General features: G+C 38.4%; 2 protein-coding genes across 2 annotated transcripts; both read left to right on the top strand.

Annotated features, from left to right (window-relative positions):
* Positions 1 to 15,736: 15,736 nt before the first annotated feature.
* Positions 15,737 to 107,091, top strand: TMEM131 (transmembrane protein 131). Its single transcript, XM_087726333.1, has 41 exons — positions 15,737 to 16,031; positions 25,516 to 25,577; positions 30,035 to 30,075; positions 46,220 to 46,288; positions 49,243 to 49,366; positions 49,939 to 50,055; positions 52,907 to 53,029; positions 54,575 to 54,655; positions 55,940 to 56,090; positions 56,175 to 56,231; positions 57,276 to 57,337; positions 62,756 to 62,864; positions 63,881 to 63,989; positions 65,495 to 65,648; positions 65,741 to 65,911; positions 67,179 to 67,289; positions 67,425 to 67,559; positions 75,093 to 75,197; positions 76,411 to 76,497; positions 83,965 to 84,117; positions 84,598 to 84,673; positions 84,770 to 84,887; positions 85,885 to 86,023; positions 86,113 to 86,222; positions 86,684 to 86,750; positions 87,281 to 87,432; positions 88,864 to 89,006; positions 89,226 to 89,412; positions 89,966 to 90,151; positions 90,507 to 90,665; positions 91,329 to 91,921; positions 96,044 to 96,219; positions 98,137 to 98,261; positions 99,400 to 99,521; positions 99,665 to 99,823; positions 101,429 to 101,588; positions 102,121 to 102,242; positions 102,324 to 102,420; positions 102,882 to 102,979; positions 104,293 to 104,456; positions 106,137 to 107,091. The coding sequence occupies exons 1-41, from the start codon at positions 15,845 to 15,847 to the stop codon at positions 106,425 to 106,427; spliced, it is 5,652 nt and encodes a 1,883-aa protein (XP_087582459.1). The 5' UTR covers positions 15,737 to 15,844; the 3' UTR covers positions 106,428 to 107,091.
* LOC148043298 (lamina-associated polypeptide 2-like) lies at positions 77,015 to 78,987 on the top strand. Its single transcript, XM_087726336.1, has one exon. It carries the CDS (start codon positions 77,370 to 77,372, stop codon positions 78,630 to 78,632), a length of 1,263 nt encoding a protein of 420 aa, XP_087582462.1. The 5' UTR covers positions 77,015 to 77,369; the 3' UTR covers positions 78,633 to 78,987.
* Positions 107,092 to 107,403: the final 312 nt, after the last annotated feature.

Genomic DNA, 107,403 nt, shown 5'->3' with positions numbered 1-107,403 from the left:
GTTGTTTTTCTGCGTTTTCAAATTCCTGTTGCAGCACTTCAATTTTAGATGTCAGGTTAGAGTTGGCTTCCTCCAGGAGTTCCAGCTTATCTTCCATTCCAGCAACATAGTCTGTCAGTACAGTTATGATTCCTATCATATCCTCCTTTGTTTGAGCAATCTTGGTATCAAGCCTGTCACATAAGTCTGTAATGAGTTGCTTCATCTCCTCTCTAAATTCTTTAAGAGTCTCAAAGAGAAATTCTTTCATTAACAAATCTCCAGTAGGGGGCATAGAAGGTAAAAGCTGCGGCTTTGTAGCAAATGCCTGAGATGTATTGCTAAAAGAACGTCTGCCCGGCTTTGATTTTGGTGCCATTATAGAAAGGAAGCAAACAAAGTCTCTGCTCGCGTTGAATTCAGATAAAATACTTTCAGTAAACTTTTAAAAATTGATAAGAAGAGATCTTCAAGGGAGTGGAGCTAATTAATTTGTAAAAAGTTATTCCCTTGATTCTGTGCCAGGAAGTTGGAGATATATCGTTATAGCAAATGCGGAAGCTATAAAATCGCCATTTTAAAAACAATTAAACAAAGGAGTTTTTTATAAAATTGAAGCTGGTATTTTGAATAGAGAAAAAATAAAAAAAGGGGTTCTCAGGTTTGGCCTCTGCTCGGGTTGATTTTAAATAACTTAGTTTCAAAAGCTTGTCCTGAGGGGGGGGGGTAACTTGCCCTGAGCTGAAAAAAAAAACAGCTGAGAAGATCTGGCCGGAGTAAATGACTCAGCTTTAGTTGATCCTTCTTCTCCGTTCACAGCCAAAAAAAAAAAAGCTGCAAACTACAAAGAGGATTCTAACAGGCTGAGTCCCTCCCTGCTTTTTTCTTGCCTGAAAAAAGAGATATCTATAGATCTTAAATAGATATACGAACCAGAACTCTGAGGGCAGCTCCGATAAGCTGCCGACGACGGCAAGCCCCTCCCCAGGAAGCCGCCAGTCCTCAGATTTTCTGATGGTCTTCTTCCCAAATGCTAATTGGATCCAACCCTATTTTGCTTTTTGAACTCAGCTAAATCTCAATCTCAATCCATGAATCCATGTGAAGACATTCCAGACACATATCTCATCTTTGTTGTATGTTGTGAATAAGATAATTGGTTTCATTGTCAAACTGCTCAGGAATTGGATTCAGGCAGGATATACCTTCCTGTAACTTAAATCAATTGATTAAGTTCCGGCAGTCTGAAATGATAGTTGTGTCCTTATTTTATGTGACTCCATTTCAGATTCATGAAGAATGCAATCTTACAACCCTGTCAAATTTAAGATGAATTAAACCTAAGGAAGACTATCTTCCTCACTAATACCCCAAATATGATGAAGTTTTAAGTTCATTTCTCTATAGTGTTATGTGTTATTTAGCATCATTGGTAAGAGCAGGAGAGAGGATAAGGAGGAGGAGAAGAGAGGAGGAGTGGGGGAAAGAGAGGGGAAGAAGAAAAGAGGAAGGAGAGGAGGAAAGAAGAAGATAGAGAAGAAGGAAGATTGAGCAGAAGGATGGAGTAGGGTTGGTGCAAAACTAGATGGAAGTACGGAGTGGCAAGAAAGTGATCCCAACTGTGTTTTCTACATTTGTAAGAAGATAGTGATAACTATTAATAGTTAATAGATAAATGTTAAGAGTATTAAAAGAATGTATATCTGTGAATGTACTTGAAAGGAAAAAAAAAACTTTATACAAGCATCATTGCTACCCTATGTAGCAATGAGCAATAAGGACAGGGTTATAATGGTCTAAATGAAAAACATCTTCAACATCTCCCTGAAGTTAAATTGTTCAAATGTGTGCGCAGTGGTGGCGCAGTGGTTAAATGCAGCACTGCAGGCTACTGCTAGATCAGCAGGTCAGCGGTTCAAATCTCACCGGCTCAGGGTTGACTCAGCCTTCCATCCTTCCGAGGTGGGTAAAATGAGGACCCAGATTGTTGGGGGCAATATGCTGACTCTCTGTAAACCGCTTAGAGAGGCCTGAAAGGCCTATGAAGCGGTATATAAGTCTACTGCTGCTATTGTGCTTTTAAATTTCTTGGTTTGTTTTTTTTGAGAAGTTAAGCTGACTGATGTTTAGGGAAATAACTATGAACAGCATGTTTGAGGCAGCAATAGGGAACAAGATTGTTACTTGTGGATAGGGATTTGCAATGGAATTGAGATTTTGCTAACATGTACTGGCAAAGTCAGAGCCAGTTTGGTGTATTGGTTAAGGTAGGAGTCCCACACCTCCAGTCCGTGCCCCAATACCAGTCTGCGCAGGAGGCAAGCCCCCAAGTGTGTGAAGCTCCATTGCCTTAAATGACAGACATGTGCACAAAACCATCCCCTCACCCAGTGGTGGGTTTCAAAAATTGTTCGAACCTACTCTGTGGGTGTGGCCTCCTTTGTGGGAGTGGCTTGCCGCCCATGTGACTGAATGGGAGTGGCTTGCTGCCCATGTGACCGGATATGAAGATGCTGACGACACTTGTCAGAACCACCTTAAATTACCTCACACACAGCACTGGCATGTATAAGAATATGATGTAAACTTGTTTTTTAAAAGGCATCTTTGGTTTGCGTTAAAACAACTTCAACACACGCAATGTTCTGATTGCACCACAAACGCAGTAGTCATCCTTACCTTTCACAGAGGCACTGAGTTTTATAAATATAAGCATGATAGTGTAGAATAATCATATCCAAGGACCAGTGGTGGGTTTCAAAATTTTTTGGAACCTCTTCTGTAGGTGTGGCCTGCTTTCCGAGTCCACTGGTGGAACCTCTTCTAACCGGTTCGGTAGATTTGATGAACCGGTTCTACCAAATAGGTGCGAACTGGTAGGAACCCACCTCTGCCCTCACCCCACCATCATCATCACCATGAATCTGGAAAGGTTGGGGACCATTGAGTTAAGGCATCAGGCTAGAAACTGAGAGACCATGAGTCTGACTCCTGTCTTAGGCATGAAGCCAGTTGGGTAATCTTAGACGGGTCCCTTTTTTTCAGCTCTAGGAATGAAACAATGCCAAATCATTTTTGTAAAATCATGCCCCAAAAATTGGAGGGACTTCTTCAGGCAGTCTCCAAGAATAATTGGATACAATTGAATTGAAGGAAACCCCTTCTCCATAAAATAATTAATGTCATCACCTTATTTACTTAAGAAATGAAACTAAAACAGCAATTATGTCAGACATGGCTCTGTAAATTTTAATAATTGATAATAGCATCTTCAGCAAATCTGCTTCTAACTTTGAATAATTTATAATGGCATCTTCTAGCATCCCATTTATTCTTTCATTTTTCTGATACAACGCCAGTTTCTGGGGAAAGCAAATTTTGCTGAATGCTATTTTTTAATTTGCTTGTTTGTTTCATGAAAAATTAGGTTACTGTAAATAAATGCTTGTTTCACGTTTTTAAACTTATTCAGAAAATGGGAAAAATGCTTCCTTTAATTCTGAAATTTGTCTTAAATTGTTTCCAGTTGCATCTTTCTCTCTTAGATAACTTAGTTTAATATTTTTCCCATTAATGTCTTTATTTGACTTTTAACATTTCATAGCAGCTAATGAGAGAGCAAGTACTTTAATACACACATCGGCAAAATATTTGTAGAAAGCAATCACAGAGCAGCAGAAGCAGCAGCTGTGTAAGAAACACAGTATTGTGTGAAGGAATGGCACAGAATAAGCAAAAGAACATGGAGCTGCCACCCAGAGATTCCATAAATGAAAGCATTATAATTCACTGAATGTGAGTAACTCCCGGTGTACAGATCAGCATAAGCATCAACTGACGGAATGTTGTATTCATGTGAATAATAGTCAAAACTATCCTTCTGACCTTACAGCTTCCAAATGTAGACTTTAATGCTGGAAAAGCAGTAGGATGTTCATTTTGAAAAAGAAACCAGTGCCCTTTCACACTCTCAGAGGGGACATATAACAGAGCTATGGATTTGCCAAGTAATTTCACTGTGGAAGCAGAAACATTCATTGTAATTTTCCAGGGATTTCTGTTCAGCTGGGTGCCAGAGTTTATTCTTTGGATGTGAATAAAAACAATGTTTAACAGAAGTAAGCTATGCACACAGCACTGTCCCTACTTCTATTCAACATTGTTTTCCATTCACATCCAAAGGATAAACTCTTTGAAGGAGTGGATCCATCGCATACTTACTTATTGTGCAAATTATGTTGGTGCTCTATACAAGTTCAGTTAAGATAAATAAAATACTAATCTATTTATTGGGATTACTATCATTAGATATAGAGGAAATAGTATTGAAGTCTGCAATGCAAAGAAAATGGTATTGAAATTGGTTACCTACTTTAGTTTATTCAATAAGTTATAACAAATCATGATTACTGTAGTGTGTAAACTCAGCTAATTCTAATGCCCAAATGCCTGAATATTAACAGTTGCATGTTGTAATTGGTTTTGTATTCCCTCTCCTCCGTAATTGCCTTTTTACAAAACAAAAATAATGACACCTATTTCACAGCTGAAAGCAGGTCTTGATCGTAAGATACTATCCACAAATACTATGCCCCAGGTAGGAAAATCATATCTGTAATAATTATCATTACATTAAATTTGTCTAATTACCTAAGGAATGGTTGGCGTTCTTTCCAGGGCCCTCATGCCATCAAGGACAATCTGTTGTGGTTATTCACAATGGCTAAACTTCTATAATCATGGAAAATTATATGATGTTATAGTTGTCAGTTCAGGGATCAAACTCAACAAACGATATAATCATTTCACCAAAGAATGGCTTTACAGGGATGCTTTTCAATTTGAAAATTGGAGTATCATGTTGAAGAAGGATGAAGGAAGATCATAAGCATGATCTTAGTCATTTGTAAACATTTTTCCCATTATATATCCTTTTCTTTGCTTGTCCCAATAAGATGATATCATAATAAATTATGTTATGTCTAACAGTATGCTATGCATTACATAATTACTTCTGGAACTAAAGAAACATTTGCCCAAACATGTGCTCAAGCTAATGTCTCAGAGTCAGATGTTGCAACTCCAGTTCTGGAGCACCTTCCTGTATGAGTGGTAAATGAATCACTCTTATGATAAACAATGACATTGGAAATGCATCTCATAGCTAACAGACAAGTACCAGTGGAAAACTACATGGGAATTACAGAAAAGTTACTAGATAACTCACAAAAGATTTTTCTTTTTAATAATATTTACAAGATATTACTGGACTCTTTCTGATCTTTTGCCGTCATAGTCTAATACGATTGTCTTCTTATGGTACATATAGAGAGGCATGTATGTAGTGGGAGGGAGGAGAACAGAAATGAGAATTAAGGTTCAAATGCTTATTTTTATCATTTTACATATCAAGATATATTCAAACGAAGTGATTAAGTATTTTATAATCATCATTCTTACCGTAGTAGTTCTTGCAATGGTAGTTCCTACTTGTATAATACCAGTGGTCTTTAAAGAAGATTCTCTTTCTCAAGCTGAGGCTTGGTTTAGCAGGAATGCTGGTAACAAAAGAGAGTTTACATCTTGCTTATTGAGTATAATCACAATGTCAAAATATTTTCTGATCCTTTTATTGAGACTTTGAACTTACTTAGTATTTTGAATCGCAAATGCCTGCAATCTTGGACATTTTTAATCCAGAAATTATGTTTTAATATATAGAGAGGTATCCTATAGCTTCTAATTAAAATGAGGATTCCTAAAAAAAATTCCATCCAACCTCCCTTTAATATAATCTTAATGTATATGCTTTCCTAAAAATCCAAACACCAAAATAAACAAAAATGGATAACTATATTCATTCAATGTTCATTATGATCAGACCAGAACAAAAAATTAAACATTAAAAATAAAGTAAAACTGAATAGAACCAAATGGAACAAAAGATAGTAACATGTTACAATTGAGAAGGAGATGATCAGTAGGTGCCTAATTTTACGGACAGTGTAATAAAACTTAGCTACATTCAGAGAAACTGAATCATACTGATCTGACAATAGTAGTTGTACATAAAAGAGATCAGAGTTTCCAGAATATTTTATCAGGGAAGGTGTTAAACAGGTCCAAGATTATGACCAATTCAGATGCAAATGACACAGTAAATCTGAAATCTCCACTTAAAAACTCACACATGGGTAACAGGTAAAAATCCTAAATGAGAGTTCTTGCTCTATGAATATAGCAGCAAGGAGTAAAAGAGACAAATGTAAAGATAGATGGAAATAAATTTACAATAATTATAGCGTGTATTTAGATTTTGGGTTTTAAAGGATTAACACTGCAATGCCATGTACTGTACATCTACTTTATTTCACATTGTAAATGTACAATCGGATAATTATGATATAGAAGGAAGTTTTTTAAATATTTCAGATGCCATCCTGTTTCTACTTCATATTCTGTCTCCTTTCCTCTGTTCTGTCTACTTAGTACATTGCCAAGAACAAATCATTCTTAACTAAAGTGTGAATTTGTCACTTGCAGAGATGAAGGAATGACAACAATGATAATGATGATGATGGTCATCACCATCATCCTGACAGTCATCATGTCATTTTTCTACCCAGATTGTCCACTCTTGCCTTAGAGGTTTGATGTGTAATCAAAACTTGAGAGTGAATTCTGAAGAGTCTATGCTCTCTGATGAGACCATTCTAAAGATAGAAAAATGAGTAAATAACATATTTCAGAATGTGGAAGATCTTTGGCAGTAAACTTTATTCACAAATCATTTGTACATTCACTTTTGACTTCAATGATGTTGCAATTGTTATTTATTTCAAACTGTTATTGTATGTCATATTATATAGCAAACTATAAAATATGCCAAAGAAACTACATTCTCTAACTAATGGGGCTAAATAAATAAAATAATTTTATTGATAGATTAAAGTTGCCACATTCTTCCGCCTTTTAAAAGGTGGCCTGTGTTCCCGAATACTACAGATATACATGTCCACATAATACATTAAACTAAAATGTACTTTGTTCAGTTTGGCTCAGCATAAGATGTAAATTTTGTCATTGTAGTTTGAAAATCATAGTTTGGTTTCTCATCCTGTGTAAACAGCCTTCTATGACATATTCAACAAACCATGCCTAAGTGAATGGCTTAATAGTTTGGCACAATGTGTGAAATCTTTTTCTGGGTGAGTGCTATCATTTATTGAGTTTCTTAGAAAAAAATATATCCTCTGTCTTAATTGTTTTGACAAGCTTAATGTGTTAATATGGCATCATATTATGATATATGCTGGTCAGTCACTTGCTGAGATTGGTGGCTGTGAAAATCAAATAAACAAACAAATGAAATTATATCTCCTGTTGAATTAAGTACCTTACTAGTGGCAGAATAACTGTTTAGTGTGCATAAATTATAGGGCAGCTCTCCTCCATAAACCATCTTGAGCCCTTGAAGGAAACATGATGATGATGATGATGATGATGATGATGATGATGGAGGAGAAGAGGAGGAGGAGGAGGAGGAGGAAGAGGAGGAGGAGGAAGGAGGAGGAGGAGGAGACGAAGTAGTAGTAGTAGTAGTTAGTTAGTTAGTTAGTTAGTTAGTTAGTTAGTCAGTCTTTGGCATCTCTAAAGCTGCCTGAAGCTATGGAGATTCCAGATGCAGAGTGCCAATGGTCAATCTGCAGCAAAATTCTGTTCTAACACAAACGTGCATATAAAAGATCATTGTCAATTTCATTTGTTGGCTCTAATGTACCAGAAATATAGAAACCAGCTACTGAAAGCATGAGAAAATTAAGTAGTAGATGGGAGAAATATTATCTCTATGTTTTCTAATGGAAGTAATAGCAATAAAGGAGAACATTTGTAGTTCAGGGTTGAAATGAGGGGTCCTTGGTGCTCTCCGAGCTTGGTTGTTTTCTTACAGATAGTTCATTACCCAAACTAGGTAACATCATTAGTGCTAGATAACCAGAGAGCACCAAGTAATGAAAGTATCAATGAAAGTAATACACATGGTAACCTAAGGGGGAGGGGAGCATAAGATAATTAACTTTGGAGGGGGAAAGTAAAACCATTATTAAGTTACAATCATTTTACCTACAGAAAGACTCTTGTTCTATTGGGTATGGAGGAAAAATAACTGAGATCTTGGAAAGTCTCCAATCAATATGAATCTGAAGCCCTCCTCCGGGATCTGGTTTCTTCCAAATGTGAAGTCATGCTAGACAGGCATTTTGAGAAGTGAAGTCTAATGTATTTGGAGCACTAGCTGGGAAATCTTGATGTAGATACAGCAATAAGCAGTTTCAAATGTTCATCTTCAAACTTCTGTAGTTACATTCTAGCTACTTTGAATTAATGGGAGCAATGAAAGGTAAAGAAGGACAGTGTTTCTGTACTTATATAGTTGTAATAGAAATATATTAATTCAGTTGTAAAATTTAATAGATTCACAAAAAGGAGATAAAAACCCACAGTAGAACTGGAGAGGGGCATTTAGACCATCTAATAACAATCCCTGCTCCGTATAGGAATCCAGATTGTGACTTTTGTCATCTGTCCTTTGCAAGTAGTATGAGGCAACTACAAAGGATTACTACTTTTGCATAATAATTTATGGCTTTGTTTCTTCTCCACATTTTTTGTCTAACTTAACACCCTCTATTTTAAACTACTTTTCCTATTTGTGTGAGGTTTGTTTGGTTGAGATAACTGTACAGATATTTCTAAAAAAAAAGTGTGTACACTTGATTGCTGTTTTTTGGCTCACAAGTGTCAACAGTTTTATAGCAAGCTTTCTGAACATAAGTATGTAAATTATATGGTAATCTGTCTGGTGACTACCAAATGTCTTTAATCCACAACATGTGCTTTGGAGCATGACTAAATATGGATGGTTATCAAATGAATCACTTTATTGATTATTCTCTGACAAACTGTTCACATTAGATTAGATTATGTCAAAGATTCCCAATCAAAAACAATCATGTAAAATTTCTTACAGTTTAAAATCATATACACTTCAGTTTTATTTGCAATTCTTCGTGTTTTGTTTATTAATTAAATTTGCATTCAAGTTTCAAAAACTTTCAGTTTATATCAACTTTATACAAGTGCCAAGAAATTGTCCTATCTTCTTATGAGGATGTGGTGTTAGATATTTGCAAATTTTCTTTTATTTTTTGGATTTTTTTCATAAATTTAAAAAAGAAAGAAAGAAAAGAAAGAATTGACATTGGGAATTAGAAGAGCCAATACTTTACACCTTACAGCAATCTTCCCTTCTTAATAATCCCTCAAAGAATTTCTCCATTTGCTTTCTCCCATATAAATATTGCTGTTCCTATTTGTTAAAAAAACATGTATAGGGTTTTTTTCTAACCAATGATAGCAATTTTGGAAGCATGGTGATGATTTTTCAGATTTTTGTGTTTAAAAGAGATGTCCAATTTTTGCAGTCTCTTATTTCAGGAAAAGGAATTGTTCCCTTTTAACACAAGGCCCTAAAAAAATATCTACTTCAGTATCTCGTCTGATGAAATGAGTAAAAGGAAATTGTTTTAAAAAACATGAGCCCTATCCTAAGAATGCTACTCACAGTGATGTAGAGAATTCACAAAACCTTTGCATGCAAACTACTCTCAAGCAACAGAATCAGCTACGACTTTGATCAGCAAGTTTAAACATGTTTATATGATAAACAGCCAACTCACTGCATAGCACAGCACATAACACTAGTCATGTGTAAAACAGAGGTTTATTTTTTCATGTTGAGGACAGAATCAACCAGTCCAGAAGGTCACAGGAAATGGAACAGAAAGAAGTAAAAAATAAGCTGGACATATACAAGGGCCTATTATGCATAAATTCAAGAAGACATAATAGGAAAGAGCAAATAAAGAAAAATCAAACAAAAAGGACACACACACCCCAATCCCAGTATACAGTATGGGCATTTTATTGCAAGAAGTTTATGAACATTTTGTAGCAACACTGGATTTCAACCAATTGTTGTAAGAATTCCATGACACAGTTTCTCTGAGTTTGACAAAACAGAATGGCCTATTCTCAACTCAAATTTCTGAGATTTATTTTTCATGGTAGACGGGTTGCTAGAGTTATCAAATGTTAGAAGGCTGAAAATTCAAATACTGGTACTTGTTTCCAGATTTATTTCATATTCCAATAAAATGTTTAAATGTTGTGAAATACCATGGCATACCGCCTGAAGAACAGAGCAGGGCACCTGCTCCTGAAGAAGTTATCTCTTCCAATCTTCCATTTTGGGGAAGGATTTAGGAGAAGATGGCATAGTGAAGGTTGCAGACACTCCTAGATCAAGCAGCTTATCTGGATTCCTTTTACTCAGAATTGATATCTGAAGATGGGATGAAAACCATGTCAATGGATCACCATCAGTACCTGATCGGAGGCAATGCAACCCCTCTGAATCAACTAGACCTCTTGATGGAATTTCATACTTTTGATAATGGTATCCCCCCTGGACCACTTGTGAGGGTTAGGAGAATAAGTCACAGATTCATTGTTGGTTCATTTCTTCCCGACTGGACTGCTCCAAATAATAGTTATGGGACAGAGGCAGTCAAAGTATGTGTGGCATGTTCCCTGTAATATTTAACACCTACATGAAATTGTTGGGAGGTTTCATATTCACCCTGGGCTGAGCTAGAGTTAGAACAGAGGATTTTATTCCATGTCTGGAGGCTGTGAGAGTTTGCACGGGGGTTAAAATTGAATCCTAGACAAACAGAGGTTTGTTTATGCATAATCTGGCTTCCCTGCAACAACCTCTATTTTGGACGTGGAGGAAATACTCAGCCCCCAAAGAAACAAGTCCATGACTTGAGAGTCCTCCTGGATCCACACCTTTTGCTTAATAAGCAATTAGAGGCCATAGCTAGGGAGGCCTTTGCCAAACCTCAGCTGATATGTCAGTTGTTGCCCTTTTTGGAGTGGGAAGGCCAAGCAAAGTGATTCATGTTCATATCACATCAAAGTCAAGATACTGCATGGGATTCCAAATAATGTGATTTCTTTAAAAGATTAAGGGAATGCAGTAGATGTAATATATCTTGATTTCAGTGAGGGATTTGACAAATACCCCATGGATATTGTGATTATCAAGGTTTGAGTTGAAGGAATACCAATTAAGTGAATTTATGACAGCTGAAAAATCATACTTGATGAGTGGTTCCTTATAAAAACTATAAAATGTATCAAGTGACTCACTAATGGTTGAATCCTTGGGTCTTCATTCTTCAATATTTCTATAAATAACCAAGAAGAAAAGAGGCAATGGTTATTACATTTTCAGATGATGCATCTGAAAGTAATTAATATCCTAGAAGATAAAAAGAATATTCAAAATCATCTTGACAGGGTAGAGAAAAAACAGAATGAAATTTAACAGAAACATAGGGAATATTACCCTTTGTATTGGTACTTGTGATAAAGATCTTAGAAAATGATGCATAATAATAAAAGATTGAATATGAGTTGACTGATCTGGCTGAAAAAATCATTAGATGTAATTTTAGAACTTGTTAATAGAAGTTTAGTTTCCGAATCATAGCAAGTTGTTTTTTTCTTTGGTCACATGCCTTGAATACTGTGTTTGGTAATAGGCAAAATCCTTTAAGAAAGATTTAGACAAACTGGAACCAATTTGAAGAATTGCAAATGGGATGATTTTGGAAAAGGTTCAGGGAAAAAGCAACTATGAGGAAATATTGAGAGTTGATAGAGGGACCTGGTTCCATTGTTTAAAAAGCTGAAAGAATGTCACCCATAAGAATGGAATGCATTTCTGTGTCCACTACAGTTGTTTATTAGAAAGTATCTTCTATGCCTCTGGTGTCAAAGATAAGAAAGATTGAGAAATAAGCTTAAGGACTTTGAAAATCCCTTTTCTGCAGAGTGAATAGATACCAATCACCTATGCAGCATGCCAAAGATGATATAAGTATACATCATGGACAATTAAGTTACTGGTGACAAAAGACATGTTGTCTTTTCTGTTTCTCCAAAGCGCTGGTCTGGTTCCTGTTCACCTTCTTAATCTCACTGCCTATCTCTTCATAGATAGGATGCTGCAATCATGGGTAACAGACAAGGTTCCATTTGCATGTCTGTCGGCTTCTTGTCAGTTGAGGAAACATCCTGATGTAATGAAGCCATGGTTCTAAAATCTTACTTGACAGAAAAATACATTCTGAAAGCTCATATTTTTGTGTGTGAGTTACTTTGACTGGTTCTGTTTAAGTATTGCCCAATTGTGGACTTTCTTTTCACCATAGATCAATTTGGGCAAGATTGCTTTTAATTTTAAGGTGCAATGCACTGAAAAGTTCCTCATCAGCATTATAAAGCATGCAATAGTACCGTAAGTGCCCTTCCCTTAGACATTTTGCTCAGAGCAGTTTGGGCTTACTCATACACAGGGTTTGGTCCCATTAAGAGATCTCGATCTGCTTTTATGTTCTTCTCCCATAGCCCTCTACAGCAGACTGTTGTTACTTGTATAATGATTCAGATGCTCTGATGAAGAACTGTCAGAAGTGAACTGTTCTTGATTTCCATTAAAAAAATAACTTGCCCAAGACATACTTAAAAATTATAGTAAAATGCCAGATAATGTATGTTTTCACATACAATTTGTAGCTTTTCTTCTTTTTAATGCAAATAGCATGAGGGAAAATCTACACTGGAATAGTTGGGGGGGATGGGGGAGTTAAGATATTCCTTGACTTACAACCATTCATTTATTGACCATTCAACGACACTGAAAAAAAGTGACATGATCATTTTTCACACTTATAACCATTGCACCTATAACCGTTTGAGTTATGGTGCTTATTAGGGATTGTCGTGAAGGCTCTATTGGCATCTCCTAGCATGCAATCTGATATTTGTCCACTGAGCTTGGTAATTGGTCTTGAGGTAGCTAGTTTATCCATGATCTTATACCTCACATCAGCTGCTGGGCTCTGTAATGGAGGAGGTGGCAGAGACATTCCATTCTCAGGTGTTGGCTGCACATCCAGTTGTTTTTCTGGGTCTTCTTGAGTCCAGAATGTACTGTGTAATTGGTTTATCTCAAGTTGTGAGAGCATCTTCCTCTTCATTATGTTGAAGTGTTGGGTAACTAGCTGTTTCTCAGTCAGTGTGAATGTAGTTCTTCTGTCCATTCGTAGTTCCCTCATGTTTCATACATCCCCTCTCAGTAAGTAATCTCCTCTCCTCTCATTCATGTATGATTTGTTTCAATAGCTTACTTATCATCAGATTGTTCTGATTGCCCAACATTTGATGTGGACCTTGTTAATAGTAAGTATCAGCCACAATTTGAACTTAATCTCCCATGACAAAGGTATATTCTTACATCATGTTATCCAACCAGTTGCTATACACACAGATGTACAAACAAGCATAAAATATAATACCAGTAACAGTAATAATAAAAGCAATGTGCCTTGGGTGCAATCCAAAAACATCTGGAAGACCTTCACTATCAGTCAATTACAAAAGGTTTATTTTGAGACAGCTTACCTCCTGCCATGATCCCTCCTGTGGTGATACCTGTAGCACCATAAAAAAATGGCTTGATTGTGTTATTGTTTTGTTTATCTGAAGTTTCTGCCTGACCCAGTCTTTCTAAATGGATTACCAAATCTGCATTTCAATAAGCTGGCCTCCCCAAATGCTGCTTGGGGCAGGGAAACTGGAGCTAGTTTTTGCCTGGGAAGTTTTTTTCATTTCTCCTTTAAGGGAAATATTCTATCCTGCCTTTTTAATATTCCTCCAAATATTTCATTCTTTGGGGTGGGGCTCTCATTAAGAAAGTGGGGGCTATTAAGAGTTATTTTCTGCCTAAAAATACGTTTCTCCATTTCTGATCTAGGGAAATATAATATTCTGCCTTTTCAATATTTCCTAGGATATTTCATTCTTCTAGGAGACGAGTGGGTGCTAACTTCTTATAGCGTATTATATGTGATTTAATGTTCTTCCAATATCTATTCCAATTTCTCCTCATCAATTTCCATTCAGGATGTAAGTTACATTTCTGCATACTGTTGCATAATGTTGCAGAAAATGACAGGCTTTAGACTTCTCAGGATACAGGAAAAGTTTATTTGTCTGCCAGGTTCAGAAAGCTAACCCATGGCTAGTATTGCAAGCTCTGAACAACCTTCATTATCGAAGCACACATTCTTATACATTCTCAAAGGCAGCGTAACACGGAAACACTTAACTCATTTCTTAGTGGTTACCTTGAGGAGAAAGCCTTATAAGGAGATGGGGTCCTCCTTTTGTTACAGGTATGGAGTAGTGTCATTAATGAACTTTAATTGAACTTTGTGGTTTGGACTTTTGACATAGGTTTTGACATAAGGACGTTGGCTAGCTAGAACATCTTGTGGTTAGGCACTTGCTTCCTGTTCTTTTGCAAGCTCCAACTCTGTCTACATGGCTTTTAATATAGAAGTAAAGGGGCCCTGAGAGGCTGTCCAGCCTGACCCAGTAGGTTTAACACTTAATGTCCAAATCTCACTTTACGTCCTACTTTAATAATGTGCATCACCACCCACATGCATGGCACACAAAATACCTTGTTTGATTTTGGTTTAGTGGTCCTCTAAACTCAGCCATTATGGATTTTAAGATCTTTTAAAGGGTCTAAAGTTTATGCCTTAATTTGTGGAAATCCCTTTACTTTTATGCGGGTCTTACAATTTATTCTGAAACAAAGTCATGAAAGATACGGTAATTCCGGTGAATTTCTTGTACTTATTTTCCTAAATACATATATTCAGCAGCCTTCCCAACCAGTCTATTATCCAGAATGAGGACAACGGCAGTTGTAAATCAATCCAATTCAAGGACGAGTGACATGCTGTACAACTGTGTGTGTGTGTGTATGCTTTTCCTTTCGAGACGAGCGATTCCTCTGTGCAGAAAAGGAATCAGTGCGGGAGATGGGGCGTAGGGGAAAGTTCAAGTATTAACCCAAATGCACAAGGAGTGAAAAGTGAGCATCTGGATTAGAAATAAAGCGACTATGACCGGCACGATGGATAGGACGGCTGGACCGAAGTTATTACAGAAGTATCGTGATGATTGCTGGTTGATTCCATGGCGTGTAAATAAAGACCCCAAAACTCCCATTTTGGGAGTTGACTGAACTTCTGAACTTCCATGCTTGCAAATATCGCGCACTTTATAAGAATTTGAAAAGAATGTTACAGGCAGATATGTTTTTAAGAAGCTTAATCAACTGGAAACGCTATCTTTAAATAGAATAGCCATGCTCTTACAAAACATGAGGGAAATTTACTTCCGGAGCGCGTCCTTTTTAAAAAAAAAATGGTTTCAGAGGCATCCGCTTGCAGCCACCTGCCCTTACTAAAGATGATGGAATGGTCCCAGCCCGTCCCTTCCCTGTGAAGTTCTTTGTAAAATACCGTATGGCTTAGTCCCTTGCCCTTATCCAAGATGGCTACTCTTCCGTTCCCATTTTTATTTTTTTATTTTTGGGTGCGTCACCGGAGGGGCGGAGCCGACCTCGAAGCACGGCCTCCGGCCCTCCTTGCTTATTGATGCGCGCGGAGCCGAGGGTGTGTCCGCGTGTGTCATGTGCGCGCGCCGAATGCTCGCGCCCGGGCCGCGGCTGCCTCCGGCACGCGCCCAACGACAGAGGGAGGAGTGAGCGAGCGAGCGAGAGACGCGGCAAAGAACCGCCTCGCGCACCCTACGGGCCAAAGAGGGGCCCGCAGACAGACGCGGAATTCTCAGGCGCTGAGGCGGCAAGAGCGTGATGGCGGCGACGGCAACGACGGCGGTACCAAGGCTGAAATGGGAAGCGACTCCGCGCTCCGCCGGGTCCTCCTCTCTTCCCGTGGCGACCGAGAGCCTAGCGTCGACGACGGCGGTCCCCTGGCTAGGAGTAGCGCTGCGGTTATTGGTCGCGCTGCTTCTCAACGCGGCCCGGGCCGACAAAGAAGGTGAGGAAGAAGCTGCCTATGGATATACCTCCTTCGGGGGCGTTTGTTAACCGAGCATCGTCCCCTTAGCTAGAGCGGCCCGGTGGGGTGTGGTGGGGGGATCCGAGGGACGCGGGCGATGCCTTCGGAGCCTCTCTCCCTCCTCCTTCCCCAGGTAGTTAAACATCCAGGATTTCAGCGGGTTTCTTCCTTTTTATTGCCTGGCCGTCCCTCTTGTTGGATGGTCCTGTGCAGTTGTTATCTGCGGGTGATCCCCAATGATTTCCGTAACATCGCGTCAGTGTTGTTAGTTAGCACGAATACAACCAATACTGTTTCTACCCTCCCAAAGTTTCTGCATCTTGGGTGCCGCCGTTCCCTAAACCGCTTGCCTCTGCTTTTCACCCTTCTCGAAGGCCCCTTAACGATTTCTTCTCGGAAATAATTTATTTCATTTTCTTCTTCTTTCTTGGTGCTGCTGTAATTCTGTCTCGTCCCCTCCCAGCCCGGGCTGCCAACTCACTGCCCGGCCCTGTTAGTTGCTCCACCCGGCTTGGGACCTGCCTCCCCTGGGCTTTGACTTTCCCCACTTTGTAGCCGGGCCGTAGTAGCTGAAGCTATGCTTGTTTGACAATAAAAAAATGAAGTTGCTTTATTTTATTTTATTATTCTCTTGTGTTTTATACCGGCGATCGGAATGGAAGACGACTTGCTCTTTAGCCTCTCGACTAAATTCTAAAAGCTGAAACAGTTATTGCACCATTTACAGCCAACGTTAGACTTGGCTTGCTTGTTTAAAATTATTTTATTCTAAACTATTTCTTCAGGCCACCCTAAGCTTCCTTTACCTATAGCTTTCCTTCCTGTCCCCCCAATGGAGATATTTGTGAAAGTATAAATAGTGTAATACTTACTACCTTTGCTGCTAGGTTTATGATGGGTGGAAGTGATACCTGGTTATTGTAAAGAAGCATGTATTCAGGTTATGAAGAAATTTCTAGACTAGAAGGTATAGAAAGAGTCTTATCATTTACACTTGGTCTTGGCTCTAGTGGTTGATGCCAATCCAAGAGGAACATGAAATGAGGGAAATGTCCCCTCAAGTTTCCATTCCACAAACGTATATTAACATGTTTGGACATTTGTAAGTTGGAACTTCTAATTTGTTTTAATGCTTATATTTTGCTGCTGCTTATGTATAAAATATAAATCATTATTTAAGGCTTTATCACAACCGGGGGGGGGGAGTTTTGGCCCTGTTATCAGTGGGTTGTTTGTTTGTCAGCTGATTTTTTGCAGCAACCAGAGAAGTGGCTTTAAGCCAGGAGTTTTAGCCACAGAAAGTAATCACAGCAGGTATTCTTGGAGAAGGAGCATATGAAACAAATTGCTACATGTGAACATTTTTCTAATGTTCTAATGTATTTGATAACAATGTTTAATCACATTATGAAGATGAATCAAGATAAAATATTTAAAAATCTAATGAATAGTCTAAATATTAATTTAATCAGGGAAACTTTGATTAAGGAACTAGAACTTGTATTGACTACTGATTAAAAATTGTCAGAAAATAAAATGTCCATTATATTTCTGCTTTCTGACTCTAGCTGATTTTGCAGACTGGTTCTTGGCTTGTGAATGGCTTGTGTAGATTCTGTTTGAATAAGTTGCTACTTCATTCTGTCTTAATAATGTGCCCTCACGTTGCCTTCATGCGTTGCCTGGAACTTGCAAAGTCAGCAGTTAACTCATTGTTAATTTCCTCCCTTCTGCCTTCTGGTTTGTTTGTTTGTTTGTTTGTTTATGTAAAGCATTTATATTTGTGCCCAATTCAAACATGAAATTTTGGGATGCATACAATAAAAAACAAATATAAAATACAAAATAATATATACAATCAGATATAAACAACTGGCAGCCAGGAACTTGGATTTATTGCCTTCTTTCTTTATAAGAACTCTAATCAATCTTACCCAAATGCTCAAGGAAAGATCAGGTTTTCACTGCCTTTGTAAAGGCCTAAAGAACTGTGGCCCACCATAGGGTTGAGTGGAAATAACTCTAGAGGGCAAGTACTGCCCTGGGAATGATATCCCCCTTAGGTCTCATCGGATGACATTATTTTAAGAATGTACCTACTTCAAAGTGTGCCCACCATATGGGAGCATTGGAATGAGTAGATGCCATTGGGAGAAAGTGGTGTCTTAAGGGTGATAACCAGCTTCTTAAATCCCACCCAAAAGCCTATAGGAAGCTTTTATTTTAATTAATTGTAGCTTCTAGATAGTTTTCTGGGCAATCCTATATAGAGATTATTGTAGCAGACCAATGAGATGACTAAGTATGAGTGACTGCAAGTGGAAATTGGCATGTTGGTGTACAAGATTAAGTTATGAAAATGTCTCTAGTAGTTTATAGTAGTTTCCAGGCATACTATTTGAAATTGATACTTGTATCAAAAGCTGGCATATCATTGTTCAGAAGTCTTGACATGATATTTGATATTTCATAGCTACTGAGAACAAATATTTCTACTTCTGCATATCCATTTGAATAGGTCTATGCTTCCAGTAACTTCTGATATAGAAAGCAAGCTTTTTATTTAAGGCATTTTGGATCCTCTACTCTGCATTCTTTAATGAAATTTATAAGGCATTTCCATCAGTTGTCTTATTTCTTTAAAAAAGATACAGAAGATATTCTTATGCTGGTATACTTTTTCAAGCTATCAGACTTTAACTGGATTGTTTGCTTATCAGAATCTATTTTGGTCTTGTGACTTGGAAATTCATTACTTTTAATTTTGAGTTATAATGTTTGATATTGATAAATGTAGATACAATTAGACAATTACTTGCACGTTGATTTAGATTTTTAAATCAAATTTTACATACAAGTTTTAGTAAAAAGGGGAAAACGTATTTAGAATTATATATCTTGAATTTGAATTCTTTTCCAATAAAGGTAAAGGATTCCCTGCCCAGTCTAGTCTGGCTCTAAAGTATGGTCGTCATCTCCGCCAAGAGAGCCAGCATTGTCTGAAGACATTTTCTGTGGTCATTTGACCAGCGTGGCTATACATCAAAGTTGCATGGAATGCTGTTATCAAAGTGGTACCCATTAATCTATTCGTGTTTGCATGCTTTCGAACTGCTAAGTGGACAGGAGCTGGGGCAGGAATGAGAGCTCATCCCATTGCATGCCACTTGGGTCTCAGATCCAGGCTGTCAGCTTTTCAGCTAGCCAAGCTAGGCTGTCAGGCCTGCAATTATATTCCTTTTAGAATTTTGGCCTGCCACACTTTCTCTTATTTCATTATGCTGTTTCTTTACTATAGTCGATGGGAGGGGGGAATAGAAGGAGTAGGATTGTGGAATGTATTATTTTCATTCTTTACTAGAAGCCAGGGTCATCCTTTGTCTCCACACAATCATACCTGACCGGAAGCAGCTGGGTGGAGACGCCAGCATGGAAGAAGAAGATTGGACCATGTAATGGATTGTGGGTGTGGGGACAAGATCATGAACTTTTTACTGGGTGGAATTCTGATGTCATTTCCAGTATTGGAATTCCATAGCACGATGCCAACATGCCTGTCTTATTAAATTGGAATTTTAAGGATAGTTTTGCCTTTGACTCTGATTTAATTCTGCATGGTATTTGGAATGCTGACATAGGCATCTTTAACTGGTGAGCCATTGCGCCCCTTCTTTTAATGTAGATAGACAAATTGAAAGGTATACTTATATTGCCTGTGACCTGATGAGATGCAGCACAAAGCAACTTCCTGTACCTCTGAAAATCTCAGCCACAACTGCTGGCAAGACAAGGAAAAAAAAAACTAGATCACAACTATTCAGCCTGAAATCTCATCATTGTTTCAGACTAAAACATACTTTGAAGATTGCATTTAACTTTCTTGATTAAACTGCTAACAACATTAAGACAATAGTGGCAGGATGGACATTTATCTGCTTTATCTGAATAACAGGTTGTATTGCACTTGGAGGAAACAAAACTGATTCAATGATACATGTGTTGGTAACCTTAAGGCTAGACTACTGCAATGTATATTTCATGCAACAGTTTTCAAAGATTGCCCAAAAATTGCAGTTGGTCCAGAATGCAGTGATAGAAGGCAAGTGTCATTTCTTGGAGATGCCATATTGTTCCTATGTTGGAAGAATTCACTACTACCACCGTAGTTGCCTATACTCAGTTTATTTAACTGTTCCTCAGAGTTCCTTTAGTTTCCAGTCCCTTGATAATCTTGGAGGCCATCTGAACAAGCTTTGGTGTGTTGAAGATTTTTTTTTAGATGTCTATGCCCAGAATGGAATACAATCTTGACCTCATTTTGGGCAATGTCAAAATCCTAGGGTTTCACAAGAACCTGATCGGACTTCTTAGAAAGATAGTATTAACTCAATTTTCTTCATTATCTTTATCATTTAATAAGTGGTCCAGGATTTCTTTAAAAAAAAACAACCCAACATTGTAAAACTTGAAAAAGTTTGAAAAACTCTGTGTTAGTGGGTGGGTGGGTGAAGAGAGGAAATACTTTGGATTCCTGAATTGAAGAGCTAGGTGAGCTCCTAAATGGTCACTTCTAATTATTAATATTCTATTAATTTATGCCTGTGGTCCACTCTCAGGCTTGCCATAATTTAACTCATGATACAGATTCAGATGTCATTTGGGATATAATTGTATTTTAAACTGTGATTATGAAACTGAAAACAGATCAGGATAGAATTCCACTTTAGACTGCATGTTAATTTGTTCATGTTTCCTCTCTCTTTCCTATTTTATCTTTTCAATAATACTGCTCATTCAGCATACTGTATTTTTCAGGGCATAAGATGCACCTCCCCCCCCCCAAAAGGGTGAAAATCTGGCTGCGTCTTATACACTGAATACAGCCATTTTTGTCCTTCTGAAACCCTGCTCCACGCATCCCATTTTTTGCAAAAATGGATGTGCAGAGGGTTTGGGAGGCCTGCAAAGTGCTCCTGGGGGCTGGGGAGGGCAAAAACATGTGAAAATGGGCCCATTTTTTCACAAAAACGGTGTTTTTGTCCTCCCCAGCCCCCAGGAGCATTCTACAGGCCTCCCAAATATTCTGCATGCCCCATTGTTTGCCTCCCAAACCCTCCATGTGTTGCGTTTTGGCCCTTCCCAGCCCCCAGGAGCACTTTGCAAGCCTCCTAACTCTCTGCATGCCCCATTTTTCACAAAAAACAATACATGCAGAGAGTTTGGGAGGCCTGCAGAGTGTTCCTGGGGGCCGGGGAGGGCAAAAACGTTTTTTTTATTTACCTCTTCAAAATTTTGGTGCCTGTTATATTCCGGTGCATCTTATAGTCTGAAAAATACGGTATGTACTTGATGATTGTCTATAGTTTTGTAGTAGATCTTTCTTATCAAACTGTTAGTGTTTTATTGTCATTGCTGGGTATGGTATTATAGTATAACTACTGTTTCTTTTATAACTGGTCTAATAGTTAAGGCATCAGAATAGAAACCAGGTGACTGTGATTTCTAGTCCTGCCTTAGGCATGAAAGCCAGCTGAGTGACTTTGGGCCAGTCATTCCCTCTCAGTCCAACCCACCTTACATGGGGTTGGGGAAAATAAGAAGAGAAAGGAGTATTTGGTATGCTTCACGATTTATATCCCACTTTGTTTACAAAAATATTAAATATTAGATATAAATAAATAAAACTTATTTTGTTATACATCCCTGAAATTTATTTCTGGCTCCTTTTAAACCACTATTAAAAATTTAAATCATATCTATATTCAAGGACTGTATACAAATTTTGTCTTTTAAACAATTCATTGTTTTTAAATTATAGATGAAATAATATACAATATTGTTTTTTATTTTATCTAAGTATATTAATACAAAACCTATGTTACTCATGCATATTGATATAATTGTTTTTTAAAATCCATTTCTCTATGAATTGTTAATAAGATAACAGAAAAATGGGAAAACTGATATGTCCATGCTAATTTACATAAGGAAGAAATATAGCAAAAGCAATGTAATGCAATTACTGTAGATTCTTCATCTTATCCCAGTACCTTTATGTGTTTCTTTCATTGTTATTTAACAGCTGGGAACTGGCTCATAGATACATTCAAATATGTCTTTTGGTTGGTTGAGGACTTGTCTCGCTGTGAATACTGTATCTAGCTATTATACTGAAGTTTTTTGCATTGCCTGAGAAAGAATTCACGGCGGCACGTGACATATAGGGACTTCTCCCCCTTCGCTAAACCAGGCGGGGGCAGGGCCAGCATGTGATGCACCTGGCCCATGGGCCGCAAGTTTGACAAAAAAACAAATTAATGATGAGCAACAGAATAAAATACTGGCACTAGCCAGAGGGTTTTAAGACTTGAATATTTGTGATTTTAAGAATAGTTTGGTAGAACTTGAATGGATGATTGTTTGGGCAGATCTCTTAGGACAAGCTGATCTGCTTAAACAGCAAATGGAAGCCATGGCCTACTTTAACTAAAATGCCTTGATGATAGTAACTAATGCTTTAATCACCACTTGGTTGGATTGTTATAACATGCTCAAAGGGGCTACCTTTGGAGATATTGAGGATTGCAGCTGGTGTAAAATGCAGTGACTAGATTGCTAACTAGATAAGCTGGACAGGCAGGAATAATACCTATTTTGAAATTGCTGCATTAGTTGCCAGTAGTTTCTAGGCTTAAAACAAAGTACAGGTTATTACCTTCAAAGGCATTTCTGGTGCAGCATCAGGATTTATCAGGAAATGCCTTGGCAGAATTAAACTTGACTGTCTGATTAAGTCATTAAGAGAGGATATATTTCAGGTCCCTCCTCTATATGATATGTATTATCAGGTGCAAGCCTTCTCAGTGGCATCTCCCACTTTATGGAATACCCTTCTCCCAGTAGAACACAAAACCCCAAATCTGCTGGCATTTCTTAAACAAGAAAAATAATTGGTTTGAGCATTTGTTCAGCCCTTAGATTTACGGATTTATGAAGTTTACTGATGGGTTTCTAGTTTTTTTTAATTGTCATATTGTCACTGTATTTTTTGGTGTATAAGACACACTTCTTCCCCTCCCTGCAAAAGTGGACGGAAATGTCTGTGCGTCTTATAGAACTAATGTTGCCAAAGCCCCACCCACACACTGGCCTCTGCCCCCCAGCAATTTGCCTCTTTGCAGCAAACAGCCTGGTCAGCTTCATCACAGCCTAATTTAGCATGAACAGCTGATTGGTGGTTAGATGAACCTCCCGGAACAGTGCTGATCAGCTTTTCCAGGCTCTGGAGATTGCCACCACTCATAGTCACCATCTCCGTGGGCCCCATTTTTGGCCTCTACGTGCCCTGTTTTTGGCTTTCGCGCATTCCATTTTCTGCCTCTGTGCACCCCATTTTCGGCCTGTTCCAGGCAGCGGGAATAGGTGCCAGCGGCAATCCCTGCCACATGGAACAGACCAAAAATGGGGCACTTGGAGGCCGAAAACGAGGGGCATGGAGGCAGCAGCTATGTGCGGTAGCAATCCCCGCAGCCTGGAACAGCTCCAACTGCCAATCAGCTGCTCATGCTAATTCAGACTATGCTGAAGCTGATCAGGCTGTTTGCTGCAAAGAGGCAAATTGCTGAGAGGCAGAATTTTTTTTCTTGTTTTCCTCCCCAAAAGTTAGGTGAGTCTTACAGACCGGATCATCTTATAGCCCAAAAAATATGGTAATTTACTACTTCATTAAATTTGTGCCATCAATCTCGTAAGAGACGAATCTGGGCAGCTTACAAACATTAAAACTAGTACACATTGAAATAATAAAACAAAAAAACAATAAATAATACCGGTAAAAGATGGAGAGAAGAGGAACACAAAGGATACCTGATGAGGTGACAGAGAAGTCTCTTCCTGAAAAGCGGAAAATTCTTGACTGATGTAGTCTGCAGCAAGCTCCCTCTACTGACACAGGTTGGCCAATCCCAATGAGGTGAGATGGTTCTTCAGCTAACTTGGTCCCATGGCTTGAATTGTAGCTGGAAACAAATAGTAGCCAATGCAACTGGCAGAACAGTGGTGTAACATGGGCCAAACTAGGGGCCCCAAGAACTGCCTTATGTGCTAGTTGTAGCTTCCGAATACTGAACCCTGACAGGAAGGGGTCCAAATAATCAATTTCTTCCTCGAAACTGCCAAGCAACCATCTTCTCTATCATATTCCTTCAAACGGGAAGGTTGGAAACTAGACAACAATTGTCCAGACAAATGGGGTGAAGAGCTGGGGTTTCTAGGAGGGGAAAAACCAGGGCCTCCTTAAAAGACCACAGGAATGTCCCTTCCTGCAGTGAATGCCCCTTTCTTCAATGAGGTGCAGTGCAATGAATGTCCCTTCCTTCAATGAGGAGGGCTAAAGATCTAATTGACAGGTTGAGGCACTGACAGCATCGAGGATCCTGTTCACTTTATCAAAATCGAACTGTTCCCATATAACTGGGTAAGGCCTATTACCAGGCATATCACATATAGGAACGTCACGCATAGGTTCCAACTGGGAATGAATCTGAACAACTCTGTCAAGTGTTAAAGAAATTCCTCTGTGCAACCCTGAAGATGATCATCTCGGCCCCCCTGTCCCAGGAAGGACTAGGTAATCCTGAACAAGGCAACATTCTGTGATTGCAATGGGTAGAGAAATAATGATGCCTTGTCACTCTTACTGCAACAAAATATGCCTTAAAAGTCATTTCCAGTCAGAGCTATCTCTTATCTAGGCGTGTCTTAACCCTTTTCAAGACCCACAGCTCCTCTATAAACCATAGAGTATGGTGGGTGTGAATAGTCAAGAGAGATCGCACAGGCGCAATCCTGTTCAAAGCCTCAGATGCTCTTTGATTCCAGGACTTTATCAGAGCTTTGGCAGGACTGTGCAGTGAAGCCCTGGGATATTCCCCAGTCCCTCCTGGAACGCATTTGGGTTCATCATTTGCTGGGGACAGATCACTCATATGGGTCCAGGAGGGAGGCAGCATAAGGGATTCTCAGGGACACCAAGGCGTGATCTGAACAGAACAAGGGAGAAGCCAACAGGTTTCACGCACACCCCAGCTCATGTTGCCATTGCTCCGATATGAAAATTATATTTGGTCTGTGGTGACTATCCTGAATCGGATATGAGAGGATCTGAGATAGGCCCATGGCTGCCACGATAGTCATGAACACCTGGGCCACTTCTGAGATCAAACTCAGAAGTGGTTGATTAAACTCTCCCAGAACAATAACCCTGGGGAACTCCACTGCCAGCCCCGATATTCAGGCAGAGAGGTTGCTACCCACAGGAAGGCTGGTTACAATAGTTCCATTTTTGTTTTGCCTTTGTTGTACTGCACCCACAATTGATTAGAATTGAGCAAGTTTTAAATAAGGTAAAATAAATAGATTACAAAGTTCACTTGAATGAATTTTTTGTTTCTTTTTCTTACAGCTTTTATCCAATCAGATAGCATAATAGAAGTCTTACGCTTTGATGAAGGAGGCTTATTACAGGTAAATATTTATTATTAAATAGAATTATATAGTAACATTTCTTCAAATAGTCTGCTTTACTACTTACATTATTTTCTTTAATAAATAAAAAACAATGGTGGAACAACTGGTCAGACTTGATTTCCTTTTCAAATGGTCTCTTGCAAGTCTGCTGTGTTATTTTGCCAATAAGCACATTTCAGCAGGTGTCTTTTTTGATGTCAAGATAAAATTTTAAGTGACTAGCTGCATTTTTGGTGAACTCCCCAATTCCAAAATGATTTTATGAAATATCTTTTTAATTAGTTACAGTGCTGAATTGAACATATAGCTTGTTTATTTTGACTTATTACTCAGCTAACCATGGTTAAAACAAACCATAGCAAATTATGTGAAGTTACCTGATATTTGTTAGTTTGTTTTGAGAGAGAATTGTTTTAAAAATTTGTATTTCACTACACATTTCAAATGATGCTATTATAAAATAATTTACAGGTAGTCGTTTAATTACAACAGGGGTGTCAAAGTCCGAGGGGCAGATCCAGCCTGCAGGGTGCTTAGATGTGGCCCATGGGGCTGTCCTGGAAACAGCAAAGGACCAGCCCATTGTGCCTCTGCCAGTGAAAATGGAGGCCATTGCAGCTGAAAACATAGTTCACAAGGACTGTGTGCGGCCCTCCCGGGCTCTATTTTCACTGGCAGAGGGTTATAGGAGGACGTCACAACTGGAAATGGAGCTGGGGAGTCAGTTTTCACTGGCAGAGTGCTCAGGCCACCAAAGGCACCCCCGACATGAGTGATGTCAGCTGGCCATGCCCACCCCGCCCCCCAAGATCAAAGACAACGCAAATGCAGCCCTTAATGAAATCGAGTTTGACAACCCTGACTTACCACAACTCATTTAGTGATTGTTTGAAGTTATAATGGCACTGAAAAAAATGAGTTATGACCATTTTTCACAACCGTTGCAGCATTCTCATGCTCACATGATCATTTGCTTGGCAAATGACTCATTTTTATGACGGATGCAATATCCTAGGGTTACGTGACCTTCTGAAGTCTATGGAGAAGTTTCACTTAACCATTTTACTAATTTAAGAACTATAGTGATTCACTTAACAGTGGCAAGAAAAGACATAAAATATGCAAAACTCACTTAACAAATTTTTTACTTCGCAACAGAAATGTTGGACTCAATTTTGGTCATAAGTTGAGGACCACCTGCATTTGATTTCAAAATAGTTTTTAAAATTATTTTGCCCTCATGAAAAGGGGATGATTCTTTTTTATATTTAATGAGCGCATTTTTGGCAAGACTTTATATAGCCGTGTTATACTTGTTTCTCCTTGAGCGTCTTCATTCTTCATTTACCATTTTTTGGAGGCTGTTTTCCACTTTCCGTTTCACGCTGCTAACTATGTCTTTTCTCCTGTCAGAAAACTAGCATTATGATGGATGAAGGAGGCTTGAGTCAGCATGGGGGGAGAAGGGGAATGTGTCTCACAGCATACAGGTAGTCCTCGAGTTAATTTAGTGACTGCTCAAAGTTACAACGGCACTGAAAAAAGTGACTTATGACTGTTTTTAACACGTACAACCAATGCAGCATCCCTGAGAATGTAGACTGGGAGCGTACACACATCCCTCCGGGTCTCCATTTACACAGTGGCAAAGGACTTTCCTCAAAGCCTTTGCCACCAAGAATGGAGGCCCGGAGGGATGCGTGCTCCCCTCCCAGCTTTTGCTCTTGGCAGCAAAGGCTTTTTCCAACAACAGCAAAATGCTTTGCAAATGGAGGAAAGGCTTCATTGTTTGAGGCCTTTCCTCTGTTTGCAAAGCCTTTTGCCACAGATCTCATCCAGGCCTCCATTTGTAGGACTAGGTCTTAAGTAGTTGGGAGTGAGTGGGTTATATTATAATTTCGAACGGTTGCTAAGTGACCTGTCATAACTCGATTACCTCTACTCAAAAAAGAATTTTTTATATGATAGAACAGCAAAATTATTTAACACCATATTTATTCAATGGAAAGGTGTTTTATTTCTGTAAAGCATGACCTTTGAAAAAAGGTTGGTTGTCTTACTTTCTCAGAATACTGGCAGATATTGAAAGGGAAAGTTTGTTTCCTTCTGACCTTGAGTGAGGATTCTAGAAAAAATACTAGGGAATCCAGTGATTGAGTTTCTGTCCATGCATCTGCAGAGTTTTTTTAGTCTTCACTTTCAGTAGGGTAAAAACAATTTAAATGGCTTCCTTCTTTCTTCTTATCTCTTACAACTTTCAAATAGCATAACCTTATTCAAATATTGCCAAAAGGTTCAACCTCACTACTGTAACTCTAATATTGAAGATATGTCAGACCCACCCTAGTAAAATATTAACTCTTTTTATAATTCCTGACAAGCACTTTCCTCTACTTTCTCTTTCAGTTACCTCATTTTTATTTAATCAGTTCTCTTTCCCCTCAGGGCTGCTATCCTTTATAATTTCCTCCCCCCTTTCTGCTAAGAAGGAAAGAAATTTGCTTCTAATTTTACACACACACACACACACACACATATCCATCAGTGGGTTTTACTGTCATATCAAAAATTATAATACTTATTTCTCCAGTGCACTGCTCGGAGAGTCCAATGCTGGGTTAACACAGCCTATCTGCCCTTGGACTGAGTGATGTTTTTCTGTTGACCACGCCTCCCTTTGCCTCTGCATGCTCAGTTTGAAAACTCAGTCCGCCCGTTGGGACTGTTTTGGGAGTGCTCCAGTCTGAGGTCAGATAGGCTGGACGTTTCCCACATTGGACCACGTTTATATAATCTGTGATTGAAGAATTATACAGTCGTTGGAAGGACTGTCAGAATTTAAAGTTAGATCCTCTGGTGAATTTAAATCCTCTGAAGGTTTGTGTCGCATTGAGAGGGCACCCGGGCTTCCCCTGCAGCAGCTGGTCGCAAGCGCTCCAGGGGCCTGGACCCCCGCCCAGCGGATGCTGGCGGGCAGCAGGGGCAGTGGGAGACTATCCCCACCAGAGCCCAAAGGCTTCTAAAGCCCCAGACGACGTTCAGGGAGCCTGCAGGCCTTTTCGCCGCTGGCCACGTCGGTCTCCAATCTGCCCAGCAACAGCAGCGACGGTTAAACCTTCGCTTTTCGGGCTGTCAGGGGCGAAAAAGAGCTTTTCAGGCAGGGGGGGATAGGCATCAAGACAGATCCTCTTTCGGTTCTCGTGCCAACCAATTCCATCTTCCTTTCGGAGGCCATTCTGAGGAGGCGGAAACAACAGTGGTAGCTCCCGACCTTTTCGTAAAGGAAAGTGACGGTCGCAGGGATCCTCCCATCGGAGGTCGGCTGCGGCTGTATGCCGACAGGTGGGAGGAGATAACATCGGACAAGTGGGTCCTCAACACCATTCGGAGGGGCCTTGTCCTGGACTTTCTAACCTTCCCCCAGAGGAAGTTTCTTCACTGCCCTACCCCCAGGAACCCAGAAAAGAGGGAGCGCATGAGAGCAGAAATCCGCCATCTCCTAGAGATAGAGGCGATAGAGCCAGTCCCCAGGGATCAGCAGGGGAGGGGCTTCTACTCTATCCTCTTCCTTGTGCCCAAGAGCTCAGGTTTCATGGACATTTCATATCCATTTTGTAATCAGGACATGATTATTAAACTTTAAGTATACTTGGTTAAAATAATCAAGTCAGTATAAAAAAGAAAGTAGTGAAACTATAACTGACAAAACACTGCATAAGCAATATTATAAATTATATGTAGATCATATGTCAAGTTAAAAAAATAAATATAAAATCATTTTTTTAAAGTGAAACAATTTATGTATAAAGTTTAGTCTATACTTGTTCCTAATATATACTCCTATGATGCCCTTGTATGTAGGATGAGCATTGTTCTTTTTTCTCCTATTTTCTAGGCAAAAACTTCTATTTTTATCTCAGTACTACTGAGTTAAATTAAAATGGGTGAAGGGCCCGTTTGTAGTGGTTAATGTGCTTGCCTAGAAACCAGGAGACTATGAGTTCTAATCCTGTCTTAAGCAGGAAAGCTGCCTGGGTAACTTTGGGCCAGTCACTCTTTGGCAGCCTAACCCACCTCACAGGACTGATGTTTAAGGAAAAGAGGAGAAAGGAGTGTTATGTATGTTCATCGCCTGGAGTTACTTAAAGGTAATAAACGCAGGAAAAAAGTCTAATAAATAAATAGCTTTTGATGAGGAATTTTGTCATAATACATAGTACAATAAAAATGTACATGCTTTACTTAACAACTACAACATGGAGAATGGATTGCGGTCATCAAGTGAGGCAATTATTTCCGTGCATTGTTTAACAACGGCAGGTTCCATTTCAGTTGTAAGTTGAAGACTTCCTGTAATGGATAGACAGCGGATATTCAGTTCTAAATAATTTGAATATTTAGAAGTAATTTCTTTTAAAAATGCTTTACAATTGAACTTTTCTATTCTTTTTTAGACTGAGACAGCTATTGGTCTCAATTCATATCAACAGAAAAGGTAAGTTGTTTGCTATAATAGAATATTTGATTTAGTTAAGCAGTTTTTTCAATATCTTTTGTAATTTGAATTATTTTGACAGTTTGATAAATCTACCACATTGTCTCCAATTATTACTTTTTAAAATCCATTATGACAGTGGTGGCTAAGAATGCCTTTTATAAGTTTTGAATTGATGCTTCTGTGCAGACATATTGCAACATTGTTTGTAGGTGCTTTGGTAACCATTCACTTACTGCAATCATAGCATGATGGACTACTTTTCAACATAGTTTCTAAACTTCAGTTCATCAAAATGAAAGTTTCAAAGTTTGTAATAGGTTTAACTAATTTAATCATATCACACTTGTTCTTTGTTAGTTGAATTAGCTACCATTAAATAATCTATTTCCAGGGCCTAAGAAAGGATTTGAATTTGAATTTTTAAAGTTTTGAATGGCTTACAGCTAGGGATGTGCAGCTATTCAGAAGGGGAAAAGGTGCTTTGAAGGGTCTGTGAGCATTCCTCCTTAACGAATATACCCCTTTTTCAGCTCTCACTACAGGCACATAGTGCCAGGAAAATACATACTTGAGTTAAGGAACTGAGAACAGGGTATTACATTGTGCAACATTTCCTAAACACAAGTGAATTTCTTCTCAGAATCCCAGAAATTATAAAATTAATCATGTTTTATTAGTAATTAAAAATGTACCTCATAGCAAGCAAGTTTTTCATTTTTTTAAATTTATTTAGTCAGTGACATTGAACTAGCTAAAGAGCAAGATACAAAGGAAAAAAATTACAAATTATAATTAAAAGACTTCAGATTAAATATGGCAAAATATTTTCTACACACATACATACACACATTTTAATTATTTTTTTGCATAGTTATTTTTTTAACATGTCAAAGTTTCATTTTCAATTAAGCGGTGTATTGTCGGTATAAATAGTTTGAAAGATAGTAATAATATTTACAACAATTTCATTACATTTTAATTAATTCTATAATAATAAAAATAGTAATCATAATATTTACTTCTCTATTTTAACAAATCTCCCTTATTTCATTAAGGTTTTTGTTATATTTCCATGTTTCTAACTTCTGTTTTTGTTATCTAACCATTGATAAGATAAATCCCATAGCATAAAATATTCAGTGTGTTCCTTTTACTTAATTGCAAGTGTTAATCTATTTCTACACGTTCTAATATAATATATAATATTAATCACATTTTCATCTGTAGGGATCTCTTCACTTTTCCATTGTTGTGCAAATACAATTCTGGCTGCAGTTAATACACATAGGATCAAATATGTATTCCCATTATTATAATTATCTGGTAGCATATCCAATAGAAACATTTCTGGTTTTAAATTAATATGTTGCTTTATAATTTTTTCCAACCATGTATGTATTTTTGTCCAATATGTTTTTGCTTTTGGGCATGTCCACCACATATGATAGTACAAACCAGGTATCTGATGGCATTTCCAGCAGTTAACTGACATATCCTTAAACATCTATGCCAATCTTGAGGGCGAGAAGTGCCATCTATAGAACATTTTATATAAATTTTCTCTATGCAGTTGACATCATTAATTTTTAATTCCTATCCAATAATTTCTGCCACTTATCTAACTATTGTTTTCAGCCAATACTGTCATTGTCTCCTTTACTTGTTCATCTTCTATTTTAATATTAATAGATACGTTTTCTCTATTAGTTTTTCATCTGTCCCTATTAGTATCTGATCTAGTTTTGTTAATTCTTTACAAAAACCATACATTTTAGCATCTTTCTCATATCTAGATTGTATCTGCACTTGTGGCCACCACGCTATATCAATCCCTTAACCACACAGTTCCTCTTTAGTTTGTATCTAGTAATATTTCCAGGATTAATAACGTTTGGATGGATCAGTGCCTCCATTGTGGAGACTTGTCAAAATTGTATTGTTTCCTTGTATCCCTTACTCTACAAGAAATATGTTTTAGGACTACATTTTAATATTCTTATTAAGTTCTTAGGACAAAAAGTCATGAGTTGGTCTCAGTACAGTGTATCTACCTCCTATTCATGGAATGTGGGTAACAGTGGAACAATAGAAAATACTTGTATCTTGGGTTTTAGATTTTGGCAGTGGTTTCTTCTCCGAGCTTGCCGTTTAATTCCTGGACTTTTCATTACCAGGCTAGATAACATCAGCAGCCGGACTTCGGTAGAAGTGTCTTGTCCTTGTCCTCTAGCCTATATATGTCTTGTGTGCCGGGGTGATCAGTTGGTTCTGTGATTGGCCGTTTGTGCTATGTTTAAATTCTGAGAAGCTGATTGAACATCAATCAGTAGCTTGCAAGATACTTTCCAGTCTAGAGATCCTAGTCTGCATAGAGTGATGTAAATATATTGTTTGCATGGCTAAAGTCTAATATAGGAGTAGGTGGGTGCATGCACGCGCAGGCCCCAACTCGCCATCCTGGCCGCCTCCTGTGTGCATGCGCACCTGCCGTCACAGGGATGTGCCTATGCGTGCATGTGGCTGCTGACTCTGTGCATGAGTGCATACTGTGATAGAATGAGCCAGGCTAAAGCTTACTGGAGGGACAGCTGCGGATCCCCTGCTGCCGGACACCTCCCCCCCATGCATAAACACCTGAAATGCTGGTGGTCATCCTGGAAATGGCAAGGGGCCACTGTGCGTGCACATAGGCCCGGCCCATGCCTTCCTGGCAGGCACACGTGCACCCAGGAGGTACCAGGCCCGGGCCATGCCATGCTGGTGTGCGCACATGTACCTGCATCCTGTGCATACACGCACCTGCCGGACTGTCATGGGCCGAGCCTGTGCGCCCGCTGCTTCCTGTACTAATGCATGCATGCCGGGATTGAGTGGGCCTCACCTAAGTGATGCTGGCCAGCCACTTACCGTTTCCGGCCATCACAGGCCGGATCTGGCCCACAGGCCTTAGGTTTGACACCCCTGTCCTACACAGATAGATAGAGCAAATGTAAACATTATGTTAACTGTGCCTGGGGAAAAGCATATATATATAAATTTTGTTTATATATATAAATGGTGAAACCTAGAGCATTAATTACACAGTAAAATTGAATTGAATTAATAGAATATTTGGTTCAACAAAGGAAGAGATCATGAACAAGATTTAACAATGGCAATAAGTGATACAGGAAAGAAATTTTAGCAAATGAAACTAAGTGCAAGATTTTCTTTTTTCAATTATTGTAATTAATGAGGAAGTAGTAAATAGCAGTGACAATGATCCTTATCAAATATGAGTACAAAGAGAAGTGGTTGAATCTGTTGCCTACCATCACGTCCCACATTAAGGTCTTAAAACTCCTAACAGACTTCCCCTGACGATAACGAAACCAAATATAACCTGAAATAATGAAAAAGATGGATTTCATTGGCTCATCACTCTTGGGAGAATGGAGTACGGGTCCTTGGAACCTGTATTTTCCAAAGTTGTTTGGGTGCAATGTAGAAGAAATGAAAAAAAAAATGTCCCATTGTGGAAGGGTTTACTAAAGTTGGATAAATAAAATAACATTTGTGCAAATGTTGCTAGGAAGGTAATGATAGTATGTGGTTTGTAACTTGTTGAAAGGGGAATAGTGAAAAGTATAATTCTGTTCACTTTGGTGCATACAAATGAAAGTATATGAGAAGAAATTGATTGAGGAACTTGAATCTGGTAGGGATTACTCAAGATATGTAAGTGGGGATAGGGACAAGAATGAATAGGTGATTAATGAATACAGTTGAGTAATGTAACAAGAACACAATTTTCATAATTGCATGCAGAAATGTGCAGTCGCTATAAAATCTATTAGAGTGGTTTGGTCATATAGAAAGAAATCTGATAGCACATCTCATAATATTTTGCAGATGTAATGCTCTAAAAGCTTGTCTGTGCTATAAAAAAAACTCAGATCAACAAAATGTGCATTGTGTACAAACTGGTACAAATTGTGGTTAAAATAATTTACCAGTCCACTAAAAGATTTTAACAAAATAACTATTTCTGAAGCGTATATTTAAAAAGTTGAACAAAAACTAAAACCACAAAAAAGGAAGTTTAAACGAAGTCTCTTAATAGACATACAGGTGCTTGCTAATTTCACTTACTGTTTATTTTTGAAATGTCAGACTTGCAATTTTGAAAAAGGCATATGAACAGTTATAATAAAAAAAAATCAACTGTGTTCAATTACTTGATATTAGGGAACTCTAATACTCCGTCTTTTGCAACAAATAATATTTTACAGTTTGCATTTGTCTTCGGTTACATCATAATCGCTAAGTATAAAAGTGTAAGTAAAATCAGATGATAGAATGGTTGGAACTTGTTAAGCAAATTGTTACTTAAGTGCATTTGTAGGGAATTACTTTAGATTTAGATATTTAATTGTAATTGCAATTGATCTAAGATTTTACACTTGCATTCCTATTATTCTCATACCAGGGAGTACAATGGGGCTTATGTCTGAATGCTGAGAGATAACTATAGTATAGTATAATATTTGTTTAATTTATATAGCTGCCCATCTCAACAAATTACTCTGGTTGGTGAACATCAATTAAAAAATCATCAAACATCACCTCCATAAAAAATAAATATAATTCGTAATCATTTAAAAAAAAACAAGAAAAAACAACTATCAATATGAATACACTACAAATGTTTCAGTAAAACTAATTCATAGGCTCTAGCGAACACTCCGATAATTCCTGTTATATAATGTAAGATGTGTTTTAGTAGGGCTATGCAAAGCATTTAGAGGGGCTCTTCACTCAAATAGCCATATCTTCCCAAGTAATCTGTGTAACTACTTCCAGGGTGTTCCAATATTGTCATATACTGTATTAATGTATATATTGTATAATAGAAGTGGGTTTTTTGTGTGGGTGTATTAATCTGCAAAAGAATCATTTGAACATTTTGCACAGATCTAGAATTTACATTTTTAATTATAGTAAAATTTTGAATTCCACCTGCTTTCCAATATAATTAGCACGGGCAAAGAAAAAGTAGGATGTGTAAATCTCTTCAGTTGCTACTACTTTATGAGCAGTTTTTAAACTTTCTAGTTGAGGGTCATTTTGAGAGAACTGATCATAACTACATGATGGCAGTACAAGAAAGGAGACAGTCACAAAGTGGTAGTAGATACATTTTGAATGGTCCTCAGATCACAGGTCTGCAACTAAAAAGCTGTTTGATTATTTTCATCTAATTTCCATGTATTTTGGTGTGCTGAAAACAAATAAAATATTGAAAAAAACTTAGCTATCATGATTTGCCACAACATGCAAAATTGTCTTCAAATTTATCATTTTTTTAAATTTTTGGTATTTTTTTTATATTATGGGTTTTTAACCAAATTTAAAGTCCAAATTACTATTACTTAACTCACATAAGTACATTTAAGATATAACGTGCTAAAAAAAAAACTTAAGGGGTTTGTTCGAGTTATGTAAAAAAAAAATAGCACTGTAAATCTGATGGTCAGCAATATATACATAAGCTAAGTAAGTTTTAAGTCTGTGCTTCTAATGGTAGAAGGGGTTAATCTTTCCTGAAGAATCCAGTGGGAGGGAGACACAGGGCAGATAGCAGCATCTCCGGTCAGTGCAGGTGGCGTGGCCAGCACTGTGACATCTCGTGTACAAACACAAATCTGCTCTCTCCTGCATGCCACACTACTGCACGAATCATCATCAGGTTCTTGGTTCTAGGCTGTTCACACTTTTTCATTGCAATTCATGTTAGCTTGTCATTCTTCAACCGTTACGTTATTGCTCCGTGAAAGTGTATTAATTTGCCAGACAGTTTCTGTTTCATCTGTGGTGAATATACAGTGTTGAAGCAACAGCAGAATATTACAGACTTTGTGAAAAAGTATACTTTGCATACTTTGGACTAAAAATTGGAGATCAAGATAAAGTTTGGCCGCCTCATAAAGTGTGCAAACAGTGTGTTGAGGACCTCTGAAACTGGTTCAAGGTTAAGAAAAAATCTTTCCGTTATGGGATTCCTATGGTATGGCGAGAGCAAAAGAACCATAGTGATGACTGTTACTTTTGTTCATGCGATGTGAAAGGGTTTAATTCCAAATGGAAGCATTCCATTTCATACCCCAATCTTCACTCAACAATTCGTCCCACCCCCCATGGCACAGATATACCAGTACCCAAGCCCCCTGCTACCGTTGAAGAGATACCTAACTCCGATGAAGGTGAAGTCATACCTGAACCAGATGACGAATCAAATTCTGACTTTGAAGATGACACAAGACCAAAATTGTTTTCTCAGGAGGAGGTGAATGATTTGGTAGGATACTTGAATCTTCCCAAAGATGCTGCTGAGTTACTCTGATCAAGGCTGAAAAGCAGGAATTTATTGTTGCCAGGAGTGTCAACTTCATAGTTCAGACATTGTGAAAAGGAGTTTGTTCCTTACTTCGCCCAGGAAGACAAGTTGGCTTATTGCATCAATGTTGAAGGTCTGATGGGTCAATTTAAAATCCAATATGATTCAGAGCAATGGCGTCTTTTTATAGCTTCTTCAAAAAGAAGTCTCAAAGCAGTTTTACTCCCCAACGGTTTTTACACTTCCATACCTGTAGGTCATTCCATAACTTGAAGGAAACCTACGAGAACTTGGAATTGGTTCTTCGTAAACTTAAATATGAAGACCATGATTGGCAAGTGTGTGGGGACTTGAAGGTCTTGTGCATGCTGCTTGGGCAACAAGCTGGATATACCAAATACCCTTGTTTTCTGTGTCTATGGGACAGTCGAGACTGACAAAATCACTGGACCAAGAAGAGTTGACAGCCGAGGGTGCTAACAGTCAGTGAAAAAAATGTCCTCCAAGAAACTTTGGTACCTTCCCATAAAGTTCTTCTACCAAATTGGGATTGATGAAGCAATTCGTAAAATCATTTCCAAGAGATGGAGAATGCTTCAAGTACTTGGTCACCAAGTTTCCATGCCTGTCGGAGGCAAAATTGAAGGAAGATGTGTTCGTCGGACCAGACATTAGAAGGCTTATAGTTGATCAAGAGTTTGTCAATACCATGACGGATCCTCAAAAAGAAGGATGGATTGCATTTAAAGAAGTCGTACAGAAATTTTTAGGCAATAACAAAGATCCTCACTTCAAAAAGATTGTCGGAAGAATGCTGAAAGCATTTCAAGCTTTAGGTTGCCTGATGAGTTTGAAAGTGCATTTCCTCCAGCCCCACCTTGACTTTGAGCTGGAGTGAGGAACAAGGTGAACGATTCCACCAAAATATTAAAGAGATGGAAAGGAGATACCAGGGAAAATGGAGCATTACAATGATGGCAGACTACTATTGGATGCTTCAGAGAGATATTCCAGATGCTACTCACAAGCGTAAATGCACCAAAGGAGCCTCACAAGGAAGAAGAATTGAGTTTAGTGTGTGTAGCTGAGCTCATTTCAGTTCAAAAAAGGATTTTCATGAAAATATTGTAATAAAACTTTAATTTTATAAGTCTATTTCCATTTATTTTGAAGTATTACCTTATTTAACATAGTTACCTAAATTGTCAGGAAAAGTGATGTCCTATGACAAAATGGAAGTCATTTTCGGATTCAGTGCACCAAAAAACATAAAGTTTATGTGGAATAACCAAAAACAGTTCTTGAAAAACATTTTTTTGCAGACCTGTGAGTTATTACTTAATTCTATTAAATACTTGGATATTACTTTAAATTAGTACACTATCTTTTTTGAAATTAGTAAATTCTTCACTGTAAGGTTTTCCTTATAGCAAAAGTTTCCATACTTCAGTTTCCCTAATTAACTAACAACATTGGCTGGAGGTGTCATTGCTCAGCTTTTTTTAATTTCAAGCATACTTAATTTTATTTACTAATCAAATTTATATAATTGCTCATCTCCCCCCAAAGAGGACTCTTGGAAGTGCACAACAATACATAAAGCATCCAATATAAAGCAGATTAAAAAAAAATCTAAAAGTTACAGTAATAACATAAAAGCCAAAATACTTACCCTGGGCACAGGAAAGACAAAAATGACCTTCTCAGCAGTAGAGCCATTAAGACAAATCTACAGTTTCTTGGAAGCTCCAGGCCTGGCAGCATAACCAAATTTGACTTTATTAACTTTATATAATGTACGTGTTTGTTGCATTTATATCTTACTGCAATAAAAATGACTCTTGAGGGGTTTGCTGATAATAAAATTATTATTTTATATGTGGCTTCCCAACATGCTTCTCAATATTTTACCCATATTTTGTTGTATCTCACTTTGCATTATACATGATCTTTTCAAATACCAGATCTTTTCTGCCTTTCTTCCTTTTATACTGGGTGAGGAGAATACAATTAACAACAGATTACTTCCCTCTTAATATTATATCCTCTAGCTTTTGCTTACCATTTCAGAGAGGGCCAAGGCAGATATAACTAGCAGAGATTCAGAATTGTCCAGCCGGTTATCCAGGATAAAAACTGGGTAGGCTTTTTATCTATGAAGAAATCCTGCATGGTTATTTTTCTATTCACTGTTTAATATTTAGTTAATATTAAAAGTATTAACATTACTTCAGTCTAGATTCTTCAGAGCAATTTAGAATTGTTTTATCTGAATACAAGATTCCTTGCAGTGTTTTACTTTGTAACAGGAATACATAATCTGCAGATTTAAGATCATATGCAGCTCTTCAGATGCCTCATGTAAATCTGCAAAAGCTGCCAGTCTGATGTTTAGATTTTATTCTTGTCTTGGCCCTTAGTACTGTTTGATAGTATGGAATGTACTGCTACAACTGTGGCTCTTGGCCTTAAAAGTGTTATGTACCCTTCTTGCATGATTGTTCAGGAAGCATTGCTGTTTCAAAGAAACAGGGCTGATACGCAAAAATTGCTGTCCAGAAACAGGAAAACATGTGCAATTATTACTTATCTCTTTTATGTATTTAATTGATACATGTCATTTTTCTCAAAATCTCAAAGTGACAAACCTAAAATCCTGATTTTTCACAAAACAACCCTCTTGTTAAGGATACTGTAAAGGTTTAAAGGAATAGTGACTTGGCCCAATAAGCTTCCATTGCTAAAAGTGGTCTTGAATCTAAATCTCCCTAGGTTTGACTAAAACAACATAATGATGGCCGTTCCTGGCTGGATCTATTCTACATTCACCACATAGCTGAGCAGTGCACAAGCAAATCTTTATCTGATTTAGATCTGGGATTTTCTGGAATTGGTAACAATCCTCCAAGTTATTGTTAATCAAGGCAAATACTGTACATGAGGACATTCGTAAAGATTTAGGGCAGGAAACAGATCAATTTATTGGGTATTGAATTGCAATGGAAGCCCCTTAAGTGCATATTTGATAACTAAATTAATTTCTGGATTTACCCATGATAAATCCTAGCTATATAAACATTCTTTTTTAATAAAGATTTTTTTTATTTTTGAATAAACACAGACAAAACACACAACCCCCCCCCCCACAAAACCATCTTCCATTACAAATTGTAGAAAGTGTGTTAATTGGTTACAAAAACTTCCGTACATTCCTTCCACAGTTATCACCTACAATTCATATCAAATGATATATTATAAATCAAATATATATTTTATATATTACTATCATCATACCTCAACCTTCATTTGACTATAATTGTTTTTACATCTTTTTATGTAAAATATTCCAGATTTAAAGCAGAACCACATAATGGCATTCCATTAGCTCTTCCCAATATCATCCAGTAACATTACATCTTTATAATATGTTCTAAATAAAAAATGGTTATATTTAATAACAGAGTTTCTAAACCTCCTTTCGTAGTCACCATTTGCAATTTATATCAAATTATCTCTTATCAAACCAATGCATATATATGCATTATTATCATTATCAATCAGTTATTTAACTGTATCCATTATCACTTCATTTTATACATAATGCTCTAAATTTAACTAAATTTGACTTAATTTTTTATTATAAGCTTTCATTACATCAACCCGTGTCTTTCCAGTAATAGTGCAGTCTTATGTCTCTTGCCATTTGTGGCATTAGTATTCCGGTTATTTCCTTAGTAAGTTTTGTATGGACTTCTCTTCGCAACTTATTGCTTATTGCATATCTTGTATAAGGTCGAAACCTTCCATTTGCTTCTTCGATCAGCTTATCTTTAGTTATTACTAGTACTTCTGACAAAATTTCTCTCCTTAGTTCTATCAATTCGTCTCTCTTTTCTTCTTCTATACTTTGAAATCTGGGGTAGAGCTCCAGTCCATCTGTCTCCCCTTTCCATATTCTACTCTTTCCATTTCCAACCACGCTCAGTTCACTGTCAGTATCAACAATTTTCTTGTCTCTTTGTTTATTTTTTTCCTTCAGTTTTTAGAAATGTTTTAGAAATTTTACTGTTCTACGATCTCTTTCTCCAATCTCCTCTCAATTTTCTCTGTTACTTCTAATAAGTTTTGAATTTCAAACATAATCTTTTGCAATGTTAAGGTTTCTTTTTCATGTTGCATCCTTCTTCCAACTTGTAAAAACTTTTTATTAAATTTAAAACAAGTTCATTTATAATCTTTCAAGACAAGGCTTTGTTTTCACTCCACTCCAGCTGCCAATGAAGCTCCTAGGAAGCATTTGTATAAACAACCCATGCTCTTCTCACTATCACTCTCTGTAAACAAGTTGAGGAACCTTGAAATGCAAAGTCAAATGATCAAAGAGAAAAAAGAAAAGACAATATTCCCAAGCCTCCAAGTGGCAGTGTTACTTCCTTTCCCTCTGTTATTACAGCCCTCTTTGTATTCCTTTTATATCTTATTTATATTCCAGGCTTAAAGAAAACAAAATTCTTAAATGGAGCAAAAAAAACCCCATCCAATCCAGCATTATAAAAATAAGGAAAAAGATTTTAATACATAGGTATAAAAAAAAGTATATAAAAAGTAGAAGAAGAAAAACTAATCCATTCAATTTAAAGAATAGGAAACATTTGCAAAAGTTCCATCCATAAAAGATTTTTTTTAAAAAAAGGATAACACACTGTCTAGTGTAGCTTAATTTTGCCGCTTGTTCTCTTCTGTTTTCAAATTTAATTTAGCTTTAATTTTTTGGGGGGGTAGTCTCTTTTATAATAATAATATTTCCTCACCAGATGGACACACTTTCTCTTTCCGTTTTCCTCCCGTTCCAGAACTGTCCCTACTTCAGCAGCTTCAATGGCTGCGCTTCTGTCGCCGGCAAAAAGAGATTCTCCTGGATCAATCAGGGACTTCGCAGTGTCCCTGAGTTCAGCAGGATGTACTCTTCCCTGTCACCGTCTCTTTGGGACGGTTTAGGTCAAAAAGATCGTCCAGCAGCAAAAGTATTGACAGCGATCTTGATCGCACATTGTGTTGTTGCGACATCAGCTCCTCCTTTCGCTATATAAAAATTCTTGATCTTGGTCTTCTTGAACATATACAGTCTGATTAATATATTAGGTTTAATTTCCCCTGATTCTGTCATTTGATCAAGTTGATTCTTTCTGTCCTACTTGACCATTAACTTCTAGAATAGTTATCAGCCTTAGATAGTATCTTAGACTTACCCCACATTCTTTGCTCTTGTTCAACTGCAACCAATTTCTCTCAAGAGTGATTATTTTTCTCATGGCACATAAAACAATTTTGCTTTTATGTCCAGTAATCTGATGTAACCTACAGGTGGCTGCTCATGAAAAATGCTGAGTCACCTAGATCCATCTAGGCTGTAGGTGGGAAATCCTTTTTGTAGCCTGAGGCTGACTTTTGTTTTATTTCATTTCGATGGCTGATCTTTTTATTTCATTTTAATGACTGATCTTTGTTTTATTTTATTTTAATAGTCAGTTACCACACAGTTGGAACAGTGATATTAATTGCAGTGTGGGCATGGGGAAGATTGTTGAATAATTATTGGTGTAATATGTCCTTTTAAAAATTTATATCTTAGGATATTAATTTTAAACCATCCTATTCTTTTCTATTTATAAACAATAGATAAATTGAAGCTTCAGGAGTTGGCAGCTTCTAAGCTAATTTTCATTGAGTTCAGAAAAGTTAAATAGGCTTGGAACATATGAGTATGAGAGACTACCTGAAAATCCAGGGCTGCAGTCTTTAAAGGTAAAAATCTTTAAAAGATCCCAGAAATAAACATAGGCATAATTGTGCCTATGAAGTTCTGATGAATTGAATCCAACTTAAAAAAAGTTTTTAATTTAAAAAAAAAAGAATTAAAACTTTTTTGATCTTACATCTCAAATTTTCTGATGAATTCTGATGTAGTCTCATATTTTTGTCTTTTAAAAAAAACTTTTCAGTTTTACAATTTGAATGATAAAATGTTAGGCAAATATAACTTAAATATAGTCAAGATATAAAGAAGACAGAGCACTGGATTTCTTTGTTTTTGCCAGGAGAAAATGCCATAACCATGGGACTCTTTGAAAATGCCTTGTCTCATATATCTGCCAATCTATTTTTAAATAGAAAAATCTTAGTATTCAATGTTGGCATATACAATTTTCCATATATTAGGTTATTTGGATTTGGAGATCATTATCACTTGCTTCAAAACAAAACTGTTTTAATCCTTCAAAACAATTTTCATGCTTGTGTATAACTAGTGATCCTTATTTTGCAGCCAAATCAGTAAACCATTTGAACTTGGTAAAAAATGTACCTGCCGACTTACTGCATTTTTCGGAGTATAAGACGCACCGGACTATAAGACACACCAAGGTTTTGAAGAGGCAATTTTTTAAAAAAGTAGGTAGGTAGATAGAGGGATAGAGAGGGAGAGAAAGAGAGAAATACAGTAGGTTGGTAGAGAGAGAGAGAGTAGTTATGTAGTGTAGGTAGGTACGTAGACAGGTAAAGGGATAGAGAGATAGATAGAAAGAGTGTGAGAGAGAAATACAGTAGAAAGGTAGGGGGGAGAGAGTAGGTAGGTTGGTAGTGAGGGATAGAGAGAGATACAGTATAGGTAGGGAGAGAGAGAGTATGTAGGTTGGTAGGGAGAGGGAGAGAGAGAATGAGAGAGAGAGGGAAATACAGTAGATAGGGAGAGAGAGAGAGAAATAGAGACAGAGAAATACAGTAGGTAGGAAGAGAGAGTAGGTAGGTAGATGTTTCCAGAGGTATTTATCCATGTGCTGGAGAAGGAAATCGTTGACAATTTGCAGCACCTAAGACTTTGTTTCTTCTGGCACAGCACTTGATCAATGTAATTCTCATCAATCAGTTAAAGAGCTTTCCAAAGGGGGGAGGAGTTTTTGCATTCTGCAAACCTTCCAAAAACGGCCCATTGTTTTTTAAAAAAAAAGCATGAATGGCCTTGGGGGGGGCTTGCAGAGTGCTCCTGGGGGGACAGGGGGCCCCAAAACAAGCAAAAAATGGTTCATTTTTTGTCAAAAAAATTCCATGCATAGCCTTATGGAGACTTATAGAGTGCTGCTGGGGGTTGGGGGGGGGCAAAAACGGCCCATTTTTTCTCATTTCTGCCCTCCCCAGCCTCCAGGAACTCTCTGAAAGCCTCCATAAGCGTAAGCACAGCCATTTTGGTAAGGGGCGGGGCTTCGTGAGGCAAAAAATGCTGTATTTCATGTATAAGATGCACCCAGATTTTCAGCCTCCTTTTTGAGGAAAAAAGGTGCATTTTATACTCCAAAAAATATGGTATATTATTCATCATGAATCATGAGCAAGAATGAATTAGTGGCCATTAAAGTTGGAAACAGTACGTTATCTCAAAAAATCCGAATTGCATATCAGTTTCTTTAGAAGACAGCAGTTGCATCTATGCCTCAGTAAGGTAGCCTTTCACACTCATCAACTGGGAGACTATCAGAGCTCCTTTTATTTTAGGCAGAGCATGTCTTGGTTGTTTCTTTTCACTAGTCACTTTGAGAAGGTCTCTGAGGGAACTAGCAGAATGCTTGTAAACAAGATTATCTTATGATTATCAAAAACAAGCAAACAAACAAAACAAACAAAATCCAAATTCAAGAGTCCCAAATTGTGCTCATGGCACATAGATGCTGCCAAATTAAACAGGTTACCAGCTTTAAATGTTTGAGAGTGCCTGGGCTCAAAAAGGTCCATATTTGGTATACAACCACAATAGGACAGAAATCCTCAGGTGCCATCCTTAAGTTTCTACACAGGGATGAGGAATATTTCCTAGTACCAGTGATAAATCTCTCAGGCAAAATCAAAGACAGAATTACTTATGAGATGCAGGCAGTCTCTGCCTCCTCATTTTGCCCTTCTGGAACAAGTGCAGTCTCTTAGAGCAGCTTTACAACTTTCTTGAAGTGCACCAAATGATATCCTTTGACTGGAGACAAATATGAATAAGGTGAAGGCAAGTCTGTATATTGTATCTTTAAAATTATGATATTAAAGTATTAAAATATAGCCCTATAGGATTGCACCCACCCACCCCTCCTCCACAATGCTTATCAATCTTTCTGGATCAAATCAATCCAACTGAAAATATTCCCTTCTGTATTTACCCCTAACATTGGATTATGACAGGACTAAGATAGCCGTTAAATAAATAATCTTTGACATAGAATACCAGGAAAATTGAAAAGGTACCAGGTTTGTTTAGCCTTAGAGTAGTTCAAATATTTAGTGATTCCTGCAAGGATACTTTCATAATTAGAAACACCAAGCCACAGAAAACCTTTTATTCTGATAAGATGCTAAATCCTCCCTTCTGCTGTACTGAAGAGTAAGTATAAACAGTACCCAGTAGTTTAATAGCTTTATTCCTCTAATACAGGAGAGGTAAAAATATGGGGACATGCCATCTTCTGTTGCTCATTCTAAAGAGATAAAAGGTTTCCTTGATTGGCTGTGATCCTGATGAACTAGATTCAGCTTGTGTCCAATTTCTATTGGAAGGCAATAGTCTTTATTTTAGCTTTGACTTAATGTGCAAATGAAATCTATTGCTTTTACTGCTGTTACTGCTTTTATTGTTTTATCTGTACTGGTGTTAGGATCACAATAAAGATATACAATATATACCTGCATTTTTATCAATAAAGATAACTCTGTATGTGACATATAATCCTGTCAGAACTGTCTCCAAATAAGCATTCAAGTTTCCACCGCATCACTTTAAATAAGAATTACATACAGTATTGATTAAGGTTATTTTATATTGAATATAATAGAGTTCGTTTTCATATTATTTTATTGCAGCTTTTATAATGAATGTCTTGTTGGAAATTGTCTGAATAAATAGTATAATATATAATTATAATAAGATTTGCACTGTTGTTGTACTTAAGCTAAATTCCCTGATGATTATTTTCACTAATGTCATATGAATGTTAAAAGCTGGTAGGAAATTATGAATGGAACCATTTTATTTTAAAGAACAAATATCATTTGTATAGTATCTCAGCATCACATTCATGAACATTCCTGCAGATTCCAGGAGTTGATTTACCATACTTCTGTGGCAAGTTGACCCAGTGGGATATCATAGTTAATAATAGCCACTGAAAGAAGTCTGTTCCTCTTATGTCTGTAATTAGAAGTCCAATCAAGACTATTTCCATTTCCAGATCAGGATATTAGCTAAACTAAAATTGGTTGAAATAAACTGTGTCATCCAAAGCTACCTGGAATTGAAAAGTAACCATTCTTTTTCCCAAAATGATAGGAAAGATTTTCTTTTCTTTTATCACAGAATATTCAAAGGCCCAGACTGGTCCCATTAATGCAACATATTTTATTATAAGCAAGCTTTTAAATTATCTGTAATCTGTACACTTCTGAAATCTCATATCTATAACTTTTAACTGGGTGAAATAGTGCATCATAGGGCAACAACTTTTGAACCAAGATACCTCAAATGGGCTAATTTACAGAATACATCCAAAATCTGGGATCAATCATTTTGTGGAGTTGAAATTTGCTGGTTGCTTCAGCTCTCCTGTGCTGCATGCTGCCACCCAAAAGTGTGCGTTTTTAGGTAAAAATGACTTCATTATAAAAATTTTAGTTATTGTTAACGTTATAAAACTTTTAGCTATAATCTGAGTGTCTTTTCTTTTTGTGTAACAGTGTTTCTATGTATCGAGGAAATTGCAGACCTATTCGGTTTGAACCACCAATGCTGGATTTTCATGAACAGTAAGTTGGGAATATTTTAATCAATATACTAAACAACGCCTTCAGATAAAAATTGTACAAGGCTTCAGTTCCAGAAACTATTGTGTAAGCTTATTTTTCATTATGTCAAATTGCACAGTGTGTGCATGTGCAAAACAACAGCTGCCATTTTTGCATCCCTTGAATAGAAAGCATGAAATAAGTCAGGAGTTATATAAAGGTAAAGTGTTTAGATGTTGAACTATAAGCAAGGAGACCATGATATCTAATTCTTACTTTGGCCAACTTGGTGACTTTGGGCCAGCCTAACCCATTTTACAAGGTGGTTATTGTGGGGAAAATTGGAGGAGGAAACATTATGTGCACATTTTGAGTTGCATAAAATAAAACATAATAAATCAAACAGTTGTGGTAGCAGCAGTAGCAGAAATTGATGTTAAAAGACCAAAAATGATAATATCATGTCAGATATTCAGGATTGCTGCTTAGCAATGATATGTACATTTGAATCCTATTTAAATGAAAGGTGTATTTATTTGTTCATTGGATTTAAGTTCCATATTTTTATAGGAATGCAAAATGGCTTATATGGAGATATCTCTTCATATTTCTACAACAATATCCTGTAAGCTACATTACACTGAGAGTAACTAGTCATTTTGAAAACCTTTGCAGTTTCAGCACCAATGCCGCCTGTATTGTGTTTGTATTTGGCAACCTGAATGAAGAAGAAATCAGAATATAGAGGAATTGTAACATATTACAATCCATGAATTCTAAATTTGTCACAGAGGATTTAAAATCAGAAGTAAACTTATTCAATAGCAGGCAGGAAGAGATTATTTTATGTTCCCCATTTTATTTGCATACCACCCAATTCTGGAAAGCGTCTGGGCAACATCACCTAGTAGAAAAAATGTCTGAAATAATAAATCCTTAAAATAAACCAAATGCAATATCAAATATTACACTCACACACACAAAATGTGCAAAAGCATGCAACTGCATGTTCAAATCTTCAATCATGCCAAGCTCTTTTCCTGCACCTGATGAACTATTCAGTCATGACTACTCTCCTGAGACCCAAAAGGAAGACTGGTCTCTCTAAGGAAGGGAATTCCAAGATATGGGAAAAATTATGAGGCCCAAGACAATGTCATTCTTGTGTAGACAGGATATGGAAGTAATTTACCATATTCAACTTGATTAGGTAGTCTCCAGCATTAGATGGATAATGGAGAAGATGCCCCAGATAATCTATATATTGTCTTAAAAGGTTGCAACAAGCACCTTGAATTACATCCAGAAGCCTATTGGCAATCATTGCAGTTCCCAAACAGTGGGTAAACCCTGACTGTCCAGGCTTGTTACCAACCATGGCTTCTGAATGCTTTCCAGGGCTATTTTCATCTAGGGCTTACAATAATCCCTGAGGGAGGTGACTAGGCGGTTGGCTGTGAACAGGATTTTCTGATCCACAGAAGTTGCAGTTGGTGCACAAGATGTAACTGTTACAAATGTTTTGTAAGTTGCATTGGTTACTAGTTTATTTTGAGGTCCCGTTCAAGGTGGTGGTGTAGGGCATGGGATCAGGTTATTTGAGAAATTACCTCTCCCCAATTTCATCTTCTCATCCCATTAGATCCGACAAAGTGGGCATGTTTTAAGTTCCCTAATTTAGGGAGCTATATCTGGTAGTCCCCAGGTAGTGAGCCTTTTCTGTTATAGTGGAATCTTTTCTTCCCTCTCTCCCAAGATTGTCAACTTTATCATTTTTGAGGATTGGAAGGTCTCTCTGGTTATGCCAGAAGGCCTGAGAACCCAGGGGATGGGTGAAAAAATGAAGTTTGTTATTTCAGTGAAGGTATTCATAACAATTAATTGTTTGAAAACAAGATTGTATAGTAGTCAAACCATGAATGGTTATTGAATATTAATTTAGTTAACCATGTTAACTAAAAATATTGTTCATTCTTTTCTACTGCTTTTAGTTTAGTTTTTATTTAAGAAAAACCAAGATAACCTTGGAGATACCATGTGACCCTAGTTAAAAAAACATCTAATTAAAAAAAACATTGGAACTCAAGCTTGTTCCAACTTAACTCTGTTAAGTATGAAGGAAAAACGGGAGATGCTGTTAAATGACTTTCAAATTTCTGTTATGGTAGCCTACATCAATAAAAAATGATTGGAATAACACTATTGGAGTCTTTTCTGATCTAGCTTACTTCAAAGGTCTGATAATTCCTGTCCCTAACCCTAAACATGAACCCTAGAAACTTGTCTTTCAGAATTGTAATTGCAGTGCTGTATTTTTTTTTCCAGAACAAAAATGGATCAGTACTTTAAAGACAGCATATGTGCTTGTTCTCTTAATTACTAATAGAAGAAATAATATTTAATTTGAATATTAATTGACTCCATTTTCAACTGAAGCTTCAAACCAGCATGCCAATAGTTTTATAAATAAGATTATTTATAGTCTCTAATATAAATGCCTGCTTAAATAATCTTACTTGCTTACTGCAGTAACTTGCATTGTAGAATTAACAGTGATAACCTATGATTATTGCGGAATAATAGCTTAAGCTTTCATTTATTGGTTTAATTCCCTTTGTATAAAGCTTCTCTCTCATGTAAAAACTTCATTTTTATTTCTTGGAATTTGTTAAAGTTAGTAATTCTTTAATATGCAATTCAGTGTTGCTGCATTGTGCAAGTTGTTGTTTGCTTTAGGATAAAGAGTTAAATACTGCTTGTACCCTTTGCATTTATTTGTTTTGTTAATTTAATACTAGATACCACCTATGCCACCTATAGAAATGAATAAGACAGATATTCATAATGATAATTCATATACAAGAATTTTTTTTCATGATGTATCAAAATACATTATGACCTACAAATATAAATTTACTGTGCTGATGAAAGATTAAAAATTCTAAATGCTTTTTCTGATCTTTCTTTTTATACAGGCCGGTTGGGATGCCGAAAATGGAAAAAGTTTACTTGCATAATCCCAGTTCAGAAGAGACTATTATATTAGTTTCAATATCTGCAACAACATCACACTTTCATGCTTCTTTTTTTCAAAATAGGGTGAGCTAGCTTTGCTTTGTGAAGTTATTGTAGAATCTTTTTACCCTATCATAACAAACTGTACTTTAAACAAAATCCCAAATATGGGATATTGTAAACTATATACTAAAATATGTTTATATCATTCTTCACTGAGGAACAGTTCAATAAAAATGAGAGATCAATTTCTCCAGGGATTTGCAAATGTATTAATTAAGTATTGCAAAGGAAAAACTTAATGATTTCAGTTTATACTACTATAGTTCTAATTCTGATAACTGAGGAAGGCCTTTTTTGTTAGATTTGTATTCTGGCTTTTTTCTCTCAGGATCTAAGGTGTGCTACATTGCACTTCGTCCTTCCATTTTTCTGCACAGCAATACTGGGAGGTAGATTGGGATTAGAGAGGCGATTGGTCCAAAGTCACCCAGTGAACTTCCATGACTAAGGGTGAACTTCAATCTGGATTTTCGCAATCCTAGTCCAGGGATTTTAACAGATAGCTTGCATATATCAGTTCTTCTTTTGCATATTTAATACACTACTTTTGAATCAACAGCATGGCATATCTTCTGACTTTTTTTCTTTTCCAGAAAATTATCCCAGGAGGAAATACATCATTTGATGTAGTTTTTCTTGCAAGAGTTGTGGGAAATGTAGAAAACACATTATTTATTAACACATCTAATCATGGGGTATTTACTTACCAGGTAAGAACAATGTAATATTGCTTTGTAACACAGTGTACATTAAGATAACACTGTACAATTGAAACTAACAACAGTTTATATTATTTGAAGTCCTTTTTCATAGAACTGGAGTCCTGATAGCAGGCTTTTTGGTCAGAGAGTCCAATCTATTTGCTCAAATCCAAAGTAAAGCCACTTTGGCAAGTTGCTGCTTAGACTTTTCTTGAATAGGTTTAACGCCAATGAATGGGAGTTTATATCTTTCTGGGAATTGGTTTCACTAACTGGTATTTGAAAGATGTCACCCTCATTTTCCATGTGTGAACCTGTTGGGTTTTGAATCTTTCCTAAAGCAAAGGCTCCAGAAATAAATACTTTACTTAACATACCTTGGAGACTGACTGACTAAATTAAAATGAATATTTCCCATGATTCAGAAACGCATGTCCATTGATGCACTCCTGCACAACTTTTTTTTCTGTTTTCTTTTATAGCCACATCATGATGTTGAACATTTTTTCAATTTGTTAACTATTCTACAATCTTTTTGATAAGAATTATTACAATATATGTTATCCCTCATTCCGGGCACTGTTTCCAAGTGGTGTTTGTCTTGAATTTTATTTTATTTTCAAAGGCCCATCAGGATTGTTTTGAATTTATTTTAAGATGTATTACTCTGTAGATGCATTACTCTGGATTCTCTTATCTGTAGATTTAATATGCATTCTCTTATCTCTTTATCCAAGTCACTAATAAAAATGTTGAAAAATACAGGCCCCAAGACCATGACATCCTACTTGATACCTCCCTCCAGTTTTATAAGGATACATTGATATGCACTCTTTGAATATATTTCTTGGAAAGCTGAGGTTTGGCAGGCTTGCCTCCTTGTAGATATCAAAATAATGAAAGTCATCCATCACTAATACTTTATATTTTTGGGAAAATATCATACATGTCTTCTGCTTGTTTAGATGAGTGAAAGTAAACAACAACAGTTCTTAATGTATTTATTACTCCCTTTATATTAACTATACATTTATATTAACTAGATGCTCTTGGGAATAAATTCTTTTAGGAGTTCAAGTCCCTCTTCTTTTCTATTACCTATTTGTTCCTTTTTAACAAATTGTATTCTTCAATACAGTAGCAGGAGTCATATCACCAAATGTAAGGCCAAATTGTATTTCTTTTTGTTATTCCCAGTAATTATTACAGGAGGATAACAAAGTCTATTTCTTTATTTGTTTTATTAAGAGATGTGAAAGATGCCATTTTAGCAACTTTTGTACCATCGTATATAAGAATAAGCTTTTAACTTCTGAATTTTCATCTCCAGGTTATACAGGATTCATTTTATAGGCCTGACTTCTTCAGGAATCCACCACTATTTGTTCTGTTTTGCAGTCTCTCTTTTTCTTCCTCTGTAATTCAAAGCTTGTTTGTTTTGTAAGGGCTTGAAAGCTGTAAAAAATGTTGTTTCTCTCCCCCTCCCCTACTATGTCTTGTTTTTGGTTGTCATTCTTATCCAGAAGCTTGCTCCCTTGGTTCATTTTCTTCATTAAATAGAATTGATCCATCTTCCAGTCATCTTGAAATGTCTATTTTTTTTTTATTGGATAAATCTTCATTTCATATTATGAATTAAAGGAGCCATTTATTTTCCTTCAAGCACCATTACAGCATTGTACTTGCAGAAAAGTATATGCCAGATTGTTGGTGGGTAGAAATATAAACACATCAGACGTAGGCTTTTATTTCTACTCACAGAAGATTTTATTATTGTTGTTCACTTCTTAGACTCTCAGAAACAAAGTCTTAGAGGGGAAAAATTGTTAGGGACTCTTCTTTAAATACTCTTGCTAAGTCTATTGTTAAACTCCTGTTTGCTCATTCAATGATCTTGTTCTCTGGAAAATTACCACTTTATGTACCTCTTACAGTCTCTGCTTGTGCAATTACTCAATCATTCCCAGTGAGCAATCAACAAATTTTTGATCTGTGTGGGAAGATTGCTTTCCCCCCCCCCCTTTACATCTGAATACATAGCCCTCAGAGGAAAGAAATGCTATGGTCATTCTCTTATTGAATTCTACTGGAAAACTTGTGATTCCTTAGTGATCATTCTTTTCTCAAATAAAAATTATTCATGGAGAAAAAACATTCCAACATGGTAATGTCTAAAGGTTTTGAATTACAAATATATCCTAGCCGGTGTAGCAAGCAATTATTTTGCCTAAAGGTACTGGCATTTGTACTTTAACACATTACATGAGGAAGGCTGGAAATATACTCAGTAGTGCAATGAAACAGAACACCCACAAAATTATCTTTAAACTTTGCAAAGTTTGTGCATTTAACAATATAAAAACTATTTAAGAAGTGTAGTAAAGAACATTCTGTGGTACTAATGATTCTAATGATATTAAAAATATAAGAGGAAGATACTTGAATGTCAAAGTAAGTTTTTCCCAAAAAAATCAATGTATGAAAATAAATTATCATAAAGTCTTACGATTCATTTTATATAAATATGTACATAATAATCTAACTTCAGTATTCTAAATTATGGAAAGGAGATAATAAAATATCAACAAATCAAACATTTTTACTATTACTACATTAGATGATATTAGAGAATAACATAAAACTATCATTTCTACTGAGGGTGAAAGGCAGAAAAATTATTTACTTGAATTTTATATGATTAGAAAATTAAATAATGTCTGAGGCTTTAAACCTTGCAATAATGAACTTCAAATTCAGAAACAGATGTGGGACTGTCTTTAGTGCGAGAATTGGGTGAATTTTAAAACTTGGAGGAACGAAATGACCATATTGATTACTAAAAAATTTTTCCCCTAAACAGGTGTTTGGAGTAGGAGTACCAAACCCTTACAGACTGCGGCCTTTTATAGGAGCAAAAGTTCCAGTGAACAGCAGTTTTTCTCCTATTATAAATATACACAATCCCCATAGTGAACCTTTGCAGGCAAGTAATAGCATTTTCATATTTATAGGTATGTTAAAGAGTTGTAATATATTAAGTACAAGTAGTCTTTGAATTTTGACCAAAATAAGGGATGGAACATTTATCAATATTCAGTGAACTTATTAGTGAGGTATCACACGACCACACCTGATTTTACGAGCTTTTTTGCCACATTATTAAATGGTTTTTAAACAAGACATCGTGACCATGACTTGGAACCCCATTCCAGCTTCCCCATTATCTTTGCTTGTCAAAAGTCAGCTGGGAAGGCTCCAAATGATGATAATGTGACTGCAGAATGCTATGACTCTCATAATTGCATGATAGTTGCCTAGCCGTAAATCACAGTTGTGACTATGAAGATGCTGCAATGATTGTAAGTGCTAGAGGTGATATTATAAATTACTTTTTTTCAGCATCATCATAACTTCAGTCACTAAATGGTTATTATATGAAAACTACCTGCATTTCATGCAGTTCTTGAAATATTTGATCTAATCTATTTATTTTCAGGCTGGGTTATTATATCTACACTAATTTTCTGACATCCGGGTATTCTGACAGACCCAGTGCTTTGCTGGCAATTGAGGACAAAAAATTGAAGCTCATTCTATCCTACTATGAGCTAGCCTATTTTTCTGGCATGATATAATGGAAGGTTGGTACTGTGTTTCCCCAAAAATACTACCTGTCCTGAAACTAAAGCCTTGCCACATATTTCGGGTGGGCAAAAATATTACCACCACCATCCCCCCCTGAAAATAAGCCCCCTGGACAATCCCCCCCTCCGGCCAGGCAGAGCACCGCTTGCCAACCTGGCGGTATCCTGAAGGCAACAAGCCGCGGGAACGATGTGGGGGGCAAAGGTGCTCATGTTGCTTGATGCTTTTGGGGTACCGCCAGGTTGGTCAGCGGCACTGTGCCCAGCTGAAGAGGGCAGCGCAGTGCTGCGACAGCGCAACACAGCCATTTGACCCTGAGGCTGTGCCCAGCTCTTTGGTAGCCCAGTTGTAAGGGAGCAGCCACTCGGCAACCCAAAAACAATAAGCCCTCCCCTTTAATAAGCCCAAGGCCATATTTCATGGGTCAAAAAAATATAAGACCCTATCGTATTTTCGGGGAAACACGGTAGAATTTAGGAACATTTGACAGGTCCTTCTAATGTTCCTATTCACAAATTTTACATGGTTCCTTCTACTTTTCTAAGCTTAGGATTTCTTGATATCTGGAAAACTAAACTTGGAAATTAACTAGAAAGCAAAAGGAGAATCCAATATTATACATAGAACTCTCACTAGACAATTTGTGAATTAATTTGATTTTTTTATTCTTTAGAGAGTAATAGGGAAATACTATATAAGACTGTAATTACAGGTGATTTCTCACTTCAAAATTAGGTATTTTTAAGTTATTTTGCAAATATTGTATCTAAGCATGTCGCCACCTTGAGACATCTAGTTTGAATTTGGATTCAAGTTTTATTAACGCTTTTAACAACTTTTTTTTTCTTTTATTCCCCCCCCCCCCTTTTGCATTTTCTCTCAGGTAGTAGAAATGTATTCAAGTGGGGGTGATCTTCATCTAGAGCTTCCAACTGGCCAACAAGGAGGAACGAAAAAATTGTGGGTAAGTGATAATTCATTGATGTTATTATCTGCTTTTGATGACAATCAAAATTAAGTACGGCGTAAGCTTCTATGGGCAAAGCACTAGAGCTTCTTTAGATCAGGGGTGTCAAACACAATTTCATTAAGGGCCGCATAAGGGTTACATTTGACCTCTGGGAGTCAGGGGGTGGCCATGGCCAGGGTAGGTATGACCAGCTGAACATCATTTGTGTCGGCGCACCTCTGGTGGCCTACTGCTAAGACAGGACCCTCAGATCCTTCCTCGCTCTCATTATAATCCCCTTCCTTCCTTTCTTCCTTTTCCTTTTTACTTCCTTCTTTCCTTCCTTTTCCTTTTTTTTTCGTTCCCTCTTCATTCTTCTTTCTTCCCCACTTTCCTTATTTTTCCTTCCTTGCTCTCTTCCCATCTTTCCCATCTTTGTCTTTCCTCTTTCCCTTTCCCTGTCCCTTCTTGCATGCTCAAATGCAAAAGGGGAAACATTTCTCCTTATCTTTTCTTTTTAGTTTCTTTTGCTAGCCCTCTGCCTGTGAAAAGGGAGCCCAGGGGGCCATGTGTGCTCCCCGTGCCATGTCTTTGGCCACGACAGCCTTCTGCAGTTGTCTGCCAGTGAAAATGGAGCTAGCTTATTAATTATTGCTTTTGTTTGTGTGAATGAAGTATACAGTTTTCAGAAATGTGAAAAGCATAGAGAAGAGGAAACACAGACATATCCTCAAATTATGACCACAATTTAGTCCAACATTTTCATTGCTTAGCAAGGCAGGTGTTAAGTGAGCAGTGCCCCATTTTATGACCTTTTTGCCAGAGTTGTTAAGTGAATCGCTCCAGTTGTTAAACGTATCATGCAGTTGTTAAGCGATTCCTTCATTGATTTTGCTTGTCAGAAGACAGTTGGGAAGGTTACATATGGTGATCACTTGACCCTGGAAAATTGCAATTGTCGTAAATACATGACAGTTGCCAGAATTTGATTGTGTGATCCTAGGGATGGTGCAATAGTTGTAAGTGTGAAAACTGGGCATACATCATTTTTCAATGTCTTTGTAACTTCGAACTGTCACTAAACAAATGACCTACCTAGTACAAATTGAAACCTCTTTATGTTTCTTTATTATGATTAGAAGCATGGTTATAGGTTTTTATATAGTGATAATAATCTCTAATGGTAACTTTCTATTAAATATATAATCAACAGATCAAAATATACTCAACATTATATTAAATGGACTTCTGAACCTTTAATTTTTTGACTCACATTTTCCACTATTGTCTATTTAACAGGAAATCCCTCCATATGAAACTAAAGGAGTAATGAGAGCAAGTTTTTCTTCAAGAGAAGCAGATAATTACACAGCATTTATTCGAATAAAAACAAATGCCTCAGATACTACAGAGTTCATTATTCTTCCAGTAGAAGTAGAAGTTACAACAGGTTTGTGGTATAGTTTTTAATCAGTTCCATTTATTTTTCTTCTCTGGTGTAAAAGAAGCTAATTTTGATTATTTTCTTTTAAAGCTCCAGGAATTTATTCATCAACAGAAATGCTAGATTTTGGTACTTTAAGAACACAAGGTAAATCCTACCTTTGAATATTTCTCATAATGATTATTGATTTAATTACACAATTTACATCCTATCTGAATTCCCATATTTATGTTGGCACCTGTACATACTATAAAAATGATCATTTAAAAGAAAACACATCTTTAAATCAGCAGCACATCAGTCACCTCAAGCCTAAAAGTTTGATGGGGAACAGCCACACTACTAGTAAAATCTAAAAGTGGGAGGGCATCTGAACTGGGGGAAAGTGTGTTCCAAAATGACAATTTTCTACGCCACAAAAACCTGCAACTGAGCGTTGACTTCTATATATCTGGAGAAAAGGAGACCAGCGATCTGTTCAGTTTATAGAAGTAGCAGTAACACAGTCTCAAGGTAATGAAGGCCTCAATGCCTCTCTTTCAAAATAGTAAAATTTGTGCATTAAAGCTTGAAAAAGGTTGTCCTAGTCATGTTCTCCACCAGCAGCTAAACAAAAAACTATAAATCCAGAAGTCTTTATGTCATGGGCTTCTTCTTTCAAATAGTGTGCAATCAAGGATTAGTGTAAGGACTCCTCCAAATCCGATTGTTTCTGAAGAAATAATAACTCACATTTTGTTGTGATTCAGTTTCAGTTGTTTTCCCTCATCCAGACACCATGAAATAAGAAGAAAAGAATCAAGCCCTAAATAACCAGTATAGGAATTCCTAAAGATCCAATTATATCTCTCTCATTAGTGCAAACCAATGCTTTCCACCCTCTTATGCAGACGAAAAGAAATGAGATACCATTGTGGAATTCATTTTTGTTCTGTTGTTTAGTTTTGATATGTAATCATTATCTCTCAGATAGTTATAAATATGGTGTATAGATATATTGATTGCTATAGTAAAGAAAAAGGGAGCATTTTAAATAATCTGTTTATCAATTAAGGATTTCAATTTTCTAATTAAGACAATAAAATGCTCTTGTCCTTGGGAAACCAAAATATATATATTTACAGCTAAAATTAGTTAAGTTCTGGTTTTGGGTACTAAAGTACTTATAATATCTTCTATATGTCTCAACAGATCTGCCAAAAATTTTAAATCTACATTTGTTAAATTCAGGAACAAAAGATGTACCAATAACTGTAAGTACTGCCTGTGTAATTCCACAATTCATTATAACTTTCCTTTGTTTTGTACACTTATATTTATATTAGTGACTTTGGGCCAATAACTCTCTCTCGGACCACCCACCCCCATACACCCAGAGTTGTTGTGGAGAAAACAGGAAGTAGCATTAGGAATGTTTGCTGCCTTGAGTTATTTATAAAAATAACAAGGGAGAGTGAAGAAGGAAGGAAGGAAAGAAAGAAAGAAAGAAAATTAGAAGTCAAAACTTGGGTTCTGAAAGTTTGGCTCCCCTTTTCTTATGGCATGTGATGAAATAATTTGGATTCCCAGGAAGGAGGGGCTACATTCCAGAGAGCAAAGAGGCATCAATACCATTGAAGTTTTGATCTTTGGGAAGAAGATACTGTATATACTCAAGTATAAGCCTAGTTTTTCAGCCCACTTTTTGAGCTGAAAAAAGCCGCCTTGGCTTATACTCGAGTCAGTGAAAAATTTGCCCGAAATGGAGGAGAAAAAGGGGCGGGGCCATGCCGCTGGGTGACGCTCGTGAATGGCCCAGTGCCCCTGAGTTTCCCCTCCCTCTGTGTCAGTTTGCCGCGCAGCGTGCACCGCACCATCCCCCCTCCTCACGTTCTAATGTAATGCAGGGCTATCTTACGATTCCCCTTCCTCCCCCTCCTGCCGCTCTGCAACGATGTCCCACCTCCTCCTTGTTATGGCAAGCAGCCACATAGCGATGTCCCACCCCCTCTGGTACAGTGATCCAATGATAGGAATCACTGTGCCGTGTGTCATAGGAGGCGGGACATCATCATCACAGCGGGACATCAGCATCATGAGGTGAGTGAAGTATTTCATTGAATACACCGGTATTGTGTGATAATAATTTGTTATGCAGAGCAAATTTTTACAATGGCTACTGTATATTTAATGGGCACAGGCAGGCTGTATATGTTATTCAATGGGCAATGGCATTATTGGTATCTATTTTTATTTTTGAAATTTATCGGTAGCTGCTGCATTTCCCACCCTAGGCTTATACTCAAGTCAATAACTTTTCCAGTTTTTTGTGGTACAATTAGGTGTCTCGGCTTATATTCGGGTCGGCCTATACTCGAGTATATACGGTAGTTAAGAAGGATTATCCTTAACTATTCCCAGTGAATATCTATAGTGATGCAAATAGTTGTTTTAGTTTGGCAAGGTTTCTAGGTGAGGAACAATAAGAGAAAATGCTCGAGGGTAACTGGGGCCTGACACATCATTTACATTGTCACCTATCCTTTATACCTAGCATTTACTTTTCCCAAGTCATTATCAACCTTTGCAAGATTATCAGCTTTTGGCACCACATCTTGCCAGAGATTTATGCTAACTGTTTATAATATAAGTTAACAGTGCTTTATGTAAGTAGGGTTACCCTGACGGCAGATGGACCTAGCAAGTTTCTAGGCCATGAAAGTTTCTTGTTTACTAAGCATTTTGAGACTAAATTTGTATACTATTCATTTTATCTCTGGGTTATGGTTGCAGAGAAGTCTGATTGTTGAAGATCAACAATTTGTTTTTGAGAATATGCCTCATTTGACTCAATATTTCTTTGTCTCTCTGATTCATTATGTTGAATTAGATAAGACTTATACTTGTATCAAGGAAGTGATTAATATCCCACAGAATTATGATTGCCATAAAATTATATAGTTTTGAGACCCTCCTCATGTCCCAAATTATTTTTGTTCAAACTATTGCCAATCAAAATACAGGTAGTCCTCAACTTACAGCCACAATTGAGCCCAAAATTTATGTTGCTAAACAAGACAGTTGTTAAGTGAATTTTGCCCCATTTTATGATTTTTCTTGCCAAAGCAGTTAAGTGAATCATTGCAGTTGTTAAGTTAATAGCATGATTGTTAAGTGAATCTGGCTTCCCCATTGACTTTGCTTGTCAGAAGGTTGCAAAAGGAGATAACACTGCAAAATAAATATGACTCAGTTGTCAAGTATCTAAATTTTGATTGTGTGATCAAGGGGATGCTGCAACGGTTGTAAGTGTGAAAAACAGAAGTCACTTTTTTCAATGATGTAACCTTGAATGGACACTAAATGAACTATAGTAAGTTGAGGACTACCTGTATTCACTTTTAGATCAAAGTTCTGGAGGCGATACTGGTGTGCATTCTGTCTAAAGTTACCATGCTAAAAATGGGGTTTTGGCACATTCGCAATGTAGCAGTGTTTTTTATAGTGTCCTAATCAGTTTTCTCATTTGTTATTTTAATTAGGCGAGTGGTTGAGCAGAATGTTTGTTCGTACATATGCTCGTAGACATTCTTGAATTGCTGTTTTAAATCTAATGTAGCTTTATCTTTTCTTCATCTTCCACACAGAAAATTACATCGTTGGATTATGATTAGTTAGTAGCTTGTAGAGACAGCAGTTGGCTGGTTTTGCCTCTAAATTGATAATAAAGTTATCAAAAATAAACCTTAATATAAAAGCAATTGCTGGACTCAGATTTAGAAACTCGAAAAACGTATTTGTTAGCGTCTAGCAATTCTCTAAAGATAAAATATGCATAACCACATTGTTATAGAAGAGACACTGTATTTTTGGTCTATAAGACGCATTCCCCCCCTCCCCCCAGGCAGTGGGGATTGCCACCACCTATTGCCACCTCCTATCGCCACCACAGAATGGCAGCAGCAATAGGCAGTGGCAACCCCTGCTGCCTAGAACAGCTGTTTGGCGATATTCCGGGAGGCCAATCCAACTGTCAGTCTGCTCAGCAGCAAAAGCTCCAGCGTTATCGGCAGAGGAAGCAGACACAGAGGAAGCAGAAATTGGCAGGGTTTCCAGTCAGCCAGCCCACTGATGAGCGGGGCTACGGGAGACTGGGATCCAGCTGTCACTCAGCTGACCAGTGGTGTACACAACAGAGAGGCCTTGACGACCCACATGCTGGGGCTGTGATAACGTGCCAAAGCTGACCAGACTGCTGTTTGTTGCAAAGATGCTAGGCAGATGAATACCGGATGGATGCTGGGAGGCAGAGGCAGATTTTTTTTTCTTGTTTTAATCCTCTAAAGCTAATGTGCGTCTTATGGTCCGGAGCGTCCTATAGACTGAAAAATATGGTAAATACATCTGACACAATTTGTAGCCTAAGAAATATTTCATGAATCCCTGGATCTGATCTGTTACCCATCATATGGTTTAAATGGTATCAATAAAAATATCCAGTGTCCAGAATTATCTATGGATACTTTCTAAACAATATACTATTGAGTTCAAGAAATAAATCTACAGTAATTAAACACACAACTGCTGTTGTTAATCATAATAGTAGAAAAATACAAATAATCCTGCTTGACAGGACCCATTTCCATGTTTGTTGTTAAATTATTTAGCTAATTATCTTAGTTGTGATTATTTGATAGCCCTATTCACTAGTATTTTACTTTTGGCTATAAGGTGAGAGAGAAATATAATAATAATAGTAATATCCTTTAGAATCCTAATTGCTTGATCACTGACACTTTACAGCAAAATTGGCATATATATATTTGAACTTACCCTAAAAGTTAAAATATTTTTCATATAAGTAGGGAAGCACAACTTTTTATATTGTGGACATCGTTTCAGCATGGTTTGAGAGCAAAGAAGTCTATTTCAAACTTCATTCGAATGTCATGAGAAAGGCCAAGACTATATTTAGCTGAAACCTGATCTAAATAGTCCTAGGATTAAATTCTTTCACTTAACACTATAGCCAATTTCTATAGCTACTAAAGTGTTTATTCTTTTACAATCATTTATATCAAAGCTTATGAATTTCAGAAAAAAGGAAATGTTAATACTGAAATAGCCAAAAAGCTGTAATTTGATTTCTATGCCAAGAAACTATAAATCAAGAATAAGTAACTCAGTAACTTCCCAATATTTTACACTACAACTGTATTTCTGCCAGTGATTATGTTGATTGAGCTTGGTGAAAGTTCAAAACTTTTGATGAATGCTGCAATAATGCCTTTTATTGCCTTATATTTACATTTATATTGGCAGTTTTGCTTTATTTTTGAGTTCATAGGTGTGTCAAAAATTCCGATATAACCTAACCAAAAAACTTGTCCATGAGATTTATGATTCTTCCAATAGCTCCATTCCAATGCTGGGAAAACAGGTGATGATTATTGTTTTGAGACCTTAGTTGCATCAGAAGAGTTGCCCCACAGGTGACTAGATATAGGGGCCTTAGGCCTTAGGAACAAGATAGACTGCAGCCTGTAAGGTTTTGTGATAAAAATAATTTTTCTGCAGTGGTTCCACTTCTTCGTTAGTAGGAGGTTTCAGTTGCTGTGTGAGGACGGAAAGTGGTATATCCATCAGTCAGGTTACTGTAACACATTCCACATGAGCTGCCTTTTAAGATGCCCTTAAAAGCTTCTATTAATCTAAAGTGCAATGGGCCTTTTGCTAAAATTGAGCATAGTATTTCAGCCTATGCTACCATCACTATACTGGATATGGTTCAATTTCTGAATCCAGTTCAAAGTGCTAGTTAGGCTCACATGGCTCTTTTATATGTAGACAACCGTGTCTCATAGCAAGATCTACTAAGCATCATGCATTGTAGAAGTATGGGATATCCTGAACCTCTCTATCCTTTCAAATATGCCAGTATACCAGGTTATATGGAGATGAGGAAGCACAGGTAAAAGGAGCAACTAACTCCACCGATAATGCTCATTACATTTTTGGACCCACTCTATTGGCTGTTACTATAATATTTTAAATTCCTATTGCATGGCAACATCAAAAATAGAAAAATGATAAAACTTATATCTGTGGTAGGATCCTATCACTTTAAGCAGTGCATTTTTTTAATTTTTGAAGACGTTTATTAAAGAACTTCAATCACATTCAAAGACAATGCTTAAAAGGCAGGGTGGTAGGTGGTTTTATTGTCGTTTTGCAGGCTATAACAATGTATTTTTAATTTCAAATCTATGAAAACAGATATTGGAGATTAAAACAAATTAAAATTGTTCAAGTTGTATATTTTCTTTCATAACATGCAATATGCCTAAGAGTTGACTTTCTAACGTAATGTAGGAGGTGACCTAGTATTATTTTTATACAAATCTAAAATGTAAGGGCTTTAGGTTTCTTTGTAATCCAAATTATTATGGATTGCTGTCATTCTAATGTATTTTTGTGATAGCATACAGTTCTAATCATCATGTTGTCTAACCTAAGAAATAAAAGTTGAAAAGATACAATGAAATGTTAAGTAAGTGTTTGAGAATTAAAATTAATGCTTTTATTTCAATATTTTCAATAATGAATGGAAGATCTGAGATAATTATAAGTAAAAATAATAGTAGTGGATTGAATTGTTTATTAGTATGCAAAAACAACTGTTTCTTTTTCAGAGTGTTAGACCCACACCCCAAAATGAAGCTATCACAATCCATTTCAAGCCAATTACATTGCGAGCTTCTGAAAATAAATATACCAAAGTTGCAACTATTAGTTTTGATGGTACGTGATAATGTTGGTAATAGCATTCAGTGAAATCAAAATAGGTTTTTAAATTTTAGTTTTTATTCAAAGCTAAGAATATTTTAATGAATATAAATAAATGTATTACTATTTGCTTTTATTTTGAAAATAGTTATTTAATATTATACATTTAGTAAACCTTTATCTAGGGGACATAACTAATTATAATCAATACCTCATGTGGATTTCAACAGGTTGCATGAATTACTTGCAAAAGTAGTTAATTTAAAAGAGGAATCAGTGAACAAAATCAGGGATAAATTGATTTGTGACTGCATATGATTGGTTGTTCATCAAATTGCAGCAAACATAGCATACCTCAACTTCAGCAAAGTTCTAAAGAGGCTCTCATGAGATTTTTATATAGAGGATGGCAAAGAGAGTGGGCTACGCTACCATTAAATGCTTAAAAAGCTAGCTAATGATTGTATTCAGTGAGTGTTCATCAGCAACTTAAAAGGAAAAAAAACCTTTGAGGAACATTGGGAGGAACTGAGCATGTTTAGCTTGGAGAAGAAAAGTCTGCTGAGTGACAGCTGTCTTCAAATTTTTGAAAGACTGCCATGTCAAAGATAAAATTGATAAAATTGTTATTCCAAGAAAGAAGGGTTATGTGCTGCTGCTTTAAATGTTTCAGTAGATGCCATATAATGTAGTAATGGATTCAAGCAGTGAGCTGAAGTTTGCACTACTGTAGATTATCTGCATGGTCTTCTCCAATCCTTAAATTTTACTGTTTACTGTATTTGCTTCAATATACAGTAGTACACAAAACAATTCAAAGTGTAGAATATGTTGAAGACTCCGTTTTCTCCTTTTGACTAAAAAAAATAAAGGAGTACTTCACTTTTAGTTAGTAGTTAATGTCTTAAAGTATTATGCTTAAATATCAAAATAAACAGTTACATTCTAATATATGTTAAAATATGTATAGTTAAAAATATAAACATTGATTCTTTTTATTCATGTATGTGTATGCAAATGTGCATATATAGCATCAAAAGCGAAACGACCTGCACAATTTTCTGGAAAAATAACTGTGAAAGCAAAAGAGAAGACCTATTCAAAACTTGAAATTCCATATCAGGCAGAAGTATTGGATGGGTAAGGTTACATTAGCATGTGTTTTTTTTTAATTGCTTTGCATTTTTGACTTTGCACAACATTTTATAGACAGGTAGTTAAACAATTGCATAGCTCTTGATAGCGATGTGAAATTACTTCAGGCTTGCGAGATATAGTTTATTTGAAGAGTGTCAAAGCAAGATTATGATTTTTCCATTGTTTTCCTGGATTTGGGGAAAGGGCAGTATATATCCTTCACTATTGATTTCTATTAAATACGATGTAATTGAACTGGATAGCATGGAATAATTTATCAGAATCATGTTATTGAAATAGAGGGTATGTCTGTATAGGTGGGGGATACCCTTTGGCCGTGGCCCAGTACTGGGCCATGGCTGGTTCGGAAGTGAGTTGTATGAGTGGTAGGCTGGCACACGCAACTCAACTCGCATGAGCAAGCAATGAGCCGACCCACACCAACCCAGTTGGAAGGGCCAGTTTCTCCCTCTCCTCCCCCCTCAGTGGGCCCCCAAGTTACAAAGATTGGGGACCACTGCTTATATAGCCTTGGGGTTGGAAGTTGCCCACTCTTTGTTTATTTGAATGACTTTATGTCTAATTTTGGCAAAATATATTAATTGAGATATATTTGTTTGTTTGGGAATTTATGTTGCTGCCTGTTCACAGATGGCGACTTAAGGCAGCTTACAAGAATATAATATATATATAAACAATAAAACTAATAAAAGAGAGAACCATATAATAAATAATATAGTAATAAAATAACACCTCACCCCACTCCAACAACAACACATCCCACGAGCCATCAAATGAGCTTCATCCTGCTCTGTGTTCCCTAGGCCTGCTGGCAGAATTAGGCCTACAGTGCCTTCAGGAAGAGAGAGTGGGGGCCATTCTAATCTCCAGGGCAATGAAGTTCCAGAGAGAGGGAGCCACCACGGAGAAATCCCTCCTTCTGGGTCCCGCCAGGTGTATCTTCCTAAGGGATGGGACCCGCAACATTCCTTGCCTCCCTGCTCTGGTGGATTGGATAGATGTGAGAAGAGACGATCCTTCAGATAACTTGGTCCCAATCCATGAAGGGCTTTAAAGGTGACAACCAGCACCTTGAATTGCATCCAGAAGCAAATCTGCAAACAATGCAGCTCCCACAGGAGAGGTGATACACTGAATGTGCATAAAACCATGCAGATTGCTACATTTTGCACGAACTGAAACTTCCAGATGCTGTTCAAGGGTAGCCCCATGTAGAGCATGTTGCAATAGTCAAGATGGGAAGTGACTAGGGCATGAGTGACCGTGAGTAGGGCTTGTTGGTCCATGAAGGACATAACTGGTGCACAACCTGCAGTTGCACAAAGACCCTCCTGGGCTTTTTAATCTGGAAATGAAGAATAAGTTTGGGTTTAAAATGCTTTTTGCAGAAGTACTATATTAAACTTTCCAAAACAATCTTAATTCAATGTTGTTAGAAATGTGTAATAACTACTATTCTCCCCCTCAATGTTGTTCTTTTGAAATAGATATTTGGGATTTGATCATGCAGCAACATTGTTTCATATTCATGACAGTCCAACAGACTCTGTGGAAAGATCAATCTTTTTAACAAACACATTCAATTTTGCAGTCTTCATTCATGATATAATACTTCCTGAAGAAATCAAAGCAACATTTAAAGTAAGCTCCATTATATATGGCATTATTTTATAACTATTCAATGTTACACAAATTGTGTTTAAAGTTAACTCTTGCTTTATTTATTAAACTAGGTTCACAACTTCAGCAAACCAGTTTTAATTCCACCAAATGAATCCAGATATATTTTCACTCTTTATTTTGTGGCTTCTTTATCATCTTTCCACATTGATAACAATATTCTGCTCATTACCAATGCCTCTAAATTTCATCTACCTGTGAGAGTATATACTGGGTTTTTAGATGTGAGTACTACATTATTTGACTTTTTTCCCCTCCCTTGTTTTGAAAATCACTGAGTTTCATTGTAATTTTATATGTAGTGAAGTGTTTTATCTGAACCCAAAATGAAACTTTAAATTTTAGTCTTTCCATTTACTTAAATCTAAATTAAAGGATATGCACTAGCTGTAGAATTCACTTTACACTAATTTGGTGCTTTGGAAAATAGCCTGATGAAATCAGAAGTTGCCAAATATGGTTCCACCATAAAACCGCGGACGACAAAATCGCGGTCGACGAAAGCGCGCATTTGACGTCATCACAGCGCGACAAAAACATCGCGCTGTGATGGAAAAATGTAAAAATAAAGCGAAAACCTTACCCTAACCCCCCCAAACCTAACCCTAAACCTAACCCTAAACCTAACCCTAAACCTAACCCTTAACCTAAGCCTAAATCTAACCCTAAACCTAACCCTTAACCTAATGCTAAACCTAACGCTAACCTTTAACGTAAAATTTAACGTAACCCTAACGCTCTAAACCTAAACCTAACCCTTAACCTAACCCTAACCCTAAACCTAACCCTTAACCTAACCCTAAACCTAACCCTTACCTTTATGTGAATCGGCTTGCTTTAATTTTATTGTTATTTCAATTTTTGATTTTTTTGTTGCGCTGTGATGACGTCAAATGCGCGCTTTCGTCGATCGCACTTTTGTGGACCGCGGTTTTGACGGGTCACGGCCAAATATAGGAGGGATCTAAATCCAAAGAGAAACGCCTTCTCCCATTGGCTAATGTCAGAAAAAGTGCAGGGATACATAACTATGTATGTATGTATGTATGTATGTATATGTATATCTGTGTGTGTATATATATATATGTATATGTGTACATATACATACATACATACATACATACATACATACATACATACATACATACATATATATATATATATATATATATATATATATATTGGGTAGGACAGAAATAAACCTACATAACTGTTTAAAACATAGGATTTAGTTACTTATACTGCTACATTTAAACAACTTGACTTGGCACATTAGTGAATTCAGATGCTGGCTTTTCTGTAGAGGTGTGATCTCAGGCCAGATAGCTAAAAGGCAAATACAATGTTATTACAATGATTATTTATACACATCTAAATATTCTAGTGAATAAATAATGTTGGGGTGGACAAGAAGATTTGGGTTAGTCACTATACTAACAGATATATGAGGTATCTTTCTTTTAATATAATCAATATTGTTATTCTTTTTAGTATTTTATATTGCCCCAAAAACCTGATGAACAAATAATTGACTTTGGTATATTAAGTGCCACGGAAACTAGCACCATTATGTTTGCAGTGCTTAACAGTAACCCAATTCAGGTAAGAACTCTCCCTCCCTCCCTCCCTCCCTCCCTCCCTCCCTCCCTCCCTCCCTTCCTTCCTTCCTTCCTTCCTTCCTTCCTTCCTTCCTTCCTATCATTCATATTTATGCTAATACTATCCTATTTTTTTAAGCTTTTCCTAAAAAGCTGGAATATTATAGGTGATGGTTTGACCATAGAACTCCTAGCTGCTGAAAAAGGCAATAGAACTACAATAATTGCTAGTCTTCCAGACTTGGAAAAGGCCAGTATATTGGATCAAACTTCGGTAAGTTACATATTTCTTGAAGTTCCTTACTACCTCTTGTATTTATTCTCTAGATAAAAAACATGTATTATGATTTAAATGTTTAATAACATAGTTGGTCCCAGTATATTTAATGTGCCTGATGTTTTCACAAGATAAGAAGCAATTCCTGGTAGTCTTGGCTCTTTCACCTGTTAAAAAAAAGTAGAAATTTATTTCAAAGTGATAAAAATAAAGTTCTCCTGCGTGCTGCTTGGGGAATCCAAGCATGGGTTAACTTTGTCCATTAGCCTAGAGACTGAGTTATGTAAATTGGTGACCACGCCTCCTCTGACTGGATGGGTCAGTTTTTTTAACTCAGTCCAGCCGAAAGAGACGTATACCAATTCTTCTCCAGACTAATGAGACAATTTTATACTTCATCTTGGATTTCCTTTCAATGTTTTTCTTGGATTTGTGGAAGTTTAAGTTTGGCGAAGGGAGAGGCGGCAGTTCGCTGCCTGCCCAGACCTTTTATGGCTCGTTGCCTCGATCAGGTATTTGCATTGCCTTTGTCGCTGTTGGCTCTGAGGTTTTAGCTGCAGGCTATTGGTGCCTTTGCGAGGCACTTGGCGGCAAGCGCTTTTTTGCTGTTTGGGGCTTGGGGGCTCGTAATCGCAGCGTGTGATTTAAGGCTTCCGCCGACCTTGTAGCTGGGGAGCCCGCCACATCGGGAGCCAGTGAAACGCCTGCCGTTCGCAGCGCGGCTCGTTCTTCTGCCGCTGGGACCCACCCGCCGTGCGCGGCGCGGTTTGTCCCACCACTGGACCGTTGGTCATCTTGGGAGTGCACCATCGCCGCCGCTGAGCTGATTCCCGTTGTGGAAATCGAGGGCGGCATTTTCGCTCACTGCTGACTTTTAAATTTGGCGCCTGAATTGCGGTCGCCATTTTGGAGCCGTTCGGAGCGCAGGCGCTGTAGGGATCGGGCGTTGCCTTCCCTCGCGCTTAAAAAGGAGGTTGCTGACTCATTGGCCCTCCCACTTCACTCACTTCGGCTTTGTTTGCCTTGGAGAGAAGTTCGTTGCATTGCCGCTCTTGCTGACCACACGGTCCTTTCTCTTTGCAAGTGAACGCTGTGCCTTGTGCCCTTTGAGTCTTTTCGCATCTAATCATTACAATGGCTGATCATTCTTCTCTGGGAGGTACAGTTGAGCCCTCTAATGATAACCAGGGTACTGCCCAAGCGGGGGTTAGTTCGAGGCCTGGCAGAGCCACCTCTAGAGCCACCAGCCAGAGGCCCAGGGAGGCCTCCGGGGCCCCTGATAAGGGCCACAAAAAGAAGGATAAGACCAAGTCAGCTTCTAAGACCTCTGGGGAGGGTAGGAGTTCCCCTCCTACGCTATTGCCTCAGCGCGTTTCGCCAGCTCCGCAGCCAGCAGGGCACCAGTCCTGGTCCCCGGATCGATCTCTCCCTGCTATTTCTGAAACTGGGGCAGGGGGGGTGGGGATCCAACCCCCCTCAGTATTGCCCAAGGCCCAGGCTGCTTCGGCCTACCTAATGCCACATGCTGGGCCTTCTGCCACATTTACTCCCACTGCTGCAGGCCTAAGGCCTATGGAAGGCTATGACCTGGGCCTATCCCCAGACCTTTACCAGATGATCTCTGCAGCCATATCCAGGGAGGTGGATGCTGAGCTGCTTCGAAGGAACCAGGCCCCGGTGATTGTTAGTTCCCAAGGTGGGCCTCCTATCCCGGCTCCACATATAGATCTTCCTGATCTGCAGGCAGGGCCTTCTTCTTCTCCTCCCCCCTCTACTTATAGTGAGGATTCGGCCTTGGTGGAGGAAGGGGAGTTGATAGATAGGGAGTTCTCTGATGATGAGGGCCTGATCTTTGATCAGCCTAATTCTTCTAGCCTGTTTAAACCTACTCTATTCAAATCCTTATTGTTTAAAGCTAAGGCCACTACTCATATGGGAGAGGTAGCTCCCAAGGACAGTTCGGCTGTAGGCCTCGACACTACTGAGCGCCTCTTTGCTGAACCAGTTTCATTGCAGGAAATGATTCCTTCCCCAAAACTCTTCATGGATCTCATTCAAAAACAATGGGACCAGCCAACGGCGGTTAACCCGCCCAGCAATGGGGACAGGAAGCTGTACACTTCCACCCCTGACTTGGAAGGCATTTTACAATTCCCAACTGTGGATCTGCCAGTGGCGGCCCTAACTTCCCCTGCTCTGATTCTGTCTGAGATTTCTGAGGGTCTGAAGGCAGAGGACCGCAAAGCGGAGACAGTTATTCGTAAGACCCACCAAGCTGCGGCCTGGGCCATACGTGCTGCTATTGCGACATCGTTCTTTAATAGAACTTCTGTGCTCTGGCTTAAGCAGTTACAGGAGAGATTGGCCCCTGATAAGGTTCGCCTTCACCAGGACGTTACTAAGTTTATGGCTGCTCTAGAGTTTTCGGCGGATGCCACGCTCAATGCTGCCAAATTCGCTTCTCGCGATGTGGTGTCAAATGTGGCATCTTGTTGCCTCTTGTGGCTCCGCCATTGGCAGGCTGACATTAAGTCTAAATGGCGCCTGGCCTCCATGCCCTTCCAGGGCGGGGCCTTATTTGGATCCGTCCTCGACCCCATACTCATAGAAACCAGGGACAAACGCAAGGTTCTTCCCTCCTGGGGGGGGGGCGTAATAACAGAAGACATCAACCATATAACAGACGCCAGTCCTTTCGGGGAGGCTACTCTGGTTACACAGCGGCCCCTTTCGTTCCCCATTACAACAGGGGTTTCCACCAGTTGCAGGACCACGGCCAGGACCGGGGGGGGCAGAGATAGGGTGCGCCAACAATACCAGGCACAATCCCACAACAGGAGATCTTTTCGTGGCTCGGGGAACCAGTCCTTTCGGAGGTACCGGTAACTCTCAAAGGGAGGAGCAAGTGGGCGGGCGTCTTCTGGCTTTCGCTCATCAATGGGCGGAAACCACATCCGACGCCTGGGCCCTTCAGGTGGTGAGGCTGGGACTCACTCTGGAATTTCTCTCCAAGACGATTCATCAGGTGCCCCATGCCCAGATGCTCAGTAAAGCGGTGCCTCATGGACGCTGAAATACATAATCTCATCTCCATAAATGCCATAGAACAGGTTCCCGCAGGGCAGGAAGGCCTAGGGTTTTACTACATTCTATTTCTGGTGCCCAAAAACTCAGGAGGATGGCGAGCCATTCTAGATCTGAAAAGATTCAATTGGTACATCAAGTATCAGAAGTTCAAGATGCAGTCCTTAAAGAGCATCCTGGCATCCATCCGCCAAGGCGACATGATGACATCAGTCGATATCAAGGAGGCGTACCTCCATGTGCCCATCCATCCGGCACACCGCCGTTTTCTGCGCTTCCATTTTGCAGGCCATCATTTCCAATACCGGGCCTTGCCTTTCGGTCTTTCATCAGCCCCTCGCACCTTTACCAAGCTCCTTGCAGTGGTGGCGGCCTCACTTCGGTCGGTACCGGTGAAAGTGAATTGTTATTTAAACAACATCTTGGTCCTGTCGCCATCCCGGGAGCAGGCCCTATGGGATCTTCAAGTAACAATGGACTCCCTGCGGAGGCATGGATTCGTGCTGAATCTTCCCAAGAGCCATCTGCAGCCAACTACTTCGCTGCTTCACTTAGGGACTGTCATCAACTCCGTTACCTGCGAAGTTTTCCTGTCTCTGGAGAGGTGACAGAGCATCCAACGGCTGGCATCTCAAGTGTAAGCCTTGCGGCTTGTGCCCCTGGCCCTACTCTCTCAGCTGTTAGGGAAGATGATTTCTTGCATCAACATCGTTCCCTGGGCCAGGTTTCACGCACCACCACTCCAATGGTTCCTGCTTCCCTATCAGAGGTCCCACACCAGTCATTCCCAACTCAAGGTCTGTCTTCCGCCCAAGCCCCTCAGATCACTCCAGTGGTGGGCGTCCTCCAAGCTTCTCAAGGGGTGCCCGTTCAAGGAGCCAGAATGCATCCAGGTTACGACGGATGCCAGCCTGTTCGGATGGGGCGGCCATGTCCTGGATCGGGTGGCACAGGGTCGTTGGTCGGATCGGGAGCTGTCCAACAGCATCAGTTGGCTAGAGTTACGGGCCATCCGACTGGCCCTGCGAGAATTCCAGGACATTGTGACTCACAAGCACGTTCTCATCTTGACCGACAATGTGGCCGCCAAGGCACATGTCAACTGCCAAGGGGGCACGCATTCCAGGGCCCTCATGCTGGAGGCAGAGAAGTTGCATCATTGGTCGGAGTCCAGACTGCTGTCCCTTCAGGCGGAACACATTTCGGGCGACTCCAACGTCCAGGCGGATTGGCTGAGCAGAGCCACAGTGGACCATGCAGAATGGCAGCTCCACCCCGACCTCTTCCAGCAGCTATCCCACCGATTCGGCCATCCGTCAGTGGACTTGTTCGCGCAGCCCCACAATGCACAACTGCCCCGGTTTTACTCCAGGTATGTGACTCCTGGGGCGGAGGGAGTGGATTCCTTGCGCAGCCCGTGGCCGGCTGGCCTCCTCTACACCTTCCCGCCTCTACCAGTGATTCCGGCGGTCATCCAGAAGATACTGTCGGAACGAGCGGAGGTTCTCTTAGTGGCTCCGATGTGGCCCCAGCGGACCTGGTATGCCGAGCTGGTGCACCTGTCGATCTCGCGTCCGTGGAGGATTCCAGACGATCAGATCCGGCTCAACCAGGGGGCCCTCGTGCATCCGAACCCCCAGTTGTTGCAATTAGCCATGTGGCACGTGAGCGGGCTATTCTGACTGACCTTCATTATTCCAGTGAGGTCATCAACACAATTCAAGCGGCCCGTCGCCCTTCCACCACTCGAATTTATGAGGTTACTTGGCAGGCCTGCAGGTGGTGCCGTCGGTTTGGGGCTGACCCTCTCCAAGATTCGGTGCCCCGGGTGTTGGACTTCCTGCAATCTGGACTTACCAAAGATTTGGCACCCAATACGCTCCGCAGGCAGGTCACGGCCCTTGCCACGGTGATTGGGGGAGGTCAGAGACGTTCCTTGTCCCAACATTCGCAAGTCAAGGCTTTCCTGAAAGGAGCGGCCAACATCCGGCCTCCGACCGTGCACCGCTACCCTACATGGGATTTGACTTTAGTACTCAGAGCGCTTATGGCTTTTCCATTCGAATCTATTACTTCCATCAGTCTTCGACTACTGACTCTTAAGACCGTGTTCTTGGTGGCTATTACATCAGCCAGCCATTTCCGAATTAGCGGCATTGTCAGTTCGGGCGGATCTCTGTATATTCCATCCCAACAGAGTCGTTCTCCGTTTGGACCCAGCCTTTCTACCGAAAGTCAACACATTGTTTCACAGGGCTCAGGAGCTCGTCCTTCCGGACTTTTGCCCCAACCCTTCTCATCTGCGGGAGCGCCAGTGGCATCACCTGGATGTGCGCAGGGTTCTTCGTCGCTACGTGAAGCGCACAGCGTCCTTCAGGCGGCCAGAAGCCCTTTTTGTGTCCTTTCAACCATCATCCATGGGCCAGAAGGTTTCGTCCCATACGATAGGTCGATGGTTGAAGGCGTGCATCGCTCTTGCTTATGACAGCCAATCTCGACAGGTCCCCAGGCGCATCACTCCTCATTCTACCAGGAGTGCGGCCACCACAGCGGCCTGGGCCACGCAAGCCTCAGTGGAAGAAATCTGTAGAGCGGCTACCTGGTCTTCGCCTTCACCGTTCATCAGATATTACAAGGTTGACGTGTATGCCTCGGCTGAGGCTTCCTTTGGGCGGCGTGTACTGCAACAGGTGCTCCCCCCCGTGGGGGACCCTGGCCAGCCTAGCTCCCGCCCTGGACCTTAACTGCTTTGGCATGTCCCATGCTTGGATTCCCCAAGCAGCACACAGGAGAACGACCATTGACTTACCTGAACGGTCCTTCTATGTGTGCTGCGAGGGGAATCCAAACCCGCCTGCAGCTTCGGCTGGCCAGGGCTGTCGTGACTTTGACTTGACTGACTTTCACTGATTTGTGACTTGACTATGACTGGCTTATCTAGTTGTGACTTGTTCTGTCATGTTGTTTACCTTTTGGGCTACGGCCATTATTTGTTATTGTTCTTGTTATACATCATTAAACGGCTGACTTTGTACAAAACTGACCCATCCAGTCAGAGGAGGCGTGGTCACCAATTTACATAATTCAGTCTCTAGGCTAATGGACAAAGTTAACCCATGCTTGGATTCCCCTCGCAGCACACATAGAAGGACCGTTCAGGTAAGTCAACGGTCGATACCCTCATTTGATAATCTAACCTGGGCTAATATTGGAAGATAAGCAGGGCTGTCTGATAATGTTTTGATGGGAGACTTTCTGTGGATTCCAGAGCTGTTGGCTTGATTGGGAAAATGAAAAAAAAAACATTCTGAAATAAATTAATGGCAAATCAATTCCATAATGCCCCCAACAAAAGTACAGGAATATGTCTAAAACAGAGACTGCATGCTGCATCCAGCTTCAAGATTATTTTGTGAGCCTTTTCGTCAATCACTGGTAGAGAAGAATGGTAAAAAGCAGGAAGGCAACACATTTCCAATTCTTTGTTAGTCTGATGACAAAGTGTGCCATGCAGGGATCTCAAACTGCAACTTGTCATAGGACAGGCCAGGGGCAGCTAGTTTCTCCCATGACTGCTAAAGTTCCACCTTTCTATGACTTAGAGTAGGAAGCACTGCTTTGTTCCTGGACAGGTAAGCTCAGGGATACCTGCACTCCTAACTCTACATCAAGACATCTTCACACCATTGCTGGGGCCATGCCAAGTTCATCACCATTCTTCTTGATTTAAATCAAGGATAAATGTGACAGTGGGAGCAGGGAGCAGGAATTTCTTTATATGCAACTAAAATGAAGTCGTCCCCCCCCTCAGCTTAACCCACCCAGATACAGAACCACACTTCTCATCCTGAAGCTATAGCAGTGAGAACTGTGGTAATGACAGGTGGGTCAAGTTCCTGCACTGGTCTAAGGCTTTTTCTGGTATCTCAGTTAAGAAACTCCTCATCAGAGAAGCAATAGTAGGATCTGGATATCCTCTGCATCCGTCAGGCCATTTAGGTTCACTATGTGGATGCTCAATCATTTTCAGAAAGAATAAGCAGTTATGCCGGCATTGTGCTGATTATAGATTTGAATCAATATTATTGCTGCTGCTGTATTAAGAAATGCCTTATTGCCACAAAACTACAGAAAAAGGAGGAACTGCACACTTTTTTGCAGTATTTGTTTTAATCACAAGAATTCAGAGCCTTATCAGATTTTAGTGCTGTGTCCATTAGGATAATAATAAATATTCATGCAGCCTTCAAGATAATTTGAGCTGAACACAGCTGTTCTAAAATATATTGTCTGATACAAATAACAATTGATGGGCAATTTACACTTAATGAATAAAGCATAGTTCTTATTCTTTCAACACAGAAATCACTCAGATAACTGTTAATTTTTTGGGGGGAGGGGGAATAGGAGACTAAGTTGGAGTATATAATTACTTTTATTTTTCAGGTAACATTGATGCCTGGTTCATATACTGTATTCAGAGTAAGATTATTACCAAAAGAACTTGAAGGGATCCATGATGGAGCTATACAAATCACAACAGATTATGAGGTATTTCAAAATTGTAAATTATATTATATTATGTAAATTATATTGAGCCTGAAAGTATTATGTATGAAAGTAGAAACCAAACTAAACAAATTTAAAAAGGAAAAACACATGTACTTCCAGGTAGCTATTTTGATTTACAACTACTGATATTTTTTGCTTGCCAATATATTCATTATTAGTTATAATCCTTGATTACTTATTTTAGAGATAACCCTTGACTTATGAATGATCATTTAATCATTGTTCAAAGTTACAATAGAGAATGAAAAGAGTGCTTCAAAACCCCTAAAACATCCCCCTCCCTATTATTTGACTGTATGTTGGGTGCTTGGCAACTAGGTCACATTTTCGACTGGTTGCTAAGTTCTCCATGATCATGTGATGAACCTTTGCAGTCTTTTCTGCCAGCTTCCAATGGGGAAGCCAGCAAGGAGGGTTACAGATGGAGGGGAGCTGAAATTCCTCAGTAGGCTGCAGGAAAAGAAGAGACATCTTAAGGGTTCCAGCTCTATCTACAGTCTGCTGTGCATCTACATACAAGTTGCACAGAAATGAGGTGGCATCCTTTGGTAGACTTCAGGAACATTTGAGAGTGAAAGGGCTTCCTATGCCGAGGAATTGAGTTCCACTTAACTTTCCAGGAGATCATATAATGACTGTAACTGGAGTGCCAGAACTGCAGTTGTTGAGTGAAGCAATTACATGGGCATCTTGCTTAACAACTATGTTGCTCTGCGGCCAACATAGCATCCCAGTTGTGGTTGTAAATTGAGAACTGCCTGTATGAACAACTTCTGTCAAAACCAGAAGTTTCACTTATTTTTATAAGTTTGTTTTCTGAAAGTAAGTTACATTAATTTGATGCCAAGTACACAGGAAAAGTACTAAATTGCTATAACATAAAAATGACCCAGATCCCCCCAAAATGCAAAGCACAGGGCAGTTTGATTTCTTTAAGAAGCACTAGCTTCTTAATCACAAATCTGATACAGGAAGGCATCATGAAATTTTTTGTTTTGTTTCTGATTTTCAATTTTGGGGTGGTCAATCTTTGAAAAGAATGGTGGATATTTTTAAGAAAACATGAGCATACATATGTTTTACAAAATAGATTTTCATGGTGCATAAAATATCGGTAGAAATGTGTTGATACAAAAATTAATCTAAGATTCAGATTATTACGTTTATATTTTGCTTCCTCCCTTTTCTTTAGATCCTAACAATTCCTGTGAAGGCTGTTGTTGCTGTAGGCTCCTTGACTTGCTCTCCAAAACACATTCTGCTTCCACCTTCCTTTCCAGTAAGCTTTTGTTTGGCATTTTCAAAAGATTCTTCTTGGTTTTCAGCTTTTGTGATGGGTTAGAGAAAAGTTTTGCTAAATAAATGGTATGCTGATACTGCCGGAATTCATTGAATGCTTTGCACTATGGGGCAATTAGATATTGGATTGTCTTTATTTCTCCTGTGTGCTGCTCCGGGAATCCAATCATGGGTTAACTTAGCCCTCTAGCCTTGAGACTGAGTATGCAAATTTCAAAGTCACGCTTCCTCTGACTGGACTTCTGTTTCCATTCAGTTTCTCTTACTCAGTCCAAGCCTACAGACCTATTTCAATTCTCTCTTGACTAATTGATAATTTCTCAGGATTAATACTGGATTTCCTTTGTTTCGCTGATTGAGCTCTTTCAAATTCATACTATGGCTGATCAATCGGTAGTGCAAGGTACTGTCAGGCCAGTTTCTGAGCCCCGTTCCCCTGGCGAGGGGGGGGATAACCCTGGGCCTAGCAAGGCCACGACCAGGGCTTCCAGTAGCAGGCCTCGAGCCTCATCTACTGTTCGGGATAAGTCGCACAAGCGCAAAGATAAGGCCAAGGCTCCCCCCAAGGCATCTGGGGCTCCCATTTGTTCCCCTCCGGTTCTGATTCAGCAGCCTGTTTCTCCGGTGCGAGTCGTTGAGCAGGGTTGGTCCCCTGATATTCAGCTTCCCCAGGCCCCGCTTCCTGAGGTAGGGGTTTTCGGGCCTCAATCTCCCCCAATTATTTCTGAGGCTAGTGGGGCTTCTCTTCGTTCGCCTCCACGCGCTGGGCCTTCTGCCACATTCACCCCCACAGCTGCAGGCCTCAGGCCTCTGGAGGGCCAGGATTTGGGCCTTCCTGCTGATTTTTACAGCATGATCTCAGAGGCTATTTCCAGAGGGGTGGATGCGGAATTAATGCGTAGATCCCAGGCCTCCAGGCCTACTATGGCCTACTCGGGCCTAGCTCCTCAGGCACTGCAAGGGGATTCTTCCATCCTGCAAATGGATCCTCCTTCCCCTTTCCCCTCTGTGTTTAGTGCACAATCTCCTTTAGTGGAGGAAGGTGAAATCCCGGATAGGGATTTTTCTGGTGATGAGGGCCTACCTATGGATCAGCCTACTGCCCCTGGGCTCTTCAGGCACACTCTTTTCAAGTCTCTGCTGTATAAGGCCAAGACTACCGCCCACATGGGGGAGGCGGTTTCTGGAGAAAGTGCTGCTGTGGGCCTGGATGCCACCGAGCGGCTCTTTGCTGAGCAGGTGGCCTTACAGGATTTTATCCCATCTCCCAAGCTTTTTCTTGATTTAATCCAGAAGCAGTGGGATGAGCCAACCGCAGTTAAGCCTCCAGGGTCTGGAGATAGGAAACTTTACACATCTTCCCCAGAGTTGGAGGCACTCCTCCAGTTTCCCACGGTGGATGCTCCCATTGCTGTTCTTGCTTCACCGGCGTTAATTCCTTCTGAAATTTCAGAAGGTTTGAAGGCCGAGGACCGCAAGGCCGAATCGGTCATTCGTAAAACTCATCAGGCAGCGGCGTGGGCCTTACGTTCCGCTACTGCAGCTTCCTTCTTTAATAGGACTTCCTTAGTTTGGCTGAGACAACTACAGGAAAGGCTGGATCCGGAGGAACTGTGCCTCCATCAGGATGTCACCAAGCTGATAGCGGCCTTAGAGTATTCTGCAGATGCCACCCTTAGCGCGGCAAAATTTGCATCCCGAGCCGTGGTTTCCAATGTGGCCTCTCGCCGCTTGCTCTGGCTCCGCCACTGGCAAGCTGATGTCAAATCTAAGTGGCGCCTAGCATCCACGCCCTTCAAGGGCGGGGCCTTGTTTGGTGCAGTGCTGGATCCCATTCTCATTGAGACTCGGGACAAACGCAAGGTGCTTCCCTCCACCAGCGCCCGTGTACTTAGGAGGCCACAGCCTTATAGTAGGCGGCAGCCCTTTCGGTCTGGGGACTCGGGGTTTACTTCCGCCCCCTATGTCCCCAACTACACCAGGGGGTTCTCCCAGGCACAGGACCGTGGCCAGGACCGAGCTGGGGCCAGAGACAGGGGGCGCCAGCAGGGTCAGGCGCAGAGTAGACGGTCCTCCCGAGGAGCGGGCAACCGTTCCTTTCGTAGATACCGCTGACTCGCAGGAGGTAGGGGCCATAGGAGGACGTCTCTTGGCCTTTGCCCACCAATGGGCGGAGCTCACATCAGACGCCTGGGCCCTTCAAGTGGTGAGCTTGGGTCTCACTCTAGAATTTCTATCCATCCCCCCGAGGAGGTTCATCAGGTGCCCTGTGCCCAGGTGCCCGTCGAAACGGCGCCTTATGGACGCCGAGATATTCCATCTTCTCACCATCAGGGCCATAGAACAGGTACCCAAGGGGCAGGAAGGCCTAGGGTTTTATTCCATCTTGTTCCTGGTACCAAAGAACTCCGGGGGATGGAGGGCAATCCTAGATTTGAAACCGCTCAATCAGCATATCAAATACCAAAAATTCAAAATGCAGTCTCTAAAGAGCATATTGGCTTCCATCCGCCAAGGCGACATGATGACTTCCATAGACATCAAAGAAGCGTACCTCCATGCGCCCATTCATCCGGCACATCGGAAGTTCCTGCGGTTTCACTTCAACGGCCGCCATTATCAATACCGGGCCTTGCCATTCGGCCTCTCCTCGGCCCCGCGCACGTTCACCAAACTTCTGGCAGTGTTGGCAGCTTCCCTTCGCTCAATTCCAATACACATCAATTGTTATTTAGATGACGTGTTGGTGTTGTCGCCTTCTCGAGATCAGGCTCTCCGAGACCTGCAGGTCACGATGGACTCATTGCGAAACCATGGGTTTGTCCTCAACCTGCCCAAGAGCCATCTGCGTCCAACCACGTCCCTCCTTCATCTGGGAACCACCATCAACTCGATGTCATGCGAGGTTTTCCTGTCCCCGGAAAGGAGGCAGAGCATATACCATCTGGCGCATCATGTGCTATCTCAACGGCGAGTACCACTGCTGTCGCTGTCCAAACTGCTAGGAAAGATGATCTCCTGCATCGGCGTGGTGCCCTGGGCCAGGTTCCATGCGCGCCCTCTCCAGTGGTTTCTGCTGCCCTTCCAGAGAGCGCATACCAGTCATTCCCACATCAAGGTGCAGCTTCCGGGCAAGGCCAGGTGGTCCCTGCATTGGTGGATGTCGTCCAGGCTCCTCCGGGGATGTCCATTCAAGGAGCCGGACCGCGTTCAAGTTACAACAGACGCCAGTTTATTTGGATGGGGGGCCCATGTCCTGGACAGGGTGGCCCAAGGTCGCTGGTCAGATCAGGAGCTGACGAACAGCATAAACTGGCTGGAGTTGCGGGCCATCCGTCTAGCTCTCCTGGAGTTTCGGGACATTGTATCTCATTGCCATGTGTTAATTTTGACCGACAATGTGGCCTCCAAGGCCCACATCAACCGCCAAGGGGGAACACAGTCCAGAGCTCTGATGCTGGAAGCGGAAAGGTTGTTCCATTGGGCGGAGCCCAGACTCTCATCGATTCGGGCGGAGCACATCTCGGGCGCAGCCAACACTCAGGCGGACTGGCTGAGCAGAGCAACTGTGGATCAGGGGGAGTGGCAGCTCCACCCCATTCTCTTCCAGGAACTCTCTCGCCGCTTCGGCCTACCCGAGGTGGATCTGTTTGCCCACCCGCACAACGCGCAGCTTCCCTGGTTTTACTCCCGATACCAGACTCCGGGGGCGGAGGGAGTAGACGCTCTACGCAGTCGGTGGCCGGCCGGCCTTCTTTATGCCTTTCCTCCTCTCCCGATCCTTCCGTCGGTCATTCAGAAGATCTTGGCGGAACAGGTGGAAGTACTGCTGGTCTCTCCGATGTGGCCCAGACGTCCCTGGTATGCAGACCTCGTCCATCTGTCCGTTTCGCGTCCTTGGAGGATTCCGGACGTCCGGATTCAGCTCAACCAAGGGGCTCTCCTGCACCCGAGCCCTCAGCTGTTGCAGTTAGCCGTGTGGCACGTGAGCGGGCGATGCTAGCGGCCCTTCACTATTCGGATGAAGTCATTTCTACCATTCAAGCGGCCCGTCGCCCGTCAACTACCCGTATTTACGAGGCTACCTGGCAGGCCTTCTGTCGGTGGTGCCGGCGCACCGGGGTCGATCCCATCAAGGCCTCGGTGCCCCAAGTTCTGGATTTCTTGCAGTCCGGCCTCAACAAAGGGTTGGCGCCAAACACGCTTCGCCGTCAGGTCACAGCCTTGTCGACGGTGGTCGGGGGTGGCCAAGGCCGCTCCTTATCTCAGCACTCGCGGGTTCGGACCTTCCTTAAGGGTGCTTCCAACTTACGACCGCCGACGGTACACCGTTATCCCACGTGGGATTTGACCTTGGTTCTCAGGGCCCTAACAGCTGCCCCCTTTGAACCTCTCCATTCCATCAGCCTCCGATTATTGACGCTCAAGACGGCTTTTCTGGTGGCCATAACATCAGCCAGGAGGGTGTCAGAGCTAGCAGCCCTTTCTGTTCGTGCGGATCTTTGCATCTTCCACCCGAACAAGGTGGTGCTTCGTTTGGATCCGACCTTTCCTTCAAAGATAAACTCGTTGTTTCACAGGACTCAGGAACTTGTCCTGCCGGACTTTTGTCCTCACCCGTCTCATCCGCAGGAACGCCAGTGGCACCATCTGGATGTTCGCAGGGCTCTTCGTCGCTAGGTGAAACGCACTGAGTCGTTCCGACGATCAGAGGCTCTGTTCGTCTCCTTCCAGCCGTCTTCAATGGGACAGAAGGTGTCCTCCCACACCATCGGCCGATGGTTGAAAGCTTGCATTGCGTTGGCGTATGACACCCACTCCAGACCGGTTCCAAGGCGGATCACTCCTCATTCCACCAGGAGTGCGGCCACCACAGCGGCCTGGGCGACGCAAGCGTCTGTAGAAGAGATTTGCAGGGCGGCCACCTGGGCGTCGCCCTCACCCTTTATTCACCACTACAAGATTGATGTCTTTGCCTCGGCTGAGGCGTCCTTTGAGCGGAGAGTGTTGCAAAGGGTCCTTCCGTCTGCGGAGGAGCCTGACCAGCCTAGCTCCCGCCCTGGGACTTAATTGCTTTGGCATATCCCATGATTGGATTCCCGGAGCAGCACACAGGAGAATGACCGTTGTCTTACCTGAACGGTCCTTCTATGGGTGCTGCGAAGGGAATCCAAACCCGCCCGCAGTTTCGGCTGGTCAGGGCTCCATTTTGATCGTGACTCTGTGACTTTCTTATTCTGACTGGACTCGACTAGGTAGTGCCGGATGGCCTGCGGCTTGATTGACAATTGATATATTGTTCCTTCGGTGGACTTCGTACGAGAACTGAATGGAAACGGAAGTCCAGTCAGAGGAGGCGTGACTTTGAAATTTGCATACTCAGTCTCAAGGCTAGAGGGCTAAGTTAACCCATGATTGGATTCCCTTCGCAGCACCCATAGAAGGACCGTTCAGGTAAGACAACGGTCATTTTTAGCAAACTTGGTGTGCTTTCCTAACTGGTTCATTCATAATTATAAAAGGCTGAGTAACCCTAATCTCTAAGAAGCTAATATTAAGTGTTTCAATTAAATTTCTGACTTAATAAGCAACTTTGTTAAAATGGGGGGTTTGGCCTTATTTTTGATTCAAGGCAATTTCTTTTTATGTTCTTTAAGAATAAGTGCAAGTAATTCCCATGCACATTCAAAAATATAGATGCTTATACTCTGTCAGTTTAACTAATTTTTCCATGAGTAGCATTTATAAACTTGAATTTATGATTTGTGTATAATGCCTGTTTAATAGCTTGTACGTACGTACGTACACACACACACACACACAACTAAACAGAAAGGGAACCTCCCATCATATATATTACAAGTCATTGTTTTTATTCTATTACAGTGGAATTTTTCCTAATCATATTGTCAAAGTTCCGTTGTAGAGTAATTTGTAAAATGGAGAAAAGCGAGAATAAGCTAAATTCAGTTTTACATCAGTAGACTTACTGTATTTTTTAGAGTATAAGACACACTTCTTTCCCTCAAAAAAGAGGCTGAAAATCTGAATATAACATTTTTTGCCTCCTGAAGCCTCGCCTCCTTCAACAAAATGGCTGTACATACCCTTATAGAGGCTGGGAAGGGCAGAATTGAGCAAAAATGGTCCGTTACCCCACCCCTCAGCCCCCCAGCAGTACTATATACGCCTCCATATGGCTATGCATGCAGAAACAAAGTCTTAGGTGCTGTAGATTGTCAGTGATTTCCTTCTCCAGCACATGGATAAATACACCTGGAAACAGCTACCTACCTATCTACTCTCTCTCTCTCTACCTATGGTATTTCCCCCCTCTCCCTCCCTCCCTCTACCTACCTACACACACTCTCTCTCCCTACCTACCTACTGTATTTGTCTATCTTTCTCTCCCTCTATTCCTCTATCTACCTACCTACTTTTTTTAAAATTTGCCTCTTCAAAACCTTGGTGCATCTTATACTCCGGTGTGTCTTATACTCCGAAAAATATGGTGCCTTATTTAACTACTTGCACATCTCCATGTCTTTGCTGGAAGATTTCTGAGCTTGAACCTAGAACATATTTGAAGAAATATACAGAAAAGATATATCAATTTGGTCCACAAATGATAGCTTATTTTTAGCATACAGGCATTCTGAAAGTTCACTCACTTTATACAGTATAGCAACAAAGTATATACCTAAACCTAGATTAATATCTTATGTAAAATAGACAACAAGTCAGTACATTGTGACTAAAGCCTTAGTTGTATGTCATTCTTTTTATCCAATTTACTTGTTACCTTTTGGTTTATTGACCAAAAGATCAAAAGAAATATAGTGGTCATATAATTATGTTGTATATACCTTTTATGGTTTTCTGATGAAGCTGTGACCTTCTTGTTGGTGAGCTGCAACTTTCTACTGTCTCAGTATGGCCAGTTCCAAAGGATTCCTTATATAAATATCTAAACAAATATTTGGTTTCTGTTTTCACAAGCATTTCCATAAATAATTATGATTTTGCAACCCTAATTTCTTCATGTGGTTTTATGTTCATGAATGTTAGGTTGAGTGCATCGCAATAAATCAGGGTAATTAGAATACCTTAGCTGTAATATTGAAAGATTTTCTGAGTGTTTATCTACTTTTACAGTTCATTATCCTCTGACTAAACAGTTCAATCCTAAACACTTTAATACATTGGCAGATTTTGAAACACTTGCATGAAAGCATTTCTTCTTAACTTGTGATCATTTAAACTATATAGAAAATCATTCAACTGGTGTGGCTTAAAATAGCCTAAATGATAATTATAGAGAATGTTCTAATAGTGGTCTCTGAACACTTCAAACAATTAAAATGTTTTGTTTGCTTCAAAAATGTATCAGAATGTGATCACTATGGGCACAAAAGCATTAAAAGGAAAAAAATATTTCTTCTTCTAGGGCAAGGCAGTTCATCAGAGTTTGAGTCTTATGAATTATTTCTCACAGAAGGTAAAAATACAGCAGATCCGATCATTATCAGAAGATGTTCGGTTTTATTACAAGAGAATACGAAGTAACAAGGAAGATCTAGAACCAGGGAAAAAATCAAAGGTTTGAGCATTTGAATATGATTCATATGAACAGAGTTATCTGTGGAATTGTCATCATTTATCAAGTCTGCTATAGGCATAAAGGGAGATGGGGAAAGGAAAGGGTTGTTTTTGTTTTTTGTTCCTTTAGTTTTCGGTCTGTATGGGAGTTTTTTGTCTCTTTTTACTGGAATCAGTAAGAAGGAAATTATTGCATTGGTTGACGTAGTTTCTATGTATTTATTGGGGCTCATGTAGAAACAGGGCTTCTGTAGATCACAAACTCTCACACATCTTTGAAATCTCCTATTCCATATATAAAACCACTAACAGAATTTCAAGATTCTCAGGTATACAAATAGGAAGTATTTCTCAGTTTTACTTTATAATTTCAAGTATTTTTCTGCCGATATTGGGAGTACACTAAAACATGTTATATATTTGCTGTCCCAAGATATGTTATTGTTATTCAGGTTGTTTCCATCTTACTTATATTTTTCAGATAGCTAATATTTATTTTGATCCTGGTTTACAGTGTGGAAACCACTGTTATGTAGGTTTGCCTTTTCTGAGTAAATGTAAGTAATTATTTCTATAATTAACTATTAAAAGTGCTGTTATTATTGAAGGCATTTTGGATTAAATCATTGATTGGTGGTTGTTTTTTTCTCTAGCTGAATCAAAAGTACAGCACAGTGTGTCAATGCAAGAAGATGCATGGGATTCAGATTGGGAGTTGCATGATAATTTATTCAGAGAATGGATTGGAATAAGAGATTATTCAAACAATCAGTGAGTTTTTTTAAAAATACAGTTACATTTGAGTTAACTCTGATTTTTTAACATCATTTTACTTGCTTGTTAAAATGTTTTAAATTATATGTATTAAGCAAATAAGAAACAAAAGAAATTATTTTCTAATCAAATTGCAAGAATCAGTTTAGAAACTAGAAACTTAAGATAAACGATTCAACAAATATACTGGAGAAATTATTATAGATTAAAAGGTAACGAGTGTTTTTCCTTAGTTACACTAGGCATGCCCACAGAAGTGGTCAGCAAGTCAAGATAGAGATAAGTGAGCAACAATGCTTCAACCTTATAAATGAGTGCTTAATGCAAAAAATAGGTGGAGTTTTGATTGTACATTCACACTTGCTGTCTTGATCTTTTTGACACACAGAAATGTGCACATGCACAAAGATTATGTTGTAAAGAATTCTGATTATATCGGTCTTTTAAATAGTTCAAAGAATCAGAGTACACGTTTGTCAGATAGTTGATTTTACCATCTTGTGAATGCTTCTATTTAGTCATATTGTGGTTCATAAATTCTTTGATTCCTTACTGTAGAAGCATGTGCCTGCCACTAATAGTGACCTTTACTAATAATGGTTCCATTCATTAAATGTGGGAGCAATAGCTTAATTCTATGCCTAGTAGCCATTTTAAACAAATCTTCCAATTTCCATATTTATTTATTTTCATTTATTTTTCATATTTTTGAACTCCCATCTCCCTTAGAGACGGACATATGCCAATTATATATAGAATAGTTTCATCATTTTACTATGTAAAATGTTTTATGTCTTCTCAGTATTATGTTCCTCCCTCCTTTGTGTCATTATTTCTCTATAACTAGAGTTGATAATGTACTGTATTTTAATGAAATATAATTCTTTTTAAAATCAAAATGTAATGCAGAATTGTGAAAATATGGTTTTTATATCATGTGAATTCCATGAACTACTGTTACTTTTTTGTTTGTTTAACTTTTTTTAATACCTAGGCTGAATGCTGTATTTGAAGTGGACACAGATCTTCAAAAGGCTGTGACATCCAAAATCACAGCAGAATTGGCCTGGCCCTCTTTGCTTGGCTCACAGCACCAGTTGGATTTCTCACTTACCAATACAAATGGTTCTTCTGTAAGTCTTGGCATTGTTAATAGAGTAAAGCTTAATATTTTTTTATCCCTTTTTATACAATAAATCTGAATTTAAATTTGTTCCATTAGGAAGAAGAAATTGTTCTAGAAAATCCTGCGGATGTTCCCGTTTTTGCTCAGCTTCTTCCCATAGCGCTATACTGTAATCCATCAGTCTTTGTAGATAAGCTACTTGACAGGTAACAGTTGATATTAAGAGGGTTGATAAGGAGATTAACTGTATGTTCCATTGCCTTGATGTCATTTATATTTTAATTATAAGTTCCTTGTGTGTTTTTCTGTCTGCTTAATGCATAACCACATTTGAAAAATGGATCCCCCCAATCATATGATTGGGGTGTCCTTAGTGATGGTCACTGGTTTCAAAATGAGAGTGGTGACCATGGGATCAAAGCTCTGCTTCTGCTTGATATGCATTGTACATGCATAAAAAGGGATGAATCTTTGATTGTTTAGCTGCACCTGCAACTTTGAAACAAGCTTGTTTAAGCAAAAATATTTCACAGTTTTACTATGGAGTGTAATTAACCTAGAATATTATTCAAATATATTTTTAATATACCTTTTCAAAGGTATTTCCTCAAATAAATTTTATTTTTATAAATGCATAAATGTGGCTAATAAAATATGTTTCTTTTAGATTTAATTTAAGTAAAACAGGAGACATCAATTTGAAGACATTAGAATTTCAAGTTTCTAGAAATTGTGTAAGTAACTCTCACTTCTTGATTTTCTTCAGATGTCAATCTTGGTATAATATAGTAATTACAAATAAGAACTATATATTTAGAATTCCTGGTTCAAATTGTATTTCCACTATGCACTTAATGAATATCCCAAAGCAGAATGAACAGGCCTTGCACCATGGGCCCATTCCTCTCCCCGCTGTAGTAAGTTACCCAAAAATGTTTACTTAAAGTTTATTTCACAAAATAAGAACAAAATAAAATTTCCATTCTGCTAAATCACTGTATTGATGCCATGTTCTATACATCTCTCAGAAACCAAAGAGATATTTTTTTAAATGTAGCTCTGATACCAAAATTAGTCTTGCTACTGAAAGAAGTCAGTGACAAACCAAAATATTGAATTCTATCTGAATATGCACATCTACAAATTGTGCTTTGGTCATTAGGACTCTCATGTATTTACTAAATATATGGATTTGCTTTTTATATATCGAAACTTAAAATTTCTAATATATGTTGCATTTCTGTATTTTGTTCTTTTTTTAAAGGGTCAGACATTGCAGAGCTCCACAGGATTTATAGAAGGGTTGTCTCGGCAGTCAGTTTTAAATGTAATTTTAAAACCTGGTGAGAGAAAATCTATTAAAATAAAATTCACTCCAATCCTTAATAAAACTGTTTCATCCCTAATAATTATCAGGTATAGTATGATTTCTGAATATAATTAACACAAATATTACTTCTGAATTTTGACTATACTTTTTACAGGTTGATTAGTCAACATGACTTGCAATTATTTTGTAGCTGTATAAGAAATTAGATGAAATGTTTTGTTACAAGTATTGTATGTATACCTGATCCAACTTATAGAACTTCTTGTCCTAAAACAACAAGTAATCTATCTTTAATGTATATATTGCTATATATATTCATGTCATCAAATCAAATATAATATTCTTTTTCATAAATACTTTGCATTAGAGGAAAGATAATTAACTAAGATTGTATTTTATTTATGTATTGATTATTATGTAGAAAACATATTTGTATGAAGAGACATAGCTGCATTTTGTCAAACATTTGACCCAATGATAAGCAATCCCCTGCCTGTTTTGGGCCTGGAAAGTCTTCTGCACCAACCTGGAAGCTAAAAATGGGTGAAGGGGGGCACATGCGCAGGGGGGGCACTTGCATTGCATTTTGGGTGTGTGTGTGTGCTTTGGGCACTCAGCACCAAAAAGGTTAGCTATCACTGTCCTAGAGTTATAATGATGTCCAGGATTGCCATCAAAAGCAATGTGATCTCGTAATGGTACACTTTATGACCACATCGCTTAGTCATAGAAATTGTAGGCACAATTACCATCGTAAACTAATAATTCGGGAGAGACCTTAGAATCCTAGTGGACAATCACTGAAACATGAGCCAGCAGTGTGCAGCAGCAACCAAAAAATCGAATACAGTCCTTGGTTTTATAAACACAGGCATAGAATCAAAAGCACATGAAGTATTACTACCGCTTTGTAAATCCATATTAAGATACACTTAGAATATTCCATTACTTTAATGTTACTACATTACAAAAAAGATGTTGAGACTTTTGAAAATTGCAAAGAAAAGCAACTAATATTTATTATAGGCCTGGAGACAAAAACATAAGAAGAATGGTTGCAGGAATTGGTATAGCTATTCTAGAAAAAAGAAGGACTGGGGGTGACATGATAGCAATATTGCAGTATTGGAGGGGCTGCCACAAAGAAGAAGGGGTCAACTTATTTTCCAAAGCACTAGAAAGCAAGACAAGAGACAATGAATCGAAACTAATCAAGAAGAGAAGCAACCTGGAATTAAGGAGAAACTTCCTAACAGTGAGAACAATTAACTAGTGGAACAGCTTGCAGTCAGAAGTTGTAGGTTCTTCATCACTGGAGGTTTTTTAGAAGAGACTGCACAGCCACCTATCTGAAATGGTATAGGGTCTCCTGCTTGAGCAGGGAGTTGGACTAGAAGACCTCCAAGGTCCCTTCCAGCTCTATTCTGATTGAAATCGAAATTGCGGAATAGCTTCAAAATAGTTAAACATTGTTATATGGTTAATTTTATAATGATTCTATTGCTTTTGTTTTATAGAAACAATTTAACAGTAATAGATGTTATAATGGTTAAAGGACAAGGAACAACAGAAAGCCTGAAGATTGCAGGAAAAGCACCCGGAGTAACCAGTTCATTGAGATTCAAAATCACTGAAGCATTACTAAAAGATTGTACAGAAAGTGAGTATTTTAATCACTAGAGTTAAAACAGTCAATTCCATGAAAAAGTGCTCAAGAAAGATAGTAAATATAGTATTACTTTTTTTTCTTTTTTAAAAAGACTAAAATAAGGGCCAATGATGGTTTTATTAAAAAGAAAGAAAACAGATATAGACTAATATCTTATTATTAAATAACTTATGGATTATAATATTAAACATTTTGTTCTCTTTGTTACAGAAACAAAGTTGAAGGAGCCAAATTTTACTCTGAAAAGAACATTCAAAGTGGAAAATACAGGGCAGCTTCAGCTTAACATAAAATCCATGGAAATCAGTGGATATTTATGTGAAGGATATGGATTTAAAATAGTTAATTGCCAAGAATTTGCACTAAGTGCCAATGCCTCTAAAGACATTGTCATATTGTAAGTGTCGTTGGGTATTCATGTATGATGCCTTACTCTGGGGTCTTTCTGGAAACTGTATGTGCATGACTGAACATAGCGATCTTGGACTGAATATGCCACCTGAGGCTAAGATAGAGGATAGCCTATACTTAAATAGCCTAAATATCCAAGACCCTTGTGGATTATAGAATGAAAGTTCATTAGGCATATGCTCATTATTCCTTTCCTTTATCTACAATTGGGGCAGGAACAAATTATAGTAGATGTTCTGTTAAGTTTCTTGTATTTTTCAATAGTTTTCTACACTCCCATATTATTTTACTTACATATATTTTACTATGAACACCCAAAATGTTTCATAATGAAAAATGCTTCACTTTTTCAATATTGTTGCATGGTTTTTTTAAACAAGAATCAAAGGAAGTTATTACATTGGTTATTGTTGGGCCATCAAAAATGACATTGACTTTTAGAATGGCTCTAACTTAATTGGAATTTGCAAAATTGTTTTTTGTTGTTGTTGTAAATGATACAACCTGGATAAGTAGACAGTATTTCTTTATGTCAACAGGTTTACACCAGATTTCACTACTTCCAGAGTCATTCGTGAACTGAAACTAACCACAGCAGGAGGCTCAGAATTTATATTTGTATTAAATGCATCTCTTCCCTATCACATGTTAGCAACTTGTGCAGAAGCTTTGCCAAGACCAAATTGGGAGTTGGCACTGTACATAGTAGTCTCAGGAATAATGAGGTATTAAGCATCTTATTTTACATATTTTGTTTACTGGTCTTCTCTACTTATTAAGAAAATAAGTCTTCATGCAGATAGTCCCCAACTTATGCTCACAAGTGACTGGAATGTTGCAATCAGTCGTAAATGGATTACTACTGAAATTCTTGCACTGCTTGCCATTTTTTTATTTTTTTATAAATTGAAGAGTAAAAATTAAAACAAATCCTGTCTGGTTGGTTGAATCAGTATTTAAGCTTATTTTGTATATTTTATCATTTAGTAAATCAAGGAATTTTATAATTAGTAAACGGACTGCCATTGTATCTTTTGATTTTAAGAATCTAAATAATAAAAGCACTTAATTCTCTTGCAGTGTGCTCTTCCTTTTGGTAATTGGAACAGCCTATTTAGAAGCTCAAGGAATTTGGGAACCATTTAGAAGGCGCCTTTCCTTTGAAGCTTCCAATCCTCCTTTTGATATGGGAAGGCCATTCGATCTCAGGAGAATACTTGGAATTTCATCTGATGGAAAGTATGGCTTTACTTAGAAATTGAATGCTTTCAAAGTGACAGTTTCATTAATGTATGTTGTCCTCAGAATGGATTTGTACTGGACTTGCAACATTTGAGCATATCTGTGTACATAAAGAATAATTATGGAATTAAAATTCACTGGGCAAATGTGTTGTTTATATTATCTTGCCTAATAAATACCAATTAATATTATTTTTCCAAAATTGGATTATCAGTTTTAAGGGGAAAATATTAAATATTATTTTAATCCTGGATGTACATCAAATTAGTAAATCCATGGTATACATCTTATATTTTGTAGCAATAGAAGTAGAAAATAAATCAAAATGCAAAAACAAATAATAATGAACAGCTTTATCCTTATCCTAATGTACAGATCCTTTGGTATGATTCTATCATGTTCTTCATATTTCAGAAAATATGTACATGAAGAAAGAATGGCAGTGGAATCTTAAAAGGGGGATTAGCAGTGATTATGGAATGGAAACATTTATATATTGAGCTTTTAGATCAAAATTAAGCATTAATTCCATATATTTTTATTCACTGTATTAAATTTAATACCTAGTCATTAAAGTCTCATGCATTTTAGTAAGTAGGTCGATCTCTATATTCTAAATATTTGCATTGTGAGATTTAAAGGCGGTTATTTTTATTTCAGCTTGAATCCCCTTGGATCAGAGTCAAATCACAGTTCTTCCAGAGGAATGTATGGACCAGGAAATTCCTCATCAAGATCCAGTGCAGGAAGTCATAAGCAATGTAACTCATCAGTGAATCTACACAGCAATAGAAATTCAATTGAAGTTGATAATATGAGATTTAAAAACAGTTCTAATATTGCGAACAGAACTTCTGTGCAGGCAGGTTCTGCACAGGCTATGAACAGAGCAGGTTCTGTCTGCTTGGATTCTAATGCTGCAACTCAGAATCATGCAGCAGGCAGGAAATCTAGAAGTACAAAACAAAATTTGCAATCAAACCAGCAGCATGCATCAGTTTTACTAGAGCAACATTTACCAGAGCTACCAGCGGTATCTCAGCAACAAGAACAGCAGAATGAAAATTCCTCACCACAAATGCAGCAGCCTGCACCTTCACATTCAGAATGTGCTAATAATACAAGGCATAGTTCAGAAGACTCTGATATTGCCACTCTCATGGAAACCATGGATAAAGACTTTGATCACCCAGAATCACCTTCTCCAGAGGTATTTACAGAACAACCACCCTCTCCAGTAGCAAAAAATAAAGGTAATAAATTCCTGATTAACTGTGCTTTTAAGTAGTATAAAGGAAGTATATAAAGTTAAAATGGGTTGTTGAAAGAAAATATTTCTAAACAAGACAAACCTGTAGCATACATTTCTTCTTTATGAGCAAGCCATTGTAAGGTTTTACTGATCTGAATTAGCAACCCCTAATATACAGGTAATTCTTGACTTACGACCACAATTGAACCCAAAATGTTATGTTGTTAAGCAAGACATTAAGTGAGTTTTGCCCCATTTTACGACCTTTCCTGCCATACTTAAGTGAATCACTGCAGTTGTGAAGTTAGTAAAACGGTTAAGTGAATCAGACTTCCCCATTGACTTTGCTTCTCAGAAGGTCACAAAAGGTGATCACATGACCCCAGACCATCATATATATGAACCGGTTGCCAGTCATCTGAATTTTGATCACATGACCATGGGGATGCTGCAACGGTGAAAAATGACCATGTCACTTTTTCAGTGCCATTGTAATTTCAAATGGTTGAAAATTGAGAACTACCTATATCTCAGCTTAACAAGAGATTTGGTGATTTGGAGAAATATTGCTAGATAATGGAGATGACAGAAGTGGCAATAACTTACAATGATAGTGATACGTTTCCAAGCTTTAAAAAATGTGAACATACACAAATGCTTTCTCCATGATTTTTGGATACACTACAGATCAAAGGTCCACACTGTACAAGGTTTTGAAACTACAGTATTACCGTATTATCCATCAAAATACATTACCCGTAGATCTTTTTTTTTGTCTCAAAAGCTAGGGGGCATTTTTCCCCAGCCTGAGAAATCTAGTAGAATGGGTTTTCCATTATAATATTTTTTATTTGCATTTCCAGGGGAGGATGTAGGTATTCTAAAGAGAAAACAGCACACAAGATTATTTTTCTAAATCAGTCCATTTTCTCCTTTATATTTCTAACATTGGAAGATAAATGCTTCTGAACCTGGTCTTTATATCTTGATAGCTCTATAAACTGCATGCCATTAAAACTTATGCTGCCCTGACTTAACCCTGTCCTGCACTGCTCCACCCTGCATGTTTGCCATTAAAGGTTTGGAATGTAATAAAGGAAACAAGTCATTCCAATTGGTCTGCTATTTAGCAGTTGCCTGAAAAGTTGTGGTCTTCTTCAGAGCAGTGTATTTATCTTAAACTTGAGTTTTATCTTCAATTAAATGCATTCCCCTTCTTAGCTTAAGGGTTCTGAACAAAACTTAACTGGCAAACTCTTGTGGCTAGCACAATGTTGATGTTCTAATTGGGTCTTCTTGGGACCTCTCTTCTGGAAATCTGCTTTAGGGACATTGATCCCTCCACCCAAAAATGGGCCCAGAGGTCTACAATTTATCCTTATCATTTTTTTCAGGTCCTAAAACTTTTAAAAACTGACTTGATCTACCAGCTGCCTTTGTGCCATTTTTCTTTCTAGCTACAATTCTCCTTAGCCCAGTGATGACTAACCTTTTTGTTGTTCCATGCCAAAGGCCCGAACCCATAATGCAATATGCGTGTGACACACACATACACATGCTCCACCCCCTGCACATGCTACCATGACTCTTCCCACGCATGCACGTGAAACCCCCCACACCTCATTTTGGATCTAGCAGGCCTCCCTGCAGCCTAAAAACAGGCCACCGGTGTGAAGTGTGGGGGTATTTACTGATTTATGGCTCCATTCTTCAAAAATCTTTTTAATATTTTCATTGTCATAATGTTTTGCATCATTTTGTAGGCCCCCGTTAATTAACCTAGTTTTGTAGGCTTGTGGAGTTATTGCCTAGAATCTTTAGTTCACCCTAGTATCCAGTTTTTAAAATTATAAAATTACTTCTCTTTCTTGTCTTGTAAAAACAAAAACGGATCTATTTTCCCCAAGAAATTGTTTGTTCTTTAGAATTAATTCCAAAATATTTTTATAAAGGTTAATGTTTCAAATTTATCTGGACCCTTGCCCATTTAGAACTTTCTAAGATCAAAATTCTGTTTAGCTTTTTATTGTTCATTTCAAATTCTTTCTTTTTTTTAGCAGATTATTAAAACATTCTTTTATACTGGGTTGTACAGTGGGTAGATTCACCTGGTGTTCATTCTAAAATTCTCTACTAGCTGAAAAGTAATTAATAAGCAATTTCCAAAAATGATTAGAAAGTGAAGTTAGCAAACTTAATATCCTTTAAAAGGCTGCAATTGTGAACACGATGGCTGGTCCCTTCATCTCCAAGAAGTCAGATTCACGGGAGACCGCTGTCTTGCAGTCTTCTCAGAAGGAGTATCCTTCTAGAGCACATGTAGGCAACCTTTAATCCTCTCCTTATTGAAAGAGCTTCCAAGGGACCAGTGTACTTACCAGTTCTTTTTTCCCCATAGTCAGCAGCTCCACTTTCATAGACACATCTTCAGTTCACCATTCATCCCCTGAAAGCCTTCTTTCTTTGGTATTGTTACTTGGACTGATTTCTTGCAAATCTGTGTCATTATCCAGGCTTCCTGAAATAGCTTGATTAGACCCTTTACTGATTATTCCATGGTTGCTTACCATATTTTGATAGATCAGATCTATCAGATCAAAGAACTTTCCATCGGTTCTTCTCAACTCCTAACTTAGAAGCAGGCAAATGCTGATAAAGCAAAATTGTTGTTTTTTTTTTAAAAAAATGCAGTTAACTGCACAAAGCTGCTTAGTAGGCAGCATGTTATATAGACTTGACTTTAAAAGTATTATCTAAAGAGTATCACAGAAATAATGAACAATTGTTATCTTATTCACAAAACAATGATAAAGTCCTTCATAAATAGAAAATCAACAGCAATTGGATTTGAGCAAATTTAGGCCACTATAAACAGCAAGTCTCTTTCTAACCTCCAATCTACAAAAAGGCAAGATAAAACTATTTCATTTTCTGCATAAAAGCTTCCACCGCAATAATTTAATTTTCCAACCACCATGGAAATAAGGTTCCCATTACAATCATTCTTTTGGCAGCAAAGTGCTGAGTCTCATTCTTTATCATACACATATGTGTAATTGTAAAGATGTAAAAAAATGAGAGACCAATGCTTCACATGCAGGCTTCATACTGGAACTTGATTATGTATCAGCAGAGACCCAAAAAGGAATTACTGATTGAAACATAGGCAAAACTTTATCCCAGGTAATTCTTGTCAACAAGTTTGACTCATTGTGCGGGAGGGGGGGAGATATAGCCTCATACTTGACCTATTATGGACTCTCAGTATTCCCCCCCCCCAATTGATAATACTAGGGTCTCAGGACCTTATAAAATTTCAAGAAATATATCCTGGATTGAGACAAATAAAGATGTACAGGAATAGAGTAGAATTTCTTACCTGTATAACAGCCTGTGGAATAGGTCTTTTTTATTTACATTTATACAGAATTCTTTCTATCCCTCACAAAAGAGGTTGTTTTCTTAGGCTTAATGCTTTGAGTTTTGGAAGGGAGGTATAGCAACCTTCACTTCCAGAACCAAATCTGTTCCTGCAGGAAGGGCATCACTGAACAATTATCATATCTATGGTCATGGTCAGAAATATTTGTGACTGCTTCTGACCACAACCAAATCGGGGTCTGACCAAAAAAATTCAATTTTTTTTCCACAGCTGATTTTCTCTTCTGCACCCCTTTTTTTTTGGTAACACCATATTTCCAAAATTAGGTTCGGGCCACGACCAAATCGGGTTGCGACCAAAGTTATGGAACGAATTATGGTCATGACCAGAGGTTCTATTTTCTGCTAAATTATCTACTGTATCATGTATGGCATTCTGAATTAATATTATCATTTTTTAAACCACTTCAACCACCAAACTAAATTACTATGGAAGAGAACATATTTTTTTCTATTAGTTATAATTCCTTAGAAATGTAGAAAAATATAGCAAAATACTGCTTTGTCATGACCACTATAAGAACAATCCAAAGCAGAAATTAGTTTATATCAGAATGTGTCATCTAGCTATGATTTTCTCTTTTACTATTTTAGTTTGATATCTGTTTGTTTAATGTTTTATAAATAATGTTGATTTATGACATTTAATCTTGAAACAATGTAACTACCTTTATCATCCTAGGGAAAGGAAAACAATTCCAGCGAAAATCGAAACCCCCAAAGAAACGTGAAGAAAAGGAACACAGGGGAAAGGGTAGGCAACAAGAGGATGAATTAAGAGATGCTCTAGCTGATGATGACAGTTCTTCAACCACAACAGAAACTTCAAACCCAGATACAGAAGCCGTTCTGAAAGAGGTACATAATTTTAATAGGAATAGCTTGGATAGCATTTTAAAAACTAGAATCTTGTATATTCAATGCCTTCAGTAGATTTTTTAAAAATTATCAACATCACTGCAGTTTTAAAGTTTTATATTAATTTATTTAAGAAATAAATAAGCAGATGACATTATTTGATATGGTGGTTCTCTTCCATACATTGTTGCTGTATTTTATAGTGTTAAAATATGAGGTAATCTGAACCTTTAGCAAAATTCCTTCCTGTGCCCTAATTCACAATTAATTCACAAAACCATCAGTTTGGAAGGAAAAATAAATTTACCTCTGCCAGAGTGGGATTAGGGCTAATTGACAATGCAGGCAATAATAAGTATCCAGAGTTTTAGAGAGATACAAAATGTTCTTTGGACAAACCATCCATAGCTATAAGGCATAGCATTATAGAAAAGTGATTATTTACTTTAAAATCTGTCTTTAAAGTTTAAAATAGCTTTTAGGAAGAGGTTTCAAATTTCTAAATGCTAATTTTAGAATGAAAACCTAGATTATATGATTAAAAGGCTATTTCTGGAGGGTGGAATTATATTAATCCAACTTCTTAGATAAGAAGAGAATGAAGTCATGTAAGATGAATCTATAATGTTTAATAAGTATGTGGTCATTTTTGTGAGACAGTTTGAAGAAGAAAATTGATGTATAATAAAATTATTCTCTCCTTTAAAAAAATATGACATCCAATTAAATTTTCATTTTGTTTTTGGTTTAGAAACATATAACCATAAAAAATTGGTGGTAGAAAAAGAGCCGCCGTGTTTTCCTGAAAATAAGTCCTTCCCCCCCAAAAATAAGCCCTAACCTGTTTTTAAGCATGTGTCTAATATAAGTCCTACCTGAAAAATAAGCTCCAGTGAAGGGTGTGCATGGCCAGCACAGGAGGCAGCAAGTGCGCAGGCTGACAGTGTCCAACAGCAGCCACAGCACGAGTTGATTTCCTGTCCAAGCATCAGGCAGAGGGAGGCATGCGATCTGGATGCGCTGTGGAAATGCTAAGAGTTGACGGCCGGAGCTGGCAGCCAGCCACAGGAGGTTTGTCTTTGCGTCTCTCAACTTGCCTGCAGCCTGCACAGTGCATTGTGATCACCTGCCTTCTGCCCCGCACTTCTGCCTCCCTCTGCTACCAGTGCCACCGTGTGAAGACGAGCCTCCTGCTCTGGCCCACCGACTCTTGGCTTTCCTGCAGCCCACACAGTGTGTCCGGATCACCTGCCTTCTCCAGCACGTCTGCCTGCCTGCTTCTTGGACAGAGAATCAACTCATCTTTGGGCTGCACAGCCCCAGAGTGCACTACCAAGGGTCTAGCTGTCTGCAGTTGCTGCTGGATACCATCAATCCCTGCATGCTTGCAGCCTCTTGTGCACATGCCAGGGTGTGGGGCACCTAGCCAGGCTGATCACCCTGAAATCATGTTTCCCTGAAAATAAGCCCTAGTGCTTATTTTGGAGCCCAAAAAATATAAGACCGGGTTTTATTTTGGGGAAAACATGGTAGTAATCCATCAAGTCTGCCCTTTGAGTTTGTTTTTTATTTCCTTTTTAATTAATTTATTATTTTAAAATATTTTTATATTTTCTTAATTTTTCTTTTTTTAATTTTTGCAGATGATAGACATTTGTTTATCGCAAGCATGTTTAAACTCAGTTACTAATGATTGACCCACTACCTCCACTGGAAGTTGGTTCCAATCTTCCACTACCGTTTTTGTGAAATAGTACTTTCTAACATTTCTTTTGAACTTTCTATCAGTCTGAGGTTATGCCCTCACCCCTCCCCGGGTTCTTGATTTTTGCCCAGTATTGAAAATACTGCTTTCTAGAACATTATTCACAACCTGAATATATTTAAAGGTTTCAATCATGCCGTTTCTACTTTCAGGAGCCAGAAAAACAAAAGGGAAAACAGTTAATACCAGAGAAACAAGAAAATGAAATACATGTAAAACAGAAAAGCAAAAAATTATCAATGAGCAAGAAAGATGCTCCAACAGATTTAAAGCCAAGGTAACTACATACAATCATAGTATAATCCAAATAGTTTACATTCTCTACTAAGCATGTGGAAAATGATGCGGCCTTTGGTCTCAGTTGTTACATGATTTACAGAAATGAATCAGTGACTTGATGTGATGTCTTCTATGCTAAGGAGGCTCTGGAAAATGTGAAACATGTTTCTAATATAAACTGAGAAAAGGAGAATTATAATTAATGGAGTATTTTGCCCAGCATAAGTTTTTCTGCAAATAAAATGTAACCAGACATTTTTCTGCTGTTACAATTAAATCTACCGTGTTTCTCAGAAAATAAGACCAAGTCTTATTTTCTTTTAGACTTGAAAATAAGCACTTGGGCTTATTTTCAAGGCGGTCTTACTTTTTTTGAGGTGCAGCAGGCCAGAGCTGGATGCACCGTGGTCTCCTTTCTGAATCTTCAGCGTTCAGAATGGAGGCTTTTTGGCGAACGGGAGGAAAATGGGGAGGAGGATTTTCCTGCCTGCCATCAGTCTGTGTTGAGCTTGAGGAATGGAGGACAGGCAGCAAAATCCCCCCCTCCCCTTATTTTCCTCCCATTCACCAAAAAGCCTCCATTTTGAAAACTGAAGGTTCGGAATGGAGACTTTTTGGCAACTAGGAAGAAATTGGGGGGGGGGGGATTTTCCTGCCTGCCATCCTTCCCTCAGTCTGTGCTGAGCTTGAGTAATGGATAACAGGCAGGAAAATTCCTTTCCCATCCCCTCCCCTTTTCCTCTCTTTGCCAAAAAGCCTCCCAAGGGCTTCCCAAAAAGAAGGAAAAAGCAAAGCAACTGCTCGCGTTGCTACTGGCTTCGGGGAAGTGGCCCAACAAGCAGAAGCACTGCACCCAGAAAGAGAAGGGCAGAAGTAGTATTTGCACTGCCCCAAGGGACCAGCGGGCTGCAGCCAGACAGTTGCTCCCCCGTGCCGACACTCATGCTGGCCACGCCCATCCCCCTTGGCTTATTTTCAGGGTAGGGATATTAGGACCAAAAAATTAGGGTTGGGCTTATTATTGATGAAGATTAGAGAAGCTGATAATCTGTTCTGCATTTTAGGAATGTAAGATTTTTTTTTACCAGTCAGTCTACTACAAAGACTTTTTTTTTGTGCTTGTAATTTTGCTTTAGTTCCTTTGAGGCATCGTGTTCATCACTTGAAAGTAAACAGCACAAAAACTTTTCATCAAAGCTATCTGCTCCGCATACATGCACAAATGGACTCAAATCAAGAAACTTCCAGAAAATGAAAGGTATGACTAGTAAAATAAGGATTTTTAAAATAATTTGAAACAGACTTCAGTTCTCTTTTATTCTTTATTGATCTTACATATGAAGCTAAAGAAGTATTCTATCTTAGTAATTATAGCTTTTTTTAATTATTATTTCTCTGTAGGTACAAGTCTGAAAATGATGGATAGCAGGCCATCATCATTAGCAAAGTTTTTCTCTAGTGGTTCTGGTCAAGAATTAGGCAATACCAGCAGTTCAGAAGGAGAAAAAGATTCACCACCACCAGAGTGGGATTCAGTACCAATTCACAAAGAAGGCAGCTGTAAGTATCCGCCAAGTCATAGATATGCAAACATTTTGTACCAGAACAGCTTGTTTTAACTGGCCTATATCCAAATTGAAACATATGTGCTATATTACATTTTACCTGCATAAAAAGGGCTGTTTTGTTTCTGGTATAAATGAAAATAGGGTGCTTCTCAATGGTTTGGATAGATTAAAAATTAGACCAAAAATAATTCTGTGGGTTTCTTTTAATATCCTGCAGGGGGGGCATCAGTGGTGATAGTTGAGGAGAGGGAAGGTTCTGGGAAGTTCAGAGGTTGGCTGGGTGAGCACACAGGCCATCTAGAAGAGGAGGAAGTATCTCCCCAGCCTTAACCTCCCTTGTAAAATCACTAAAGCATCCCTCTTGATTTTGTTTCATTCAAAGCACAGAACAGCCAAGTGTTTCAGGTTTTATTTCTGTGAGACAATCTATAAAAATTCAGCAAAATTTTCCAAAACACTGCATTTTGTGTCAGGTTTGGGGGAAAAAACAATGTTTTCCATTTCATAACACCTTTACCATGTGTCAGTTCAACTTTATGATGACAGGCCTAATTTTTTTTTTCAAATAAATTTGAATTTTTTTTTTCAAAACAATAAAGAGAAAGGGATGTGAAACCTATCTATTCTGAAGGTTGTCTACATACTGCTAAAATTGTCATTGTGCTTATCTGTTTGTATTCTCAAGTTAAACTCTGCATTATACTGGTATAGTTTTTTTAATCAAGGTGCCCAAAACCCACTAATTTAAAGAATGTATAAAAATCTGGAACTCATTACTTCAGTGTATTGAAATTTCCACAATACTTAGTCTAATTTTATTTGTAAGGTTGTGACCATTGTAGTATCTCCATGGTCAATGATTGTGATTTCCAATGCTTCCTGCAAGCTTCCTGCAAGGAAAGCCAATGGAGAAAGTGGCAGGAAGTTGGAAGTTGTTCCTACTCCCACTGCTTTTCTCTGAAACCATCATCCAAGGAGTCACAGGGTTCTCCAACACAAAAGTTACACTTACACAAGAAATACTATTTTTCAAACCTTCCTCTTTAGTAAATTCTTCTGCAGTGAGAGCTTGACAGAATTTCTGAAACTCATATATATCAGACTTTCGTTCTTTTTTTAGTGGAAGAATTTCTTTTGTACAGTTCAAGACCAACACTCATTTCAGTTTTTCACTGAATAGGGAAAATTGCTAAAATGTCCAAACTTTTAAAATACCACAGCACAATGACTTAGCACTTGATATCTCAATATTCAGGTATTTTTCTTTAAAATGAACGTAAAAGGGTGTTCACACAGTCCTTTAGTAAGATACATTGGAACTAAGTTACATTGAAAGAGTTATTTTAAACTACCACCACCACCGCGAACTGTCCTGGGAAAAACTATTATAAAAATAGAGGAGAGGTGGGTGAGAGTTTGAAACTGTTTTTGCAAATTAGATGTACTGGGCTTCACCACCCTCCCTAGTTTGCCTTGAATAGCATGCAACCTTAAGTAGCATATGGTATCTGACTTGAACATTCAGTTTGGTGCTCTACTAAATGTTTTTTAGGAAAATGAATATGAGGGACTTTTAACAATTGTGTTCTCATTCCAGCTTCTGACAACCTTTATAAGTTGTCTCTGCAAACAATTAGTGCAGATGCTTTTCTGAAACAAAGACAGACCTCACCAACATCTGCTTCTCCATCTCCACCACCTGCGTCATTGGCCTATGCCACACGGAATAGTTATAGCAGCATTGTGAACAACTGCAAGTATGTTCAGATAAAAACTAAACACAAGAGTTTAGTACCCTTATTGTATCAAATACATTTTAATATATGCCTTTTCTTTGTGGCTGAAAGTTCTGAAAACTTGTCTTCTCTTCCAAATGTATGAAGCAATTTATTCAGAGATTCTCGTAAGATAACTGTTTCTATAGAACATTGAGATATATTTACATTGTTAGCAATCAAATCAGATTTCTAAATAATTTGACAAGAGTTAGTAACAGTTAATTAAAAACAAATATGAAAGGAATGGATTTGGATGAGAATACCATATACTAGGAGTGCCAAAACTGCCTTTGTGTATGATATTGCACCTTACACCCATGTCACTTAGCAACAGAGTTCCCAGTCCCAATTCCTGTCAATAAACAAGGACTTCCTGTACTTGTAATAGTTAGCTTTTATAAATCATATTAACACTTCACATTGTTTTGCTCTCTGCTCTGGATATAAATTGTCACCACAAATCCAATATTAGTACATTGTAAGGAATAATATGTTTTTTCACCTTTTGTAGAGACTCGAAAAGCAAACTGCTTAGTGGTGCCAAGCATAAGGTGACAAAGGCAGCTTCTCTTCCTGGCAGGAATGGAAACCCTACTTTTGCTGCTGTAGCTGCTGGTTATGATAAAAGCCCAGGTAACACAGAAACTTGGAAAAGCAATTTTTGTGGTAGCCTGCAATTCCAATATCATCTTATTTGCTAATTAAAACTTCCAGGTGGCAGTGGCCTAACAAAGTCTTCACCAATCAAAGCTGAGCCTTCTGGCTGTATGAGCATTTCACACACAGCTGTGGACAGCGATGGCTCTGACAGGTAATCTTTTTGAAACAGAAAAAAACTCTAAACCTATTAGGATATGATTTAGAAGTTTACATCTCTGTTTTTCTATGTTTAAAACTTGTCTTATTTAAATTTTCTGAACTTGAAGGACAAGACAATTAGCATAGTATTGCATGTCTACAGGTTTTTATTAGAACAGTGCAGTGGCTCAAAAATCCAACATAGTATTGAATGATAATGCCTTTCTGATATTTATGGGTAAACCAAAAGTGACTTAATTCTGCTATGTAATGATTTTGTAAATTATCTATTTTTTAAAGTGCAGTTCTCATGACATATATCAATAACTCAGAGCAAGATTTTTTCTACTAGTATTTTCACTAAATATGATTTTGATATGCTGAAATTGATAGTCCATATAATGTTTAATTGTATTTTGGGTTTATTGTATAGAAATGATTGTTCCTAACAAAAATGTCCCTCTTTTCTCTTAGTTCTGGTTTGTGGAGTCCTCTTAGCAATCCTAGCAGCCCAGATTTTACTCCTTTGAACTCTTTCTCAGCATTTGGAAACTCTTTTAATTTAACTGGAGGTAAGTTGGGTGAGTAGAACATAACTCAGAAAATAGGTCAGTAAGCTAGAAACCAGGAGACAGTGAGTTCTAGTGCTGCATGAAACCCAGCTGAGTCACTCTCTCAGCCCAACTCACCTAACAGAGGAGGAGTTGTGGGAAAAATAGGAGTAGGAAGGTGTATTAGGTTTGTTTTCTGCCTTGAATTATTTGTAAAAATAATAAAGGTGGAATAAAAACATCCAAAACGTATTAATATACTTATGCACTGCTTCAGACAGTAGTTAATGATTCTGACTAATATTACAAATATTAAATATTGATGTTTTCAAGTTTTGCATTTATATTCTAATGGAAGTATTAAGATTTTCCACTTATATTGTAGGGGGAGGGAGGTGGCTATTTCTGCTGGAAGGATAGAACAGAATATGCAGGTGTTTGCCTTTGTGTGTTCCTGTGTATGAGACAAACGTTAGTTAGGAAATAAGTTTATTTAATAATGATACATAGGTAGTCCTTTTACGACCAAAATTAGGAGTGGCAACTCAGTTGTTAAAAAAACAGTTGCTAAGAGAAGCCAGGACTGTCCTTATTGTCTCATTTCAGCTTTCCTTTGTTTTACAGACCTGTGAAGGTCATAATGCAAGTATTGATCACAAAGTTACTTTTTCATCCCTTTCATAAGTATGAACAGTCACTAAATGAGGCAGTCACTAAGCAAGGAGTACTTGTATACATTTTATAACCAATCTATCTCTTAATAGTACCTTTTATTAGCCTGGCCCTTTCCTTATTATTAGCATGGTTTCTGAGGTGTATACGTACACACATGTGAGACCTGTACACATTTTATAGAGAAATTCTAGGATTATCTTTATTTAGACTTGGCATAGATTGGTAAGGTAAAAAGATAAGCATTCATAATATTTTTGTCTTAAGTTTATAAATAGTTTCGCATTTGTTTTTTGGTTTGGGGGGAATCATTTTAAATCCAGGATAATCTCCCTCTCTGCTAAGGTATTTAGCAAAATTAAAGTAATTAAGACATTTAAAAAAAAAACAATAAGTAAAGTATAAGTGGCAGCAAAAGACTGACATAAAACAATATAAAAAACAAAATTCTGGATGTTTATATTGAATTGCTCTATGGCTGCAAATAAATTATAGCAAAGTCTTCTCAAACAGTATTTGCAATACACTTGCAGCTAATATCTGATGAGATTTAACCTTGATGCTTCTATTTCAGGATGCCAATGTTTTGTTAATTTATTCAAAAGCAAGGCCTTGTATTTAAAATAGAAGTTATCTGCCTTACTTTTCTTGCCATCTCTTAGAGGTTTTCAGCAAACTTGGAGTGTCACAGTCTGTTTATGGTCAGGATGCTCAGCGAAACTGGAATGAGTTTAGCAATGTTCCCTCATCCATCTGGGATTCTCCAGCTACAGATTTTGTACCTTCCTGGCCCACAAGTTCGGGATCCCCAACTCACACAACTTCAGTAAGTATATGTTTCTCACACTACTGTCTTTAAGTGTCTTAAGATGATTTCTTCAATAACTTGGACTGCTGGGGACAAATTTATTTGACAATTCTGGGACATGGACTTAATTGTTCTATTTTCAATAATACTAAATTTTGACTGTAGAGTAATACCCAATATGTTCTTAGATAATAAAGGAATAACGTAACTGGACAATGGAAATCTGGGTCTAAGATTAATCCACCTAGATGGGTGCAATATGCACACATCTCCTGTTAATCTTTCAATTACAAGCCATGTCTTTCAAGTGCTATAAAGTGAAAATTGAATGTTCAAAATTAGATTCTTCAAAACTTCATTCAGTATATCAACAAATAAGACCTACTTATAATATTATGCATCCATATAGACTATCTTTCTTACCTTGCAACTCTGCTTCACAACACTTGGATAGTGGAATTGTTTTTCAAGAGAAACCTCAGATTTCTGCTGTTCTTTATATAAAATACTGGGCAAAGTAAAATTGGATTATTTCATTTATGTTTGCATTTATCTTGCATTTTTATATCCTGCCCAATTTGAACACTTGGATGGATTATAAAGGAGTAAAAAATAAAAAGACAACAATAAACCTTGTTCACCCAAGACAAATACTGCTTGCTGATATCCATCTTTCATTTTAGTAAAAAATGTAGTCTAGGTTTTCTTAGGTTACAGAGATTTATTTTCCACTCCACTGAAAAAGGGAAAAAACTGGATAAAATACAGATTCAGTGGAGTTTGCTCAAGAATTCACCTACATATTTGAGAGCTTGAATCTGCTTATATGTAGATTATTGAATGTAGATGTAGATATAAGTGATTCTAGTGGGCTTTACAGGTCATGTTTATTCAGACTCAGATGACAGTTTTGAAATTAAATAGCATGGGAAATCCTTGATACACTTCCAGAGAGGCAAGAGTCATTATGAGCAACAGGGGATTGGTGTGAAACCTGACCTAGTCTGAAGTGCTATGTAATTAGGTTTATTGAGCAGGATTAATTATTGTTGGCTACTGCCAACCCACATTGACCTATATCAATGGGAAATATCTTGATTATCAGTCTAGTGATACAGAAGTATTCCAGGGTATGAATCTGATCTGTGATGTCAGTTCTATGTCTTCTATGGAAAGTTGCATAACCAATAGCATATTTGAACTAAAAAGTATCTAGGTATACCTAGGTTTTTTTTTAATAAAAAAAGCCACCTTCATTTCTATTGTATACTGTAATATTTCTTATGGGAACTAGAGAAGAAATGCAAAAGCTATTAGCAAAACATGAATTAAGCTGTCAGGCATTCAGTAATGATGTCTGTCCTTTGAGACAGGCCAGGTCAGGAAATAGACTCCAGAAGAAATGCTGGAACTCCACTTTACTAATAGACAATAATAACTGGATTTTGAATGCCTGGCACCATTTTCCTTTCCAACTCTCAGACATAATTTGTGTTTTTCTAATAGCTTTTACATTTTTTCTCCAAGTCAATTCTGTGGTTCAAATTATTGAATAAACAGATAAGTCCTGCATCTTAACATTCAATATATTGACATCTTTAATCAACATCTGAAAAAAATAAGACATTTTAACCTGGTAGTTATGATGATGTATATGATAAATATATTGTGTGTGTGTTTTTTTTTTAAATAATGCAGTCTATCCTTGGCAACCCAAGTGGCCTGTGGTCTACGACTACCACTCCATTCAGCAGTTCCATTTGGTCAAGCAATTTGAACAATTCCCTTCCTTTCAACACTCCAGCTCACCATTTGCCAGGGATCGACCTTGGGAGTGAAAACACCCCACCCTCCCCTGTTTCTGCACCCACAGTAAACAATTCGGAAGAGTTGGGACAACCGTATAATCCTTGGCTAATTTGGAGTCCTGCAATTGGGAGAAGAAGCTCGGATCCTTGGCCTAATGTGCATTACCCATCTGAAAATTGAAATTAAGAAAAATAAAGTGACTGTAATTATTCAGATGCGATCATGGTAAATTCTATAACATGCCTGAAACATAATTCACAAGCCATTTGTTCCTATTCTTTCTCTTTGTTCCTCCCAACAAAAACCATTAAAGTCTAATCATACATTCATCACTTGCTCCTCTTAAAGTCTGTCTCGCAATTATGGTAGTGTGAAATTGCTGATCTGATTGGCGAATCTTTATGTGCAGTCATCAACTGCACTAGGACTGTTGTTCTGGCTTTTTACCATCTACTATTTAAATTTTTAAACATTTGCTAAGTTTTAAAAAAAATACAGTGATTTTCATCTACCAAGCTAGATTTAATTTTTTCCAGTATTATGCCCCAAACCTAATTTTAAGGAGCATCTCGTGCTAAAAATGCAAAGTATTTTTTTAAAAAACAAAGCTTTGTTAAAAGACTCTATGAATGTAAAAACATTAGGAGAAAAAATGGCTGAATCTAAGAGCATTCTGTTCAAACTATACATTTTATGTGTCTGTTTGTACATTTGTAAACCTGAATGCATTTTAAGTTGAACTGAAATGTGCATAGCCAATACTTGTGGATGACACAAGATTCCTTGTGCTTTTTTACCAATACAACTTTGAGTTGTACTTGAAAAATAAATAATGCTTTTTTCATGTTTGTGTTATGTCTTCCTTATGTACCTTTTGAAGTATGTTTAAATTTCAAGCATTTGGCACAGTTTTGGTTAAAATGTATGTAATAAATCATAGTTTAATCATCAAACAAGCTTTCCTTTAATCTAGAAGATTTTTTGTAGGACATCTTAAATAGGTTTGCTGCCTGAGCTGCTCTACCATAGTGAACTCTGATCATTCTAAAAGTTCACAGTGGAGGAAAACATTGTATAAAAATAACTGTGCCATGTAAACATTTTTTTTAAATGGCAGCTACAAGTGAGCTGGCTGGCAGTTTTGTGACAGCTGCTG

The sequence above is a fragment of the Thamnophis sirtalis genome, unplaced genomic scaffold (genome assembly GCF_051295495.1).
Source record: "Thamnophis sirtalis isolate CommonGarterSnake01/CBP01778 unplaced genomic scaffold, rThaSir2_p1.2 scaffold_12, whole genome shotgun sequence".
In the NCBI taxonomy this organism is placed as follows: domain Eukaryota; kingdom Metazoa; phylum Chordata; class Lepidosauria; order Squamata; family Natricidae; genus Thamnophis; species Thamnophis sirtalis.
Note: the sequence above shows the minus strand (reverse complement) of the source record. Positions and strands in the feature narration are given on the sequence as shown.

Coding starts and splice junctions, on each gene's coding strand:
- TMEM131 (XM_087726333.1), top strand. CDS start 15,845: ATGGCGGCGACGGCAACGACGGCGGTACCAAGGCTGAAATGGGAAGCG. Junction 57,338..62,755: donor CAAAAGATGTACCAATAACT/GTAAGTACTGCC, acceptor TTTCTTTTTCAG/AGTGTTAGACCCACACCCCA. Junction 90,666..91,328: donor GGAATTTCATCTGATGGAAA/GTATGGCTTTAC, acceptor TTTTTATTTCAG/CTTGAATCCCCTTGGATCAG.
- LOC148043298 (XM_087726336.1), top strand. CDS start 77,370: ATGATCTCAGAGGCTATTTCCAGAGGGGTGGATGCGGAATTAATGCGT.